The sequence below is a fragment of the Pseudophryne corroboree genome, chromosome 3 (genome assembly GCF_028390025.1).
Source record: "Pseudophryne corroboree isolate aPseCor3 chromosome 3, aPseCor3.hap2, whole genome shotgun sequence".
Taxonomy (NCBI): Eukaryota; Metazoa; Chordata; class Amphibia; order Anura; family Myobatrachidae; genus Pseudophryne; species Pseudophryne corroboree.
The window spans coordinates 336,744,508-336,888,686 of record NC_086446.1 but is presented as its reverse complement, the minus strand read 5'-3'; the positions used below and the strand labels follow the sequence as shown (position 1 = coordinate 336,888,686).

The 144,179-nt window shown below is 45.7% G+C and overlaps 1 protein-coding gene across 2 annotated transcripts; it reads left to right on the top strand.

Moving 5' to 3' along the window:
• Positions 1-35,505: 35,505 nt before the first annotated feature.
• On the top strand, positions 35,506-132,418 carry LOC135055470 (potassium channel subfamily K member 9-like). 2 transcript variants are annotated; one of them, XM_063959593.1, is made up of 3 exons: positions 35,506-35,828; positions 38,303-38,733; positions 129,401-132,418. In XM_063959593.1, exons 2-3 carry the CDS (start codon positions 38,403-38,405, stop codon positions 130,315-130,317), a joined length of 1,248 nt encoding a protein of 415 aa, XP_063815663.1. In that variant the 5' UTR covers positions 35,506-35,828; positions 38,303-38,402; the 3' UTR covers positions 130,318-132,418. The 2 variants fall into 2 exon arrangements, with proteins under 2 accessions (XP_063815663.1, XP_063815664.1); XM_063959594.1 differs by lacking the exon at positions 35,506-35,828 and adding an exon at positions 37,655-37,680.
• The last annotated feature ends 11,761 nt before the right edge of the window (positions 132,419-144,179 follow it).

Genomic DNA, 144,179 nt, shown 5'->3' with positions numbered 1-144,179 from the left:
TCTATCGGCTCTGGGCCCCATAGTAGCTTCCAGGGGCGGATTGGGATCGAACACCAGCCCGGGAAATTTATGGAAGCAGCACTAACGAGGGCAGAGTCTGTTGAGGGGGAGGGGCCTGTCAAGAGGGCGGGGTCACTCCTCAGAGGTCCTGATTCTGCGATAGACACAGTTGCTTTACGTTATGTTAATGTTTACCTGTGACTGTGGCCCTCATTCTGAGTTGATCGCTCGCTAGCTACTTTTAGCAGCCATGCAAACTCATTGTTGCCACCCACGGGGGAGTGTATTTTCGCTTTGCAAGTGTGTGATCGCATGTGCAGCCGAGCGACACGAACACATTTTGTGCAAAACAAGACCAGCCCTGTAGTTACTTATCCTGTTCGATGATTCTAGCGATGGAGGTCCCGGAATTGACGTCAGATACCTGCCCTGCAAACGCCTGGACACGCCTGCGTTTTCCCAAACACTCCCAGAAAACGGTCAGTTGCCACCTACAAACGCCCTCTTCCTGTCAATCTCCTTGCGATTGGCTGTGTGAATGGATTCGTCACTAAAAGCATTGCACAACAACGATGCTCTTTGTACCCGTACGACGCACATGCACATTGCGGCGCATATGCATGTTGCAGTTTTGCTGTTTTTTTACCTGATCGCAGCGCTGTAAAAATCGGCAGCGAGCGATGAACTCGGAATGACCCCCTTTATGCATATGCTGCTACAATACCCTTCCCTGATGCACACCTGTACGTCTGAATATACAAGGACTGATATGCCCACTTTCAGTATCTACTGACACTGCAGTCATGCCTTTAATTTACTTCTGATTTTATTGATTTTTCATTCTACAAACCCCTTTTTTTAACCTTATATGTTTCAAAGTACAGGGAGGAGGAGCACACACTACATACAGCACAGTACAGGGAGGGAGCACACACTACATACAGCACAGTACAGGGAGGGAGCACACACTACATACAGTACAGGGAGGAGGAACACATACTACATACCGCACAGTACAGGGAGGGAGCACACACTACATACAGTACAGGGAGGAGGAACACATACTACATACCGCACAGTACAGGGACGGAGCACACACAAGTAGTGAAACACAGACACAGGGGACCAGCGCAGCAGAATCTGTCCCAGTGGTTAATCCGCCCCTGATTACACACATAGCCACCATATTACATACATAGCCACCACATACAAATAGCAATGCATTACACTTATAGCACCGCATTACGGGGGTCATTCTGAGTTGATCGCTAGCTGCTGTTGTTTGCTGCGTAGTGATCAGTGAAAAAAATGGCTCTCTGCTGGGTCCCCTTCAGTGCTCAGACACCGCTCTGGCCAGTTCAGTTAGAGTGTGGGAGCTAGGGTGGCAGCGGGTGTAGTGAACACGGCTCCGACCATCGCTTTGCTGCCGCTCCTGGGCCGGGCTCGTTGAAAAGACCTTTGGCCGGGGCCAGGGAGAGGATGCTGCTGGGCTGGTTAACTTTCTCAAGGTTCCCCATTGGTAGAACAGCATCACCACTTTCACGGCTAGCGTCACCTGGAAGTGCCCGCTACCCTAACTTCCAGATTGCATTCCAATGAACCACAAGTACTGGAAGCAGTGTGAGCCAGCCCAGCCTGAGTGTGAATCGGCCTGGCTGAGGGGGATATGGGATCAGCCCATCGGAATCTGTCATGGTGTCCTGGTGGGCCAATGCGCCCCTGGTCTGAGGTGATCATACGCCTCAGACATGCGCAATGTAATAATTACCTCCCACAGTCTAAAAATGAACTGTGAGGTTGATAAAATTCTTACAAAACTTGGCACATGTGTGTTCCAGCGGTAAAGAATTAAGGAGGGTACACGCTAGAGGATATGCTCCATGGGTGATATTGTCAGTGTTTGCCCTTAAACTCCCAGGCAAACAACGAGATAGTGCATATACACTGAATGATATCGCTAACAATATCATTCAGTGACGTCATAATGCCACCACCCCGAACATGCAGTTTCAGATGATATAGTCAAAACTGACCTGCATGTACAGACGACAGAAGACCTCGTTAACGATCTGCGGGAGAGCGCATCGTTGATCGTTGATAAAACAGTTCGTACACACTGGACGATATCGTCCAGAAATGTCGTTATCATCCATATCAGTAATAAAATCGCCAAGTGTATACTCAGCTTTAGATTGTCAGCTTACCTGTGGCATGGACTGATGTGAATCTGCAAACATTCTCACATTGGCCCTCATTCCGAGTTGTTCGCTCGCAAGGCGAATGTAGCAGAGTTACACACGCTAAGCCGCCGCCTACTGGGAGTGAATCTTAGCTTCTTAAAATTGCGACCGACGTACGCGCAATATTGCGATTACAAACGAGTTAGCAGTTTCTGAGTAGCTTCAGACTTACTCTGCCTGTGCGATCAGTTCAGTGCTTTTCGTTCCTGGCTGACGTCATAAACACACCCAGCGTTCGCCCAGGCACTCCCACCGTTTCTCCGGCCACTCCTGCGTTTTTTCCGGAAACGGTAGCGTTTCCAGCCACACGCCCCTAAAACGCCGTGCATCCGCCCAGTAACACCCATTTCCTGTCAATCACAATGCGAACGTCGGAGCGATGAAAATGCCGTGAGTAAACTTACTTTCATCATAGTAAAGTTACTTGGCGCAGTCGCAGTGCGAACATTGCGCATGCGCACTAAGAGAATTCTCACTGCGATGCGATGAAAAACTCCGAGCGAACAACTCGGAATGAGGGCCATTGTAATGTATTGTCCATTATGTTGTCATATGATTAAAGGATTATAATAATAATTCCATTATGATTCTGTCTTGCTGTGAGTAATTTGATTTCTAAAAGCTAAAATTGTCAATGTCCAACCATTAGATCCATCAACAAATTACTGAATTTGTCCAAACGGTAGCACTGATATGGGGGCATTATGTGTACCTGGCTCTACTGGGGGCATTATGTGTACATGTACATATGGCACTACTGGGGGCATTAGATGTCAAAAAAAATTGTATACACCAATTGATGCACCACCTTTTTAGTAGCTCCACCCGCATCAGCGCCCACCTCTGCGCCACCCACAGTATCTGAACCTATTTTCCTACAAAAATAGCACTGGCTATACCTACAACTTTCGATAAACCACACTACTAGTTAAATCACTGGACTGCTGTATGGGTCAGAAACATTCTGCTGGTGTGTACACTACTCTGCCATTACCAACGCATGCACACACATATATCCACCAAGTTTCCAGCCAATTGACTAACAGAGGCATAGCATAAAGCTATGACGCCCGGGGCAAGTATGCACTATGATGCTATCCCATGGTAATGAGAAGCACATGGGGCAAGGAGAGTTGCATTACTTGTGTCACTTGGAAGTACTTGAAAATAACTGGGGAATATTGAATTTGGGGAAAATTGTATTGCTTCTAAATGCAGCTATACAGTCAAAATCATATATGTATATATATATATATATATATATATATATTCTTTTCTTAGTTTTTTTTACAAATGTGGTCATTGAAAAAGAAAAACACATCGCATACAAACAAGTGGCATAACATAAAATGAATGGTACATAGCAAGCACAATGCAATGACAAAGGAGGACATTCAGATCTGATCGCTAGGCAGCGATTTTTGCTGTCCTGCATTCAGGTAGTCACCACCTACAGGGGGAGTGTATTTTCGCTGGGCAAGTGTGCGATCGCACGTGTAGCAGAGCTGCACAAACTGATTTTGTGCAGTCTCTGCACAGCCCAGGACTTACTCTTCCACTGCGATCACATCAGGCTGTTCGGGACCGGATTTGCTGTCAGACACCCTCCCTGAAAATGCTTGATTACCCTTGCACTTTTCCGGACACCCCCTGAACACGGTCAGTTGCCACCGACAAACGGTCTCTTCCTGTCAATCTCCTTGCGAATGGATCCTTGACACAATCTGGTCTCTGACCGGCGATCCCCGCTGCAGCTGTCCATCACACCTGCGCATTGCGGTGCATGCGCAGTTCAGATCTGATCGCCCGCTGTGTGAAAACACACAGCAGCAATCAGATCTGAATGACCCCCATAGTCCAGCAGGGCATCATTACAGTATTCGGATGATATGTTGACACCAAATGGTTGACATGGTCAATAGGGTCGGCAGGTTTAAATGGTCAACGTGACAGTAGTCAACACAACATATGGTCGACATGAGTTTTGGGGATTTTTTTCAACTTTTTCATATTTTACCATTCACGTGTACTACAATTAGGAACAGTAACCTGTGCTGAGTGCAGCGGTAGTAGGGCGAGGCACCTCGAGACCCATGTGAGGGGACGCAGTACACTAATTGGGGTTCCATGTGCTGGAAGCTAAAATTTGACACAAGGGGAATATTTACTAAGGTGTGAGTTTCTTAGAAGTGGTGATATTGCCCATAACAATCAGATTCCACTTAATATTTATCTATCAACTTTTTTCATGTGTCGACTATTTCCATGTAGACCTTTTCATTGTGTTGCCCTTTTTCACATGTCGACCTTGTGCATGTCGACCAATCTAGAATGGGTAGACAGCAAAGTGTTTTTTAGAAACAATTTGCTGTCTAATTTATCAGGTGGCTCACAAAATGTAACACTGTAAGGTTCCAACTATCCAGGAACTGTCCAATTAATTACATTTTTCAGTGACAACAAAGGGGGTCATTCCGACCCAATCGCACGCTGCAGTTTTTCGCTGCGGTGCGATCGAGTCAGAACTGTGCATGCGTCATCGCCGCAGTGCGCCGGCGCATGCCAGACGGCCGTCATTGCCTGGCGATCGCCTCTGCCTGATTGACAGGCAGAAGCGATCGCTGGGCGGGAGGGGGCAGCATGGCAGTGTTTGGCCACCGTTTTCAGGGCGCGGTCCGGCCAACGCAAGCGTGGGCGGGCCGCAGCGGCTGTTTGACATCACACGCAGCCGCTGCAACCCTGGCAGCGACAAGTGGCTCCCGGCCAGCCGCAGGAGCTGTGCTGGCTGGGAGTTACTCTACAAGTACAAAATCTCCACTGGGCGATGCTTTTGTACTTGTGCGTGGGGGATGCGGCACTGACATGCAGGGTGGACTAGCCCTGTGCTGGGCGTCCCCATGCATGTCTGTGTCAGTGATCGTAGCTATGCTCTATTTAGCACAGCTATGATCAGGTCGGAATGACCCCCAATGTCCCTGCTTTTCTGTATTATAATGCACTCTGCCGCTTTGCTTTCTATTTATTTTGGCTGCAAAAATGCTATTGTGTTAGGCAACTTGGTAAACAGTCATGCATCAGTGGAGCATAAATATGAATAAGGATGCTTAAAGGTATCAATGATATCAATGACAATTACCCTACCTACACATAGGACACAGCAGCAGACCTACATTTTTGAGGCCCTAAAGCTTGAACTGTTATGGGCAACATACAACAAGGTCTAAAGGGTCTTGCTGCCCTTGCAAGGACAGCACACACCGCTCAGCGCCAGTAAAATTACCTTATTAGATGCCTCCTTGTCCCAGCCTCCTTGCCAGGGCTCTCTCAGGCTCCGCCACTCCGAGGAATGTCATAAAGAGAAGTTCTGCAGGCTGTTGGGAATTGTATATAAAATAGATACACGTTACTTTCAAGCATAAATCACAGAGCTAGAGTACAACTCCCAGCAGCTCCCGCGGTACTAAGTGACACACATCCAAGCTGTAATAGCAGCTATGCTGTACTGGAACCCTGGTTGTCATAGTGTTATTGGTGACAAGCTATTACCATCAGTACATAAAAACTAGAGATGAGCGCCGGAAATTTTTCGGGTTTTGTGTTTTGGTTTTGGGTTCGGTTCCGCGGCCGTGTTTTGGGTTCGACCGCGTTTTGGCAAAACCTCACCGAATTTTTTTTGTCGGATTCGGGTGTGTTTTGGATTCGGGTGTTTTTTTCAAAAAACACTAAAAAACAGCTTAAATCATAGAATTTGGGGGTCATTTTGATCCCAAAGTATTATTAACCTCAAAAACCATAATTTACACTCATTTTCAGTCTATTCTGAATACCTCACACCTCACAATATTATTTTTAGTCCTAAAATTTGCACCTAGGTCGCTGGATGACTAAGCTAAGCGACCCTAGTGGCCGACACAAACACCGGGCCCATCTAGGAGTGTCACTGCAGTGTCACGCAGGATGTCCCTTCCAAAAAACCCTCCCCAAACAGCACATGACGCAAAGAAAAAAAGAGGCGCAATGAGGTAGCTGTGTGAGTAAGATAAGCGACCCTAGTGGCCGACACAAACACCGGGCCCATCTAGGAGTGTCACTGCAGTGTCACGCAGGATGTCCCTTCCAAAAAACCCTCCCCAAACAGCACATGACGCAAAGAAAAAAAGAGGCGCAATGAGGTAGCTGTGTGAGTAAGATAAGCGACCCTAGTGGCCGACACAAACACCGGGCCCATCTAGGAGTGTCACTGCAGTGTCACGCAGGATGTCCCTTCCAAAAAACCCTCCCCAAACAGCACATGACGCAAAGAAAAAAAGAGGCGCAATGAGGTAGCTGTGTGAGTAAGATAAGCGACCCTAGTGGCCGACACAAACACCGGGCCCATCTAGGAGTGTCACTGCAGTGTCACGCAGGATGTCCCTTCCAAAAAACCCTCCCCAAACAGCACATGACGCAAAGAAAAAAAGAGGCGCAATGAGGTAGCTGTGTGAGTAAGATAAGCGACCCTAGTGGCCGACACAAACACCGGGCCCATCTAGGAGTGTCACTGCAGTGTCACGCAGGATGTCCCTTCCAAAAAACCCTCCCCAAACAGCACATGACGCAAAGAAAAAAAGAGGCGCAATGAGGTAGCTGTGTGAGTAAGATAAGCGACCCTAGTGGCCGACACAAACACCGGGCCCATCTAGGAGTGGCACTGCAGTGTCACGCAGGATGTCCCTTCCAAAAAACCCTCCCCAAACAGCACATGACGCAAAGAAAAAAAGAGGCGCAATGAGGTAGCTGTGTGAGTAAGATAAGCGACCCTAGTGGCCGACACAAACACCGGGCCCATCTAGGAGTGTCACTGCAGTGTCACGCAGGATGTCCCTTCCAAAAAACCCTCCCCAAACAGCACATGACGCAAAGAAAAAAAGAGGCGCAATGAGGTAGCTGTGTGAGTAAGATAAGCGACCCTAGTGGCCGACACAAACACCGGGCCCATCTAGGAGTGTCACTGCAGTATCACGCAGGATGTCCCTTCCAAAAAACCCTCCCCAAACAGCACATGACGCAAAGAAAAAAAGAGGCGCAATGAGGTAGCTGTGTGAGTAAGATAAGCGACCCTAGTGGCCGACACAAACATCGGGCCCATCTAGGAGTGGCACTGCAGTGTCACGCAGGATGTCCCTTCCAAAAAACCCTCCCCAAACAGCACATGACGCAAAGAAAAATTAAAGAAAAAAGAGGTGCAAGATGGAATTGTCCTTGGGCCCTCCCACCCACCCTTATGTTGTATAAACAGGACATGCACACTTTCACCAACCCATCATTTCAGTGACAGGGTCTGCCACACGACTGTGACTGAAATGACGGGTTGGTTCGGACCCCCACCAAAAAAGAAGCAATTAATCTCTCCTTGCACAAACTGGCTCTACAGAGGCAAGATGTCCACCTCATCATCATCCTCCGATATATCACTGTGTACATCCCCCTCCTCACAGATTATCAATTCGTCCCCACTGGAATCCACCATCTCAGCTCCCTGTGTACTTTGTGGAGGCAATTGCTGCTGGTCAATGTCTCCACGGAGGAATTGATTATAATTAATTTTAATGAACATCATCTTCTCCACATTTTCTGGATGTAACCTCGTACGCCGATTGCTGACAAGGTGAGCGGCGGCACTAAACACTCTTTCGGAGTACACACTTGTGGGAGGGCAACTTAGGTAGAATAAAGCCAGTTTGTGCAAGGGCCTCCAAATTGACTCTTTTTCCTGCCAGTATAAGTACGGACTGTGTGACGTGCCTACTTGGATGCGGTCACTCATATAATCCTCCACCATTCTTTCAATGGTGAGAGAATCATATGCAGTGACAGTAGACGACATGTCCGTAATCGTTGTCAGGTCCTTCAGTCCGGACCAGATGTCAGCATCAGCAGTCGCTCCAGACTGCCCTGCATCACCGCCAGCGGGTGGGCTCGGAATTCTGAGCCTTTTCCTCGCACCCCCAGTTGCGGGAGAATGTGAAGGAGGAGATGTTGACAGGTCGCGTTCCGCTTGACTTGACAATTTTCTCACCAGCAGGTCTTTCAACCCCAGCAGACTTGTGTCTGCCGGAAAGAGAGATCCAAGGTAGGCTTTAAATCTTGGATCGAGCACGGTGGCCAAAATGTAGTGCTCTGATTTCAACAGATTGACCACCCGTGAATCCTTGTTAAGCGAATTAAGGGCTCCATCCACAAGTCCCACATGCCTAGCGGAATCGCTCCGTGTTAGCTCCTCCTTCAATGTCTCCAGCTTCTTCTGCAAAAGCCTGATGAGGGGAATGACCTGACTCAGGCTGGCAGTGTCTGAACTGACTTCACGTGTGGCAAGTTCAAAGGGCATCAGAACCTTGCACGACGTTGAAATCATTCTCCACTGCGCTTGAGACAGGTGCATTCCACCTCCTATATCGTGCTCAATTGTATAGGCTTGAATGGCCTTTTGCTGCTCCTCCAACCTCTGAAGCATATAGAGGGTTGAATTCCACCTCGTTACCACTTCTTGCTTCAGATGATGGCAGGGCAGGTTCAGTAGTTTTTGGTGGTGCTCCAGTCTTCTGTACGTGGTGCCTGTACGCCGAAAGTGTCCCGCAATTCTTCTGGCCACCGACAGCATCTCTTGCATGCCCCTGTCGTTTTTAAAAAAATTCTGCACCACCAAATTCAAGGTATGTGCAAAACATGGGACGTGCTGGAATTTGCCCATATTTAATGCACACACAATATTGCTGGCGTTGTCCGATGCCACAAATCCACAGGAGAGTCCAATTGGGGTAAGCCATTCCGCGATGATCTTCCTCAGTTGCCGTAAGAGGTTTTCAGCTGTGTGCGTATTCTGGAAAGCGGTGATACAAAGCGTAGCCTGCCTAGGAAAGAGTTGGCGTTTGCGAGATGCTGCTACTGGTGCCGCCGCTGCTGTTCTTGCGGCGGGAGTCCATACATCTACCCAGTGGGCTGTCACAGTCATATAGTCCTGACCCTGCCCTGCTCCACTTGTCCACATGTCCGTGGTTAAGTGGACATTGGGTACAACTGCATTTTTTAGGACACTGGTGAGTCTTTTTCTGACGTCCGTGTACATTCTCGGTATCGCCTGCCTAGAGAAGTGGAACCTAGATGGTATTTGGTAACGGGGGCACACTGCCTCAATAAATTGTCTAGTTCCCTGTGAACTAACGGCGGATACCGGACGCACGTCTAACACCAACATAGTTGTCAAGGCCTCAGTTATCCGCTTTGCAGCAGGATGACTGCTGTGATATTTCATCTTCCTCGCAAAGGACTGTTGGACAGTCAATTGCTTACTGGAAGTAGTACAAGTGGGCTTACGACTTCCCCTCTGGGATGACCATCGACTCCCAGCAGCAACAACAGCAGCGCCAGCAGCAGTAGGCGTTACACGCAAGGATGCATCGGAGGAATCCCAGGCAGGAGAGGACTCGTCAGAATTGCCAGTGACATGGCCTGCAGGACTATTGGCATTCCTGGGGAAGGAGGAAATTGACACTGAGGGAGTTGGTGGGGTGGTTTGCGTGAGCTTGGTTACAAGAGGAAGGGATTTACTGGTCAGTGGACTGCTTCCGCTGTCGCCCAAAGTTTTTGAACTTGTCACTGACTTATGATGAATGCGCTGCAGGTGACGTATAAGGGAGGATGTTCCGAGGTGGTTAACGTCCTTACCCCTACTTATTACAGCTTGACAAAGGCAACACACGGCTTGACACCTGTTGTCCGCTTTTCTGTTGAAATACCTCCACACTGAAGAGCTGATTTTTTTGGTATTTTCACAGGCATGTCAACGGCCATATTCCTCCCACGGACAACAGGTGTCTCCCCGGGTGCCTGACTTAAACAAACCACCTCACCATCAGAATCCTCCTGGTCAATTTCCTCCCCAGCGCCAGCAACACCCATATCCTCCTCATCCTGGTGTACTTCAACACTGACATCTTCAATCTGACTATCAGGAACTGGACTGCGGGTGCTCCTTCCAGCACTTGCAGGGGGCGTGCAAATGGTGGAAGGCGCATGCTCTTCACGTCCAGTGTTGGGAAGGTCAGGCATCGCAACCGACACAATTGGACTCTCCTTGTGGATTTGGGATTTCGAAGAACGCACAGTTCTTTGCGGTGCTTTTGCCAGCTTGAGTCTTTTCAGTTTTCTAGCGAGAGGCTGAGTGCTTCCATCCTCATGTGAAGCTGAACCACTAGCCATGAACATAGGCTGGGCCTCAGCCGTTCCTTGCCACTCCGTGTGGTAAATGGCATATTGGCAAGTTTACGCTTCTCCTCCGACAATTTTATTTTAGGTTTTGGAGTCCTTTTTTTACTGATATTTGGTGTTTTGGATTTGACATGCTCTGTACTATGACATTGGGCATCGGCCTTGGCAGACGACGTTGCTGGCATTTCATCGTCTCGGCCATGACTATATATGTATGTATATATAATATCACTAGTACTGCAGCCGGACAGGTAGATAATATATTTATTAGGTAATGATGACTGATGACGGACCTGCTGGACACTGTCAGCTCAGCAGCACCGCAGACTGCTACAGTAAGCTACTATACTATAGTAGTATGTACAAAGAAGAAAGAAAAAAAAAAACCACGGGTAGGTGGTATACAATTATGGATGGACTGCCGAGTGCCGACACAGAGGTAGCTACAGCCGTGGACTAACGTACTGTGTCTGCTGCTAATATAGACTGGATGATTGATAATGAGATGAAATCAATATATATATGTATGTATATATAATATCACTAGTACTGCAGCCGGACAGGTAGATAATATATTTATTAGGTAATGATGACTGATGACGGACCTGCTGGACACTGTCAGCTCAGCAGCACCGCAGACTGCTACAGTAAGCTACTATACTCTATAGTAGTATGTACAAAGAAGAAAGAAAAAAAAAAACCACGGGTAGGTGGTATACAATTATGGATGGACTGCCGAGTGCCGACACAGAGGTAGCTACAGCCGTGGACTAACGTACTGTGTCTGCTGCTAATATAGACTGGATGATTGATAATGAGATGAAATCAATATATATATGTATGTATATATAATATCACTAGTACTGCAGCCGGACAGGTAGATAATATCTTTATTAGGTAATGATGACTGATGACGGACCTGCTGGACACTGTCAGCTCAGCAGCACCGCAGACTGCTACAGTAAGCTACTATACTATAGTAGTATGTACAAAGAAGAAAGAGAAAAAAAAACCACGGGTAGGTGGTATACAATTATGGATGGACTGCCGAGTGCCGACACAGAGGTAGCTACAGCCGTGGACTAACGTACTGTGTCTGCTGCTAATATAGACTGGATGATTGATAATTAGATGAAATCAATATATATATGTATGTATATATAATATCACTAGTACTGCAGCCGGACAGGTAGATAATATATTTATTAGGTAATGATGACTGATGACGGACCTGCTGGACACTGTCAGCTCAGCAGCACCGCAGACTGCTACAGTAAGCTACTATACTATAGTAGTATGTACAAAGAAGAAAGAAAAAAAAAAACCACGGGTAGGTGGTATACAATTATAGATGGACTGCTGAGTGCCGACACAGAGGTAGCTACAGCCGTGGACTAACGTACTGTGTCTGCTGCTAATATAGACTGGATGATTGATAATGAGATGAAATCAATATATATATGTATGTATATATAATATCACTAGTACTGCAGCCGGACAGGTAGATAATATATTTATTAGGTAATGATGACTGATGACGGACCTGCTGGACACTGTCAGCTCAGCAGCACCGCAGACTGCTACAGTAAGCTACTATACTATAGTAGTATGTACAAAGAAGAAAGAAAAAAAAAAAACCACGGGTAGGTGGTATACAATTATGGATGGACTGCTGAGTGCCGACACAGAGGTAGCTACAGCCGTGGACTAACGTACTGTGTCTGCTGCTAATATAGACTGGATGATTGATAATGAGATGAAATCAATATATATATGTATGTATATATAATATCACTAGTACTGCAGCCGGACAGGTAGATAATATATTTATTAGGTAATGATGACTGATGACGGACCTGCTGGACACTGTCAGCTCAGCAGCACCGCAGACTGCTACAGTAAGCTACTATACTCTATAGTAGTATGTACAAAGAAGAAAGAAAAAAAAAAAACCACGGGTAGGTGGTATACAATTATGGATGGACTGCCGACACAGAGGTAGCTACAGCCGTGGACTAACGTACTGTGTCTGCTGCTAATATAGAGTCTAGACTGGATGATAAATTATTGATAATGAGATGAAATCAATATAATATCACTAGTACTGCAGCCGGACAGGTACTATATATATTTATTATGTAATGACTGATGACGGACCTGCTGGACACTGTCAGGTCAGCACAGCACCGCAGACTGCTACAGTAAGCTACTATAGTAGTATGTATAAAGAAGAATGAAAAAAAAAAAAACACGGGTAGGTGGTATACAATATTATATATATATATATATATTATATACAATTATATATATATATATATATATATATATATATTAAACTGGTGGTGATTGATTATTAAACTGGTGGTCACTTCAGGACAGGTCACGTTGCAACTTGCAACTAGTACTCCGAGGCCTAAGCAGACAATCACAAAATATATTATTATACTGGTGGTCAGTGTGGTCACAACAATGGCAGTGTGGCACTGACTCTGGCAGCAAAAGTGTGCACTGTACGTTATATGTACTCCTGAGTCCTGCTCTCAGACTCTAACTGCTCCCCACTGTCAGTGTCTCCCCCACAAGTCAGATAATACACTTACAGTCACACTATCTAATCTATAAATATCACTTCAGCAAGTAGTATAGTAGTATACAGTAGTACTCCTCCTAATAATGCTCCCCGAACTGACTCTCAATGCACGTGTGAAAATGGCGGCGACGCGCGGCTCCTTATATAGAATCCGAGTCTCGCGATAGAATCCGAGCCTCGCGAGAATCCGACAGCGTGATGATGACGTTCGGGCGCGCTCGGGTTAGCCGAGCAAGGCGGGAAGATCCGAGCCTGCTCGGACCCGTGTAAAAAACCTGAAGTTCGGGCGGGTTCGGATTCAGAGGAACCGAACCCGCTCATCTCTAATAAAAACAAGAGGTGAAAATCTGATTTTTGATGTTCAGATGCACTAAAATAACCTGATTTTAATAACACACATTTAAAAAAACTCCATCGATTTTGCTGAAAAATTCACTCATTAAAAAAAATATTGCTTCAGGGTAGGGGCATTTTAAAAGAGGAGGGGGCCCGTGTACAGGCTCCGGGTGAGTCCCTCCTCTCCACGGCGCAGTAGGCTCCGGCATTTGATGGAGTCTACTGCGCATGCGCTGGGCCTCACCATCTTCTGGAGACTAATCACTACTGCTTATGGTTGATGGCCATTTGTGGGGTGATTTTTGCCATGGGTGCAGTGTGTGCGGCGTCGGCCCCCCTGGACACTGCACACATTTCATCATTATAGAAACGCCAATGCTTCAGGGCCCCTCTGGGATTGATAGCCCTGAAGTTTAAGCTTCATTAGTTTCACAGTAGATCTGCCCCTGGATAGGACATGCTCATAACTTAGCGGCTCGTATTCTTAATTATCAAAACTTCCTGCTGGTATGTTTAGTAAAAGAAAACAGCAGCATCCCCTGCTTTTACTGTACTTGTTGTGAATGCTACCAGGGAACGTAATTCACATACATTGACATTTTTTATCAGTATGAAAAACTACTCATATTACTGCTACTGTGCAGCCACCAGAAGGCGCTCATGTTACTTCTGTCATTGCTATTTTCCAGAATTAGCATTAACATGGACTAGCCTTGCCCAAATTCACCGATAGCATTTTACAGAGTAGTTAGCTCATAATGTTGCAGTTGTTTATCCATTAAACTCCAGCAGCTATAGGTTAATAACAGTTCAGTACTTATACTATGATTAGGAGAATGATTAGTGTTGTCACATGGGTATTTGCTTATAAATTATTGAAATGTATGCATTATGGGACTCACACAGAGTTGCACGCAAGTTCGTTTTACAAAGGGTTTGGTGGTTTTTAGCCCTGTGCAGGCCCCATAGCTGAGAATATGTAATGGTAAGCAACTATGGACGATTCAGAATAGTCCGTATCTCAGCGTATCGTCACTTGTAGCTGATTAGCTGTAACTAATTGGCAACTGGGCGTTCGCACATAGGCTTTGTGTTCTGATGGCATGAAGGCATAATTGTGGACTATTCAGAGTTGAGCATACGCTGATTTCAGTTGGATCTCTTTCACCAAGGATAGGGCTGGTGCAAATAGTGATAATGATCATTTTCACAATCATAAGTGAATGGGCAAAGGGGCATCTCTCTATCAGGCACTAAATCTTTAAATGTGCAATTTACGTGACACATAACACAACATAATGCATCATAACTAGAGATGAGCGGGTTCGGTTCCTCGGAATCCGAACCCCCCCGAACTTCAGCCTTTTTACACGGGTCCGAGGCAGACTCGGATCTTCCCGCCTTGCTCGGTTAACCCGAGCGCGCCCGAACGTCATCATCCCGCTGTCGGATTCTCGCGAGGCTCGGATTCTATCGCGAGACTCGGATTCTATATAAGGAGCCGCGCGTCGCCGCCATTTTCACACGTGCATTGAGATTGATAGGGAGAGGACGTGGCTGGCGTCCTCTCCGTGTAGAATAGATTAGAGAGACACTTGATTTACTACTTGGGGAGCATTAGGAGTACTCAGTACAGTGCAGAGTTTTGCTGATAGTGACCAGTGACCACCAGTTTTATTTATAATCCGTTCTCTGCCTGAAAAAAAACGATACACAGTCACATACCATATCTGTGCTCAGCCTCAGTGTGCTGCATGATAATATCATCTATGTATGTATATCTGACTGTGCTGAATGCTCACTGCTCACACAGCTGAATTGTGGGGGAGACTGGGGTGCAGTTATAGCAGGAGTACAGTGCACACTTTTGCTGCCAGTGTGACTGACCAGTGACCACCAGTATATTGTCTGCCTGAAAAAGTTAAACAAACACTCCTGTGGTGTTTTTTTTTTTATTCTATAAACGCATTCTGCTGACAGTGTCCAGCAGGTCCGTCATTCATTATATTATATAAATATTTACCTGCAGTAGTGTTATATTTTTTTTGTTCATCTCTATCATCTTTATCATCTCTATATTAGCAGACGCAGTACGGTAGTCCACGGCTGTGGCTACCTCTGTGTCGTCAGTGCTCGTCCATAATTGTATACCTACCTGTGGTGGGGTTTTTTTTTCTATCTTCTTCATACTAGTAGTTTAGGAGTCTGCTGACAGTGTCCAGCAGGTCCGTCATTATATTATATATACCTGCAGTAGTGATATATATATATTTTTTATATCATTATCATCTCTATACTAGCAGACGCAGTACGGTAGTCCACGGCTGTGGCTACCTCTGTGTCGTCAGTGCTCGTCCATAATTGTATACCTACCTGTGGTGGGGTTTTTTTTTCTATCTTCTTCATACTAGTAGTTTAGGAGTCTGCTGACAGTGTCCAGCAGGTCCGTCATTATATTATATATACCTGCAGTAGTGATATATATATATTTTTTATATCATTATCATCTCTATACTAGCAGACGCAGTACGGTAGTCCACGGCTGTAGCTACCTCTGTGTCGTCAGTCACTCATCATCCATAAGTATACTAGTATCCATCCATCTCCATTGTTTACCTGAGGTGCCTTTTAGTTGTGCCTTTTAAAATATGAAGAAACAAAAATGTTGAGGTTCCAAAAATAGGGAAAGATGAAGATCCACTTCCACCTCGTGCTGAAGCTGCTGCCACTAGTCATGGCCGAGACGATGAAATTCCATCAACGTCGTCTGCCAAGGCCGATGCCCAATGTCATAGTACAGAGCATGTAAAATCCAAAACACAAAATATCAGTAAAAAAAGGACTCAAAAATCTAAAATAAAATCGTTGGAGGAGAAGCGTAAACTTGCCAATATGCCATTTACCACACGGAGTGGCAAGGAACGGCTGAGGCCCTGGCCTATGTTCATGGCTAGTGGTTCAGCTTCACATGAGGATGGAAGCACTCAGCCTCTCGCTAGAAAAATGAAAAGACTTAGGGGTATATGCAATTCACGGTGAATCTCGGCAAATTATCGCCGTTTTTTAATTCAACACAATTCGACAGGTGAATTCCGGCAGGTGGCTGCCGGAATTCACCATATTCAATGAAAAACGGATTCGACATTCCCGCGGGCGAAAAACGGCCGATTTGCCGGATTTTGCCGCGATTTAAAAAAACGGGAAAAAACGGGAAAAAATGGCGTGGGGTCCCCCCTCCAAAGCATAACCAGCCTCGGGCTCTTCGAGCTGGTCCTGGTTCTAAAAATGCGGGGGAAAAATTGACAGGGGATCCCCCGTATTTTTAAAACCAGCACCGGGCTCTGCGCCTGGTGCTGGTGCAAAAAATACGGGGGACAAAACGAGTAGGGGTCCCCCGTATTTTTCACACCAGCATCGGGCTCCACTAGCTGGACAGATAATGCCACAGCCGGGGGTCACTTTTATACAGTGCCCTGCGGCCGTGGCATTAAATATCCAACTAGTCACCCCTGGCCGGGGTACCCTGGGGAAGTGGGGACCCCTTCAATCAAGGGGTCGTCCCCCCCAGCCACCCAAGGGCCAGGGGTGAAGCCCGAGGCTGTCCCCCCCATCCAATGGGCTGCGGATGGGAGGCTGATAGCCTGGAGTAAAATGTCTGAATATTGTTTTTTCCAGTAGTACTACAAGTCCCAGCAAGCCTCCCCCGCAAGCTGGTACTTGGAGAACCACAAGTACCAGCATGCAGGATAAAAACGGGCCCGCTGGTACCTGTAGTACTACTGGAAAAAAAATACCCAAATAAAAACAGGACACACACACCGTGACAGTAAAACTTTAATTCATACGTCGACACACACATACTTACCTATGTTCACACGCCGACATCGGTCCTCTTCTCCATGTAGAATCCACGGATACCTGAAAAGAAAAGATCAATATACTCACCTCAGCCAGGGTCCAGAGATAAATCCAGGTACTTGGCAAAATAAAAAAACGCAAAGACCCGATCCTGCGGACTGAAAGGGGTCCCATATTGACATATGAGACCCCTTTCCCCGAATGAGCCGGGACCCCACATGACTCCTGTCACTAAGGTCCCTTCAGCCAATCAGGAAGCGCTACTACGTGGCGCTCACCTGATTGGCTGTGCGCTGTCTGAACTCAGACAGCGCATCGCACAGCTCCCTCCATTATATTCAATGGTGGGAACTTTGCGGCTAGCGGTGGGGTCACCCGCCGGTCAGCGGCTGACCGCGGGTAACCCCCGCAGACGGCAAAGTTCCCACCATTGTAAGTAATGGAGAAAGCTGTGCGATGCGCTGTCACAGCACAGACAGCGCACAGCCAATCAGGTGAGCGCCACGTAGTAGCGCTTCCTGATTGGCTGAAGGGACCTTTCTGTGACAGCTGTCACGGAGAGGACTCTCAGCATTCGGGGTAAGGGGTCCCATGTGTAAGCATGGGACCCCTTTCAGTCCGTTTGGTCGGGTGTCCGGTTTGTTGTTTTTTTTTACAAGTACGTGGATTTATCTCTGGACCCTGGTTGAGGTGAGTATATTGATCTTTTCTTTTCAGGTATCCGTGGATTCTACATGGAGAAGAGGACCGATGTCGGCGTGTGAACATAGGTAAGTATGTGTGTGTCGACGTATGAAATAAAGTTTTACTTTCACGGTGTGTGTGTCCTGTTTTTATTTGGGTATTTTTTTCCCAGTAGTACTACAGGTACCAGCGGGCCCGTTTTTCTCCCGCATGCTGGTTGATAAAGCTAAATATTTATCTTATATAAAACCCTTTGTGAGGTCTAAGAACACTGAACGCTATTTACGTATGAAGTACCGTAAGGGTACGCTCGTTGCGTAACAATCGCTTAGCCGTGGTCGAGACGCTCAAGCGTCACGTTCGCTCACGGCCAAGAGATCACAGGCAGGCACGCTATTGGCTGCTGACTAACGTAATGGTTCACTATAGCGTAACGGACGCTGTATCGGGTGCGGGCTGCTCGAGCGATACAGACGCTCACGAGAATACGCTGTTGGTATCGGGCACACTTATAGGTGAGCGACTACCGTAATGCTACGCTATCAGCGTAGCGGACGCTCGAGACCACGAGGAGATCACGAGCGGCGCAGACGCTCACAATGTTAAACCTTTATATCTAAACCATAAACAATGTAATATGCTGTAAAACCTTTGTGTAGAGACAGGGTGTAGATGCAACCTAGTGTAACCTTATTAACTTAAAAGCTGTTTGAGCGTCACCGACGCTCTGAGAATACTTAGCACTATAAGAAATACACAGATACCGTGCTTAGGGTCCAACGCCTAATATATATATATTATGAATGATATACTTGCAAAAGAATTTACACAATACAAGTCATACACTACAATATAACATAGACTACCTAACCAGATAACTACCCAGGAAATACAATACAACACAATTATGTTTTAAGGGAAAATAAGAGAGAAAGAAGAGAAGAGAGAGAGAGAGAGAAATGGCCCACAATAACAGTAAGAACAATATGGTTGCGGAGAAACACTTACGCACAAGGGGAAACGCTCGCATGCTTCTCTGGACATCCAGCTCCCGATTTTCAGCAATGATAACCGTTGAAGAGTGAGCTGGATGTGATCGGCTTGTCTATTTATGCCCCACACACAATACAATTCAATGGTCCCTACAATCTCATTGTTCATTGGACACAGGAATTCGGCTTCGCATTATAACAAAAGGTCATAGGTTGATTCATACAGGTGGGCTGTGACGATTTCCAACAGCTCAGGTGGGAGGGAAACTGGGTTTCCCGCCGCATGGCTAAGTAAGAGCAAATAACAGTAAATGGACATAAACTTCTTATGTCCATAACTATTCGCACGAGCGATTAATCCGCTCCAAACCAACACCGGAATATTGCTAATTAAATACTCTTCCGATGGGTACTAAACACCACTGTATGACTCCTGTTAGACCCTTCGTACAATACAAAGAGGGATCCCTCTGTCCAGGAACATGCTATATTAACTAAACTTTCAGAATCTATCAAAGGGACCATGATCTACAAAATACATTATATAGTTAAAATATGTAACGATTGAGTCGCACGCTACGATCACATAAACTCTACCGTAAATACGCATACCGTGCGCCTGCGGGTGCCCGCGACTGTGAGTATGCGCACGCACGGGAGAGCGTACGCATGCGCAGTGCGGACGTGTATGAGGTGCAAATATGGCAGTGTGTATAGAGATATTTTTCTGACTTTGACAGTCCACCCTTTGGCAGTCAACAATAACTGCCACTTCCTAAAACATTTCAAAAGGAGAAAAATATATGTCAGGGGTTAATACATTTACATGGTTGGGTAGGGGAGGAGAGGAGAAGGTAGGAAAAAGGGTATGACCTAGTGAGATAGCAGAAGCATGTGTGTATGAATCCGTGCTTGGGGGTCATGTATCATCGTGCCGTACGTGTTTTAAATCAAGCTTCGAGGTATTGCGAAGTATACATTTGAATTCCTTCTTATCCCGTGGTACGGGTCTGTGGATGGGCTGTCAAACTTTACCGAGCTCTTTTCGGCTGTGGTTGTAACAAAAATGGGGGAGCACATTTTAGTTGATGATACATGAATGGGGGAGATATGTGATTGCTGATATCTGTGCCTGTATTCCCTATCGACTATGTGTGTCATTACCTGAGGGTTGTAGAAATGAAGAAAAGACATAATTACGGTAAATGCCGTGGTATTCTATGTCAGGTGAATGTACATTCGTCGATTGAGGTCTTGTTTGGTGTCTGTTGGTTGCAGTCTTCTTTGTGCTTTTGCCCATAAGGTGCGAGCAAAAGCTGTAAATGTCCATAGATTTACAAAAGTGTTGGGCTAGCGTAATTTTAAAATTTCTAGGGAAACTGGGGATCTATGGCAAAGTTCATCAAAAATCTGTGCATCAGGTTGTCAAAACTTCTTCTTTAATCCATCTGTTGTATATATATCGGCTCATCAAATTCCTCGTCCAAGTGGGTCCTTTTTACCTTGGAGAAAACGGAAAAACAGGTGAAAGAAACGGACAGTAGAAATCGCATTTTCATCACATCATTGTTTCTACATTTGGGTCATAAATCAGATCCATGGGAATTACAGTTTCCTCACTCCTTAAACTCATTACCCTAGTACGACGATTGCACTTCATTAAAGCCTGACCGCATCTAAATATCAAACCAATCGTTATGATAACACCTAAGATACATAGGAGAAACTTCCCAACATCCATTATGACTCCTTGAGCCCAGTCTCCTAAACCAGAGAACCAATTTCGCGGGTTCAACCATGACACCCAACCAGTCAGCTCATTACCTACAGCAGCAAGAGTGAGATTGTGTCTCCTGCGAAATTCCCACTTCAGTTGGAGAATATCGTCCATCTTTTGGTCTATGACCTCGACCGGGTCCTCGGTGCTATTCGTAATATATGTGCAACATTTCACGCCGTATTGTGTTGCCAGTGTGACACAATATCCGCCTGTCACTGCTGTGAGGTAATTAAGAACCATTCTATGCTGTACCAGTTCTGTTTTATAAGCTTGAAGTTCTCTTCCAGTATACCTAAACGTGTCATCATACATTTCAGTAATATTATCTAACAAATTTGCAAGCGCAGATATGTATTTATAATTCAGCACTCCTCTGGTGGTGCGAGTGATGTCTAACGCGATTAGAAACTGAATCCCGGTGGATTCATGGATCATGTCAGAGGCCGGATGCTCTGTTCTTTCTATCAGGTGCAATTTAACTACGTGCTCGTAATGGGTGTGAGTATAAGGAGTTTGGGCAACACGGTGTATGTCTTTCATTTTATCATGTGATACAGTCATTACTTCAGGCAGTACTTTTCCAATATAACACAATCCTTCAGAGTTTGGGGCAAGCCACTTATACGCCTTTCTCCCGCATATGAAATATGCATCATCGGGGAGAACATATGGGACGGAGTAGGACATAACCATATTACACACCTTCCATGTGAAATCTCCTAACCCTAATTCTTCCATCTGCTTAGTACACGTATCAGGTTGTACGATATGTGCACAGTATCCTGGTGATACCTCTCCAACTCTCGTAATCCTATCTCCTAAGGTATACCTATATTGGAAAGATTTTCCTCTACTGGCTATGTGGCGTACAAGCTCTGTATCTGTCGGCATTCTATCTGCTCTATATGAAAAGGTCATGGTTTGGTTACTCCATGACACTTCCCAATTTCCCGGCTTTCGGGGATTGGAGATGTTAAAACATAATAGGGACCTATCCACATGGTATTGGTGGAGCTTCAAACTAGGAGGGCTTGAGATATTAAACCTCCTGTCCACCGGTCTCCCACCCTTTAGCTCAAGTACCTCCCCTATCGTTAAAGGAAATGGTACTAGTCCTGATTTGCTATGACCTTGAGGTACTTGAGAGCATACCCAACAATCTGTTTGATTTAGCACACTACCCACTAAGGAGTGATAGTCACTCAAGGGATGCCGGTCCATGTGGATATTAAAACTGGATTGGCATTTCTTGATGCACCCATCCTCAACTACATTGTCACAGAGCCTACAGATACAGTTTTCTTTTCAGCTAACAAATGTTTACAAATAACATGGCTGCTAGATCGTTTCCGGTACTCGCCTTTTGCTTGGTGGTTGTGTTGCTATTGGAAATTTACACCTCCGTCTCAGTCATCGGAACCTTTCTGGATCCTTTCTCGACCTCTCTGGTACTCTCGCCGGAACAGACTGCTCTGGTCAACATCATGGTCAACAGGAAAATCCAGATCACAGTCTCTTGGGGCAAGTCCATCTTACAGGAGGAGAAAAGAAGAAATTTGTAATGGGGGTACAGGAAAACAGTTAGAGGGGAAGAGAAACTTGTTACGATAATTAAGTTCTCTAGTCTTGTTGTTCTTCTTGTTCTGCTGTCATCTCAAAAAGGTGCTGTCTCTCAGTCTTCCAAACGAACATTCCGGTGATGCAATATTCCCTCCAAACCAGCGATCTTTCTGTAAGGAGCAAAAAATCTTGCATTACCATTTGCCTAACTGAGGTGTGACATACCATCTTTAAAACATGAAAGCATGAGTGAGAAGAGAGAGAAAACAACAACAGCAAAAAAAACAAAAGAGAGAGAGAACAATTCATATATGTATATATATAACATAACACATCAATAAACAACAACAGGAAAAAGAAACATTTCACAGATACATTTACAACGTTTCACCCGGTCATTCCTGTGTCTTCAGGGAATGACCTCCCAATTTTATTAACTATTACCTCAGGCTTACCATCCGTCCTAGTGATCACCTTTCTTGACTACATATCATGAGTGTGGACCAAAATTCTTCCTATATGATCCCTGATTATAATTTGGTGTGTCATAATTTTGCTCATTCCTCTGTCTAGGGGGTCTGACTTTATGTGTGCTATTACAGTTGCTGGCATAATGCCCTTCTCTTTTACAAAGAAAACAAACCCGGGGCTTCTTCCAAGTGTCAGTGACCTGAGGTTTTGGTTGATTTGATGCTTCCTCAAACGCTCGGATGCTCATCACCATCAACCGCTTTCCCTGTGCTTCCCTGCTTCCTTGGATATCATGGTTATGTTGTTGTCTAGGGGATTGATATGACTTTTGTATTTCTCTTGATCTACAATCTCTCGCAAATTGTCCTTTTTTATGACAATTGTAACAGACTTCCACATTTAAATTTCTCGCAGGGGTTTGGGGCTTATGCTGGAGTGGTCTTGTGGTTAGGGCCTGTATACTTGCGGCCATTAATTTATCACTTTGTGACTCTCTGTATCTGGTGATATTTCGATCAATATCAATAGCGGCCTCTCTTAATGCGGCCACCGAGATATTTCTCCAGTTTGGGTTGGTGGTCTGTACCCTTGTACTCAATACCTCCTTTAAACCATTCATTAATACCTTAACCGCTATTTCTCTATGCTGTGCGCATGTTTTGATGTCTGTGATCCCAGTGTTCCTAGCCATTACTTGCAGTGCTCGATTGAAATAATTGGAGATACTTTCCCTTTCGTTTTGTCTTATGGAGAAGATTTCATTCCACTTGACAACGGCAGGGAAATATACTTCCAACTGTTGGTTTATCTGCTTAATACATTCCTGATTGTGTTCCTCCGTTTGAGGTACTTCTGTGTCTAATTGACAATCAGTAATAAATGTCGCAGAGTCAACACCGGAGGGCAAACATGCCCTCAGCACTGTCCGCCAATCTTTGTTGGTGGGTTCTGTTGAGTTTCCTAGTTCTTTAATGAACCTTTGACATGCGACTAGATTTTTCCGTGGATCAGGAAATTCGGACATAATTGATCTCAATTCGGTCCGGGACCAGGGACAGCGCATTGCACTGTCCTGGACGGGAATGGTTCCCTGATCGTCAGTCTTCCCATTGGGGACTGTGATCACCCTGACAGGACTAAACTCAATTACATCACCTTGTTTTGGTCTTACAATATGGGGTACATTTGTTTGTGCGTGATATAAAACATTGTACGTACCTGTGGACACGACCTCACCTGACCCTCCGTTAGGGGGTTTGATTATTGCCTTTACCGATTTGGTCGCGTCCACCTGGATGTCTTGTGTGATGGCTGCTGGAAGAGGTGCCGACATCGTGTTGAGTTCACTTTCTTGCTCGTATTCCTGAGGGAAGTTTGACATGGGGTGCAACTTGCACGGGTTAATAGTTGTACATTTAACAGCATTACAATTATCATTGTTATGTTTATTACACTTATTCTTATCATCTATACTACAGTTGCTAAGTGCGTTTTTATTGTTCAACATTGTGCCTTTCTCCGCAACCATAATCCTCTCCGTTGCCACATCTCTCCTCCCAAGATGAGAGTCAGATATGTCAGTTAGCTCTTTTTGCATTTCACTTTCCTGTTGCCATAACTTTAAACAATCATAATGTTTGATCCATCTCTTTGCTGGTTCAATAAGACCTATCCTTCTCCTTAGATTTAGTAACACTTCTGGGCTAAAGCTACCTATTCTTGGGAATTTCTCCCCGTCATGTACAGTCATTCTTTCCCATTCATCACATAAAACCTCTGTGTGTGAACCGTATTTTTCACACATTACATACCTGGCCGACCCGATTGGTCGGTTTACTAAATCAACCCGAACCGAGGTTGATCGCCCCCTACCTGAACAACTGGCCCCCATAACTTGCAGGTGTTGCTTTTCTTCAGCGAACCCTTACAAAAACCAAGATGTCCGGGGCAGGCTGGCGGTGAAGTTTACCGAGTACTCCACTCACTTCTCGCCCACGTTGGCCAGTAACACAATCACTGTATCCAGAGCTGTTGTACCCAACCTAGGGCCCCTGTGAACCTTTATTTACTGGGGCGCGTTCCCCAGCAAGTATCGGTTGTTGGATAGTTCCTGAGTGACCAGCGAACTTCCCTTTTTGAAAAAATAAAAAATTACACAAATCACGTTAGAATGTACAAATAGCGTTTATGACCTTCGTACACAAATAGTACCGGTCAGGTTTACTAATGCACACAATTACGTGCGGTACAATCGTTCAGCACATAAGCAACTAATCTTATGTACGGAGCGACCAGCGGAATCGAAAATTGCGGCTGCGAATTCCTTCAGCAAGAGCTTGTATGGCCTATATGGGTGTTGCACTAACCCTTTTTTTTGGTGTTGTGCCTGTGGACTCTATAGCGGACTTCCTTGTCTGCTGTACCTAGACCTCCTGGTCTGTTATGACCTCCTGGTCTGCTACAGTATGACCTCCTGGTCTGCTATACTCTAATGCTCAAATTTTTTTTTTGTTTAACCAAGGATGCCTCCCTAGCCACCGTGCATGTCACTTACACGTATGTACCTCACGAGAACTCGATGATTTCTTTTGGTTCAATCCTCAAAATTGTAAAACACACTCACTCACCACATATACACTTTTGTTTCTATTTCTATTTCTGCGCAGAAATTTCTCTTTAGACCAGATGTGTTACAAATTAGGAGAAGGATCTGTTAATTAAAATTTCGAATTTAAAATAGATTTGCGCTATTTATCGCCTGTTGCGTTACTTATCGCCTGTTGCGTTACTTAAAAATCAACACTATCGTGTGACTTGAGTTACGTGGGCGTACCCAGACGCTCCGTTGCGTAATTTACGCTGCGTGCGTCGGCCTTTGCGTACGCGAGTCTCCCTTTGTTAGAGACACGTGTACACCAGTCTTTGTCTACCGTAACACAACTAACACGTTTTATCAATGTAGATGATCCTTGATCATCTACCGCACACCACGCCAATCTCTCCTTTTACCTTTAGGTAGAGCTGTGTGTATTTCTTTACCTTAACTGTATTACCTTTACTCTTTAACTATGAAATAGCGGCAAATCTCTCTTAGTACGTTTATCAATTATACAATGGCAAACAGGAGAGTGATATATGAAAATACACGAATGAAAAGAAATGCAGATATGCGTGCGTGTGTACGCAAGACAGAAATAAACAGTTTTAAAAAGACACTATCGTTTTGTTCTTACCTCCGGTCCCGGATTCCTTCAGCACCCTTTACTAAGCGAAGCAGACGCTTATCCAAACAGCACTACGAGGAATATGACCTCCCGCCCTTTGCTGCTGGATAATGTCTGCTGAAATTACCTAGTGCAGATATGTGAAGGACGGGCGAGCCGCCAATTGATAAAGCTAAATATTTATCTTATATAAAACCCTTTGTGAGGTCTAAGAACACTGAACGCTATTTACGTATGAAGTACCGTAAGGGTACGCTCGTTGCGTAACAATCGCTTAGCCGTGGACGAGACGCTCAAGCGTCACGTTCGCTCACGGCCAAGAGATCACAGGCAGGCACGCTATTGGCTGCTGAGTAACGTAATGGTTCACTATAGCGTAACGGACGCTGTATCGGGTGCGGGCTGCTCGAGCGATACAGACGCTCACGAGAATACGCTGTTGGTATCGGGCACACTTATAGGTGAGCGACTACCGTAATGCTACGCTATCAGCGTAGCGGACGCTCGAGACCACGAGGAGATCACGAGCGGCGCAGACGCTCACAATGTTAAACCTTTATATCTAAACCATAAACAATGTAATATGCTGTAAAACCTTTGTGTAGAGACAGGGTGTAGATGCAACCTAGTGTAACCTTATTAACTTAAAAGCTGTTTGAGCGTCACCGACGCTCTGAGAATACTTAGCACTATAAGAAATACACAGATACCGTGCTTAGGGTCCAACGCCTAATATATATATATTATGAATGATATACTTGCAAAAGAATTTACACAATACAAGTCATACACTACAATATAACATAGACTACCTAACCAGATAACTACCCAGGAAATACAATACAATACAATTATGTTTTAAGAGAAAATAAGAGAGAAAGAAGAGAAGAGAGAGAGAGAGAGAAATGGCCCACAATAACAGTAAGAACAATATGGTTGCGGAGAAACACTTACGCACAAGGGGAAACGATCGCATGCGCCTCTGGACATCCAGCTCCCGATTTTCAGCAATGATAACCGTTGAAGAGTGAGCTGGATGTGATCGGCTTGTCTATTTATGCCCCACACACAATACAATTCAATGGTCCCTACAATCTCATTGTTCATTGGACACAGGAATTCGGCTTCGCATTATAACAAAAGGTCATAGGTTGATTCATACAGGTGGGCTGTGACGATTTCCAACAGCTCAGGTGGGAGGGAAACTGGGTTTCCCGCCGCATGGCTAAGTAAGAGCAAATAACAGTAAATGGACATAAACTTCTTATGTCCATAACTATTCGCACGAGCGATTAATCCGCTCCAAACCAACACCGGAATATTGCTAATTAAATACTCTTCCGATGGGTACTAAACACCACTGTATGACTCCTGTTAGACCCTTCGTACAATACAAAGAGGGATCCCTCTGTCCAGGAACATGCTATATTAACTAAACTTTCAGAATCTATCAAAGGGACCATGATCTACAAAATACATTATATAGTTAAAATATGTAACGATTGAGTCGCACGCTACGATCACATAAACTCTACCGTAAATACGCATACCGTGCGCCTGCGGGTGCCCGCGACTGTGAGTATGCGCACGCACGGGAGAGCGTACGCATGCGCAGTGCAGACGTGTATGAGGTGCAAATATGGCAGTGTGTATAGAGATATTTTTCTGACTTTGACATGGTACTTGTGGTTCTCCAAGTACCAGCTTGCGGGGGAGGCTTGCTGGGACTTGTAGTACTACTGGAAAAAACAATATTCAGACATTTTACTCCAGGCTATCAGCCTCCCATCCGCAGCCCATTGGATGGGGGGGACAGCCTCGGGCTTCACCCCTGGCCCTTGGGTGGCTGGGGGGGGGACCCCTTGATTGAAGGGGTCCCCACTTCCCCAGGGTACCCCGGCCAGGGGTGACTAGTTGGATATTTAATGCCACGGCCGCAGGGCACTGTATAAAAGTGACCCCCGGCTGTGGCATTATCTGTCCAGCTAGTGGAGCCCGATGCTGGTGTGAAAAATACGGGGGACCCCTACTCGTTTTGTCCCCCGTATTTTTTGCACCAGCACCAGGCGCAGAGCCCGGTGCTGGTTTTAAAAATACGGGGAATCCCCTGTCAATTTCCCCCCCGCATTTTTAGAACCAGGACCAGCTCGAAGAGCCCGAGGCTGGTTATGCTTTGGAGGGGGGACCCCACGCCATTTTTTTCAGGGATTTTACCATCCATCTATAAAAAAAAATAAAAAAATATTATTTTAAAAAATATATAAATATTACTTGTGCCTCCAAAAAAGACAAACCAAGTACCTAATCCCTTCTAATATAAATAGATCTGATATTACCATGAAAAAAAAAAAGAAAAAAAACATGTTTTAATTTTTTTTTATTGGTTTCACCCTCCAAAGTGTGGCGGATTGGGCCAGGTGTTTGTGTCGGCCACTTGGGTCGCTTAGCTTAGCCATCCAGCGACCTCGGTGCAAATTTTAGGACTAAAAATAATATTGTGAGGTGTGAGGTGTTCAGAATAGACTGAAAATGAGTGGAAAATATGGTTATTGAGGTTAATAATACTTTGGGATCAAAATGACCCCCAAATTCTATGATTTAAGCTGTTTTTTAGGGTTTTTTGAAAAAAACACCCGAATCCAAAACACACCCGAATCCGACAAAAAAAATTTGGTGAGGTTTTGCCAAAACGCGTTCGAACCCAAAACACGGCCGCGGAACAGAACCCAAAACCAAAACACAAAACCCGAAAAATTTCCGGTGCACATCTCTAATCATAACATATAATCAACTGGGCATGAAGTCAGTTCTGAATGTTCTCTCCTATGGTCCCTAACAGTCAAAGAAAGAGACTTATTCCAAATTCTCTGATTGTCACTAACTATTGACATTACAGCTAAAGCCATCTCCTTGGTGACTCATGCATCTACAAACCACTGTAACATCCATTAGTACATTCCTCTATGTTTCTGTGTGAGCTTGCAGATTGGCACACTGGATGCAGGGCTGTCTCTACCTATTGGCGAAATGGGCAGTTGCCCAAGGGCCCCAGGATTCCAAGTGCCCATGGGCGATAACAAACCACCCCCCCTCCACCCGTGCTGCAGATACCACCAATCCCCCCACCCCTCCCCTTCCTTCCCAGCAGTCATCTCAGGGACTAATTCAGCATGGATTGCCATTGTAAACTTGCTCGCAGCAGCTTTGCAAATGCAATCTATAGCAATGCAAATGCTATCGCAGTACGGGATGAACATCGCGACTGATGGTCGCGATGTTCATTTGCGATGGCAGGCTGAGTAATCCTGAGCACTCCCGGAAAACATTTGCGGTAACGCCGGCCGCTCCCGTCCCTTCACCTGTCAATCAGGCAGAGGGGTTTAAAATACTGCAAGGGGATCGCAGGACCCGTTCTGCACATGTGCAGCACAGGTCCTGCACCTGCGTAGTTTCACGATTATCGAGATTGGTGAATAGGGCACCCAATGCATTGCCCAGGGGCCTGCACTGCTGTTCAGACAACCCTGACTGGATGCCTATGATGGGTTGGGATTCGATCAGGAACCCGGCATTCGGGATCCCAAAAGTCAGATTTCCAACATTAGCATCCCAACCAGTTAGGGTGGGCACTAGGGGAGGGGGGTTGGGGTTATGCTGTGGGAGGGTTTCACTTGTTTGTGTTGGTTCTATTTATTAGTTTTTCTCACTAATTACCTTGAGACTAGTTACTGGACACATCTCAGCTACAATGATGATCGGCAAACATATGTCTCTTCTTTATGGCCCTCATTCCGAGTTGTTCGCTCGCAAGGCGAATGTAGCAGAGTTACACACGCTAAGCCGCCGCCTACTGGGAGTGAATCTTAGCTTCTTAAAATTGCGACCGACGTACGCGCAATATTGCGATTACAAACGAGTTAGCAGTTTCTGAGTAGCTTCAGACTTACTCTGCCTGTGCGATCAGTTCAGTGCTTTTCGTTCCTGGCTGACGTCATAAACACACCCAGCGTTCGCCCAGGCACTCCCACCGTTTCTCCGGCCACTCCTGCGTTTTTTCCGGAAACGGTAGCGTTTCCAGCCACACGCCCCTAAAACGCCGTGCATCCGCCCAGTAACACCCATTTCCTGTCAATCACAATGCGAACGTCGGAGCGATGAAAATGCCGTGAGTAAACTTACTTTCATCATAGTAAAGTTACTTGGCGCAGTCGCAGTGCGAACATTGCGCATGCGCACTAAGAGAATTCTCACTGCGATGCGATGAAAAACTCCGAGCGAACAACTCGGAATGAGGGCCTATATTCATTATATTAGTTCTCCTATTGTCACAAAATGTATCTTACAAGGCCTTCTCTTATAGCAAACCCTTTTTCTATGGAAGGTTATGGGAGAAATGTAATAAGATGCGAGTTTCAAGCAAGATCTATCTCACTGGAGCCTGTGGTGAGTTTCTGGCAAGTTTACAACACACTGCTGATTACATCTGCAGTGCTGATAGCCATATGTAATCAGTCGGACCATGGGGTGCCTCCTGTCGGTCCTCTCCACCAATGATGGTTCAGCAGCTCCCAGCAGTGTGCTGAGTTCAGCAGCCGTGGGGTTTGCACATGTGCACTCAAGCAGCCGCTTGTGCACATTCACAGGTCCCATTGTGTGCCATATCTATTGCGCAGGTGCCGGGACACAGCTGTCTGGGGACCAGCTCTCTCCTCTCCCTCTCCGGCATGGCCAGCGTCAGTCCCCCTGCCCGAAAAAGGTAGGAGCCGCTGCTGTATATACACATTTAAATGGATGTCATATATTGCACTTTTCAAAAACACTAAGCACTGTTTTATGTCTTGAAGCCTACTCCATTGTTAGATGCTAGAGGTCCTAACTGACCTCTAGTGTCTGTGCGGCGCTATGGATCCGGGCAGCAGTGGTCGAGAAGCAGGAGCGGGGCTGGTGAGTATTGTTTTTTTTTTTTTTGTGTGTGTTTGTAAGCGGCGCTACTATGGGGCATAACTACAGGGTCATCTCTACTGGGGGCACATCTACAGGGGGCACATCTACTGGGGGCAAATCTACATGGGGCACAACTACAGGGGGCAAATCTACAGGGGGCATAACTACAGTGGCACATCTACTGGGGGCATAACTACAGGGGGCACATCTACTGGGGGCAAATCTACAGGAAGCATAACTACAGGGGGCACAACTACTTGGGGCACAGCTACTGGGTGCAAATCTACATGGGGCCATAACTACAGGGGCACATTTACTAGGGGCAAATCTACAGGGGCATCTCTACTGGGGGCACATCTACAGGGGGCACTTCCACTGGGGGAAAATCTACAGGGGGCATAACCACAGGGGGCACAACTATTGGGGCAAATCTACTGGAGGCACAACTATAGGGGCCACACCCCTTCCCTATGAAGCCACGCCCCTATTTTTATACACACACCACTGTTTTGCTTGTCGGGGGGGGGGGGGGGGGGGGGACCAAAGGAAACTTTTGCCCTGGGCGCCACAAGGTCTGGAACTGGCCTTGAATGTATGCATTAATATGGTTTACTAAATAACAGTGAAAAGGATATGTCATTATGTCACTGTCATTGGTTACTGTTCTGATTATACGTTGCTGTCACCAGTCTGTTTCTGACAACCCAACTGTATGCTAGAGGATCTATACTATCATACTGACTCAACGTCTGGAAGCCTGTCCTATCCCTTGGCTTGTCCCCAACTACATAACTTGTCTCAAACTCATTGCTACCATCTCCATCAATTTTAGCAGCTACATTATCAAGCACCACATTCAGGTTGGATCGCAAATCACAAACCAACTGCAATAATTACAGTGATGATGCCAACGTATGTGCAGGGCCCATCCTGCGCATACGCCCGCATTTACTGCAGGCTCCCCGCAGTATTTGCAAACACCTCTGCCTGTTTGACAAGTTTGTCTACAAATAGCCATCTCATGTCTGTTTCATTTATTCTGTCTCTTTTTATTCTATCTGCCTTAAAAGGAACCCATTCCTACACATAATTTCATGCAGGAACCCTTGCCAAGTACTTAAATCTTCTAAGATAAAATTAAAAGCAAACTCATTACATATATTTCAAAACAATGAACACGATTACATCAGGACCATACAATGAAATGACTCATTACAATACAATACAATACAATACAATACAGTAAAGTACAATCTTGAGAAAGAAATCTACTTGGCCAGGTCCTCCTACCTCATGAGAAGTTCTGTGAATGTGAAATAGATGACATCACTGCAGAGATAAGAGCCCTGATCAACCTCCCTATAACATTGTCTTCGAAACCAGTGAATACAACTCTACTTCTTAACACTGTGGGGTACTAATGTTCAATTTTGTATTAGATTTTAAGGCTGATTTAAATTGACTGAAATAGAATCAAATTGACATTCTTTTTTCACTGTCCAAATCCCTCATTTACTAACATTTGATTTTGGAATCGATTTCAAGCAGGATTTGATGTGTGTCGATTTTGACTAGGGGTTTCTTGTTCGGTCATGGATATCCATTTCAAAATTAAACATAAATTTACCTATTAAATTAAAATAGAACAAATACTTCCCTATGTACAGACGTAGCCAGGTACATTCATTTGGCGATATGGCTGCATTATTCCATACTTATTGTGCAAAAAGGTATCCGCGAGTGAGCGTGTGCACGCGTACGCACGTGCCCACCCATAAAGAATGCATGATGCAGCCGCTGGATGCAAATAGTCGCACCCTGGCGTGCTCTGGTGCGGACACGCAATACGTACGCATGTGCAGCCGCATCGTGGGTTAAATTCTATTTGTATACCAATTGGACAATATATTGTGTACAAGAAGCTGCTTTGTTTCCTGTAATTCTGTTTTGCTTACATCTCCGATGGTGGAGTCCTGCATCATCGCACACTGTGCCCCCTAAGCCGCACCCTGTCCACCGTTTGGGAAGGGGAATCCAAAGACGCAAGAGCAATGTTCACTGTGTCCATCTATGAATAACGGCCATAATTCCTACAGCTACAGTGATCCACGTTTGGGTCCCTTTTTATTAGAGATGTGCGCACATCCTCAAGTATTTCTCGATTCCCTTTAAAATTGATAAAAATGTCTAAAATCATGTAATTTGGACCTGTCACATAGAGCATTTATAGTATTAGCAATATCTGACCTGATACATTGGCAGACGCTATGGTGATTGCAGCTGAGATTGTGCACGCTGAGGATGTACAAAATGGTTTAAAAACCCATCAGCCCTGAAAAGTACAGAGACACCCAGTGGAGCCATCGCAAAGGCACTGCAACTGCGGGCACACTCAGCATACACGCACATCCTTAAATAAGCTTCAGCTCGGGCAAATCAACGGCCACGCAGCATGGCAGCCTGCACGGAGACGCCGGAGGCACGCTTCTTGAATATGGATAGACAGGCGCACCCAGCAAGATGCCCCAAATTCAGCCTGAGACAAGCCTGCATTTTACCAACATTCCACCGTCAATGCCTACAAACGGTGCATGACTGTGAACCACTCTGTGTAAAAGGCATTAGGTATTAGACTTTAGCGCATGCACAATGTGAAGCATATACATGCGCAATTTACCAATAATCACTCAGTTGCAAAAACATTGGCATAAGGTCCGACATCTCTACTTTTATAGGCATCATAATTTAGGTTAGGGAATAGAATGTTTCTAGTAGATAAAATCACCTGTCTGCTATTAGTCTATTATTCTGGGGATTTGTATGTCGATTTTCAAATTGAATGTTAGGGGGCCTTTATTCATTTATGTAAAAGTACTGATGTTTTCCAATATTTGATTTTGAATGGGCTGTAGTTATATATTCAATTTTGCCATTAGGGGTCATTCCGAGTTGATCACTCGCTAGCTATATTTTGCAGCGCTGCGATCAGATAGTCGCCGCCTATGGGGGAGTGTATTTTCGCTTTGCAAGTGTGCGAATGCTAGTGCAGCCGAGCGGTGCAAAAACAGTTTGTGCAGTTTCTGAGTAGGTCTGAACTTACTCAGCCGCTGCGATCACTTCATCCTGTCCGGTCCCGGAATTGACATCAGACACCCGCCCTCCAAACGCTTGGACACGCCTGCATTTTTCCAACCACTCCCTGAAAATTGCCAGTTGACACCCATTAACGCCTTCTTCTTGTCAATCTCCTTGCGATTGGCTGTGCGAATGGATTCTTCATTAAATCCATCGCCCAACACCGATCCGCTTTGTACCTGTACGACGCGTCTGCGCATTGCGGTGCATACACATGCGCAGTTTTGCTGAGTTTTGACCTGATCACAGCGCTGCACAAAATAGCTAGCGTGCGATCAACTCGGAATGACCCCCTTAGTACATTTCCAAATTGCAAAATCAATTGAAAATCAAATACAAATACACAAAAATAAATATAGATCAAAATCGAACGTTAGTAAATATACCCCTGTGACTTTCTTCTAAATCCAATGTGCTTATTATTAAATCAATAGTGTTCTTTCACGCGAAGTGATCCATTAAATCCTACCTCAGGTTAATGGGACTGTTAGCTTAAATGAGCACTGCAGATTGACGGACATAATTGACCTATTAGTGTACTTGACACATGTTCCTTTTTTAAACATATTTAAACCCAGCATGCGGTAAGACATAACCTTTATTAGCTACAGATCAGCCCTGGCCCCTGAATTCTGCACATGACACAAAATCAAGTTATAAATATTAATTAGGGGTTTAAAATGATTCCATTACTTTGGACAGCATAGACAATTGCAAGGATAATATAACTCAGCATTCCAGCTTGTCTATGGTGCTGGATTAGGTGCTTTAGACTACATTTCAAGCATAATTGAATTGTTGTCTGTCTTTCTATCTATCTATCTATCTATCTATCTATCTATCTATCTACCTACCTACCTACCTACCTATCTATCTATCTATCTATCTATCTATCTATCTATCTATCTATCTTGTTGCTGATAACAAACAAATCTTGTGCAAAAAGGTGTATAAAATATAACATTAATGTGCATGCAAATTCCTGAATCTTCACACAACTTGAACTATTCCCATAAATTGGAAATGCGATTCTGAGTATAGAGGACACCGATAAAGACACAGAAATAACAGTAGCAGCAGCATCACTAGGTTTCCCCATTGTCCCGTTCTTTGTTTTATGTAGACCAAATTGCATTAAATAATTTCTCTACAAAGGCAACTTTCTCATAAGCCATACACTTCCTTCTGCCTCATTACATGCCATGTCATTGGACTGTCATGATTTTATATTTATAGGCTAATGATGTTATTGAAGACTTGAACTATATACCCATCCCAGTGACCTCGCCCCTGCACTACCACGATGGTGGTGGTGGTGGTGGAGCTGATAAGGAGATATATATCTCTATGTTGCTAAGTGGGAGTAAAAAATCTTAAATTCTGCAATCTCTGTTGCTATGGAACATCTCCAAGGCGATCCTGTCCCCAGGCAAGGGTTAAAGAGCCGGGCACGCGCAGAGCCGCTGCATCTGCTGAGACAGCAGCCTGTCGCGGGCCAGTTCAAAAGGCACCAAGGAGTGATGGAGCGGAGGCAGCGCTGATGTCCGTACGGTCCACGGCTCCCACTATTGGGCGGGTCGTGAGTGGGTGTAGGCGTGGTGGAGTCAGGTGCACGGGGGGTGTACGTGGCGTTGGTTTAATCCAGCCCAGGCTACGGGAGCCTCATCTCTCCATCACTTGTAGGGGTCCTGAGGATGAGCGTGAATGTAGAGGATACAGGTTACCTAGCCAGCAGACACACAGGCCCCGAAGTAGCACCTGCAAAAGGTAGCATACCTGCGTTATGTCTGCCTATCATTTGTTCTAGTATCTATCTATCTATCTATCTATCTATCTATCTATCTATCTATCTATCTATCTATCTATCTATCTATCTATCTCTCTATCTATCTATCTATCTATCATCTGTTCTATCTGTCTGTCTGTCTATCTGACTGGATAGATAGATAGATAGATAGATAGATAGATAGATAGATAGATAGATAGATAGATAGATAGATAATAGGATAGATAGCTCCTATCTATCTATCTATCTATCTATCTATCTATCTATCTATCTATCTATCTATCTATCTATCTATTTATCTAGATAGATAGAACCTATTTATCTATCTATCTATCTATTTATCTAGATAGATAGAACCTATTTATCTATCTATCTATCTATCTATCTATCTATCTATCTATCTATCTATCTATCTATCTATCTATCTTTAAATCTATCAATCTAAGCTTGTAAATATAGTTAATATGTGTGTTAGGAATCTTCAGCACTATAGAATTTATAATATACTTACAGTTCTGGCAGATTATATTCATAATAGCTATAATCAAATATTCGTCAAATATATTTGCTGTAACTGTGATTCTTTGTTTTTATTCTTATAATGACCAATAGTGTACACAAAGTCTTTGTCACATTATTCTAAAGTTTCAAATGTTAAGTTGGGTGCACACACAGCGATTTTTATTAACGATATGGACAACAACATTTCTGGACGATATCGTCCAGTGTGTATGCACTATTTTGTCAACGATGTGTGCTACATTGGTTCATTGACATCTGTCGTCTGTACATGGAGGTCAATTTTGACTATATCGTCTGCACCTGCATGTTCGGGGTGGTGGCATTATGACGTCATTGAACAATATCGTTAGTGATATCGTTCAGTGTGACTGTGTATGCACTATCTCGTTTGCCTGAGAGTTCAAGGTCAAACACTGACGATCTAGCTCATGGAGCATATCCTCTAGTCCACAGGTTCTCAAACTCGGTCCTCAGGACCCCACACAGTGCATGTTTTGCAGGTAATCCAGCAGGTGCACAGGTGTATTAATTACTCACTGACACATTTTAAAAAGTCCACAGGTGGAGTTAATTATTTCACTTGCGATTCTGTGAGGAGACCTGCAAAACATGCACTGTATGGGGTCCTGAGGACCGAGTTTGAGAACCTATGCTCTAGTCCAGAGGTTTTCAAACTTGGTCCTCGTGGGCCCACACAGTGCATGTTTTGCAGGTAACCCAGCAGGTGCACAGGTGTATTAATTACTCACTGACACATTTTAAAAGGTCCACAGGTGGAGCTAATTATTTCACTTGTGATTCTGTGAGGAGACCTGCAAAACATGCACTGTGTGGGCCCACGAGGACCAAGTTTGAGAACCTCTGCTCTAGTCCATAGGTCTGCAAACTCGGCCTCATTACCCAACACAGTGCATGTTTTGCAGGTAACCCAGCATTTGCACAGGTGTAGTAATTACTCACAGACACATTTTAAAAGGTCCGCAGGTGGAGTTGGTTATTTCACTTGTGATTCTGTGAGGAGACCTGCAAAACATGCACTGTGTGGGGTAATGAGGACCGAGTTTGCAGACCTATGCTCTAGTCCACAGGTTCTCAAACTCGGTCCTCAGGACCCCACACAGTGCATGTTTTGCAGGTCTCCTCACAGAATCGCAAGTGAAATAATTAGCTCCACCTGTGGACCATTTAAAATGTGTCTGTGAGTAATTAATACACCTGTGCACTTGCTGGGTTACCTGCAAAACATGCACTGTGTGGGCTCCTGAGGACCGAGTTTGAGAACCCCTGCTCTAGTCTGTACCCTGCTTTATTGTAGGTTCTGGGACAAAACACAGATTACTAAACTAGCAGTTTCTTCTTTTCCTTACAGAAATATATTTAATAGATTTATACCATGTACATTTTGATTAACTCCTATAATGTCAGTTCATTTCTTTAAAAAAAAAAAAAAAGTTCTGCCGTTTAGGGTGATTTGATGGATGTTTAGAGGATTTGTAAGGCTGGGTACACACTTGCTGATGTGCACCTGATATATCGTCCAAACAGGCGGATCGGACAATATATCGTATACATTGGCAAGTGTGTATAACCCTATATCGTTAATGATGCACACTCCCGCTTGTCGTTAATGAGCTAAAATATCTTTCGTTTTCAACTTGAAATCTAAAGATACTGTACAAGACAGATGCACCTGAATGTGGGTGCAGGCCGTCACAGACACAAACAATATCGCTCAGTGTGTATGAACGATATTGTTTGCGGGGTGATCTTGCACAATGTCACTGACATCGGAAAGTGTGTATCCAGCCTAAGAATTACGCCCAGATATACACTTGTCTCACGTGAAGTATGACTCTGAAGACTAGCCTGACAACTATTTCCTTCCATGTCAAAATGAGACATTTCACCCCCTAGCGTTTTTCTGTCATTTCAGATGCCACTGGTGACCTGTGGAGTTGTCAGCTGTTAGACCCCTGTGCTGCAGCCACAGGCAACAGGAGAATGTGATCATTTGCAGGTTATTCTTTGAACGAATGTCCAGTTTGATGTTTAAGTCCAGTTTGATACTATTCCTGCACAAAATGAAGAAGCAAAATATACGGACTCTCTCCCTGATTCTCTGCATGTTTTCCTATCTGTTGGTTGGAGCTGCTGTTTTTGATGCCCTTGAATCAGAGTCTGAAAGCTCAAGGAAAAGGATTCTAGAGGAAAAGAGGACTGACCTAAAAAAGAAATATCATTTCTCTGACGAGGACTACAGAGAGATTGAGCGAGTGGTCTTGCAATCTGAGCCTCACCGTTCAGGCAAGCAGTGGAAATTTGCTGGCTCGTTCTATTTTGCTATTACAGTAATTACTACTATAGGTAAGAGTTTGTTCTGTCATGCAGTCACTTTAATTCCAGACCTTGACTTCAACATATATCATTCCCGACCATGCAGCTCAACGTTATAAATGTTGCATGTTGAAAAAGAAAATTTCAGGCTTTTCAAACTGATTGCATGCTGAATTACATAATACAGATTTTCCTTTCCAGTCTGAATCAGCTTTTAACAGAAAAACCTTTCAGTTGAAATCCCATGAAATTGTTTTCAATTGCAGTGATTTCATGGGTGATTCATGTGTTATAACATGGGTCAACATTCAATAGTCAGTAGTTTTTTCCCCCTATTTTGTTTTAGCTGTGTCACCCAATATTACGTATAATCTATTTACTTCACAATATTCATTGATGTGTGAAATAAATTGTAGCAGCATCCTAGTTAGCCAACAAACTACTGAGATTAACTTAATTGTGCCAGGTCAGCAATAGTTATTTGTAGTTGTTATTTCTTCTTAATTACTAAGGCACTATATATTAAGGGAATTATACATCAGGGGAACATTTTGCAGTGTATTTGCTAATTAAGTACACAATATTTTCCCTGCACCCCTTTACCTTGTTCAGTAGTGGTGCATTGATTAAAAAATATGGGTGAAGACAATGTTAGTATTAACCATGATAAAAGTGAGGTGACCATGGAAACAGACAGTTTCTTAACGTCCAATAAGATAGCTTTCCCTGATACTCTAACTCCTGAATAATTACTCTTCATTGCATTGTATGTTTCGATAACCCTTGTTCAGGAGCTGAATTTACTGCAAGGGTTATTGTAAAAATACTACTTACTAGATCTCACTGTGTTACTATTGGTCATATATGAGATTGTACATTTTAACCTTGTCCAGGTGGGTAGATTGGTCTATATGGGCACATATTAATAACCTCACACATTTAAGGGATGAGAGAAAATAGGCAGAGGAAAGTCGACTTCAGAATTGAGTGAAACATTGGGCTTGGTCAAGAGGAGGTGCAGAAAATAGACAAGTAAACTAAGGTCTATGGTATTGTTGTCTTTACAGCGCTAGTGTTTGTACAGAGGAAAGACAAAGTTAAGGTAGACTGAATGACTTAAACAATGTAAGAGATATGAGGGAAGAAGTAAGATGTACTGCTGGACCCAATGACCCACTGAGCCAAACTAATGTTCCAGATCATGTGTACGAACAACACCAGCTCCCAATCTACCATCAACACACTAGAGCTGATTCTGTGTCGGCACTGCCACATCCCTATATGCATCTATGCAAATTTATGCTAATGCCACTAAAAGCCCTTCTCTGTACATCCATGCGCCTGCATGTGCAAGGACTAAGACTACAGCTTTTAGCGTCTATAGATGCAGAAATACCGCTTGGTGCGTCTGTAGACACAACCATTGGCCGCACCATCAAAACTTGCACCTGCCCCTGCTGGGTGCAGAATCTCTATCAGAGTATGTATCCAATGTGAGCAATTAAACATCTGAGTTCGCAACTAGTTCAGCTAAACACACCTGCGTCATTCCCATAACTCGCTAATAAAAGGACCATCTTCATGCATCTGAATAGTCACCTCTCAGTCATCACCCATGAATGCCCAGCAATGTTTTCAAGGTGCCTATTTATCAGTTATTATTTGCTGTAAATCCAGAAAATCTGAAGTTGGTGTTAGCCGTTGTAGCCTATAGGCTACACATTGCAAAATGTACTGGGAGAGGGCCCCAGCAAGGGCCATCTCTGCATGGGTGATCAGTAGGATGTGTGTGCAGTAGGACGCAGGCTACCTGCCGGTGTATTTTAATACCTTCGGAAGAATCTTAATTTCTTATTGCTGTGAATAGCGGTGATAAGAAATTCTAATTAGATCTGATGAATAAATATGCTCCTAAAACACTTTGGCTAGCGAGTGTCTCAATCAGAACTGTGCCTCTCTGTGTACACACCATGGGACGCAGTTGAAAACATTGACCAATTGTGCAAATATAAATTTTGCATGTGACTTAGAGTGAAGTGGCTAGATGCGAGAGCCAGCAGATAGATGTGGCGGTAATAGTGTAGTGAGGAGGGTAAAGGAGAGACCACACAGCCATGCAATGCTTCCCATATTATCCAGAATTCAGTTCCAAGAACTCACCCCAGATATAAAGCCCTCTACAATTGCTCTCTTTCATACATTTCTCCATCCTCTCTACCGTTCCTCTATTGTTGGGTATACACCAGACAGATATATCATTTGTTTGAGTGACCCCCCTATCCCCGCACCTGCATGAGGCAGCAGTGCAGGTCCTACGTAAATGTATCACAGCAGGGTGATTACAAGAGCACTCACCAGTCTTTGAAATCATAGTACGTAAATATTTATTACCAAATCAGCAATAATCACAATATTCCATATCTGGGGCCGGATGTAATGACACCTGAGTTCAGCGGCCATGTAGGATGCCGGCTGAACTCAGACTTATTTTTAAAGGAGCAATCATTTACAAGGCATGGTTTTGCTTTGTAAGTGATTGCCCCTTGAAAAAAAAAACGTTGAGTTCAGCAGCCATCCCTCATGGCTGTCGTACTCGGGCGTCATGAAATCCGGCCCCTGGTCGTAGTATAAGGCTGTCAATGCTTCGGTCTGAACACAGACCTCTTTCTAGACATGCAGTCCATGTACCTGGCCACATTACTAATAGTCATACTTACCTAATTTTCTTCTCTCCTCTCCGGGAGATACTCGGAGAGGAGAAGCAGGTGGGCGGCGACGGAGGCGGGGCCGGGTCAATGACGTCATCAGGCCCGCCCACTGCACAAGCAAATACCACATTTTGGCGGTATTTGCATATGGGCTGAGCTTCAATTACGCAATTAGCATATAATCGCGTCATTAAGCCCCGCCCCCTCTGCCGGGTCCCCGATTCAGCACTGTGTAGTTGCCCATTCTGCCCACTTTCCTAGTAAGTGGGCAGAATGCGAGAGGGGTGCCCACTCTTCCGGAGCTGCGGGGGACTACCCGAGAAACCGGGTGTCTCCCGCAGAATCCGGGAGAGTAGGCAAGTCTGCTAACAGTACTGAAAGTAATGAGACCATCAGTATATATGTATATACACACACAAATGTCCTTGTGGTGGTATTCTTGTTTCCTGATGGTATAAACCTGAAAAACGTAGCTGTTCAATATGAGCTGATTGTTTGTTGTTTACAGACCGAGTGGCGCTACAAGGTCATTTGCTATTACTGATTAAGTGCGCAACACGCGTTGAGGGATTGTGTCGGCTACCTGGAAAATATTATATATATATAAATATATATATATATATATATATATATACAGATGGAGCTGCGGTCATCTGAGGCAGCTCCATCGCAAACGAGCACTCCCTGCGTGACTAGGCGGTCCATCCGCCTAGTCACTCTGGGAGTGCACAGAGACGCTCCCCATTCAAGGGAATGGGGCGCGTCTCCGCCGCAGGCGCACTCCCAGGCAGACGGGGACGCTCTCGCCGCTAGGCGTGCCCGAGCAGGTGCGTCTAGTCACAGATAGAGCTACGACTAGCGTGGCTCCATCTGTATATATAGATAGATAGATCTAAAAGATATAGATACACATACACACATATCTATAGTGTATATCTAATTGCCTATACATATCTATAGCTATTTATGTAGATAGACAGATGGGCAGACAGAAATTAGATAGATACAGGCTTGGACTGTCCCACAGGGGTACAGGGGAAACCACCAGTGGGCCCCACTGCCTAGGGGCCCACCTCCTGCTCTAAGGATCAGGTTCTAGACTGTGCACTTGAATTATACATTATACATATGTTACCTTATATTGGACTATGGTGCATTTTCTACAGTGCATTGCTGTTATTAATCTGGTACATTATCATGCATGCAGCAGATGAATTTACTGTATATATTTATGATGTTATGAAGGGGCCCAGATGTTGCACTCTCTAATGGTTAGTCAAACTAATGAGGTGGCAGTACACACCCCCTCTGCAGACTGACTACACCCCTAAACATGGGCCCCTACCACTGCATTCCCCAGGTGGGCGCTACATGCCCCAGTCCGACACTGGATAGATAGATAGATAGATAGATAGATAGATAGATAGGTAGTCACAGGCATATAGATAGATTAGATAGAGACAGAGAGAGATACAGTATAGAGAGATAGAGGATAGTGAAAGCACTGAATGCAAGCCTGTGGAATGTGGATGATCTCTCTGGAAAGCAGGGTTGGATTATCTCATACTTGCCCACTCTCCCGGAAAGGCCGGGAGGCTCCCGAAATTAGGGTGGCACTCCCGGCCCCCCGGGGAAGGGGGCAAGTCTCCCGCATCCCGCTTGCCCCCCCCGCCGCACCACGCTCTCCTCCCGCTGCTCCCCACGCCCCCACCACTTTCAGCCCGTTAAACAGTAAAAAGGGGCGGGGCGATGATGCGATTGCGCTAATTCGCGTCATCATAGCCCCGCCCCCTGCCCCGCAATACCGATATTGTGGGCATTACAGAGCAGGGGCGTGGCTATGATGATGCAAACTCATCACCACGCCCCCGTACCGCCTCCTCCACGCCCCCTCTTGTGTGACCTGGCTGCTCCCTCCCGGAGGGAGCAGCCACAAAGTAGGTAAGTATGGATTATCTTGATGTAGCGTCCCGTCCCGTTCTGAAGTGCTGCTGGAAGAAGCTGTGTAGTGCTTCCTCTGGGTCCTAACGTCCGCAGTGTTCTCAGTTTCTTTGGTGCTGCAGGCAGGATACGAGCAGAATCGTCCCTACAAAGGCTGCGCTGCACGTCGAGAGCATCTGAGGACGGGGGGCCTCTTAGACACAGGGGCCCAGGGGTACATACCCCCTGTAAACCCCCCGTAATACGGCTCTGCTTTCACAGACCTATCGCGGTGTCCCTGCATCACAGCTGATGTCGTTATATCTTGCAGATATATCGGGATGTCTGGCTGTGTACACTGACACTGACTGCACTAACATCACAATTGGCAGAGCTAATTGAAATGCCCGTTCAGTTGTGATGTCAGGACTGACATATCGAGCAGCTGATTGGTAAGTGTGTATAGTTTACCTAATCGTTTGCTCAGTCAGTAAGACAGCCAGATGTCCGCTTTGTTGCTGTGATGTGTACGCAGCTTTACTCCAGTCAGCCTTAAAATTATTAAGCACTGTCTGAAAGCCTATCTTTTTATTAGAGCCTACAACACTCCCTCCTATACTGCTCCCACTGGTGTCCCAACTACTGCTCTGTGCGGTACTCCCTTTATTTATTCATTTAATAATAGTTATTTACATAGTACACACATATTATGCAGCGCTTCCCAGAGAGTGTTTTAGTCATTCACATTAGTCTCTGCCCCAGTGGAGCTTACAGTTTATATTCCCTACCACATGGACACACATACACACTAGGGTTAATTTTTTTGTCTGAAGGCAATTAACCTACAGTGATAGGTTACTATTACATCATTCACTTCTCCGTATCACACCTGAACCAAACTCTAGAAACAGGCCTTGATGAAGTGGCACCAGCTACCCATCACAATCCACATAGTCCTAGATGACAACCATGGCACTCAAAATTAACAAGACAACTACAAAAACTTTCACACAAAGATGAACGTCAGTGGTGTAAATCTCGTACTCCAAGCGACTTTGTCCCGTGTAAGACTATTTACGACTCCTATCGTAATGCCCTGGACACTGGTTAACAAACATATGCCCCATATGTCATGCCCCTTCCAGTACCGGGCTCATCCCGGCTCTTGGTGGCCCTGGTGACAAGCACATGGTAAGGGTAGCAAAACTCGCTGTAAACAGTCAGCAGGCAGTAGTGAGTCAAACCGGAAGGTACAACAGCTCTCAGTGACCCTGTACATACCAAATGGGTGAGCAGACAGTGACTGGGGGAGATGTATGAAGCAGTGAAAAGAGTGGAGAAGTATAATGCACTTGATAAATGTTACTTCTAGCTTGTCACGGCTTCATACATCTCCCCCAGAAGGAGACAAGAGTGGTACAGATAGTGCATGTACCGAACGCTAGGGAAGAGGTACGGAGTACTACTGTATCTGTTATATCCACTGTCCAGTGATACAGTGCACTGTGGCGCCTTACAAATCTTCAGCAGTAATAATAATAATAATAATATTATTATTAATAATAATAATAATAATAATAACAATAATAATAGCATATTATGCACTTTGTAACAATAATTATTAATGTTTTGCTTCATTTAAAATATCACATTTGTTGTAGAATTCCTGAAGTATGAATAAAACAACTTTTTGACATGTGTTGAGTTGAGAGATACTCAACTAGATAATTCACTCCTTCACAGCAAGTTACAGAAGATGCTTCTTTATCACAGCAGACACAAGAGATTTAAGAGGCCTACACAATGGCCAAGGTGTCCGATATTGCCGACCCGGCGGCAGAGGGAGGGGATGACAGGGGGAGTGAAGTTTCTTCACTCCCTGATATCACCTGGCCCCATAGACCTGCATACTAATATGGACGAGATTGTCCATATTGGCTTGCATGTATAAACGAGCCGGCACCAACGATAAACGAGTGCGGGGCTGCGCGTCGATCGTCGTTGGTGCCTACACACTGAGCAATATGAACAATATCACGTTCATTAATGAACGAGATCGTTCATATCGCTCAGTGTAATCGGCAAGTGTTTAGAGCTTGATAGACTTGCTTGCACTGTTTTGATTGTTTGACCCTGTCAATTAAAACACTGTTCTACGTATTGGAAGAAGCTTCTGATGTTTGAGGAGGGTGGGAGTTGCCGATTTTTTTTTTTAGTAGAGCTGTTGCAGAATGTAGATTAACACTGAATAACATTTTGCCTTTATGGTTCATTTATGAAAATAACAATTTGGGAATGGAGTGGTCATTTAACCCCAGTACAAGTTTGCAGACATTGGGCCTAATTCAGATTGGATCACAGATCGCAAAAAATACGACAGATGCGGGCGCATGCACAGCGCCCTTCCTGCGCATGTGCCAGCATTTTCTGCGGATGGTCCGCAGAAAATGCGATTGCCTCTGCCTATCAATCAGGCAGAGGCAGGGGCGCAACGATCCAATTCCAGGGTGGAGACAGAGTGTTGCGGGGGAGGAGGCCCGCAAACGGGGGCAGTGCAATGTGAACGGGGTTGTGGTGGGGGTGGGATCGCAGCGCCTGTGTGACATCACATGCAGCAGCCGCAATCGGAAACATGTCGGCGAGCCTCTCCTGCGGGCACAGCTAAGCTGCGCCGGCAGGAGGCATCCTTAATTTCTGCTAAGAAGCAGAAATTGCGATGCGATTGCAATTTCTGCTTGTTGAAGGGGGTGGGGGGACAGCGGTCAGCATGCTGGGCGGCCTTGCCCTTAGATGGGCGGCCCCCAGCATGCGAACAAAAGGATTGCAAATTCTGCTAATTAGCTGAATTTGCAATCCTTACTGAATTAGTCCCATTATTCAATGTGAAAACATTTATTTTCCATTTACAGTGGAACTAAAGACCAAAATCTAAGATAGCAGCCCCACTGTGTATTCATGAGCCTGCTGGCCTGGCTATCACATAAGCATATCCACACAGACTGGCCTGGCGAAATGTTAACCCTTTCCACTTTGACCAAGTATCACCAACGCATGACAGTAGTTATTTATGTAAATTGCTGCTGATATAGCTTCTATAAGCACAAAGAGGCCTCTTGATAAATAGGCCCGTGACATATATACACACAAAATGTGTTAGATCTGTAGGCCTTTAAATAGTTAACTTTTTTATTCTTTCTAGTGACTTACTCAATTTATCAAATGCGGTTCACCAGTGGCATTTTAACAAATGGGAGGCCCATGTGCAGCCATGCCCAGTGCCAGAGTCTGTGCTGTCTCCTGTGGCGGCATCATCTTTTCAATGACATCGCCAGTAGGGTGGTGCTGCCTATAGGGGGAAGGCCTGCTGCATGGCACAGTGGTAATCTGTCATGAGTACAGTGTACTCATTAGAGATAATCCACTGCCATTCACAAGGCCATTGGTAGCAAGGGGGCATTGTAGGGAACACTTACCTACCCTCCCGGAAGGTGTGGGAGACTCCTGATTTTTCAGCTGGAGATAATACTGGATATCGCGAGTCTGCATGGAGTGAGCGGGGCTAAATAATTGATTAATTCAGCCCCACCCCTTCATCACAAATCCACGATTCGCAGCATTTTGCCATAACAGGGGTGAGGCCTAATGAAGTGGGATGGGGCCAAATGGCTATAGCTGCATTTCCTCTCTGGGCTTCTTCCAGAGAGGAGCAACAAAAAGGAGGCAAATATGGTGTAGGGTGGAGCAGAGACAGGGAAAACTGCAAAATGTCTTTGTGCTCTTTTCCTGCCTTATCCATGTGTTACCCTGAAAGGCTGTATGGTTACCTCCTGCAAAAGTCCAGGGGATTAATGTGTCCCCCATTCAGTCTTTATCAAATAGAATTTAATTCAGGCAATGTGAACTACAATACATGCTTATAATCTTTTTTTTCGTATTTAGATAACACCATAGTCACACTGACACTATGGGGCTAATTTTGGTTGGATCGCAAAAAGCGATCTAACTGAAATTTTTACGATTGCTCTGCGGGCGCATGCGCACTGCCCGTCCTGCGCATGCGCCTGTATTTACTGCGGGCACCCCTCAGAAAATGTGAACGCCTCTGCCTGTCAATCAGAAAGAGGCATTCGCGGGGCGGGGGGCAGCAACGCTCTGTTTCCAAGACGGAGCATTGCGGGGCGCGGCAAAAGAGCGGGGGCGGCGTAAACGGGGGGCATGGCATGGGCGATCACTAAAGTGGCAGTGGGACTCCTGCGGACGCAGCCAGGCTGCGCCGAGAGGAGGCTACCCTATTTTTAGCGTTCACGCTGAAAGTGCGGTGCGCCCGCAATTTCGCTATGAAAGATCAGAAGAATTGTAGCTAAATTAACCACACAGTATTATAACAAAATAATCTTAGATTTTATGCATGCAGATACCTTTTAAATCTTCCGTTGAGTTCAGCAGCCATCCCTCATGGCTGTCGTACTCGGGCGTCATGAAATCCGGCCCCTGGTCGTAGTATAAGGCTGTCAATGCTTCGGTCTGAACACAGACCTCTTTCTAGACATGCAGTCCATGTACTTGGCCACATTACTAATAGTCATACTTACCTACTTTTCTTCTATCCTCTCCGGGAGATACTCGGAGAGGAGAAGCAGGTGGGCGGCGACGGAGGCGGGGCCAGGTCAATGACGTCATCAGGCCCCGCCCATTGCACAAGCAAATACCGCATTTTGGCGGTATTTGCATATGGGCGGAGCTTCAATTACGCAATTAGCATATAATTGCGTCATAAAGCCCCACCCCCTCTGCCGGGTCCCCGATTCAGCACTGTGTAGTTCCCCATTCTGCCCACTTTCCTAGTAAGTGGGCAGAATGCGGGAGGGGTGCCCACTCTTCCGGAGCTGCGGGGGACTACCCGAGAAACCGGGTGTCTCCCGCAGAATCCGGGAGAGTAGGCAAGTCTGCTAATAGTATTGAAAGTAATGAGACCATCAGTATATATGTATATACACACACAAATGTCCTTGTGGTGGTATTCTTGTTTCCAGATGGTATAAACCTGAAAAACGTAGCTGTTCAATATGAGCTGATTGTTTGTTGTTTACAGACCGAGTGGCGCTACAAGGTAATTTGCTATTACTGATTAAGTGCGCAACACGCGTTGAGGGATTGTGTCGGCTACCTGGAAAATATTATATATATATAAATATATATATATATATATATATATATACAGATGGAGCTGCGGTCATCTGAGGCAGCTCCATCGCAAACGAGCACTCCCTGCGTGACTAGGCGGTCCATCCGCCTAGTCACTCTGGGAGTGCACAGAGACGCTCTCCATTCAAGGGAATGGGGCGCGTCTCCGCCGCAGGCGCACTCCCAGGCAGGTGCGTCTAGTCACAGATAGAGCTACGACTAGCGTGGCTCCATCTGTATATATAGATAGATAGATCTAAAAGATATAGATACACATACACACATATCTATAGTGTATATCTAATTGCCTATACATATCTATAGCTATTTATGTAGATAGACAGATGGGCAGACAGAAATTAGATAGATACAGGCTTGGACTGGCCCACAGGGGTACAGGGGAAACCACCAGTGGGCCCCACTGCCTAGGGGCCCACCTCCTGCTCTAAGGATCAGGTTCTAGAATGTGCACTTGAATTATACATTATACATATGTTACCTTATATTGGACTATGGTGCATTTTCTACAGTGCATTGCTGTTATTAATCTGGTACATTATCATGCATGCAGCAGATGAATTTACTGTATATATTTATGATGTTATGAAGGGGCCCAGATGTTGCACTCTCTAATGGTTAGTCAAACTAATGAGGTGGCAGGACACACCCCCTCTGCAGACTGACTACACCCCTAAACATGGGCCCCTACCACTGCATTCCCCAGGTGGGCCCTACATGCCCCAGTCCGACACTGGATAGATAGATAGATAGATAGATAGATAGATAGATAGATAGATAGATAGATAGATAGATAGATAGATAGTCACAGGCATATAGATAGATTAGATAGAGACAGAGAGAGATACAGTATAGAGAGATAGAGGATAGTGAAAGCACTGAATGCAAGCCTGTGGAATGTGGATGATCTCTCGGGAAAGCAGGGTTGGATTATCTCATACTTGCCCACTCTCCCGGAAAGGCCGGGAGGCTCCCGAAATTAGGGTGGCACTCCCGGCCCCCCGGGGAAGGGGGCAAGTCTCCCGCATCCCGCTTGCACCCCCCCGCCGCACCACGCTCTCCTCCCGCTGCTCCTCACGCCCCCCACCACTTTCAGCCCGTTAAACAGAAAAAGGGGCGGGGCGATGATGCGATTGCGCTAATTTGCGTCATCATAGCCCCGCCCCCTGCCCTGCAATACCGATATTGTGGGCATTACAGAGCAGGGGCGTGGCTATGATGATGCAAACTCATCACCACGCCCCCGTACCGCCTCCTCCACGCCCCCTCTTGTGTGACCTGGCTGCTCCCTCCCGCCACAAAGTAGGTAAGTATGGATTATCTTGATGTAGCGTCCCGTCCCGTTCTGAAGTGCTGCTGGAAGAAACTGTGTAGTGCTTCCTCTGGGTCCTAACGTCCGCAGTGTTCTCAGTTTCTTTGGTGCTGCAGGCAGGATACGAGCAGAATCGTCCCTACAAAGGCTGCGCTGCACGTCGAGAGCATCTGAGGACGGGGGGCCTCTTAGACACAGGGGCCCAGGGGTACATACCCCCTGTAAACCCCCCGTAATACGGCTCTGCTTTCACAGACCTATCGCGGTGCCCCTGCATCACAGCTGATGTCGTTATATCTTGCAGATATATCGGGATGTCTGGCTGTGTACACTGACACTGACTGCAGGGACCATGGAGGTCATTCCGAGTTGTTCGCTCGCAAGGCGATTTTAGCAGAGTTGCTCACGCTAAGCCGCCGCCTACTGGGAGTGAATCTTAGCATCTTAAAATTGCGAACGACGTATTCGCAATTTTGCGATTACAAACTTCTTAGCAGTTTCAGAGTAGCTTCAGACTTACTCGGCATCTGCGATCAGTTCAGTGCTTGTCGTTCCTGGTTTGACGTCACAAACACACCCAGCGTTCGCCCAGACACTTCCCCGTTTCTGCAGCCACTCCTGCGTTTTTTCCGGAAACGGTAGCGTTTTTTCCCACACACCCATAAAACGGCCTGTTTCCGCCCAGAAACACCCACTTCCTGTCAATCACATTACGATCGCCTGAGCGAAGAAAAAGCCGTGAGTAAAAATCCTAACTTCATAGCAAATTTACTTGGCGCAGTCGCAGTGCGGACATTGCGCATGCGCACTAAGCGGAAAATCGCTGCAATGCGATGAAATTTACCGAGCGAACAACTCGGAATGAGGGCCCATGTGCACTAACATCACAATTGGCAGAGCTAATTGAAATGCCCGTTCAGTTGTGATGTCAGGACTGACATATCGAGCAGCTGATTGGTAAGTGTGTATAGTTTACCTAATCGTTTGCTCAGTCAGTAAGACAGCCAGATGTCCGCTTTGTTGCTGTGATGTGTACTCAGCTTTACTCCAGTCAGCCTTAAAATTATTAAGCACTGTCTGAAAGCCTATCTTTTTTATTAGAGCCTACAACACTCCCTCCTATACTGCTCCCACTGGTGTCCCAACTGCTGCTCTGTGCGGTACTCCCTTTATTTATTCATTTAATAATAGTTATTTACATAGTACACACATATTATGCAGCGCTTCCCAGAGAGTGTTTTAGTCATTCACATTGGTCTCTGCCCCAGTGGAGCTTACAGTTTATATTCCCTACCACATGGACACACATACACACTAGGGTTAATTTTTTTGTCTGAGGGCGATTAACCTACAGTGATAGGTTACTATTACATCATTCACTTCTCCTGAGACGGCTGTATCACACCTGAACCAAACTCTAGAAATAGGCCTTGATGAAGTGGCACCAGCTACCCCTCACACTCCACATAGTCCTAGATGACAACCATGGCACTCAAAATTAACAAGACACCTACAAAAACTTTCACACAAAGATGAACGTCAGTGGTGTAAATCTCGTACTCCAAGCGACTTTGTCCCGTGTAAGACTATTTACGACTCCTATCGTAATGCCCTGGACACTGGTTAACAAACATATGCCCCATATGTCATGCCCCTTCCAGTACCGGGCTCATCCCGGCTCTTGGTGGCCCTGGTGACAAGCACATGGTAAGGGTAGCAAAACTCGCTGTAAACAGTCAGCAGGCAGTGGTGAGTCAAACCGGAAGGTACAACAGCTCTCAGTGACCCTGTACATACCAAATGGGTGGGCAGACAGTGACTGGGGGAGATGAATGAAGCAGTGAAAAGAATGGAGAAGTGTAATGCACTTGATAAATGTTACTTCTAGCTTGTCACGGCTTCATACATCTCCCCCAGAAGGAGACAAGAGTGGTACAGATAGTGCATGCACCGAACGCTAGGGAAGAGGTACGGAGTACTACTGCAGTGGCAAACGCAGGATTTGCATGGGGGGGTTTCCAGAACTGGGCGGAGCCAATCACGGGGGTGGGGACTGAGGTGACCCAGTATATGCTGGGTCCGTAAAACTAGTGTGTGTGTGTGTGTGTGTGTGTGTATATATATATACATATATATATATATATATATATATACATATATCTACACACACATATATATATATATATATATATACATACACACACACATACATATACACGGGTGGTCTTCAGTATGCCAGCGGTCGGGCTCCCGGCGACCAGCATACCGGCGCCGGGAGCCTGACCGCCGGCATACCGACACTTATTCTCCCTCGTGGGGGTCCACGACCCCCCTGGAGGGAGAATAGAATAGTGTGGCGCGCGTAGCGTGGCGAGCGCAGCGAGCCCGCAAGGGGCTCATTTGCGCTCGCCACACTGTTGGTAAGCCGGCCTCCCGGCGCCGGTATGCTGGTCGCCGGGAGGCCGGCTGCCGGGAGATCGTAGTGAACCCATATACACATATACATAGCATATTAAACATGCATACATATATATATATATATACACACACATACAGTACACATATATATACACATGTATATATATATATCATATGTGTGTGTGTGTGTGTGTGTGTGTGTGTGTGTGTGTGTGTGTGTGTTTATATGTATGTATGTATGTATGTATGTATATGATTGTACTGTTGTGGTGTGGTCCTGAGGACGGGGTGCTGTCCCCGAAAGTACTCGACCTGAACCTTTAATACACATTTGCTACTTTGCCATTATTGATGACTCCAGAGTGCCTTCTTCCTTGGATTTGCATTTATGTATATACATGTGTATATATGTAGGCACATGGATATATATGTACTATAATTAAAATAAAGTAAACTTTTATTGCACTTGCAAGTGCCACCAGGAAGACAGCAGGCTGCAGAGGACGCTAGACAGTCATTAATAATACTCATGCAGCTAAAAAAAATGGCCAAGGTGTCCGATATTGCCGACCCGGCGGCAGAGGGAGGGGATGACAGGGGGAGTGAAGTTTCTTCACTCCCTGATATCACCTGGCCCCATAGACCTGCATACTAATATGGACGAGATTGTCCATATTGGCTTGCATGTATAAACGAGCCGGCACCAACGATAAACGAGTGCGGGGCTGCGCGTCGATCGTCGTTGGTGCCTACACACTGAGCAATATGAACAATATCACGTTCATTAATGAACGAGATCGTTCATATCGCTCAGTGTAATCGGCAAGTGTTTAGAGCTTGATAGACTTGCTTGCACTGTTTTGATTGTTTGACCCTGTCAATTAAAACACTGTTCTACGTATTGGAAGAAGCTTCTGATGTTTGAGGAGGGTGGGAGTTGCCGTTTTTTTTTTTTTAGTAGAGATGTTGCAGAATGTAGATTAACACTGAATAACATTTTGCCTTTATGGTTCATTTATGAAAATAACAATTTGGGAATGGAGTGGTCATTTAACCCCAGTACAAGTTTGCAGACATTGGGCCTAATTCAGATTGGATCACAGATCGCAAAAAATACGACAGATGCGGGCGCATGCACAGCGCCCTTCCTGCGCATGTGCCAGCATTTTCTGCGGATGGTCCGCAGAAAATGCGATTGCCTCTGCCTATCAATCAGGCAGAGGCAGGGGCGCAACGATCCAATTCCAGGGCGGAGACAGAGTGTTGCGGGGGCGGAGGCCCGCAAACGGGGGTAGTGCAATGTGAACGGGGTTGTGGTGGGGGTGGGATCGCAGCGCCTGTGTGACATCACATGCAGCAGCCGCAATCGGAAACATGTCGGCGAGCCTCTCCTGCGGGCACAGCTGAGCTGCGCCGGCAGGAGGCATCCTTAATTTCTGCTAAGAAGCAGAAATTGCGATGCGATTGCAATTTCTGCTTGTTGAAGGGGGTGGGGGGACAGCGGTCAGCATGCTGGGCGGCCTTGCCCTTAGATGGGCGGCCCCCAGCATGCGAACAAAAGGATTGCAAATTCTGCTAATTAGCTGAATTTGCAATCCTTACTGAATTAGTCCCATTATTCAATGTGAAAACATTTATTTTCCATTTACAGTGGAACTAAAGACCAAAATCTAAGATAGCAGCCCCACTGTGTATTCATGAGCCTGCTGGCCTGGCTATCACATAAGCATATCCACACAGACTGGCCTGGCGAAATGTTAACCCTTTCCACTTTGACCAAGTAACACCAACGCATGACAGTAGTTATTTATGTAAATTGCTGCTGATATAGCTTCTATAAGCACAAAGAGGCCTCTTGATAAATAGGCCCGTGACATATATACACACAAAATGTGTTAGATCTGTAGGCCTTTAAATAGTTAACTTTTTTATTCTTTCTAGTGACTTACTCAACTTATCAAATGCGGTTCACCAGTGGCATTTTAACAAATGGGAGGCCCATGTGCAGCCATGCCCAGTGCCAGAGTCTGTGCTGTCTCCTGTGGCGGCATCATCTTTTCTCTGACGTCCTAGTGGATGCTGGGAACTCCGTAAGGACCATGGGGAATAGCGGGCTCTGAAGGAGGCTGGGCACTCTAGAAAGATTTCAGACTACCTGGTGTGCACTGGCTCCTCCCACTATGACCCTCCTCCAAGCCTCAGTTAGAATTCGTGCCCGGCCGAGGTTGGATGCACACTAGGGGCTCTCCTGAGCTCTTAGAAAGAATAGACTTAGGTTTTTTATTTTCAGTGAGACCTGCTGGCAACAGGCTCACTGCAGCGAGGGACTAAGGGGAGAAGAAGCGAACTCGCCTGCTTGCAGCCGGATTGGGCTTCTTAGGCTACTGGACACCATTAGCTCCAGGGGGATCGACCGCAGGCCCAGTCCTTGGTGTTCGGTCCCGGAGCCGCGCCGCCGTCCCCCTTACAGAGCCAGAAGCAAGAAGATGGTCCGGAAAATCGGCGGCATGAAGACTCTGTCTTCACCAAGGTAGCGCACAGCACTGCAGCTGTGCGCCATTGCTCCTCTCACACTTCACACTCCGGTCACTGAGGGTGCAGGGCGCTGGGGGGGGGGCGCCCTGAGGCAGCAATAATAACACCTTGGCTGGCTAAAATACCTCAATATATAGCCCCAGAGGCTATATATGAGGTAAATACCCCTGCCAGAATTCCATAAAAAGCGGGAGAATAGGCCGCGAAAAAGGGGCGGAGCCTATCTCCTCAGCACACTGGCGCCATTTTTCCCTCACAGCTCGGCTGGAAGGAAGCTCCCTGGCTCTTCCCTGCAATATACAGTAACAGTAAGAGGGAAAAGAGAGGGGGGGCATTAAATTTGGCAGTATATATACATATATATTATATGAAAAGCAGCTATTAGGGACATAACTCAGTTAGTCCCTGTATATATATAGCCCTCTGGTGTGTGCTGGCATACTCTTACTCTGTCCCCCCAAAAGGGCTTTTTGTGGGTCCTGTCCTCTGTTGAGCATTCCCTGTGTGTGTGGGGTGTGTCGGTACGGCTGTGTCGACATGTTTGATGAGGATAATGAGGTGGAGGCGGAGCAGATGCATTTTGAAGGGACGTCACCCCCTGCGGGGCAGACACCCGAGTGGATGAACTTATGGAAAGAAATGAGTGCACGTATAGATTCTTTACATAAGAAATTTGACGACATGCCAAGTGTGGGACAGCCGGGATCTCAGCTCGTGCCTGTCCAGGTGCCTCAGGGGTCGTCAGGGGCTCTAAAACGCCCGCTACCTCAGTTTGCAGACCCGGATGTCGACACGGATACTGATAACAGTGTCGACGACGATGAGCCAAACCTAATGCCTGTCAGGGCCATTCACTGCATGATTGAGGCAATGAAAGAGGTGTTAAACATTTCTGATTTACATCCAGGTACCACAAAAAAGGGTATTATGTTTGGGGAGAAAAAACTACCCGTAGTTTTTCCCCCATCAGATGAACTAAATGAAGTGTGTGAAGAAGCGTGGCTTTTCCCTGATAAAAAATTTGTAATTCCTAAGAAGGTACTAATGGCGTTCCCTTTCCCGCCAGAGGATAGGTCACGTTGGGAAACACCACCTAGGGTGGATAAAGCGCTCACACGTTTGTCAAAAAAGGTGGCACTACCCTCTCAGGATACGGCCGCCCTTAAGGAGCCTGCTGATAGAAAGCAGGAGGCAATCCTGAAGTCTGTATACACACACTCAGGCATTATACTTAGACCAGCTATTGCGTCAGCTTGGATGTGCAGTGCTGCCGCTGCATGGTCAGAAAAACTGTCAGAAAATATTGACACCCTACACAGAGACACTATTCTGCTAACGATTGACCATATAAAAGATTCAGTCTTATATATGAGAGATGCACAGAGGGAAATTTGCCGGCTGGCATCTAAAGTAAGTGCATTGTCTATCTCTGCTAGGAGATGCTTATGGACTCGTCAGTGGACGGGAGATGCAGATTCCAAGAGGCACATGGAAGTTTTGCCTTATAAAGGGGAGGAATTATTTGGGGATGGTCTCTCCGACCTAGTTTCCACAGCAACGTCTGGGAAGTCAGCATTTTTACCCCATGTTCCCTCACAGCCTAAGAAGGCGCCATTTTATCAGGTTCAGTCCTTTCGGACCCAGAAAAGCAAGCGTGGAAAAGGAGGGTCTTTTCTGTCTAGAGGCAGAGGTAGGGGAAAAAGGCTGCAACAGACAGCAGGTTCCCAGGAACAAAAGTCCTCCCCCGCTTCCTCTTCCAAGTCCGCCGCATGACGGTGGGGCTCCACAGGTGGAGCCAGGTACGGTGGGGGCCCGCCTCAGAAATTTCAGCGATCAGTGGGCTCGCTCACAGGTGGATCCCTGGATCCTTCAAGTGGTATCTCAGGGATACATGCTGGAATTCGAGGCGGCTCCACCCCACCGGTTCCTAAAATCTGCCTTGCCGATTGCTCCCTCAGACAGGGAGGCGGTGCTAGCGGCAATTCACAAGCTGTATTCCCAGCAGGTGATAATCAAGGTACCCCTACTTCAACAAGGCCGGGGTTACTATTCCACACTATTTGTGGTACCGAAGCCGGACGGTTCGGTGAGACCCATTTTAAATTTGAAATCCTTGAACATGTACATAAAAAAATAAATAAATAAAAATTCAAGTTCAAGATGGAATCGCTCAGGGCGGTTATTGCAAGCCTGGACGAGGGGGATTACATGGTTTCCCTGGACATCAAGGATGCTTACCTGCATGTCCCCATTTACCATCCTCACCAGGAGTACCTCAGATTTGTGGTACAGGATTGCCATTACCAATTCCAGACGTTGCCGTTTGGACTCTCCACGGCACCAAGGGTATTTACCAAGGTTATGGCGGAAATGATGATACTCCTTCGAAGAAAGGGAGTTTTAATTATCCCGTACTTGGACGATCTCCTAATAAAGGCACGGTCCAAAGAACAGTTGTTGGTGGGAGTAGCACTATCTCAGGAAGTGCTGAACCAGCACGGCTGGATTCTGAATATCCCAAAGTCACAGCTGGTCCCGACGACACGTCTACTGTTCCTGGGGATGATTCCGGACACAGTCCAGAAAAAAGTGTTTCTCCCGGAGGAGAAAGCCAGGGAGTTGTCTTCTCTAGTCAGAGACCTCCTGAAACCAAAACAGGTATCGGTGCATCACTGCACGCGGGTCTTGGGAAAGATGGTAGCTTCTTACGAAGCAATTCCATTCGGCAGGTTCCATGCCAGAATCTTTCAGTGGGACCTGTTAGACAAGTGGTCCGGATCGCATCTTCAGATGCATCACTTGATAACCCTGTCTGCAAGAACCAGTGTGTCTCTTCTGTGGTGGCTGCAGAGTGCTCATCTTCTGGAGGGTCGCAGATTCGGCATTCAGGACTGGGTCCTGGTGACCACGGATGCCAGCCTTCGAGGCTGGGGGGCAGTCACAAAGGGAAGAAACTTCCAAGGACTATGGACAAGTCAGGAGACTTCCCTTCACATAAATATTCTGGAACTAAGGGCCATCTACAATGCCCTAAGTCAAGCAAAATCCCTGCTCCTACACCAGCCGGTGCTGATCCAGTCAGACAACATCACGGCAGTCGCCCATGTGAATCGACAGGGCGGCACAAGAAGCAGGATGGCAATGACAGAAGCCACAAGAAATCTCCGATGGGCGGAAAATCATGTACTAGCACTGTCAGCAGTGTTCATTCCGGGAGTGGACAACTGGGAAGCAGACTTCCTCAGCAGACACGACCTCCAACCGGGAGAGTGGGGACTTCATCCAGAAGTCTTCCAAATGATTGTACATCAGTGGGGTCGTCCACAGGTGGACATGATGGCGTCCCGCCTAAACAAAAAACTAGAGAGGTATTGCGCCAGGTCAAGAGACCCTCAAGCGATAGCTGTGGACGCTCTGGTGACACCGTGGGTGTACCAGTCAGTTTATGTGTTCCCTCCGCTGCCTCTCATACCAAAGGTATTGAGAATAATAAGAAAGCGAGGAGTAAACACAATTCTCGTGGTTCCGGATTGGCCAAGAAGAACATGGTACCCGGAACTTCAAGAGATGATCTCAGAGGACCCGTGGCCTCTGCCGCTAAGACAAGACCTGCTACAGCAGGGGCCCTGTCTGTTCCAAGACTTACCGCGGCTGCGTTTGACGGCATGGCGGTTGAACGCCGGATCCTGAAAGAAAAGGGCATTCCGGAGGAAGTCATTCCTACGCTTATTAAAGCCAGGAAAGAGGTTACAGCAAATCATTATCACCGCATATGGCGGAAATATGTTGCATGGTGTGAGGCCGAAAAGGCCCCAACTGAGGAATTTCAACTAGGTCGATTTCTGCATTTCCTGCAAGCAGGAGTGAATATGGGCCTAAAACTGGGTTCCATTAAGGTACAGATCTCGGCTCTATCGATTTTCTTTCAGAAAGAACTAGCTTCAGTACCTGAAGTTCAGACATTTGTAAAGGGAGTGCTGCATATTCAGCCCCCATATGTGCCTCCTGTGGCACCTTGGGATCTCAACGTGGTGTTGAGTTTCTTAAAATCACATTGGTTTGAACCACTAAAAACCGTGGATCTGAAATATCTCACGTGGAAGGTGGTCATGTTATTGGCCTTGGCTTCTGCCAGGCGAGTATCAGAATTGGCGGCTTTGTCTTATAAAAGCCCTTATCTGATTTTCCATATGGATAGGGCAGAATTGAGGACTCGTCCCCAGTTTCTCCCTAAGGTGGTGTCAGCGTTTCATTTGAACCAGCCTATTGTGGTGCCTGCGGCCACTAGGGACTTGGAGGACTCCAAGTTGTTAGACGTGGTCAGGGCCCTGAAAATATATGTTTCCAGGACGGCTGGAGTCAGAAAATCTGACTCGCTGTTTATCCTATATGCACCCAACAAGCTGGGTGCTCCTGCTTCTGAGCAGACTATTGCTCGTTGGATTTGTAGTACAATTCAACTTGCACATTCTGTGACAGGCCTGCCACAGCCAAAATCTGTCAATGCCCATTCCACAAGGAAGGTGGGCTCATCCTGGGCGGCTGCCCGAGGGGTCTCGGCATTACAACTCTGCCGAGCTGCTACTTGGTCAGGGGCAAACATGTTTGCTAAATTCTACAAATTTGATACCCTGGCTGAGGAGGACCTGGAGTTCTCTCATTCGGTGTTGCAGAGTCATCCGCACTCTCCCGCCCGTTTGGGAGCTTTGGTATAATCCCCATGGTCCTTACGGAGTTCCCAGCATCCACTAGGACGTCAGAGAAAATAAGAATTTACTCACCGGTAATTCTATTTCTCCTAGTCCGTAGTGGATGCTGGGCGCCCATCCCAAGTGCGGTTTATCTGCAATACTTGTACATAGTTATTGTTAACTAAATCGGGTTATTGTTGAGCCATCTGTTGAGAGGCTCAGTTGTTTCATACTGTTAACTGGTTTTCATATCACGAGTTGTACGGTGTGATTGGTGTGGCTGGTATGAGTCTTACCCGGGATTCAAAATCCTTCCTTATTGTGTACGCTCGTCCGGGCACAGTATCCTAACTGAGGCTTGGAGGAGGGTCATAGTGGGAGGAGCCAGTGCACACCAGGTAGTCTGAAATCTTTCTAGAGTGCCCAGCCTCCTTCGGAGACCGCTATTCCCCATGGTCCTTACGGAGTTCCCAGCATCCACTACGGACTACGAGAAATAGAATTACCGGTGAGTAAATTCTTATTTTCAATGACATCGCCAGTAGGGTGGTGCTGCCTATTTGGGGAAGGCCTGCTGCATGGCACAGTGGTAATCTGTCATGAGTACAGTGTACTCATTAGAGATAATCCACTGCCATTCACAAGGCCATTGGTAGCAAGGGGGCATTGTAGGGAACACTTACCTACCCTCCCGGAAGGTGTGGGAGACTCCTGATTTTTCAGCTGGAGATAATACTGGATATCGCGAGTCTGCATGGAGTGAGCGGGGCTAAATAATTGATTAATTCAGCCCCACCCCTTCATCACAAATCCACGATTCGCAGCATTTTGCCATGACAGGGGTGAGGCCTAATGAAGTGGGATGGGGCCAAATGGCTATAGCTGCATTTCCTCTCTGGGCTTCTTCCAGAGAGGAGCAACAAAAAGGAGGCAAATATGGTGTAGGGTGGAGCAGAGACAGGGAAAACTGCAAAATGTCTTTGTGCTCTTTTCCTGCCTTATCCATGTGTTACCCTGAAAGGCTGTATGGTTACTAGAGATGAGCGGGTTCGGTTCCTCGGAATCCGAACCCGCCCGAACTTCAGCTTTTTTTACACGGATCCGAGCGACTCGGATCTTCCCGCCTTGCTCGGTTAACCCGAGCGCGCCCGAACGTCATCATGACGCTGTCGGATTCTCGCGAGGCTCGGATTCTATCGCGAGACTCGGATTCTATATAAGGAGCCGCGCGTCGCCACCATTTTCACACGTGCATTGAGATTGATAGGGAGAGGACGTGGCTGGCGTCCTCTCCATTTAGATTATAAGAGAGAGAGATTTACTGGAGTTTAGGACTAGGAGGAGTACTGTAGAAGTGTAGAGAGTGCAGAGAGTTTACTAGTGAATGACCACCAGACAGTGCAGTTTATTTAATATATCCGTTCTCTGCCTGAAAAAAGCGATACACACAGTGACTCAGTCACATACCATATCTGTGTGCACTGCTCAGGCTCAGCCCAGTGTGCTGCATCATCTATATATATTATATATCTGTCTGACTGCTCAGCTCACACAGCTTATAATTGTGGGGGAGACTGGGGAGCACTGCAGTGCCAGTTATAGGTTATAGCAGGAGCCAGGAGTACATAATATTATATAGTGAGTGACCACCAGACAGTGCAGTTTATTTAATATATCCGTTCTCTGCCTGAAAAAAGCGATACACACAGTGACTCAGTCACATACCATATCTGTGTGCACTGCTCAGGCTCAGCCCAGTATGCTGCATCATCTATATATATTATATATCTGTCTGACTGCTCAGCTCACACAGCTTATAATTGTGGGGGAGACTGGGGAGCACTGCAGTGCCAGTTATAGGTTATAGCAGGAGCCAGGAGTACATAATATTATATAGTGAGTGACCACCAGACAGTGCAGTTTATTTAATATATCCGTTCTCTGCCTGAAAAAAGCGATACACACAGTGACTCAGTCACATACCATATCTGTGTGCACTGCTCAGGCTCAGCCCAGTGTGCTGCATCATCTATATATATTATATATCTGTCTGACTGCTCAGCTCACACAGCTTATAATTGTGGGGGAGACTGGGGAGCACTGCAGTGCCAGTTATAGGTTATAGCAGGAGCCAGGAGTACATAATATTATATTAAAATTAAACAGTGCACACTTTTGCTGCAGGAGTGCCACTGCCAGTGTGACTGACCAGTGACCTGACCACACTGACCACCAGTATAGTTAGTAGTATACTTATATTGTGATTGCCTGAAAAAGTTAAACACTCGTCGTGTGACTTCACTTGTGTGTTGTTGTTTTTTTTATTCTATAAAAATAAAACTCATTCTGCTGACAGACAGTGTCCAGCAGGTCCGTCATTATATAATATATAATATATACCTGTCCGGCTGCAGTAGTGATATATATATATTTTTTATATCATTTATCATCCAGTCGCAGCAGACACAGTACGGTAGTTCACGGCTGTGGCTACCTCTGTGTCTGCACTCGGCAGGCAGTCCGTCCATAATTGTATACCACCTAACCGTGGTTTTTCTTTCTTTCTTCTTTATACATACATAGTTACATAGACATCTCTTTATCAACCAGTCTATATTAGCAGCAGACACAGTACAGTACGGTAGTTCACGGCTGTGGCTACCTCTGTGTCTGCACTCGGCAGGCAGTCCGTCCATAATTGTATACCACCTAACCGTGGTTTTTTTTTCTTTCTTCTTTATACATACATAGTTACATAGACATCTCTTTATCAACCAGTCTATATTAGCAGCAGACACAGTACAGTACGGTAGTTCACGGCTGTGGCTACCTCTGTGTCTGCACTCGGCAGGCAGTCCGTCCATAATTGTATACCACCTAACCGTGGTTTTTTTTTCTTTCTTCTTTATACATACATAGTTACATAGACATCTCTTTATCAACCAGTCTATATTAGCAGCAGACACAGTACAGTACGGTAGTTCACGGCTGTGGCTACCTCTGTGTCTGCACTCGGCAGGCAGTCCGTCCATAATTGTATACCACCTAACCGTGGTTTTTTTTTCTTTCTTCTTTATACATACATAGTTACATAGACATCTCTTTATCAACCAGTCTATATTAGCAGCAGACACAGTACAGTACGGTAGTTCACGGCTGTGGCTACCTCTGTGTCTGCACTCGGCAGGCAGTCCGTCCATAATTGTATACCACCTAACCGTGGTTTTTTTTTCTTTCTTCTTTATACATACATACTACTACGACATCTCTTTATCAACCAGTCTATATTATTAGGAGCAGACACAGTACAGTACGGTAGTTCACGGCTGTGGCTACCTCTGTGTCTGCACTCGGCAGGCAGTCCGTCCATAATTGTATACCACCTAACCGTGGTTTTTTTTTCTTTCTTCTTTATACATACATAGTTACATAGACATCTCTTTATCAACCAGTCTATATTAGCAGCAGACACAGTACAGTACGGTAGTTCACGGCTGTGGCTACCTCTGTGTCTGCACTCGGCAGGCAGTCCGTCCATAATTGTATACCACCTAACCGTGGTTTTTTTTTCTTTATACATACATAGTTACATAGACATCTCTTTATCAACCAGTCTATATTATTAGCAGCAGACACAGTACAGTACGGTAGTTCACGGCTGTGGCTACCTCTGTGTCTGCACTCGGCAGGCAGTCCGTCCATAATTGTATACCACCTAACCGTGGTTTTTTTTTCTTTCTTCTTTATACATACATAGTTACATAGACATCTCTTTATCAACCAGTCTATATTAGCAGCAGACACAGTACAGTACGGTAGTTCACGGCTGTGGCTACCTCTGTGTCTGCACTCGGCAGGCAGTCCATAATTGTATACTAGTATCCATCTCCATTGTTTACCTGAGGTGCCTTTTAGTTGTGCCTATTAAAATATGGAGAACAAAAATGTTGAGGTTCCAAAATTAGGGAAAGATCAAGATCCACTTCCACCTCGTGCTGAAGCTGCTGCCACTAGTCATGGCCGAGACGATGAAATGCCAGCAACGTCGTCTGCCAAGGCCGATGCCCAATGTCATAGTACAGAGCATGTCAAATCCAAAACACCAAATATCAGAAAAAAAAGGACTCCAAAACCTAAAATAAAATTGTCGGAGGAGAAGCGTAAACTTGCCAATATGCCATTTACGACACGGAGTGGCAAGGAACGGCTGAGGCCCTGGCCTATGTTCATGGCTAGTGGTTCAGCTTCACATGAGGATGGAAGCACTCAGCCTCTCGCTAGAAAAATGAAAAGACTCAAGCTGGCAAAAGCAGCACAGCAAAGAACTGTGCATTCTTCGAAATCCCAAATCCACAAAGAGAGTCCAATTGTGTCGGTTGCGATGCCTGACCTTCCCAACACTGGACGTGAAGAGCATGCGCCTTCCACCATTTGCACGCCCCCTGCAAGTGCTGGAAGGAGCACCCGCAGTCCAGTTCCTGATAGTCAGATTGAAGATGTCAGTGTTGAAGTACACCAGGATGAGGAGGATATGGGTGTTGCTGGCGCTGGGGAGGAAATTGACCAGGAGGATTCTGATGGTGAGGTGGTTTGTTTAAGTCAGGCACCCGGGGAGACACCTGTTGTCCGTGGGAGGAATATGGCCGTTGACATGCCAGGTGAAAATACCAAAAAAATCAGCTCTTCGGTGTGGAGGTATTTCACCAGAAATGCGGACAACAGGTGTCAAGCCGTGTGTTCCCTTTGTCAAGCTGTAATAAGTAGGGGTAAGGACGTTAACCACCTCGGAACATCCTCCCTTATACGTCACCTGCAGCGCATTCATAATAAGTCAGTGACAAGTTCAAAAACTTTGGGTGACAGCGGAAGCAGTCCACTGACCAGTAAATCCCTTCCTCTTGTAACCAAGCTCACGCAAACCACCCCACCAACTCCCTCAGTGTCAATTTCCTCCTTCCCCAGGAATGCCAATAGTCCTGCAGGCCATGTCACTGGCAATTCTGACGAGTCCTCTCCTGCCTGGGATTCCTCCGATGCATCCTTGCGTGTAACGCCTACTGCTGCTGGCGCTGCTGTTGTTGCTGCTGGGAGTCGATGGTCATCCCAGAGGGGAAGTCGTAAGCCCACTTGTACTACTTCCAGTAAGCAATTGACTGTTCAACAGTCCTTTGCGAGGAAGATGAAATATCACAGCAGTCATCCTGCTGCAAAGCGGATAACTGAGGCCTTGACAACTATGTTGGTGTTAGACGTGCGTCCGGTATCCGCCGTTAGTTCACAGGGAACTAGACAATTTATTGAGGCAGTGTGCCCCCGTTACCAAATACCATCTAGGTTCCACTTCTCTAGGCAGGCGATACCGAGAATGTACACGGACGTCAGAAAAAGACTCACCAGTGTCCTAAAAAATGCAGTTGTACCCAATGTCCACTTAACCACGGACATGTGGACAAGTGGAGCAGGGCAGGGTCAGGACTATATGACTGTGACAGCCCACTGGGTAGATGTATGGACTCCCGCCGCAAGAACAGCAGCGGCGGCACCAGTAGCAGCATCTCGCAAACGCCAACTCTTTCCTAGGCAGGCTACGCTTTGTATCACCGCTTTCCAGAATACGCACACAGCTGAAAACCTCTTACGGCAACTGAGGAAGATCATCGCGGAATGGCTTACCCCAATTGGACTCTCCTGTGGATTTGTGGCATCGGCCAACGCCAGCAATATTGTGTGTGCATTAAATATGGGCAAATTCCAGCACGTCCCATGTTTTGCACATACCTTGAATTTGGTGGTGCAGAATTTTTTAAAAAACGACAGGGGCATGCAAGAGATGCTGTCGGTGGCCAGAAGAATTGCGGGACACTTTCGGCGTACAGGCACCACGTACAGAAGACTGGAGCACCACCAAAAACTACTGAACCTGCCCTGCCATCATCTGAAGCAAGAAGTGGTAACAAGGTGGAATTCAACCCTCTATATGCTTCAGAGGTTGGAGGAGCAGCAAAAGGCCATTCAAGCCTATACAATTGAGCACGATATAGTAGGTGGAATGCACCTGTCTCAAGCGCAGTGGAGAATGATTTCAACGTTGTGCAAGGTTCTGATGCCCTTTGAACTTGCCACACGTGAAGTCAGTTCAGACACTGCCAGCCTGAGTCAGGTCATTCCCCTCATCAGGCTTTTGCAGAAGAAGCTGGAGACATTGAAGGAGGAGCTAACACGGAGCGATTCCGCTAGGCATGTGGGACTTGTGGATGGAGCCCTTAATTCGCTTAACAAGGATTCACGGGTGGTCAATCTGTTGAAATCAGAGCACTACATTTTGGCCACCGTGCTCGATCCTAGATTTAAAGCCTACCTTGGATCTCTCTTTCCGGCAGACACAAGTCTGCTGGGGTTGAAAGACCTGCTGGTGACAAAATTGTCAAGTCAAGCGGAACGCGACCTGTCAACATCTCCTCCTTCACATTCTCCCGCAACTGGGGGTGCGAGGAAAAGGCTCAGAATTCAGAGCCCACCCGCTGGCGGTGATGCAGGGCAGTCTGCAGCGACTGCTGATGCTGACATCTGGTCCGGACTGAAGGACCTGACAACGATTACGGACATGTCGTCTACTGTCACTGCATATGATTCTCTCAACATTGATAGAATGGTGGAGGATTATATGAGTGACCGCATCCAAGTAGGCACGTCACACAGTCCGTACTTATACTGGCAGGAAAAAGAGGCAATTTGGAGGCCCTTGCACAAACTGGCTTTATTCTACCTAAGTTGCCCTCCCACAAGTGTGTACTCCGAAAGAGTGTTTAGTGCCGCCGCTCACCTTGTCAGTAATCGGCGTACGAGGTTACATCCAGAAAATGTGGAGAAGATGATGTTCATTAAAATGAATTATAATCAATTCCTCCGCGGAGACATTGACCAGCAGCAATTGCCTCCACAAAGTACACAGGGAGCTGAGATGGTGGATTCCAGTGGGGACGAATTGATAATCTGTGAGGAGGGGGATGTACACGGTGATATATCGGAGGGTGATGATGAGGTGGACATCTTGCCTCTGTAGAGCCAGTTTGTGCAAGGAGAGATTAATTGCTTCTTTTTTGGGGGGGGTCCAAACCAACCCGTCATATCAGTCACAGTCGTGTGGCAGACCCTGTCACTGAAATGATGGGTTGGTTAAAGTGTGCATGTCCTGTTTTGTTTATACAACATAAGGGTGGGTGGGAGGGCCCAAGGACAATTCCATCTTGCACCTCTTTTTTCTTTTCTTTTTCTTTGCATCATGTGCTGATTGGGGAGGGTTTTTTGGAAGGGACATCCTGCGTGACACTGCAGTGCCACTCCTAAATGGGCCCGGTGTTTGTGTCGGCCACTAGGGTCGCTAATCTTACTCACACAGTCAGCTATCTCATTGCGCCTCTTTTTTTCTTTGCGTCATGTGCTGTTTGGGGAGGGTTTTTTGGAAGGGACATCCTGCGTGACACTGCAGTGCCACTCCTAGATGGGCCCGGTGTTTGTGTCGGCCACTAGGGTCGCTAATCTTACTCACACAGCTACCTCATTGCGCCTCTTTTTTTCTTTGCGTCATGTGCTGTTTGGGGAGGGTTTTTTGGAAGGGACATCCTGCGTGACACTGCAGTGCCACTCCTAGATGGGCCCGGTGTTTGTGTCGGCCACTAGGGTCGCTAATCTTACACAGCTACCTCATTGCGCCTCTTTTTTTCTTTGCGTCATGTGCTGTTTGGGGAGGGTTTTTTGGAAGGGCCATCCTGCGTGACACTGCAGTGCCACTCCTAGATGGGCCCGGTGTTTGTGTCGGCCACTAGGGTCGCTAATCTTACTCACACAGCTACCTCATTGCGCCTCTTTTTTTCTTTGCGTCATGTGCTGTTTGGGGAGGGTTTTTTGGAAGGGACATCCTGCGTGACACTGCAGTGCCACTCCTAGATGGGCCCGGTGTTTGTGTCGGCCACTAGGGTCGCTTATCTTACTCACACAGCGACCTCGGTGCAAATTTTAGGACTAAAAATAATATTGTGAGGTGTGAGGTATTCAGAATAGACTGAAAATGAGTGTAAATTATGGTTTTTGAGGTTAATAATACTTTGGGATCAAAATGACCCCCAAATTCTATGATTTAAGCTGTTTTTTAGTGTTTTTTGAAAAAAACACCCGAATCCAAAACACACCCGAATCCGACAAAAAAAATTCGGTGAGGTTTTGCCAAAACGCGTTCGAACCCAAAACACGGCCGCGGAACCGAACCCAAAACCAAAACACAAAACCCGAAAAATTTCAGGCGTTACCTCCTGCAAAAGTCCAGGGGATTAATGTGTCCCCCATTCAGTCTTTATCAAATAGAATTTCATTCAGGCAATGTGAACTACAATACATGCTTATAATCTTTTTTTTCGTATTTAGATAACACCATAGTCACACTGACACTATGGGGCTAATTTTGGTTGGATCGCAAAAAGCGATCTAACTGAAATTTTTACGATTGCTCTGCGGGCGCATGCGTAGTGCCCGTCCTGCGCATGCGCCTGTATTTACTGCGGGCACCCCTCAGAAAATGTGAACGCCTCTGCCTGTCAATCAGAAAGAGGCATTCGCGGGGTGGGGGGCAGCAACGCTCTGTTTCCAAGACGGAGCGCTGCGGGGCGCGGCAAAAAAGCGGGGGCGGCGTAAGCAGGGGGCATGGCGTGCGCGATCACTAAAGTGGCAGTGGGACTCCTGCGGACGCAGCCAGGCTGCGCCGGCAGGAGGCTACCCTATTTTTAGCGTTCACGCTGAAAGTGCGCACCGCCCGCAATTTCTCTGTGAAAGATCATAAAATTGTAGCTAAATTAACCACACAGTATTATAACAAAATAATCTTAGATTTTATGCATGCAGATACCTTTTAAATCTTCTGTCAGATAAAAGGAACATATATATTGCATATACATTCTATGGATTTATATTTAATCTGAAATAATCAAATCCAAGTTATTTTCTCCAGTGAAAACACTCCTAATTTGGGTAATATTTTTACTGTAAAATAGACCTTCAGTCTGGCTTATTCAGTTTTTTCTTGCTCCCAAAATATTCTTTTATGGTCCCATCTGCTTAATTTCTCTCTGTATTTGACATAACCTCAGAATGGCTCAGTGTTGCAGACCAATCATTCTCCTCTCTTCTATATAAATTGCTATGTGGAGATGTCAGAGGGTAACAGCAGACCTATTTTTGGACATACAAAATATTGTGCGATTGTTGAATGAATCACTCCTCCGAAATGTGCACCCTGACACTCGTAAAACAGTTGTTTTGATTTTTTTTCCTGTTGACAATTTGTTCATAAACAATTACATTCTGCAACTGTAAAGAAAAAAGACAGCCAGGGCAGAAAAGGAACACTAGAAATAGGTGACAATAAACTGTACAGATGAGGTTTTATCAGCCCATAATGTCTGGGAAGAGAGGGCCACTGACCACGATAATATTGCAGGATTGTGAAACTACCGCTGGACCCGGCGCCCCTTGAAGCTCACGGGTATACCGCTGGGTAGAACCATGGTCTTTGCTGTGAGTTGCGCTCTGGTTTGTCCAAAGAGGAAGCAGGGCAATCCGCCTGGCCTGATGTCATTTTTCTCAGTGGCTGCTGAATAAAGTTTTTTGTTGTCAGAAGAAAAATTTAGATGTTTAACACTGGGTCGAGGTGTGTAGTCTTTTGCTGCTTCATGATGTTGACGCTAACTGTGCGATCAGCTGGGGACCGAGAGTCCCCCACAGTGACATGGAGTCAGGGTTGGTTCTAGACTAAGTGGAGTTCAGGGTGAAATTTCCCTTTGACGCCTATGCCTTTTTTCACCCAGATTGTGTACTTTAGCACTTAATTCAACACCACAAAGCAAGGAAGACAAGGTCAATGCATGGGAAGGCTGCATAGAGCATGGGGAGGCAGTACATAGTGGGGGAAGGCAGCATGGACCTGTGGGCAGCATGGAGCAGAGGAGAGGCATCGGCTGGACGTTCAGATATAGTATCACATAGGTTACTAAAGGCTGATGACATCTTCAAATGACATAAGCTTTGCATTCTGGAACTCGGTAAATCTGACTGCATAACAACCCTCATAGAATCCTATGGGGGCAGCCCTGTAGTCGGAAATGGAGGGACCGCGGCAGACTTCAGAGAGTTATCTGCTGCAGTCCCTCCGTGGTGAATCTTGGGGATTCTAAATATTAGCGAGTACCCACATAAAATGACTTTTTTTCAGGGGGTATCCAGTAAATACAAATTGATAAACAGGCCGCTAAATATTAACAAATGTATTTACCATGCTTTTGTGCATATTTATGTGATCCCAAGTTAGCAAACAGTATACATAACTTTAAGTTACCACCCTGGTTTCTATGCAAGAGTACAGTGGTGATAGGAGATTGATGTGGTACATTGCTGATGGAGTGTGAGGATGTTCCACAATTAATATGAAGGGGGAGCTATACTCGCCAATCAGCAATCCATTTTCTTTGATCTGCAGAATAATGGTGTGCAGCTATTTTCGCTATGCCTTATACTTTTAGTGGCTAGACAAACCTGGGTGTAAACACATTTGCATGTGACTGTATCAGTCCAAAACATACCATGCCTAGTGTACGCGATCATACGCAAAATCACATACAATAAATGCACTATACCTATGTGCTACTCAACTCTATAGGGTGACATTAATACACTTTTCACTAAGCCTAGTCCTTGAGGTATTGAACTAGGATCATAGGCAAATGCAGGAGGGGAGGGGGGGGGGTCGGTTGCCCGGAAAACCCCCTCCTCTTCACCAGTTGCTCAGATTATGACAATAGCAGTAGTATATAAAACAATTACTATAGCTGCCGTTATATCATGCAGTTAAAGGGAAGAGCAGAGCTGCTGTACATGCCTAGTGATAGCAGCATCTTCTACCAAGTTTGCTGTGTGTACACTAGACCAGAGAGTATCTACCTGTAAGAATAGACAGGAGCCTTACCACAAGGTGGGAGAATGTGTGCTTAGAAAGTGCAGTACTGGCTTGTGTATTTATTTACTATTAAATGTTTGATACAGTCTATACTACTGATCATCTATATTGTGTTAAATATTAATATTGTATTCCATACAGTATCCAGTATATAAAAAGACCAATGTTTACATTAATATCCAGGGTCGTTACTAGGTTCTTCTACCACTCTCCCAGACCCGCACACTTGCTCCAATGTTCTGCAGAGTGGGAGATTGTGGATTGCATTTGGAAGCGCCCCCGTAGAAATCCTGCATTTGCCACGGCAGATACATCCATTTTACGTTAAACCATCTGTCACACAGTGATACTGTACCTGGGTAGGCTTTGACAGGAACTTTTCCTTTTGTGTTTGTATGATGAACCTTTAAATGTGCAGTCCCAGCATTAACAGGAGCAGTTGTCATCTACAGATGGTACAGTCATGACTTATGTTTTTTTAAGTTGACCCATGTAAACAGTTTTGGCTGTGTACACAGAACTGAAAGGCTTTCTGGGTTTTTTTAATTTAAAAACACTGGGCTTCCTTGCCTTGTGCACACTCATTAAAGCCACCTACATTTCTCTAAAGAGCATTTTATTTGTGTTTGGCATCCTTACATAATGTAATCAGAGTGGATGTACAGTACAAGTGTTCCTATGACATCATTCGTCCTGTCTCCACTCTCTCCTCTTACTAAGCTTTGTCTTTCTCACACTACTTCATTTCTGTACTCCAATAACATTATACCTAAGCTTTGATGACAAAACACTTTCTAAAAACAAAGACAAGTCACTGACTGTACTTCCCACCTGCATAGAAATATAACTGAAGGTTCAGCAGTTATTCAGGTAGGTACAGCAACACTTTAATAAAATAGACACTATCCATCCAACAATTGTAGAGTCTGCTGTGAGTACAATTACAGCCCATTTTATAATGGTCATTATTTTGGCAATTAGGAACTGTAATTCACCTCAGTGTAAGGTAAAGCTCCTAGGGTTTATGGGGTTGGCAGTCTCCTGACCGCTGGTCACATAAGTACATCCCGGTGTATGTACAACCATTATTAGTATGTTCTCTTGCCTTAAGACCTACCTAGACCTTTACTGTATTTCTAACTCCATATATATTCAACTACTCATATCTGAACTACATAGACCCTACGGATCACTTGTTTTCTAATGCAGTGATCTATTTGTCTCTCTTTATTTCTAAGGGGCCCTACACACTGGCAGATAAAATGCACAATATGAACGTTCTCGTTCATATCGTGCAGTGTGTAGGCACCAATGATTAACGATGCGCGGCCCAGCGCTCGTTAATCGTTGGTGCCCTGTCGCTTATGCATGCAGGCCAATATGGACGAGATTGTCCATATTAGCATGCAGTGCTATGGAGCCGGGTGATGGGGGGGAGTGAAGAAACTTCACTCCCCCCGCCGCTGGGTCGGCCGTATCCGCCGTCGGGCAGCTCGGCGGTGGATCTGCCAGTGTGTAGGGCCCATAAGTGTATATTTTATTACAGTTTATGAAAAGGCTCCCTGGGTACCATGGGGAAGCTTTCCAAACCAAGCGGACACAGCTTGTGGACCGACACCATACCCACTTTATTTACTCAAGATCACTGGGTTTGAAATGCCCAGGACAAATAACTTTCTGTTCTGTAGTTGCTGGATTCACCTATTTGCTTAGCTTTTGGAAAGTGTGAGGTGTGCTACCAACATATTACCCTCCACCTAGTATAACTAGTAAAAAGATGCTACTATATGTGTTGTTGCCATGGAGTACTGGGCTGTATGATAGTGGATTTGTGCTGAGTAGTTACGTGAGGGCTAAAATTCAGGTTCTGGTCATGGAAAAAGGACAAAGGTATTCAAAGATTACAGTTTGAATCTGAGAAGTGAAATTACAGTGGTGTTACCATGGACTGGAGTTAGCTGTATATATAAAGAGAGTGTGGATGTAACGGATAGGGTTAGGGAATACAATAGGGAATGTGTATATTGCAAGAGAATGAGGATGTTAATATTGTGAGGTAGTGGATGATGATGTTACTAGAAGGTGGAAAAGAGTTTGTAAGGCGTTTGAGGTTGGCACATGATGTAAAGGTTTTGATAAACGGTTGTAATATTAATTGGTAGGGGAAAAAATTATAAATATTATATAAACTTTGATACCTTATCTATCCAACTGTATGCTTGTGAAGAAGCTTAGCTATTATATTAGCAACAAGTTGGATGTATATACTTTGTTTCATAATAAAGTTTGCTTGGCACCAAAATCTTCCCTTATATCACTTCCCTTCTACTAACTTTAAGTCTTTATTCATATCCCCAATGCAATACAATATGCAATGTACCACTTACATGCAGGCCTGACCTCCCTTACTCAGTCATTCAAGTTGATGGCAGGTGATATAACTCTTAAAGCCCCACTACTATCTACTGCATGATTCTGAGTTGAACAGATCTCCAATAATGGATGCAAATGGCAAGTGTTTGAATACATCACATTGACAGATGTGCTTTTACGCATATTTGCATATCATTGAGTCTGATGCAACTTGGCCGAATCTGTCTTTCCTTAAAATAAGGTGGTTTGAGACGTGAACTGGGCGGTAACAGTGCACTCCTATGTAACCATCCAGACTTGTGGGAGTGTCATGGGTGTTGTCAGTGAGAACATTTAACATATGATTATTAGTGAAAATAGCATGTGATTGAGTAAAGGCACAGAACAAGGTTATAAGATAACTCATAAGCAGATAGTAAAGTTTAATAAGAGATATACTTTATCACTCTCTGCTTTATCACTTTTAAGTGTAAATACATTTGAGCCCCAGTAAGAAAAAGACACCATCAGTCATCATGGTCACAAGTGATGCTCTCGTCTCATGTTGTAACTACTTTATATTAACTGTTTTTGGGGGAGGTGAAGAAGGCAGTGGCTTTTCTAGGTAATATACAAGCTACTGAATACATACATTAGTTTGCTACTTTATTAAGCATCAACATCAGTTATACAGATAAATAAGAACATTTGCTCGTTGGTACCCTGTCGCTTATGCATGCAGGCCAATATGGACGAGATTGTCCATATTAGCATGCAGTGCTATGGAGCCGGGTGATGGGGGCGAGTGAAGAAACTTCACTCCCCCCGCCGCTGGGTCGGCCGTATCCGCCGTCGGGCAGCTCGGCGGCGGATCTGCCAGTGTGTAGGGCCCATAAGTGTATATTTTATTACAGTTTATGAAAAGGCTCCCTGGTTACCATGGGGAAGCTTTCCAAACCAAGCGGACACAGCTTGTGGACCGACACCATACCCACTTTATTTACTCAAGATCACTGGGTTTGAAATGCCCAGAACAAATAACTTTCTGTTCTGTAGTTGCTGGATTCACCTATTTGCTTAGCTTTTGGAAAGTGTGAGGTGTGCTACCAACATATTACCCTCCACCTAGTATAACTACTAGGACATATTACACTCCACCTAGTATAACTACTCAGCACTTTAAATTCAATATCAGCTTGTCTGCTCATGTCACTACGTGCTCAGACAATGACCTTTTTTTTCTACTGTTTTGATACAAAATACTCTGTTCATTATCATCTTTTAAGGTCCTTAGCCTGAGTAATATAGAAAACATACACAGGTTTATACAGATAATCAATATGGGGCAAGAGTCCCATACAATTGCATTAACACCTAGTGATGGGCATGTATGAAAAGCTCTGTGCGATTCTGACTCATGCGTACAGAGTAATTGGAAACATGTTTCTGACACCTAACATGGGGCTGGTGCAAGCGCAGCTACTAATGGTGACAGTTGCAGTGGCCGGAGTAAATTCAAAGGGCGGCACACGCACAAACCCTTGCATTGGTTAAACGAATACACTTTGCGGGTGACTTTGAATCAGCCCCACAATGTCATACATATTACTGGTAAGATGATTTTCCAAGCCTGTGCCTTGGGGGCTGTTCCATGTATCTGTTTTTACCAGGGCTCCACTTGTTCTGATATACAATATGGCAAAACAGGGGGTTAACTCTTCCCCAGCACTGGTATGCCTAATTCTGCACAAGGAATGGATTTTAGGCTAAGTACTTTTTACTGCCCCAGCAGAAGTTATTGTGCAGGTATGGTCACATCCAGGAATGGAGACCTTTAATGAAACCCCTGAGAAAGACTTGGGGAAAGCATAATGCACATTATAAGATCCATGGGCACACCTCTGGAAAAGCAAGAATATCTCTCATCTCTCACACAAGCACACTCCTACTAAAGTATGATCAGGGAGTGCATGCACACTAGACTATAGTTTTACAAAATGGTTTCCACAAAACCATGGGGTCCCACCAGGAGGTGTCAGGGTTTCCTCAACACTGAAATGGGTAATGGTTGAAGAAATTGATTTGCCCATACTAAATTTGTAGGTATAAATTAAAATTTGTGTGGTGACTTTCAACACTAGCCCTGCTACAGAACCATGCACTGATATTACACTAACAAAGATTCTCAGGACTAAAGTACAGGTTGAGTCTCCCTTATCCAAAATGTTTGGGACCAGACGTATTTTGGATAACGGATTTTTCCGTATTTTGGAATAATTGCATACCATAATGAGATATCATTGCTATGGGAACCAAGTCTAAACACAGAATGCATTTATGTTTCATATACACCTTATACACACAGCCAATATTTTTAATAACTTTGTGCATTCACACAATTAATTTTTTGTTTCATATACACCTTATACACACAGCCTGAAGGACATTTAATACAATATTTTAAATAACTTTGTGTATTAAACAAAGTTTGTGTACACTGAGCCATCAGAAAACAAAGGTTTCACTATCTCACTCTCACTCAAATAATTCCGTATTTCGGAATATTCCGTATTTTGTAATATTTGGATATGGGATACTCAACCTGTATTAGAATCTGAGATTGGGCCTGGAGACCTTGCTCAATCTGGTAATAAAGAAAGTGGTAAGTGGGACAGACTTCTCCTGTGACTGGTCAGTATCGGATATAGGTGGTCATTCCGAGTTGTTCGCTAGCTGTTTTCGGTCGCTGTGCAGCGATCAGGCAAAAAATCGGCAATTCTGCGCATGCGTATGCGGCGCAATGCGCACGCGCGACGTACTTTCACAACAGCCGATGCAGTTTTACACAAAGTCTAGCGACGCTTTTCAATCGCACTGCTGGCCGCAGAGTGATTGACAGGAAGTGGGTGTTTCTGTGAGGTAACTGACCGTTTTCAGGGAGTGTGTGGAAAAACGCAGGCGTGTCAGATACAAACGCAGGCATGCCTGGGAAAACGCAGACGTGGCTGGCCGAACGCAGGGCGTGTTCGTGACGTCAAAACAGAAACTAAACAGTCTCAAGTGATCGCAAGCTAGGAGTAGGTCTCAAGCTGCTCAGAAACTGCACAATCTGTTTTTGTAGCATTGCTGCGACCCTTTCGTTCGCACTTCTGCTAAGCTTAGATACACTCCCAGAGGGCGGCGGCTTAGCATTTGCACGGCTGCTCAAAGCAGCTAGCGAGCGAACAACTCGGAATGAGGGCCCTAGATACTTTGGATGGCGATAATGGTTGCGGTAAAGGAAAAAATTATTTATTACTAAAATAATTTTTTTTCAATTATGTTTTTATTTATGTCTTTTTTTTTTTAAAGAATTTGTAATTGCAGGCTCAAATTCAGTCTTCCAGTGCAGTGCACACATGTTATCAGGGCCGGATTAAGCTGGATTAAGCCTTTGGGCACTTAAAACAGGGGGGCCCCGGTGGAAGTGTGTGTGTGTGTGTGTGTGTGTGTGTGTGTGTGTGTGTGTGTGTGTGTGTGTGTGTGTGCGTGTGTGGGGGTGGGGGGGGGGGGTGGAGGGGTGTATATTAGAACGTGTAAACAACCCAACATTACCCATTCCAGGAGGGACAAAATACTCCCTACCTCTACTTCTGTCTTAATATATGATTGTTGTCACCTGTGTTGAACTATGTAATTGATAACAAAGGCGTTTCAATACAGGTGATTGCAGTCATAACTTAAGAAGTTAGTCTAGATAGAGATGATTTTGTCCCTCCTGGAATGGGTCATGTTGGGAGGTGTGGATTGTGTATATTAAGTTTAAACAAATGTTGTATATTGGATTTAAACTAATAAATAATGTCTGGGTACTGTTTATAGCTCCACCTAATTAAAAGATAACTATATTATAAAATTCCTTGTAGTGGAACAAAGACAACTTAAATAACCTTAAAATACACATAGAAAAATATAATCTATAATTTATCTTGTCACATGCAAGAATAGCAGCAGCCTCTGTACTACTTACACACTGGGACAGGAGTCAGAGGGTCTCACTCTAGACCCTCATTAGATAACAGGTTACACAGGACCAAGACACCCAGGCAGGGAGGAGGAGAAGCTGGGATCCCTGTGTCACAGCTATCTCCACACTCCTATCTCTCCTCTGGTAGGAAAGCTCTGTAGGTAATTCATGAAAACTGATAGTCCTGTGTCTCTGCCTGCACTGCATACTGTCCTGCACGCATTCTGGCTGCCTGGTTCTATCTGCTGCTGCATAAGAGGGAAAGCCAGTGATGTCAGTGTCCTTCTCCCGGGGGGCCCCTGACAAAGGGGGCCCGGGGTACAGTATGCCCTGGCAATAGCGCAGGTGAGACTGCGTTTATACCACATATACTCCTTATCCCCAATAGTTTTCATTTTCAATTCCTTCAGTTTGCTGTAAGTGTAAAATTTGCTGTAATGATCAAGTCACAGTAGCAAACACTCTTTTTGCGTGGCTTGCTCACGAGTTAGTAGCTTCAAGCCTTTTTAAGTGTTAATCCCTGAGGGAAAAACTGCAAATATTGGAGGTGATTCAGACCTGATCGCTAGGCTGCTAAAATTGTAGTTTTGCGATCAGATAGTCGCCGCCCAAGGGGAGTGTATATTTGCTGTGCAAGTATGCGATCGTATGTGTACACCGAGCTGCTAAAAAAAAACTCAGACAGAAGACAGCTGCAAATCTGTTTGCAGCTCACTCACCATTAAATGATTTGCTCAGTGTGTGCAGTCTCTGCGCAGCCCAGGACTTACTCCTACAGTGCGATCAGAATGGGTTGACGTCACACACACTCCCTGAAAACGCTTGGGCACGCCTGCGTTTTCCCTGGCACTCCCAGAAAACGGTACTTTACCACCCATAAACGGCCTCTTCTTGATGCGAATGGCTGTGCGATTAGAATTTTCACACCAGCCTGTTGCTGACCGGCGATGCCTGTTGTTGTTTGCTGATGCGCGTGCGCATTGCCATGCAAACACACTTGCAGTTATTAACTGATCTCCTGCTGTGTGAAAACGCACAGCAGCGGTCAGGTCTGAATCGGGCCCATTGTTTATAAAGAAATTTTGTAATCAATGGGGGTCATTCCGAGTTGTTCGCTCTGTATTTTTTTCTCGCAACGGAGCGATTAGTCGCTAATGCGCATGCGCAATGTCCGTACTGCGACTGCGCCAAGTAAATTTGCTATGCAGTTAGGAATTTTACTCACGGCATTACGAGGTATTTTCTTCGTTCTGGTGATCGGAGTGTGATTGACAGGAAGTGGGTGTTTCTGGGCGGAAACTGGCCGTTTTATGGGTGTGTGCGAAAAAACGCTACCGTTTCTGGGAAAAACGCGGGAGTGGCTGGAGAAACGGAGGAGTGTCTGGGCGAACGCTGGGTGTGTTTGTGACGTCAAACCAGGAACGACAAGCACTGAACTGATCGCAGATGCCGAGTAAGTCTGGAGCTACTCAGAAACTGCTAAGAGGTGTGTGGTCGCAATTTAGAGAATCTTTCGTTCGCAATTTTAAGAAGCTAAGATTCACTCCCAGTAGGCGGCGGCTTAGCGTGTGTAAAGCTGCTAAAAGCAGCTTGCGTGCGAACAACTCGGAATGAGGGCCAATGTGTACAATATAAAATATACATCACAATATTAGATAGCACTACCATCTTTGAAAATAAATTCTGCTGATCAGTAACAGACATCCACGCGACTGACGCCTTGGGCAAATGCTAGTTGTAAAAATAAATCTGGACAGCAGAACCTAAAGTCAGAAAAAGATTAATTGGTGAATCGAGAACACATAAATTCTGGATTGTACACAGATTGACAACACCACAAGCTACATTTAGAGCTAATAAATTGTATTTGCCATATGAATATGTAAATATATATATATATATATATATATATATATATTTATTTATTTATTTTCAAATTCAATTTGAAGAGCATTACATTTTAAATTCCTAATTATCTGTTTTTGGCAGTGCCATCTTTGGCTATGCTGTGGAAACACAAATATTTGTAGAAGGAAATCTATTTACTTTTTTCCTAAGAGAAATGGATAGATTTTTAGATAAATGTGCACAAGAAAACCTGGGGGTAAATTTACTAAGATGGGAGTTCTATTTAAGATGGGATGTTGCCCATAGCAACCAATCAGATTCCAGGTATTATCTTCTAGAAGGTGCTAGATAAATGAGAAGTAGAATCTGATTGGTTGCTATGGGCAACATCCCATCTTAAATAGAACTCCCATCTTAGTAAATTTACCCCCTGGGGTGCAGCTATGAACTCATTTAGCAATAGTAAAGACAAAAAACTCTGCACAATGGGGGTAATTCTGAGTTGATCGCAGCAGCAAGTTTCTTAGCAGTTGGGCAAAACCATGTGCACTGCAGGGGGGGCAGATATAACCTGTGCAGAGAGAGTTAGATTTGGGTGGGTTATTTTGTTTCTGTGCAGGGTAAATGCTGGCTGCTTTATTTTTACACTGCAATTTAGATTTCAGTTTGAATACACCACACCAAATCTAACTCTCTCTGCACATGTTATATGTGCCCCCCTCCCTGCAGTACACATGGTTTTGCCCAACTGCTAACAAAATTGCTGCTGCGATCAACTCAGAATTAGGCCTAATATTATGAGCGCTCTCCATATACCAAGTTCAATTTGTATTCAAAACACCAGTGTGTAACACTCCAAAGGTAAGGTAATCGCATTAATTCTGATATCCACTGAAATGAAGCAATGATGCACTATTGAAGTCTTTTGTTTTTGTTGACAACCGGCCACATCCTCGCCTGGAGTCCCGCTGTCATCCGCCAGCCATAAAGCATGGACGCCTCCCTGCACAGGCTCCTTTGCCGGTGTAGGGGAGCGTCCATGATTTATGGCTGGTGGATGGCAGCAGGACTATGGACGAGGATGCGGCCAGTTGCCGAAAAACAAGAGACTCAATAGTGCATCATGGCTCTTATATTTTCTATGGTGATTACTGTGATTGCCTTACCTTTGAGTGTTACACACTGGTGTTTTAAATACTATTTGAACTTGGTACCTGGAGAGTGCTCATACCATTGTACAAAGTTTTTTGTCTTTCTTTTTTTCTAAGAGGTAACTAAGGGCCTGATACAGACCCAATGTGGATATTGGCCAGCTGCACACATTAGGGTTGATAAGCTTATCAAGCTTAGCAAATTCCAGAACCACCTACATAACCTTCATAAATCTTTCCTATCCAATTGCTTCCCCACTGTAGAGACCACGCATATCCTCACATATTTTCTCTTTCTTCGCTTTCCCATCCTCCTGACCCAAGGACAATATTTCTGTGTGACCATATCATACAGCCCACCAACAACCGTTGCAATTTGGTGGACCTTTATGAAATAGATACCTTCTAACCTTGGTTATCAATGCCTATCTTCCTTTAGATTGTAAGCTTGTGAGCAGGGCCTTCCTACCTCTATATCTGTTATTACCCAGTCTTGGTTTTTTTACTGTTGTTTCCAATTGTTTTGTTTTTTATTATCATTGTTTCCAATTGTAAAGTGCAACGGAAATTTGCTTCGCTATATAAGAAACGTAATAAATAAATAATAATTAGCAACGGCGGACGCAGTGAAGATTTATTCACAATGAGTGACAGGTAGTAACCGTTTGGGGGAGGTAACGAGGGTGTACTGGACTATGCATCTTAGTTGAGATGGACACTCTCAGACACCATAGGGTTACTTCGAAGTCTGGTGGTGTGACCGATGTTCCCAATGTTGCGTCTTTTGTACATAAGTGGCAGATCTGACAGTGGTGGTAGGTGTCTCTACACAACACAGCGTCTGAGTCATTAGCATATTTTCACAAGTCTGCTGCATCAGAAATCTCAGTTGCAAATGCAGCTGCGTACACCTCTAAATCAGACTCTAATGATAGCCATACATCAGAACGATTTCTTTCCAACCAGCCAACTTTTTGGCTGGTTGGAAAGATAATCTGGCAGTGTGTGGGAGCAAACGATTATCAGCCGTTTGCTCCCACACACTAAAAAACGGCCAGAAACGGTCTGACCAACTAATTGGGAAAATCAAACCTGTTTGATTTTTCCAACTAATCGTTCAAGTGTAGGGGAAACTTTCCCCCCAACTGAACGATAAGTAGGCGGTCACTGGCCAGCAGTGTCCGCCTACTTCTTCCCCATCACTGCCGGCTGGGATGACCCTGTCATCCCAGGATCCCCGGCAGAGGCGGTACTGTGGAGCGGGAGACAGTACAGGGGCAGCTGCGGCAGTCCATCACTGCTGCCGGGCTGCCCCTGTAATGCCGGCAGCGGAGGTGGCTGGAGGAGAACCAGGGGCAGCGGCGGCAGTACTCCACTGCAGCCCCGCTGCTCCTGTGACACCGGGATCCCCTGCAGTGGTGGCGCAGCGGGGGAGGGGGGGACACCAGTGGAAGCAGTACTTCACTGCTGCCCCTGTCAACCCGGCAGCGGTGGTGCGGGAGCTGTCCGGAGGGGTCTTATTGGCTTTCAGTGTGGTGTGAGAGCTTAGAACCAGCTCCGCTCACAAAGCTACGGCTGCTGCTGTAGACTGGAGCTGCTCCCGGATTGCAGCGGCACTTCACCATTGTCAGGCTGCCCCTGTCATCAGCAGCGGAGCGGGGAGAGGAGTGGACCTGTAGCCGCATGTCTCACTGCCACATCTCTCCCCTCACGTGCACCAGTGATCACCATGTCCCCTAGGCCGGCACCCTCCCTCCTACCCTGTGATCACCCTGCATTCACCCCAGGGATTGGGTAAAAACTGGAATGGTCCTGACCCCGGAACGCATGGACCATACAGGAAGCTTGTAATCTCTCCCTTCCCATCTCCCTGGTGACAGCTCTCCCCGGGCAGGACACCCCCTGGACAGGGACGAGCACTGTAAGCTTCAGAATGCTGCAGGAAGCTGGTCCGTTCCGGGGTCCAAACCGTTCCAGTTTTTACCTAATGCCTGCAATTATGACCACAGTGAATTTCCACTGGCCCACCCACGATCGTGGCACAGACCACCCTCCACAGTTGAGTCACCATCACCCGCGACCACCTTCACCTGCTGCCATAGTACCACCTGCAACCACCAGGATCGTGGCATCCCCGCACTTCAACACCCATGAACGCAGCACCCCCATACATCACCACCTGCAATCCCGCATATTACCCCCGCAATCACCACAATTGCGGCATCTACGCATCCCACCACCCACAATTGCCATATCCCTGTACTTCCCCACCCGCGTTCGTGACTCCTCAACAATTGCGGCACCCTCACCCGCGGGCTGCGACCACTTTCACTTGCCACAATGGATCCGTGTCGGCAGCAGCGTTCGTGCAGGAGCCGGAGGAGGACCTGGGGCAGCTGCAGCAATCCATCACTACTGCTGGGCTGCCCCGTCAGCTGGCAATGAGTCTCCCATTATGTCCAACACTACACCTAGCCGGGGTCCTCCTCCCTCCCACCCCTGCAATCACCCAGCACCCCTACCTCCTCAATCACCAGCACCTTTGTGTCAAATTCCCGCATACTACCCCATGATCACTACCTGGCACACCTACCCCCAGCAGTCACCACCACTGCCAGTCCATTGGTGCCGGGCACCCGTCAGCCCAGGATCCCCTGTAGTGATAGCGACAGCAGGGGATGGAGCATGCAAAATGAACCTGTAGCAGTAGGTCCACCTGATCATTGATGTTTTTATAAAAAAATTTATTGAATAACTAAATAGACCTCCAACCTCCATTGCATAATGCGTGTAAGGGGCTCTACTTGGCGTAATATGCGTAAGGGGCTCTACTTGGCGTAATGCGTGTAAGGGGATCTACTTGGCGTAATGCGTGTAAGGGGCTCTACTTGGCGTAAATCTTGTAAGGGACTCTACTTGGCGTAATGCATGTAAGGGGCTCTACTTGGCGTAATGCGTGTAAGGGGCTCTACTTGGCGTAATGCGTGTAAGGGGCTCTACTTGGCGTTATGCGTGTAAGGGGCTCTATTTGGCATAATGCATGTAAGGGGCTCTACTTGGCGTAATGCGTGTAAGGGGCTCTACTTGGCGTAATGCGTGTAAGGGGCTCTACTTGGCATAATGCGTGTAAGGAGCTCTACTTGACGTAATACGTGTAAGGGGCTTTACCTGGCGTAATGTGTGGTTCCCAAACTTTTTTGAATCATGGTGCCCTAGAGTACCATCATTTTTCACAGCACCCGTAGGCCAAAAGTTTCCTAGCGAGATATTTAGAAAGAAATATTAAGTAAATTGTGTTTATATGTCATCCTTAGGTTCAATTGTGTGGTGAGGGACAGGATTTACTTCTGTTTCTCCACATATTATTATATGATTGACAGCCACCTGCACTGGTTTTGCCTATTACATTGATCGTAAATAATTTAAATTGGTCCTGGACCACCAATCCAAGGCCCCCCTGCAAGTGTCCCGAGGGAGCCACAGCACACAGTTTGAGAACCACTGGTGTAAACGGCGTAAAGAGTATAAGGGCTGTACCTGCTGTAATGTGATGTCAACAACTATGTGTCACTTTATGTATCTGCTTATGGTAGTTGTAACTTATGTTAAAAAAAAAAGTGTCTATTTTTTGCCCTTACATAGTAACATAGTAACATAGTATCTGAGGTTGAAAAAAGACAATTGTCCATCGAGTTCAACCTATTTGTGGTCTCCTATGCATGATGATTTGACTAAAATTTCTGACTGATTCTGTTGTCAGCCGTTGCATTTTATCCCTATTTATAGTAACTATAATGCATGACTATGCACCATACCCATGGATATCCTTATCCATTAGGAATTTAGCTAACCCATTCTTAAAGGTGTTGACAGATTCCGCCATTACAACTCCCTCAGGCAGGGAATTCCAAACACGTATTGTCCTTACCGTGAAAAAGCCTTTACGCCGTATTGTGCGGAATCTCCTCTCCTCTAACCTGAGCGAGTGTCCACGAGTCCTCTGTGTTGATCTAACCAAAAACAGGTCCTGCGCAAGCTCTTTGTATTGTCCCCTTATATATTTGTAGATGTTGATCATATCCCCTCTTAGTCTCCGCTTTTCCAATGTAAACATGCCTAGTCTTTCAAGCCTTTCCTTGTATTCCATCGTCTCCATGCCCTTAATTAGTTTGGTCGCCCTCCTCTGAACCTTTTCTAGCTCCAGGATATCCTTTTTGTTGTACGGTGCCCAGAATTGTACACAGTATTCAAGGTGTGGCCTCACGAGTGATTTATATAACGGGACTATAATACTCTCGTCCCTAGCATCAATACCCCGTTTTATGCATGCTAATATCTTATTAGCCTTCTTTGCTGCAGTCCTACTTTGGGTACTACTGCTTAGTTTGCTATCTATGAGGACACCTAAGTCCTTTTGCCAGTACAGAATCACCTAATTTTACCCCATTTAGTAGGTAGGTGTAATTTTTGTTCTTGTTACCACAGTGCATTACCTTACACTTGTCTGTGTTGAAGCGCATTCTCCATTTGGCTGCCCATGCTTCTAATTTAACTAAGTCGTTCTGTAGAGACTCGGCATCCTCCTCTGTATTTATAGCCTTACACAATTTGGTATAATCTGCAAAAATTTACACCATGCTCTCTAGACCTTCTGTCAGGTCGTTAATGAAAATATTGAACAATAGCGGTCCTAATACTGAGCCTTGCGGCACACCACTTAGCACTTCAGTCCAAGTTGAAAAAGATCCATTAACCACAACGCGCTGCTCCCTATTATCTAACCAGTTTTTGACCCAAGTGCATATTGTGCTTCCTAGCCCTGATTCTTGTAGCTTGTAGATAAGTCTCATGTGTGGTACAGTATCGAACGCTTTGGCAAAGTCTAAAAAGATTACATCCACGTCTTTACCCTGATCTAGGTTTGCGCTTACTGTTTCATAAAAGCCAAGTAAGTTGGTTTGACAGGATCTGTCCTTCATAAACCCATGTTGATTCCTTTTAATGACCTTATTGACTTCAAGGAACTTCTGAATACTATCTCTTAGAATACCTTCCAATACTTTCCCCACTATAGATGTAAGACTAACTGGTCTATAATTACCTGGTTCAGCTTTACTTCCCTTTTTGAATATAGGCACTACTTCCGTTATACGCCAGTCTTTGGGAACCATACCTGATATAACTGAATCCTTAAAGATCAAAAATAGCGGTTTTGCCAGTTCAGAGTGTAGCTCCATTAGAACCCTTGGGTGAATACCATCGGGCCCTGGTGATTTATTAATCTTTAAATGTTTTAATCAGTCACAGACTACTTCCTCGCTTAAATAAGTACCTATCAGTGGGATATTCTCATTATTGAGATTGTGTGTCAGTCCCTGAATTGGGTCCTCTCTAGAAAATACTGTTGAAAAAAACTCATTTAGTGTGTCCGCTATGTCATTATCATTTTTGCTTAAGACTCCCAACTCGTCTTTTAAAGGGCCTATACTCTCCTTCTTTAATCTCTTGCTATTAATGTATTTAAATAATTTTTTGGGATTCGCTTTGCTTTCCTTTGCTACTAGTTTTTCAGTTTCTACTTTAGGTGCTCTTATTTCCTTTTTGCAAATTTTGTTACATTCCTTATAGTGCTGAAATGACTGCTTCCCCGTCAGATTTGTATTTTTTAAATGCTTGCCTTTTCTTGCCCATAAGTTCCTTAATCTTTTTGTTAAGCCACATCGGTTTATGATTTTTATTCCTTTTTTTGCTGCTCATAGGAATAAATTTGAGTGTATTTTTAGCTAGCAGGAATTTTAGTACCTCCCATTTCTCCTTAGTATTTTTTCCTAAAAACAAACCTTCCCATTCAATATCCCTGAAAAATACCCTCATCTTTTCAAAATTTGCTTTGCTAAAGTTTAGAGTCCTAGTTGAGCCAGTATAGGGCTGTTTATGGAGACTGATATTGAATGTGAGCATATTGTGGTCGCTGTTTCCTATGGGTTCCCCTACTATAATACCTGATACCAAATCCCCATTGTTTGTTAATGCCAGGTCTAAGATTGCATTCTACCTAGTTGGTTCCTCAATTAGTTGGACTAAGTAGTTATCATTAAGTGTGTTTAAAAACATATTGCCCCTAGCAGTATCACATGAATCGTTTTTCCAGTTTATCTCTGGATAGTTAAAATTTCCCATCACTACTATGTCTCCTACTCCTGCTGCTCTTTCAATTTGCTTTAGTAACAATTCCTCATCAGATGCGTTGATACCAGGCGGCCTATAGCATACACCCAATACTAACTTTTTTATTCCTTTTTCCCCGCATGCAATTTCTACCCATAATGTCTCGACAGTGTCTACAGTCCCCTCCTGAATATCTTCCCGTATATCAGGTTTTAAAAACGGCTTTACGTAAAGACACACCCCTCCTCCCTTTTTATTTAGTCTGTCTCTCCTAAACAGTGTATAGCCCTCTAGATTGACTGTCCAATCATGAGTTTTGTCCCACCAAGTTTCAGTAATGCCTATAATATCATACTGTTTGCTTGCTGCAAGTATTTCTAGTTCACCCTTTTTACCAGTAATGCTTCTGGCGTTTACTTACATACAACTAAGATAAGTATTTTCCCTTGCGTTAGGGACATCTTTCACCTTATGTAGCAATGATGGCCTGTAATCGTCATTGGTTAGTGCTTTGGTAAAATCTCTTTTAGTACCCATGTTAGTAACTTCACCGCCTGCTCTTACCCTACCCCCAACTTCTCCCCCATTTCGTTTACTACCGCCATCTCCACTATTCTCACTGCATGACCCGTAGTTTCTAGCTAAACCCTCCCCCCAGGCTCCTAGTTTAAAATCTCCCCCAACCTTCTAACCATCCTTCCCCCCAGCACCGCTGCCCCCTCCTCAGTCAGGTGCAATCCGTCACGACAAAAGAGATGGTGCCTGACTGAGAAGTCCGCCCAGTGTTCCAGGAACACAAACCCCTCTTTCCTGCACCAATCCCTAAGCCACACATTTACCTCCCTAATCTCCCTCTGCCTCCCTGGACTAGCGCGTGGCATGGGTAATAATTCTGAGAATATTACCTTAGATGTCCTTGCCTTCAGTTTCTTTCCTAAGTCCCTATTGTCTTTCTTAAGGACATCCCACCTTCCGCTAACTTTGTCATTGGTGCCAACGTGCACCAAGACCGCCGGATCTTTCCCAGCCCCTCCCAACAATCTATCTACCCGGTCCGCAATGTGCCGTACCCGAGCACCCGGGAGACAACAGACTGTACGGCGATCACGGTCCCGGTAGCAGATTGCCCTATCTGCCTTCCTGATGATAGAATCCTCTACTACCACCATCTGACTAGGTACCTCACTATCTTTTATCCCAACCGCGCCAGAGGGACCGCTCCTCTGGATGCTAGAGGGAGCAGTCTCCTCCGGCACCGTCATTTCTTCACTATCATCCTCCGATTCCTCGTCCAGTCGGGCAAATTTGTTCGGGTTTGATAGTTCGGAGATGTCGAGCCTCCCCCTCTTTTTCTTCCTTCTAACTGTGACCCAGCTGGCTACCTGATCATCATCCTCTACTACCAGTGACCCCTCCCGCAACTCCTCCACCGTTCTGTCTAAACTACGCTCGAGATTGTAAATCTCCCTCAGTCGCGTAACGGTTTGCTCTAGATCAGTTACCTGGGCTTCCAGGGCAACCGTTCGCACACACCTCGTGCAGATGTAATCACACTGGGCCGGTAGCTCCAGGTGTGCATACATCTTGCACGACATGCACTGAGTGAGGTCCCCAATCACAGCCCCTCCCATATTGTTTGTAAGGTCTAACTCCCTGTTTCTCTCAAAGAAAAAGCAGCAAAAATAAAAAGTAGAAGACAAACAATCTCACTTATACAATAATTAAGCTGGCTTATACTTATCTATCTTTGTGCGGTTCTTGGTCCTTCACTTTTATGCAGTTATGCAGCCGTAGTACTCTCTCCTGTGGCACCTATACTCCACTTAGCAGTTGCAGTTGTTCCAGCTCACTGCACCTCCTTTTGACTCGGCTTCCAGCTCCTGCTAAAAAAAAAAAAAAAATGCCCCTCACACACGCACAATCACAGCCCCTCTCAGAACCAGCCATAGGCATAGGCAAACTAGGCAATTGCCTAGGGCATTTGATATGCCTAGGGGCATCAGCAGCTTCTGCTGATTAAAATGATATGCGGCATGCCTATATTCTATGTGTAGCATTTCATATGCATATACAGCCACAGTCTCACACAGTATATAGGCATGCTGCATATCAGTTTAATCAGCAGAAGCTGCTTGTGCATCCTAGCCACATAGCAATGCAAATAAGATGCATTATCATAAAAAAAAGTGCCCGACGTTAGCATTGATGCAAGATTTGTGAGGACAAGCAGAGGCAGAGGTCACAGTGTTAGTGGAAGTGTGAGTGCTGTGTACATGTGAGTGGGTTGGTTGTGCAGTTGTGTTCAGAATATGTGTAAGGAGCATTATGTGTGTCATGTAAAAATGCATTAATAATGTGCAACATATGTGTAAAGGGCCACTATGTGTGTCATTATGTGTAGAAGGGCATTAATAATGTGTGGCATATGTGTAACAGGGTACTACTGTATGTGTGTCATTATGTGTATAGGGGCACTAATAATGTGCAGCAAATGTGTAGGGGGCACTATGTGTGTCATTATGTGTATAAGGGCATGAATAATGTGCGGCATATGTGTAAGGGACAATGGGGCAGATGTATTAACCTGGAGAAGGCATAAGGAAGTGATAAACCAGTGATATGTGCAAGGTGATAAAGGCACCAGCCAATCAGATCCTAACTGTTAATTTACATCTTGGAGCTGATTGGCTGGTGCCTTTATCACCTTGCCCATATCACTGGTTTATCACTCCCTTATGCCTTCTCCAGGTTAATACATATGCCCCATTATGTGTAAAAGGGCATTAATAAAGGTTGTCATAATGTGTAAGGTGCATTATATTTCTAAGGACATTAATGTGTCTCATATGTGTAAGGGACATTACTGTGTGGAATTGTGTATAAATGCATTACTAATGTGTGGCATTATGTGTATAAGGTGCTCTACTATGTGGTGTTGCATATAGAAAGGGCACTACTGTGTCGTCTAATGTGAATAAAAAGCAATAGGGTGTGGTGTAATGTGAATAAGGAGCAATTCAGTGTGATGTAATGTGAATAAGGGGCTCTCCTGTGAGGAGTAACGTTTATAAGGTAAAGTGATACTGCTGTGGGATGTAATGTGAATTATGGACACTATCGCAAGACAAAATGTAAATAAAGTTGCAGTACTGTTTGGCGTAATTGGAATTGGGGTTACTATTGTGTGGCCATGCCCCTTCCCAGCAAGAAGATGCCCCTTTTTGGGCTGTGCGTCAAATGTGCGAACTGTTCCTATTTAAAATATAGGGGGTACAAGGACTGCTATGGGTGAGAGGTGATGGTGCTGGGAAAGAGGTGCAAGGTCAGAGGCAGAACCAGCGGTGGTGCTAGGGGGCACCAGCCAAAATCTTGCCTAGGGCATCATATTGGTTAGGGCCGGCTCTGGCCCCTCTGCTACTCCAAGTAAGAGACCCTCTCACTCACTCACAAGGTCAGCCCCTTGCAGCCTCACCAGAAGTTTAATGGTACTGCAAATGAGTGTTCCTGATTGTGTATTATAAAACTCACCTTTTTCTGTATTCTAACTCACCTTTTGCTGTTTACAACTCACTTCAACAAAGGTAAATTAAATCAGCTGTAATGCAGTAGTTCAGCAGTTTAGTATTGTTCCCTAGATAACTGAAAACCTGTCATTAGCATAGAAAAGCATATTGAAATATATAAAAAAAAAAAAAAAGTATTCCAAACATGCACAGTAGGCAGACACTGTCCGCCTACTTCAGTTACATCACGAGTTGGAGAGGTTGGCTGGTTAGATGAAAAAGTTGGTTAGGAGTGTGGGGCAGTGTTTTAGTTGGACAGACAAGTTGGACGGTTGGTCAGTTGGATGGTTTGAGGAAAGTTGGCCTGATGTATAGCTAGCATTAGCCATGGGTCTTCTGCTGCTGTGGAACTACACATCCCAGCATGCACTGCCACTGTTTTTCTATTAAGGCATGCTAAAACTGAGGCAGGGCATACTGGGATGTGTAGTTCCACAGCAGCTGGCGGGCCACATGTTGAAGACCCATGCCTAAGCTATTCTGTAATGTTATATTAATTAGCAGCTGAGCTGCAGCTTTCTGTCTTCTTCATGGCTGTCCCACTCATCAATGGGTCATTTACAAATGTGAAAAAAATTGGCATCTCAATACAGTTCAATTCAAATGTGTCTATTAATCCATCAGGTGCATAAATAAGTGTTTATCAAATTTGTTGTTTTTGGAACCTTCCTCAGATAGTCACTCTGTGATTTAGCTGAAAATGCACTTGATGGATAGTATAAAAAGGACACATGAAAGTGCAACCTATGGCCACTTTTACCATTATATTGGACAATCCTGCTGCACTGGCGGTGATGACTTCTGTATTTTCAATCGCAGACATAGGACTCCCATTGATCTGCTAGATGATGGAATACAGTAGGTATGTTTTTGTGGTGGAAGAGGAAGAATTAGGCATAACCTTGTTTTCTTTTATAAGCACTATTTTAGTTTCTTTATTTTTGTATTTCAGCAAGATACAAGCACCCTCATAAATGTTGACTTGGAGCAAAGTTCTTCCTAAATAATGAATGAAGCTCTGCTCACATCTTTCAGTAATATTTAACAACGGCATTCATTATGTATTAAATAGAAATGTTCTGTGAGAGATTTATAGGAAATGTTTTCCCATTTGCATTTTAAGTAATAGGAGGTTAAAAGCAGAGCTAATTTTCTCTAAACACAAACCCCTTATCTCTTCTGCCTGGCGCTCAGACTGAGCACTTATAATAAAACCAAGAGATGACACTCACAATGTGATTCTGTGTCCAGGAGAATGATAATTAGCACTCGGCATTCTCTTTCTTGTAGAGATGCAGTTCTCTTTAGAATGTCTCTACAGATAAACCACAAGCAGAAGGAGAGCGCTGCAATATCCAAAGCACACTTCAGTGTTCCACATGCATATGTAAGGCACAAATACAACAACTGTGTGTAAGGCACAAATACAACAACTCTGCAATTGATTTAATCCTAGCGATTATTACTATTCTTGATAATATGACCCATAGGTAGTGTGTAGGCTGGCCATAGCACGTACAGGAAGTGACCCAGTAGTGAAGGTTGCTGTATTCTTCTGACCTACATATAAAAGCTATCATACTCATCCATTACCTGGCTGTTTTGTGATGAGCCCATCATCCGAAGTCAACACTCTTACTGCTACCCAGCTTTCCTCATCCAAAGAAGGCAGCAATGGGGGACCTAGCCAGGGTATCCAACGCAGAGGAGCTGCAGCAAGTGATTTCCAGGTGTCAGTGAAGGAGTCTGGTGATGACAGTGAATGTATTCCTATAATTGGGGGACACCACGTTGGTGCACAAATGACTCTTATAGTTGGTGTCCAGTTTATTTTTCCAGTGATTTCCTTACTCCACAGTAGGAAACACCAGGAAAATGTGTGCAGCAACATTTTCCTGTTGATTTCTGCAGCGCTGCTGCTCCTGACTCCAGAGAGTAAGCATTGAAAAACTGGGTGCAGGGTGTGGGATGTGGGCCCGCCTGGACCCCGGGGGGAAAGGGGTGCGTATGCATCGCACACACTGCACCCATTATAAATACGCCAGTGGATGGTAAGCAATACACCAAGCAAATATGTAAAAGCACGTCCTCCGATTGGAGGATTGGAAGTCTGTCTTTCCTGATACAGGTATGGTGAAATAGACAATGTACTGTAGATAAGCTGAAGGCTGGCATAAGCCTGAGGCCATATAAGCGATCAACTTTTTGTGATTGGTTGTTAAATGACTAAGCAGTTGCTAGGCAGATCAGTTTTCCCGGTTGGTTTTTTCCTATTGGATTAGAGGGTTGTGCATCAGGATGAAGAGGAGGGTCTTAGGTTAGTATATAGGGGGTGGCCATTTTGCTAGACTCCCTCTTGCCTTTCAGTTTATGCCCAGGAAGGATAAGTACTGTTGCTTAATTTGACTGCCTGTAACTTGGTTTTTGAATTTCATTTGCCTTCTCTAGGGCATTATATCGTACTGTACCCCCTCTCTGTGCGGTCATTCCTGCTTTGCCGACGTCTCCCTCCCCTGACATGCCTCGTCCTAGACGATCAGCCCCCCCCCCCAGGCGCCTCGTGGAAGCGGGGAGCGCCTTCCGCTCCCGCTCCCCGAGCATTGCGCCTCAGAGAGGCTTTTCCCCAGTTGCTGACAGGCGGCGGGGACGGGCAGTTACAGCCCGCTCCCCTGCCGCACGGAGACGGGCGGCCAGCGGCCGCTCGTCACGTGGTGCCGATGCGCGCGGCTCGGCCGGGCCGCGCGTCCTGGCGCTCGCAGCGGGACGGGCCTCTCCCCTCCCTCCTGCCTCGGGCGTCTGCAGTACTCCCCCTCCGGCGGCCGGCGGCCGCTCTGCACGTGGCGCGGGTGCGCGCGGTCCGGCTGGGCCGCGCTCCCCGGCGCCTCCCGCGGGCGAACCATCTTCCCTCCCTCCTTCCATAAGTGCCTCCGGCCCTCCTCCTCCATCCCCGCGGTCGGCTCTCAGCGGCGTCCTGGGGGCACAAGCTGTGCCGGACGGCCGCGGCAGAGCTGCGGGGGGCGAGGGGGGGGTCAATATGCAGCTGGGGGATATGAGCCCAGGGCAGCGGGTAGCGGCTCCCGCTGTCCCCGGGACAATACAGGGCCCCATACTACCCCCCTCCAACGAGGGGTTTAGCACACCGCACCTCAATTTAAATAATATTGGGCCGTTTGGGCCTAGTGTCGCTGGGGCAGGGGACGTGGCAGCGGCTGCCGCCACACCCGCCCCGGCGACAGTCACATGGCAGGGTTTCCCCCCGGCCTCGGTGGCCTGCTCGGGCTCCTCCTGGGTGTCAGACGCCCCGCCGCCATTAACGGCGCCCCCGCTCGTCGGTTTTCAAACCCCTCTCCACGCCCTGCCCGGTCCTTTTCAGTTTGGGTCCACACAGACATCCGTCTCGGCGGCTTATATGACGCCCGGCGGGGCGCTTTCGGTAGCAGCGCAGCAAGGCTTCGCGGGGAGCCAGTCCTTCCCCGGGGGTTTTGCGTGGCCTCCGGCTCCAGCATTCCCCTTAGCCGCCAGCATGCCTTCCATGGGCTTCATGACGGTGTCCGGCACACAGTTTTCCCCGCACGGGGTCAGCGCGGGCGCCGGCGTGCAGTCCACGTGGTCGGTCGGTGGCCCCCGAGTCGCGGTGCCCTTGCCGGCCTTTGCGGGCCTGCAGTCAGGGCAGGCACCGGGCGGTGGGTATCAGGTGGCACAGAGTTGGCCCCCTCTCGCGGCGCCCCCCCAGTTCCTTCCGGCGTCATACGGATGGGCGGGGGCGGGCGGCTGCCCGCCGCATACGGCTTGGCGGCCGTCTTACCCCGCAAGTTTTGGTGCAGTGAGCGGGTCAGCCTTTACGCAGTCGATCGGGTACACCTCGGCGGGGGCCCCCTCCCTGCAGCTGCCGGGCGGCCATCCGCCGCGGAGCGGAGGGACGGGCTCTCCGCCTCCGCACTTGCGGACAAGTGTTAATGATGTTCTGGTTCCCCCGGTGCCGGTTGTCCCCTCTTTTTCTCCCTTGCAGGTCCCGTCTAATTCAGGGGCTATGCCCGTCACGAGGCGAGGGTCACGGGCGAGCGCGACTGCGAACGTGGAGGTACGGCCATCAGCGGAGGCGGGTGCAGCGGACGACGCGGTTCCGGGTCCTTCAAACTCCGGTGAGCTAAATATTCCTTTACACGTTTCAACTTGTAGTTCCTCATCTTCTAGCAGCGTATCATCCGGCTCTCCGCGGCGCCCGCGTAAATTAGCTAGGCTCATCGCGCGGCGAATGGCCAAGGAGGCGCATAAGGTGGCCGCTCCTGCGCAGGTGGTCCCCTCCGACCCTCCCCGTTACGGCGAGATGGTACATTGCGCCAACACGGCAATTACAAGGGAGGTTCGTAAGCGCATGCGGGAAAAAATCCGTAAGGGGAAGTATGTAGACATATTCACCCTTACGGAGGAAATGCGGCAGGGTTTTGACGCGGCCAAGAAACCGGGAGGTATTGGGGAAAATGCGTTTCGCAATTTTCACCAGTGGCTGCGTGGTTTTTTGGTGTTCATGGCTTGCTACACGGAATCGCGTCCCGCGGAGTATGCCAACTTGGTGAAATATTTGTTTTTAGTACACGATATGTACTTAAAATCCAAGGGTTCCGCGTGGCGGGATTACGACGAGAAGTTTCGTCGCAATCAGGATGGCAACCCCATCCTGCCCGCGGGTTTTAAGGATGTTGAGGTGTGGTTGGAGGTCACGCAGCAGGTCAAACCCACCCCGGACGTCACGGCCAAGAAGCCCGGGGCGGCCGGGGCGGTGGCTTCTAGATTGACGGGAAAAGGCAAGTGCTTTGCCTACAACGACGGCAAATGCGTCAAGGGAACGAGTTGTCGTTTTCGCCACTCATGTAGGTTGTGCGGAGCCAGTCACCCGGCCAAGGAATGCACCGCGGCGACAGGCGGTAAGCCTGCCGCTTCCACCGAGGCCGGTGGAATTGGCAAGTAAGGCCTTCTCCCCGATTATAGTTCCCGAGTTGCAGCGCTGGCTTACCTTGTACCCCGATGAGTCTGCGGCATCGTTCCTCTTGGAGGGCTTTCAGCACGGTTTTCGTTTGCCAATCCCGGATTCGGTGTATGTGGTAGCACGCCAGAATTTGAGATCGGCTCGGGAATTCCCGCAGGAAGTCCGGCGGAAGGTTGACGGGGAGATTGGGCTGGGGCGCATGGCTGGGCCCTACGCCCTTTCCCCGTTGCCCTCCTTGTGCATTTCCCCAGTAGGGGTAGTGCCCAAGAAGGCCATAGGTAAGTTTCGTTTGATACAGCACTTGTCGCACCCGCCGGGGTTGTCGGTCAACGACGCTATCCCGGAAGCCCAGTGCAGAGTTCGATATCAGTCGTTTGACGACGCGCTGCGATTAGTGCGGGATTGTGGTCCGGGGAGTCTGTTGGCAAAATTGGACGTGGAGTCGGCCTTTCGGCTACTCCCGCTACACCCAGATTCCCTGCGGTTTCTGGGTTTCAAAATAGGGGGCGAATTCTACGTCGATCGGTGTCTCCCCATGGGTTGCTCTGTCTCCTGCGCCTACTTTGAGTGCTTTAGCACATTTTTGCACTGGTGCGTCCAGACCGCCTCCGGGCAGCTGGGGGTGGGTCACTACCTGGATGACTTTCTTTTTGTAGGGCCCGGAGACAGTTCGGTCTGTGGGGACATTCTCTCGGTGGCCAGGTCGTTATTCTGCGCTTTAGGGGTACCGGTTGCGCAGGATAAGTGCGAGGGTCCTTGCACTTGTCTTAGCTCTTTAGGTATAGAAATTGACACGGTAGGGGGGTGCTGTCGCTTGCCCGAGGATAAGGTGCGGAAACTATTGGGTTTGATTACAGACTGTTTAGCAAAACGCAGGGTTCGACTTAAGCAGGTGCAGTCCTTGCTTGGTTCTCTCAATTTTGCGTGTCGGATTATCCCCATGGGCAGGATTTTCTGTCGCAAACTTGAGCGGGCCACCGCGGGGACGGTTCGGCAGAATCACTCCGTGTACCTTTCCCGCGAGATCAAGGATGATTTGCGGATTTGGGTCTCGTTCCTGGTGTCCTTCAACAGGGAGGTTTTGTGGCCCGCTCCTTGTTGTTCCAGTAAGCAGCTGCAATTGTTCACGGATGCTTCCGGCAGTCTAGGGTTTGGCGCGTTCTTCGCTGGCGCATGGTGCGCTGCGGCCTGGCCGGCATCTTGGGTAGCGCGTGGGTTTACCAGGAACCTTCTGTTGCTGGAATTGTTCCCGATCATAGTGGCGCTTGAGTTATGGGCCGGACGGTTTGCAAATAGGGAGATTTTGTTTCTTTGCGACAACTTGGGGGTAGTGCATGCGATTAATAATCAGCGTTCCTCCTCTCCGCAGGCGCTGCGACTGCTAAGGCATTTAGTGTTGGTTTGTTTGCAGCGCAATATTAATTTTAGGGCTCGCCACGTTCCTGGAGTTGACAATGGAATTGCGGATGCATTGTCCCGGTTCCAGTTTGACAAATTCAGGACGTTGGTTCCGGGTGCGGAGGCAGAGGGGTTACAGTGCCCACCTTCTGTCTGGCAGATGGTCGAAGCGGTTTAACGGCGTTAGCCAGGTGTGCACTGGCTCCCTCCACGCTACGAGCGTATGATGCTGCATGGCGGGATTGGTCAGCCTTTCAGAGTAGGTACGGGGTAGCAGGTGAGTCCTCGGCCGACGCCCTGTTGACCTTTGTTTGGGAGCATTACCAGAACGGCAGGTCAAAAGCGGCCATGGCTACTGCCCTTGCGGGCATCGCCTTTCACTCGCAGCTCCACGGGACGGCGGACCCCACGGGGTCGTTTGTCCTTTCCAGAGCGCTGAAAGGCTGGGCTAGGTTGCACCCGGCGCCTGCGGATTCGCGTAGGCCTATAACGTTGCAGCTGCTAGCAGAATTGCTGCGCGTGCTACCTCGGATTGCGTCCTCGGAATTTGAGGTGGCATTGTTTAGTAGCGCGTATGCCCTGGCCTTTTTTGGGGCTTTTCGGGTGAGCGAGTTAGTGGCGAGCAGCAAGGCGTCCCGGGAATCGGGTCTGCTCTACGAGAATGTGCGCCTGCAGGAGGGCCTGTTGCTCTGTAGGATTGTGCGGTCCAAGACAGATCAAACAGGTCGGGGTCGCTGGTTGTCCTTGGAGGCTCAGGGAGGTTCGGGCGTTTGCCCGCTGCGGCTGACGCAAGAGTATGTGCGGTTAAGACCTCCGGGGGGTAACCAGTTGTTGGTGCACGCGCAGTCGGACCCTCTGACAAAGTTTCAGTTCTCATCGGTGTTCAAGAAATGTTTGACGGCGTTGGGCTTGCAGGAGGCGGACTTCGGTACTCATTCCTTTCGGATTGGGGCGGCTACCCATGCGGCGGCCGCTGGTTCATCACCGGCGGCTATTCGGGAGTTGGGTCGCTGGAGGTCGGCCTCCTATAAGTCCTATGTCCGTATAGATAAGTTATAAGTGCGCCTGTTGCGCTAACCCAAAAACATGTTTACTCGTCGGTTTTTGAACGCTTACCGTTCAGGAATCGAGGGTGTGAAGCGAATTTTTAAAATTTTTCCTCCGAGGGGGCCTAATTTCAATTGGCTGTTCTATCAAGGTCCACGGGAGGTTTTTTGAGTTTTCTCCTTCACTTGGGTTTAATTGGTTACGTTGTGTTTAAGTTACAGATTATGTGCATAATCTGACATTAGGATATTTTCTTTTACAGCTGTCATCAATTTTGGAGACCAAATATGGATGGTTGGTCATTCCTATGTTTTTTGGGCGGAGAAACATCCCATGGCATCTAGGGCGACTGAGATTTTTGGGTCCAGGCAATTTAGATGGTTAGGTGTTAGGGGCATGTTATGGGGTGATTTGTTGCGCGTCCTTTTTTCTCGGGAGCGCCGCTGGGGTCGCCCCAGTTGTATTATCATTCATCTGGGTGGTAATGATCTGGGCCGAGTTAAAGGCATAGACTTGATTTTGTCTATAAAGGCGGATGTGGTGGCGATACGTTGTCACTGGCCTGGGGTATGCATTGTCTGGTCGGAAATGGTGCCCCGTTTCCATTGGCGTGGTGCGGTGCGTTTCTCGGCGCTGGAGAAAGCACGCAAAAAGGTGAACTCGACGGTGTCTCTTTTTGTCAAGGCCATAGGCGGAGTGGCAATTAAGCATCCTCTGCTGGTGCTGCGGAACAGGCAGTTCTATAGAGACGATGGGGTTCACCTTTCTCCGGAAGGAGTGCAGTTTTTTCTGGAGGATATTTTCGGTCTTTTCCGTATGAGCTAGTTAGTTACTGGTTGGTTAATGTTCTGTTTGCGGATGGCGGTGGCGGTTTGGTAAACCTTGGTGGCGGGAAATCGCTGCCAACCAGCTGTCACACAGGCATAAGTGGTCATTGTGGGGCTCCCTCTTTAAATGGACGGCAGGTGTGTCCTTTTCTTGCGGTTGGACATTTAGACGTTCCCCTGCGGGAACCGAACGTTTGCCAGAGAAAGAGGGGTAAGGCCAGCACAATGCGGGTTATGCGGGAAGGAGGCGGGGTATGTGTACTCCCCTCCTTGGTTTGGTGGTTTTTCATCTAGGTGACGGGTGCTGGTGTTTGGCAGCGGTTTTCTGTTTGCCATCCTCCAAACTAAAGTTAATTATATATTCTATTCAATTCTAATTCGGCCTCAATTATTAGTTTAAAGAGTTGGTCAGCGATTAATAAACATCGTCTGACCTTTAACTCCAGCTACGGTGTCCGTGTCTTTATTTCAGTGTGTGGTGTGGTTTTATTTAGTGATAAGCTAGCTTAAGTAAAAGGTTTATGTAATCACAATAAAGTTATGAGCGGCTTAGATAAGCTGAAGGCTGCATAAGCCTGAGGCCATATAAGCGATCAACTTTTTGTGATTGGTTGTTAAATGACTAAGCAGTTGCTAGGCAGATCAGTTTTCCCGGTTGGTTTTTTCCTATTGGATTAGAGGGTTGTGCATCAGGATGAAGAGGAGGGTCTTAGGTTAGTATATAGGGGGTGGCCATTTTGCTAGACTCCCTCTTGCCTTTCAGTTTATGCCCGCCCGCCCTCCCAGAATGCGTCTACGTTTTTTGTTCTTGCTGTGGGCTATTGAAAGCCAGATTGGCGGGAAATCGCTGCCAACCAGCTGTCACACAGGCATAAGTGGTCATTGTGGGGCTCCCTCTTTAAATGGACGGCAGGTGTGTCCTTTTCTTGCGGTTGGACATTTAGACGTTCCCCTGCGGGAACCGAACGTTTGCCAGAGAAAGAGGGGTAAGGCCAGCACAATGCGGGTTATGCGGGAAGGAGGCGGGGTATGTGTACTCCCCTCCTTGGTTTGGTGGTTTTTCATCTAGGTGACGGGTGCTGGTGTTTGGCAGCGGTTTTCTGTTTGCCATCCTCCAAACTAAAGTTAATTATATATTCAATTCAATTCTAATTCGGCCTCAATTATTAGTTTAAAGAGTTGGTCAGCGATTAATAAACATCGTCTGACCTTTAACTCCAGCTACGGTGTCCGTGTCTTTATTTCAGTGTGTGGTGTGGTTTTATTTAGTGATAAGCTAGCTTAAGTAAAAGGTTTATGTAATCACAATAAAGTTATGAGCGGCTTATAAAAAAACACTTAGTGTTTTTTTACAAGAATCACAACTTGGCTAGATTGTATTTTTTTTGCCATATTATCTCTATATTTTCATGATGTTATCCACTGCATTCTGTATGAATGAGCAGATAATGACACTAGAACCTTAGCCAAAGTAAAAATACTGTAACTATGCTCCCTGGACAGCAACTAGTAAGTGTATGATTATAATAAGGACTTTACTGTACAAACAAAGGGTCACCGTATTAGGCTGTGTGATATTATGGGTCTCTTTCCTCTTTTTTGTGTTTCTCTGGGTGTGTGTGACCTTGTGTGTGTCTCTGTGTCTCTGTGCGTGCTTTTGAATGTGTGACCCTGTACACCTCTGACCGACCCTGTGCATGTGTGTATTCTGTTGCACAATTAAATTGAAGGTGCTGGTGTAGAAATTAAACTAGGCGGGAAGTCCTCCAAGGAAGAAGGAAGTTGTCACATTCTAGTATGTTCAGCAATGCCTCAATGCTCCATTAAGGTTCAGGGCATGTATTTTATGAAACTGGCCAGATGCAGTGGATCTGAAGTGTTGAGTACCATTGCTTAGTACTAGTGGCAGCTCCAGAGGTGGGGCTGCAGCACAGTCCAAAATTCAGATAGGGGAATCACAGCAACTGCCAGTGAGTCCTGACTGGCGATGCTTGGCAGTGATTGGGGGTGCTTGCCTATCTAAATTTTGGGCTTTGCTGCAGCCCCACTTCTGAAGCCACCACTGCGTAGGAATGTGGATGGAGTGGCAGGTCCCAGCACTGAAATCAGTGCAGCAGCAGAGAATTTTGTGATGGCCACTCCCCCTAAACGCTGGACATCATGCTGAAGGGGCGGAGCCGCTGGCACCGGGAAGTAGAGCATGGTACAGAGCTAAATGCAAGTGATGTGAGTCAGCGCCCGCTGGTGCTGTCCCCTGGGTCCTGTAACCTGGCCTGGGTGATGGCACCACTCACACATTCCTAGTTACAGCTGTGGTTAGGATCTGCAGTGTGCACATATACATCTATACTGTGGTTGCTCACAACTGTTACTGATAAAACGTTCTTCTGCTACTGGGATTCGAATTGTGATACTGAGTGTTATACTTTTACCTAATCTGACAGTAATAGGGAGAAGTTGAACTGAAATTGCTGGGAAGATATTGAGGGGAAAAATGAATGTGAGGGAGGGTGCTGGTGGACAAATAATTGACCTGATTGAAGCATGGGTTCCATTTTAGGGCTGAAGTAATCAGGAGTATGCTTGAATGGATCTTGCAGAGGTGTTTCCATGGTGCAATAGTGCAAATGTGTTGTCCGCTTGTGGTTGGTGCTGTGGGAGTAAGCAGTTAACCCTTTCATGCATGAATTATGATAACCTAATGCAATATTTTTTAAAAAATATGTTTTTTTATTAGTCTTCAGGGCTTATAAAAACACAAACTTTTTTTTTTTTATATTTTTATTGAAACACTATAGAAAATAAACATATAATAATAAAGCAGATGTTGTGCAGAAAAATAACATAAAATATCCATCCAGATAATAGGGGTCACAACTTAACCAAATACTTAAAATGTAGATTTGATCAGTATAAATAACAACCAAAATCACGTTCAGAAAAAAGAGGTTGCAAAGCAGATTACATAGTTATGCAAGGACACCAAAACAGTTAAGTAAAAGTTAAAAATAAAAGCTAAAAAAGGTCCCAGGAGGTATTATGTAGACAGTGGTAAACTTGGCGTCTTATCTCAATAGACAGTGTGTATATATAACTTCCAGCATACTAAAAAATCGTTCCACCTTGGACTCCTTTTCCAAGGTCCCCTCTACCTAGTCCCTGCGGAACAAATAGAAACGTTTGGACTGAAGCTAAGACAATGATGGGGGAGATAGGGAAATCCTGTAATATTGTTTTGCAGGCAACTGCGCTAAGACAAGGAGCAATCGCCTGCACCCTTTACTTATTCGAGTAGTAGACAATACCAGGTCAAAAACCGCACATTCTGCAGTGGAAGGGACATAAGTCAGGTGGTCTTCAACGTAGCACTAGACCTGTAGCAGAACCGCCTGACCAATGGAAATAGCCAAAAGCAGTGAAATAAATCTGCATTGTTTGTTCTACACCTAGTTTCAGTTTTTTTTTAAACTATAAAAGTAAACAAGTTAAACATGTGTCCACTTTTTTGGACAACATGCATCTGCAACATAAATGTCCTATTATTATGTAACTGTATTTTAACTGTGAAAGTTTTTGGAGTTTTTTTTTTTCTGTGAGGTCAAATGAAAAATTAATGTCTGGTATTGTTCCAATTTTTTTTTTCTTTTTTAATCATGTTGCCTATTTTTTCCCCAGAAACAAAAATCCTATAAGTTGAAACATTACTTTTTTGTTTTGCCTATTTATGGATGTAGTCATCCAGACACAAACATGTCCTTAGAACACAAATATTTTCATTTATTTCTGAGTTTGCGTTATACATAAAAAGTTTGACTTTTCATAGTATTGTGAACTGGATTTGACTTTTAAATGCTTGATGTGAAAGTATGAGAAGCACTTAGGGTACCAGCTGTCAAAACTGGCATATATGATTTTTATATGAGGAAAATATTTATGTTAGGCCTGTATGCCAGGATAAGCCTGGCACACAGTATGGATGTTTGTATTGCATGACTGAAATGGACATATGATTTTACATCAACTGTGAAAAAAGTATTTGCATAAAACATCTACCATATTGTGCCCTAAATGTTACTTACTTTGATTTATTTGTTTTACCTGCTCTACTATCTTTAAGTAAACAAAGTTTACAGAACTCCCTGAAGTGCTCGGTGCTGGTAAACTTTTCTTGCCCATTTTATTCTGACCTTATTATTTTGACCTTATTATTTTTGTAGGAACTAAATACTGCCACTATATAGCATACCCCTGATTTTTGGAAGAGGTCCTAAGAAGAGGACACAATGCACTAGTGAGGTCATAATAATAGTTTCTATAGGAGGTAATGACTTAAAAACAGCTGTCCACTGTAGCGGCCTCTATGCATGAAAGGGTTAAAGAGATCTGAGCTTGGTCTTGCTGTGGTGTTTCTTTTATAAAGCGATTCTGATTTCTTGGTTCCGGTGGTGGAATGTTTATGGGGCAGTGGTTTTGCAGCAAAAATTGTATTAGTTGTCCATGTAGCGCAGGCCTTGTAGTGGTCTTAGCTCTTCATAGTCCTCATGTACAAGCTCTTTTACTTGTATAATTTATGCAGTGCAGAACTGTTTTTGGAGAGTCAGGAATTCTACCCATGTCTCTGCAAGTCAAGAGGTTCCTGCAAACAGAGACATTCTCTAATCCTTAATGCAGAGAATGATTTAAGGGTATTATAAGGAAGAAGATTAATTTTCAGATATTGTGTAAAACTTTGACGGTTAGAGGATAATCTTGATGGTAGGTATTGAGAGGGCACAAGGTGCTCATACACAAGGCGATATGGCAATATGACTATACTGCTGAGCAGCATATTCTCTGTCAGATTTGGCCAAATCTGAAAAGTACAGCCATTTAGTCCTCAGGCTGAATGGCTGAATCTGACAAGCTGCACGGAGACCCCAGAACCAGACCCTGTGGCTTACCCATCCAGAGGTTGATGGTGCGCCTGCATGGTGTTCAGGAGTTTTGCATCGGACAAGGCACTGTGTGAGACTTGTCTCCTGCCATGCTGGTGCCTCCACTCAGTCTCCTCTCCTGGTACGCACTGGTGGGGTTGGCATTCCCACAAGACTGACATTGTGGGCATCACCATGTTGGAAATGGTCAACTGGCTGCTAGCTGGCCATTGGGGAGACAGTTAATTTTCTTCCTGCAACCCTGGCCAATCAGCTACAATCAGCCCCTATAAGTAGGGTTTAGCAGTGGACAGCAAGCGCCACTGCAACCAGCCTGTATTCTCAGCCACAGCCAGCCTGTGCCCAGTCTGTATTCTCAGCCCAGCCAGCATTTGTCCAGTCTGTACTCTCAGTCACGGCCAGCCTGTGTCCAGTCTGTATTCCCAGCCACAACCAGCCAATGTCCAGTCTGTATTCCAAGCTACAGCCAGCGAGTGCCTAATTCCTGTCTTCACTGTAGCCTGTAGTAATCACTCACCAGTGTTACGACTGCAACCAGCCAGTGTCCAGTTTATGTCTTCTCTGCAACCTGCAGTAATCAGCCGGTGGTACCACTGCAGACAGCCAGTGTCCAGTTTGTGCTTTCACTGCAGCTAGCAGTAACCAGCCTAATGTGTTACCTCAGCAACTAGCCAGTGTCCAGTTCGTATCTTCACTGCTGCCAGCAGCTATCAGACTGGTATTTTCAGTGGTAATATGCCTGAGCTATGACTACAGTCAGCTAGAGTCCAGTTTGTGTCCTCCCTGCATCCAGCAGAAGCCAGCTAGAAAATCCACTGTGCCAGTCTACTTTCAGTAACTTCCATCTTAACCAACCGTTGTACAGTCTTCTCTCCTGTTACTGAGCTCACCTTGTCTTCACAGAACTCCCAACTGCCGCGATTTTCACGGGACAGTCCCGTTTTTTGGGACCGTCCCAATGTCCCACCCGCGGGTCGCAGTGTCCCGCAGTGGGAAAGGGGGGAGGGCAGTTGGGAGGCTCTTGTCAGGCCCACGTGGGGTGCGACTGGTTCCTGTACCTGCCGATGCTGGAGCCATGCAGGGTGCCCATCAAGGACTGGTAGGCTTTAATATTAAATTACAGTGTCCCAATCGCCAGTGTGTTCCTCTCCCACCCTGCGTCCTCTCACACCCAGTGCCCAAATCCCCAGTATGTCCCTCTTCCACCCTGTGTCCTCTCCCACCCAGTGCCCCAATCCCCAGTATGTCCCTCTCCCACGCTGCGTCCTCTCCCACCCAGTGCCCCATTCCCCAGTATGTCCCTCTCCCATTCTGCATCCTCTCCCACCCAGTGCCCCAATCCCCAGTATGTCCCTCTCCCACCCTGCGTTCTCTCCCACCCAGTGCCCCAATCCCCAGTATGTCCCTCTCCCACCCTGCATCCTCTCCCACACAGTGCCCCATTCCCCAGTATGTCCCTCTCCCACCCTGCGTCCACTCCCACCCAGTGCCCCAATCCCCAGTATGTCCCTCTCCCACCCTGCGTCCTCTCCCACCCTGTGCCCCAATCCCCAGTATGTGCCTCTCCCACCCTGCATCCTCTCCCACCCAGCAACAGCAAGTGAGCCGAGATCCGTGCACAGACCGATTGAAAACAACCAAGCGGCAGCGTGAACCGAGAAGAGGTAACACACTCCCTGCGGGATGTCTTAGGTAAGCCTCTGTAGTGAAGAGGCGTTGTAAGGAAAGGCTGACAAAGCCAGACCTTACCAATTCCTCTCCCCAGACTACGGCTGACTCCCGCCTGGGCTCCGTGTCCTAGTGGATGCTCACTCTGTGACTGATCCCCTGGACGGCGGTCCCGGATTGGAGTTTAGCCAGTCCGGAGCCCAGAGGCACCTGAGGCGGAAGTTTTCACTCCCATTTATTTTATGTTTTCAACTCTCTTTCTTTCTGTTTTTTTCTTTCTCTTTTTTTCTCTGTCTTTTTTCCATCTTTTTCCATCCGCATCTTTCATTTGGGCGAACAATAGCTTGAACACTTGGTATATATATATATATATTTATATATATATATATTATGGTAGAGATACATTTCCCTCTTTTTGATAATTAAAGCATTTTACATTAATCTGGATTATTTATCATTTGTCATATAACAGATCATTATCATAAGAGCACCGCAATCTTAAACATCAGGCTGAGTGTAGTGCATTCTATACTATATTTATGTCCCTCTCCCACCCTGTATCCTCTCCCACCCAGTATCTCCCCCTTCCTCTGTCCCTCTTCCCATTATGTCCTCCTCCCACCCTGCATTCACCCTCTCACCCAATGCCCCCGTCCTCCTCAGTCCTTTCTCCACCATGTGTTCTCCCTCTCATCCAGTGCCTCTTAAGGACATGCCCCTTGTGATTGGCCACGCCCCTTTTCCAGAGAAGGTGTGAGCCCAAGGACGTAGCTACCATAGGTGCAGGCAGTGCAGCTGCTATGGGGCCCAGAGCTGAGAGGGGTCCACCTTCCCTGTCAAAGTTACATGTGCTATATACATTTTTCGCCACTGGGTGGTACGTAAGGTCCTTTCAAACTTTTTCCATGGGGCCTGCAATATATCTAGGTATGCCCCTGGGCATGCTCATTGTAGTGTGGTATAAAATGAACTGGAGGGCATTTTAATGTTATATAATATGAACCGGGGGAACTGTAATGAGGCACAATATGAATGGAGAGCTCTACATATCACAATGTGAATTGGGGGTACTGTGTGGCATAATCTGCATTGGCAGTTCTGAAATGTGACATAGGGTGAACTTAAGCACTACTGCGATTCATAAAAGAAACTAGGGCACTACTATGGGGTATAACATTAAATAAGGCTCTACTATGGTTCAGAAATTGAACTAGTGCACTATTATAGGGCATAAAATTAACAACTGCTGCAGAGAATTGTCTCTCTAGAAGCATTGGGATGGGGGCCCCTACAAAATGTTGCTATGGGGCCCACAGTTTTGGCTACACCCCTGCGTGCACCACAGTGCACCCTCGAGTGGACACTATAGCCCTTTCAATTTTCAATTTTCCATACCCCCACTTCAAAATTCCCACTTTTGACCACTGGCTGCACCCATGATCATGATAGATACACCATCAGTTACTAATTGTGGCCAGCTTAGTGCCATAAAGACTGTGACCTGTGGTCATTTGGGTCTAACATAGAGTAATTGACCATGAGAATGATAACATACAGTACGTAACCATTTTTAGTTCTTGGCAGACTCACAACCACCTGACACTGCCTACTACATTTACCATGCGAAAACATTTTGGTTAATGGAGTGTGTTCCTCTGACCTCCCATCCACACAATCTCTCTCTCCATAATCATACAGGACAGGCCAAATACATCAGTGGGTAAGGTTCCTTATGGAGATATACAGAGAAGAGATATAAACATGCAGCACTTTGACGGTCAGAAGCAGAATTCTTAATTAAATCTTTCTGAAATCAGTCAGTCAATGTAATGACAAGCAAAAGGTTTCAGCATTGATAAAACTGCAAAAACGTCCAGCTCACAGTAATAATATGTGTCTTGTCAAGATCAGGAAATGCTGACTGCACCAGATTACACACAAAATTTCGTAGGAGCTGATAAAAATATAATTATTTCCTTCTTGTGCATTGGCCACGTACAATATAAGAGAATCCACCCTTTTTGCACTTTTACATGTGTGTCTTTTGTCTTTGTACACAACTTGGAGGTCTTATCACACAGCTATATGCAGATGCATAGCGTGAAACCATGGCACCCGGAGTAAGCTCGTGCCATGGCAATCCCCCCACCCCACCATCCCACCATATCCACACAAAAACAGGGTTTCCGACAGGGAAAAAAGCATTAACCCCCATGGTAATGAAAAACACATAATAACCTCCACAGGAACAAAAACACACACATTGTCCCCCAAAGGGAAGAAAAACACACACATTGGCCTACACAAAAAATGAGACGCCTAGATTCAATGATTGCTCCCATAAGAAAAAAAGAATTACACACTTATTCATTGCCCCCATAGCCAGAAAAAATAGGATTTTAATTACCTACCGGTAAATCCTTTTCTCGTAGTCCGTAGGGCATACTGGGAATCCATTTAGTACCATGGGGTATAGACGGGTCCACTAGGAGCCTTGGGCACTTTAAGAATTTGATAGTGTGCGCTGGCTTCTCCCTCTATGCCCCTCCTACCAGACTCAGTCTAGGAAACTGTGCCCGAGGAGACGGACATACTTTGAGAGAAGGATAGATAAGGAAAGTGGTGAGACTACGAACCAGCACACACAGAACAAGAGGAAAGCCATGCTTACCAAACTTGAAATCAGGAATAGCAACAGCTGAACCAACCAGAATACGTTACTTAGTAACAGTGCAGGAAAAACGAAGCCCAGAATCACCTATGGACTACGAGAAAATATTTACCAGTAGGTAATTAAAATCCTATTTTCTCTTACGTCCTTGGGGATACTTGGAATCCATTTAGTACCATGGGGAAGTACCAAAGCACCCAAACCGGGTGGGAGAGTGCTGAGGGTCCTTTAGAACTGATTGACCAAACTGTAGGTCCTCAGAGGACAAAGTATCGAACTTGTAAAACTTTGCAAACGTGTTCGAACCTGACCAGGTAGCTGCTCGGCAAAACTGTAAAGCTGAGACACCCCGGGCAGCTGCCCAAGAAGAGCCCACCGACCTAGTAGAGTGGGCCTGTACAAATTTTGGAACCGGCAAACCTGCCATGGAATAAGCATGCTGGATAGTGAGCCTGATCCAGCGTGCAATAGACTGCTTTGAAGCAGGATACCAATTTTATTGGGATCATAGAGAACGAACAGCGAGTCGGATTTCCTGTGACGAGCTGTTCTCTTTACATACACCTTCAAAGCCCTCACAGCATTCAAAAACTTTGAAGTAGCAGAGGTGTCCGTAACAGCCGGAACCACAATAGGTTGATTGATGAGAAACGCGGACACCACCTTAGGAAGAAACTGCTGACGAGTTTTGAGTTCAGCTCTGTCGTCATGGAAAATTAAGTAGGGATCATAGTCGGGATGACATTGTCAGGAATCCCTCTCCTGGCTAGAATCAGCTGTTCAATTTCCATGCCGTTAAATGTAGCCTCAGTAAGTCTTGATAGACGAACGGGCCCTGTTGCAGAAGATCCTCACAAAGAGGTAGAGGCCATGGATCTTCTATCAGCATCTCGAGAAGATCTGCGTTCCAGGCCCTTCGTGGCCAGTCCGGAGCAATGAGGATTGCTTGAACCTTTTCCCTTTTTATTCTCTTTAGAATTCTTGTGATCAGAGGAAGTGGAGGAAACACGTACACCAGCTGGTAGACCCACGGAGTTGTTAGAGCGTCTACCGCCACTGCTTGTGGGTCTCTCGACCTGGAACAATACCGCTTGAGCTTCTTGTTGAGTCAAGAGGCCATCATGTCGATCTGTGGATATCCCACCGACGTGTCAACCACCGGAACACCCCTGGGTGCAGGTCGTGTCTGCTGGGGAAGTCTGCTTCCCAGTTGTCTACTCCCGGAATGAAGACCGCCGATAACGCCACGGCATGTTTTTCCACCCAGAGAATTCTTGACACCTCTGACATTGCTGCTCTGCTTTTCGTTCCGCCCTGTCGGTTTATGTACTTTACCGCTGTTACATTATCCGACTGGACTTGAATGGGCTGATTCCGAAGTAGAGATGAGGCCTGCAGAAGTTCTTTGTATATTGCCCTGAGTTCCAAGATGTTTATTGAAGGACGACTTCCTGACTTGACCATCTTCCTTGAAACTGCACCCCCTGGGTGACTGCTCCGCAACCTCTGAGGCTTGCATCTGTGGTTAGCAGAATCCAATTCTGAATCCCGAACCTTCAACCCTCGACGTGGAGAGACCAAATGTCAGGGCCTGGAACTGGTAGTGACAGTCCTGCAGTGCAAACCGTAGATAAGCCTGATGAGGCGGCCAGATCGGAATGTGAAGGTATGCCTCCTTGATATCCAGAGACACTAGGAATTTCCCCTCCTCCAGACCTGAGATCACTGCTCTCAGAGACCCCATCTTGAATTTGAACACTCGTAAGTACGGGTTCAATGACTTGAGGTTCAAAATCAGTCTAACCGAACCGTCCAGTTTCGGTACTACAAACAAGTTGGAATAGTACCCCTTGCTTTGCAGATGAGGTGGAACTGGGACAATGACCTGGGTCTGTACCAGTTTTTGAATGGCATCCTGTAAAGTTATACTTGCCTCTTTGTGAAACTGGTAAGCCTGATTTGAAGAATCTGTGAGGTGGGAGCTCCTGAAACTCCAATCTGTAGCCCTGGGAAATAAGATCTATGACCCAGGGATCCTGGCACAAACCTGTCCAGATGTGACTGAAAATTTTTAGTCGGGCTCCCACCCGCCAGTCTTCCAGGCATCGCGGTCCACCGTCATGCTGAAGGCTTTGAGGAAGCAGAGCTTGAGCTCTGTTCCTGAGAACCGGCAGTTGCTGGTTTGCATGGTTTACCACTAGCGCCTCTGGTGGCTGTAGAAGAACCTCTGGTTTTGCCCTTAAACTTGGCAGTCTGAAAGAACTGTAGATTAGGTCCTGAGTAGGCCTTCATGGCTGGGGGAGCTGCAGAAGGAAGATATGTGGACTTACCCGCAGTAGCTTTACCGGCAGTCTAGTTCATCTCCAAATAAGGCCTCTCCTGTGAAGGGTAGGCCTTCCACGCCTTTCCTGGAGTCCGCATCCACAGTCCAGTGGCGTAGCCATAAGCCTCTGTGTGCTGACACTGCCATAGCAGTGGTGTGTGCATTAAGAAAGCCTATTTCTTTTATGGTTTCCACCATAAAGTTTGCAGAGTCCTGTATATGTTGCAGGAGTAAAATAAACTTCCCCTGAGGCAAAGTATCTAACCCCTCAAGCAGGTTACCCGACCATTTGGTGATGGCCTTAGTAATCCACTCACCCCAGCAGCTGTATACAAGGATTTGAGTGTAGTCTCAATTCTACGATCAGTCGTGTCTTTTATGGAGGCTGCACCCGTGACAGGCAATACAATTTTCCGTGACAGCCTGGATATTGATGCATCCACTATCGGTGGATTTTCCCATTTTTTCCTATCCTCAGGAGGAAAAGGAAAAGATGATAGCAACCTTTTAGGGATTTTACATTTCCTATCAGGATTAACCCACGGTTATTCAAACAGGGTATTTAGTTCCTTTTACACAGGAAAAGTGGCTGAGGATTTATTTTTTATATTAAATTAAGATTCCTCTGTCACCTTATCAGGGATATGCAGAACTTCTCTGATAGCCTCTATGAGAGCCTCTATTCCCTGTGACAGAGTAGCCTCCCCCACCACTCAGTCCACCTCCCCCTCCTCCATGTCTGACCCCTCATCATCAGAGTCAGACTTCAGGATATGGGCCAAAGTACGTTTTTGTGGACAAATGGCAAGGGACTGAGATGCTGGTTTGGGTACTGTATTGCATTTCTTTCTCATTGCGGGACAATTTAGTAGAAATATTGGAAATCGTTCCCTTAATGGAATCCAGCCAAGCTGGCTCTGCCCCGCTAGCCTGGGAAGGTACACTGCACTGAGTACACAGTAGTGAACCCCCTGGAGAAGAGGAACACTGCCTTACATGAAACACACTCTTTGTCTGACATACTGTGACAGTGACAGCACACACACACACACACACACACACACACACACACACACACACACACACACACACACACGAACAGGTTAAATGCACAATTAACCCACAAAGAGCCCTTCTAGGGAGACACAGAGATAGTATGGAGCCAGCACACGGCGCCCTTACCGCTAATGCCAAGCTTAGCCGGGTCGCAGACTAAGTACCTAGATTAAGGACTTAGTACACTAGTAACAGCTCCCCTGATGCTATGACCCCCTGGTACCGCTGAGGTAATCTGGAGTCTCTCCGGAGTAGCTGCGCGTGCCTGTCAGTCAGCGTCTGTGTCCACTGCAGAGAGAACATGGCACTGGTGAGTGGCTGGGTCCGCTCATAGTGAAGCCCCGCCCCTTCAATGGAACACGGTCTTCCCGCTCTTTTTTTATACTGGCCGAGGTAATTTTGTGCCTAAAATGAAGTCAGTCCCCTTTTAAGTCTGTAATGCCAGTCTGGGTACTGTGTACACATATTGGGGTAAATTTACTAAGGTGGGAGCTCTATTTAAGATGGGATGTTGTCCAGAGCAACCAATCAGATTTTACTTCTCATTTATCTAGCACCTTCTAGAAGATAATACCTGGAATCTGATTGGTTGCTGTGGGCGGCAACATCCCATCTTAAATAGAACTCCCATCTTAGTAAATTTACCCCATAGTGTACTAAGACTCAGTTCGCCCCCTCAGAAGCTGTGCGTCTGCACTGTGTACTGAGTCTGGAGACCCAGACGTCCCATGTAGAAGCTGTGCGTCTCCATACCCTCATGCCGCCATAATGGCTGGCAACCCACTAACCGGGATGCTGGCTTAGTACTCGCCACTCTTCTTTCTTCTGGCTCTGTTAGGGCTGGCGACGTGCTGCGGGAATGTATCCTCGCCGTGATGGGGCTTGCGAATAGTTCCCTCAGGAGCTAGTGTCCCGTCAGTGGGGAACGGGACCATTAACCCTTCAAGAGGTTGGGCCGTTCCCCCCCCCCCATAAGTCCCACAAAACAGGCAGGCTGGTGCCATCCAGTGTTGCTTGAAAATAACAAACAGGTAAAATAAATGCAGAAAACTCTTCAGGAGCTTCAAGCGACATGACCGGCTCCTCCGGGCACATTTTGTAAACTGAGTCTGGTAGGAGGGGCATAGAGGGAGGAGCTAGCGCACACTATCAAATTAAAGTGCCCAAGGCTCCTAGTGAAACCGTCTATACCCCATGGTACTAAATGGATTCCCAGTATCCCCAAAGACGTAAGAGAAAAATAAAACAAACACTGATTCCCCCAGCCCCCTACAGAAGACTGACCTCACCTGCTGGGCTGTCACAGATAGCTACAGAGTTAATTGCAGGAGACCAGCCTTCAGTCGCTTCAGAAAATCCAGACCAGTGAGTGCCTTCCTCCAGAGAGTCCAGGCCTGTGTGTTGAAACTTTGTCATATGGCCTCCCTCCCTGGTCCCTCAGCACCTGATCACTGTCCTCAGCCCCTCAACACCATTCTCAGCCCCTCAACACCGTCCTCAGCCCCTTAACTCTGCCCTCAGCCACAGACCCCATCACCTTCCTCCACCATAGCCCCCATCACCATCCTCAGCCACATCACATTCCTCAGCTGCAGTGAAATACATATGAAGGAAGTTAGTAAGCTGGGTGAACTAGAGACCTCAGCTGTATTTGAATACTCAGTACTGTGCTGTAGTCTGCCTCTAATATGGCCACTCCCCCATCTCCTCCCCCAGCTGGTGTGTGTGTGAAGGCAGAGCCAGGACCTAACCAATATGATGCCCTAGGCAAGATTTTGTCTGGTGCCCCTTAGCACCATCGCTAGTTCCGCCTCTGACCCTTCACCCCTTTCCCAGCACCATCACCACTCACCCATAGCAGTCCTCATTTTGGTGTTCCTACCCCCTATATTTTAAATAGAAACAGTGCGTCACACTAGACCACACAGTAGTGCCCTTTCTATACGTTACGCCACACAGTAGAGCACCTTATACACATAATGCCACACATTAGTAATACATTTATACAAATAATACCACACAGTAATGCCCCTTACACATTTTTAATGTCCTTATAAACATAATGCGCCTTACACATTATGCCAACCTTTATTAATGCCCTTATACACATAATGCCCTTTAGACATATGCCGCACATTAGTAATGCCATTATACACATAATGTCCCTTACACATATGTGGCACATTGTTAATGCCTTTATACACATGACACACATAATGCCCCTTACACATATGCCAAACACTACTGCACAACCAACCCACCTGCACACAGCACTCACATGGCTGATAACACTGTGACCTCTGCCTCTGCTTGGATACAGATGTGATACATCTTGCCTCAATACACCATGCAGCAGGAGATGCCTGGCGTGAGTCAGCTGGCAGGTCTGCTAACGTCGGGCACCTTTTTTTGATAAAAATTTATCTAATTTGCATTACTATGTTGCTAGGATGCACAAGCAGCTTCTGCTGATTAAAATTATATGCGGCATGCCTATATTCTGTGCGTGACCGTGGCTGTATCTGCATACGAAATGCTACGTTACAGTGATTTCATGGAATACACTGTAACGTAGCATTTTGTATGCAGATACAGCTGCAGTCACACCCAGAATATAGGCATGCCGCATATCATTTTAATCAGCAGAAGCTGCTTGTGCCCCTAGGCATACCAAATGCCCTAGGCATTTGCCTAGTTTGTCTATGCCTAGGGCCAGCACTGTGTGAAGGGAGAAGCTTGCTCGCCACAGCCAAGTCTCGGACTTCTGGGGCTGCACTCCTCCTCCTCCCAACTATCATATTGCAACGCCTGCCTCTCTTATGGAGCTGGATCCACCTCCTATGCAGCCACCCGGGTGACTGGAGCTAAGCAGGTACAAGCAGTCAGTCAGAACCCTGCTGTGTGTGCTGCTCTGTCTCACTGCTGCTGCCATCCTAGACCACATCTGGGAAGAGCCTGTGCTGGCTGGGCCAGGCTACAAAGGACCTGCGCCGTGGGTAACGGTCCCGGCAACGCTACCCGGGGGCCATCTGAAGCCCCTGGCTATATGTGATTGCTAGTAAGTGAATGAGCCTCCTATTTGAAAATAAATTCAGTGGTTTCAGCCAATGGTATATCTTATAATAAGATTTTAAACCTACCGGTAAATCTTTTTCTCCTAGTCCGTAGATGATGCTGGGGACTCCGTAAGGACCATGGGGAATAGACGGGCTCCGCAGGAGACATAGGCACTAAAAAGAACTTTAGATATGGGTGTGCACTGGCTCCTCCCTCTATGCCCCTCCTCCAGACCTCAGTTAGAGAAACTGTGCCCAGAGGAGACGGACAGTACGAGGAAAGGATTTTTGTTAATCTAAGGACAAGATTCATACCAGCCCACACCATCCACACCGTATAACATGGAATATACGAACCAGTTAACAGCATGAAACCAAACAGCATCAGCCCGAGACTGATCAAAACTGTAACATAACCCTTAAGTAAGCAAAAACTATATACAAGTCTTGCAGATGTAGTCCGCACTGGGACGGGCGCCCAGCATCCTCTACGGACTAGGAGAAAAAGATTTACCGGTAGGTTTAAAATCTTATTTTCTCTGACGTCCTAGAGGATGCTGGGGACTCCGTAAGGACCATGGGGATTATACCAAAGCTCCAAAACGGGCGGGAGAGTGCGGATGACTCTGCAGCACCGATTGAGCAAACATGAGGTCCTCATCAGCTAGGGTATCAAACTTGTAGAACTTCGCAAAGGTGTTTGAACCCGACCAAGTAGCAGCTCGGCACAGCTGTAAAGCCGAGACACCTCGGGCAGCCGCCCAAGAAGAGCCCACCTTCCTAGTGGAATGGGCCTTCACAGAATTTGGTAACGGCAATCCAGCCGTAGAATGAGCCTGCTGAATCGTGTTACAGATCCAGCGAGCAATAGTCTGCTTCGAAGCAGGAGCGCCAAGCTTGTCGGCTGCATATAGGACAAACAATGCCTCTGTTTTCCTAACACGGGCCGTTCTGGCCACATAAATTTTCAATGCCCTGACAACATCAAGGGACTCGGAATCCTCCAAGTCCCATGTAGCCACAGGTACCACAATAGGTTGGTTCATATGAAAAGAAGAAACCACCTTGGGCAAAAATTGAGGACGAGTCCGCAACTCTGCTCTATCCACATGGAAAATCAGATAGGGGCTTTTGTGAGATAAAGCCGCCAACTCCGACACTCGCCTTGCCGATGCCAAGGCCAACAACATGACCACTTTCCAAGTGAGATATTTTAATTCCACCGTTTTAAGGGGGTAATTCCAAGTTGATTGCAGCAAGAAATTTTTTAGCAGTTGGGCAAAACCATGTGCACTGCAGGGGGTGCAGATATAACATTTGCAGAGAGAGTTAGATTTGGGTGGGTTATTTTGTTTCTGTGCAGGGTAAATACTGGCTGCTTTATTTTTACACTGCAATTTAGACTGCAGATTGAACTCACCACACCCAAATCTAACTCTCTCTGCACATGTTATATCTGCCCCCCCTGCAGTGCACATGGTTTTGCCCAACTGCTAAAAAATTTCATGCTGCGATTAACTTGGAATTACCCCCTAAGTGGTTCAAACCAGTGAGACTTAAGGAACCGCAACACCACGTTAAGGTCCCAGGGTGCCACTGGAGGTACAAAAGGAGACTGGATATGCAGCACCCCCTTCACAAAAGTCTGGACTTCTGGGAGAGAAGCCAATTCCTTCTGAAAGAAAATGGATAGGGCCGAGATCTGAACCTTAATGGAGCCTAATTTTAGGCCCAAATTCACTCCCGTTTGTAGGAAGTGAAGGAAACGGCCCAAATGGAATTCTTCTGGAGGAGCATTCCCGGACTCACACCAAGATACGTACTTTCTCCATATACGGTGATAATATTTCGCTGTCACGTCTTTCCTAGCCTTTATCAGAGTAGGAATGACCTCATCCGGAATGCCCTTTTCCGCTAGGATCCGGCGTTCAACCGCCATGCCGTCAAACGCAGCCGCGGTAAGTCTTGGAACAGACAGGGCCCCTGTTGTAACAGGTCCTCTCTGAGAGGAAGAGGCCACGGATCTTCTGTGAGCATTTCCTGCAGATCCGGATACCAGGCCCTTCGCGGCCAATCTGGAACAATGAGAATTGTCTGTACTCCTCTTCGTCTTATGATTCTCAATATCTTTGAGATGAGTGGAAGAGGAGGAAACACATAGACCGCCTGAAACACCCATGGTGTCACCAGGGCGTCCACCGCCAATGCCTGAGGGTCCCTCGACCTGGCGCAATACTTCGGTAGTTTCTTGTTGAGGCGTGACGCCATCATGTCTATCTGAGGCAGTCCCCACCGACTTGCAATCTCTGCGAAGACTTCCTGATGAAGTCCCCACTCTCCTGGATGTAGATCGTGTCTGCTGAGGAAGTCTGTTTCTCAGTTGTCCACTCCCGGAATGAAGACTGCTGTCAGGGCGCTTAGATGATTTTCCGCCCAGCGAAGAATCCTGGTGGCTTCCGCCATTGCCACTCTGCTATTTGTTCCGCCTTGGCTGTGTATATGCGCCACTGCGGTGATGTTGTCTGACTGGATCAGAACCGCTAGATCGCGAAGCAAATTTTCCGCTTGTCGAAGGGCGTTGTATATGGCCCTCAACTCTAGTACGTTGATGTGAAGACAAGCCTCCTGGCTTGACCAGAGACCCTGGAAGTTTCATCCCTGTGTGACTGCCCCCCAACCTCGGAGGCTCGCATCCGTGGTTACCAGAACCCAGTCCTGAATGCCGAACCTGCGACCCTCCAGAAGGTGAGCACTCTGCAGCCACCACAAGAGAGATACCCTGGCCCTGGGGGACAGGGTGATCATCTGATGAATCTGTAGATGTGACCCGGACCACTTGTCCAGAAGGTCCCATTGAAAAGTTCTCGCATGGAACCTGCCGAATGGAATGGCCTCGTAAGTCGCCACCATCTTTCCCAGAACTCGAGTGCAGTGATGCACCGACACCCTTGTTGGCTTCAATAGGTCCCTGACCAAAGACATGAGTTCTTGGGCCTTTTCCATGGGAAGATAAACTCTTTTCTGGTCTGTATCCAGAATCATGCCTAAGAAGGGCAAACGAGTCGTTGGAATCAACTGTGACTTCGGGATATTGAGAATCCAGCCGTGCTGTTGCAACACCCTCAGGGAGAGTGATACGCTGTTCTGCAACTGTTCTCTCGATCTCGCTTTTATTAGGAGATCGTCCAAGTATGGGTTAATTGTGACACCTTGCTTGCGCAGGAGCACCATCATTTCCGCCATTACCTTGGTGAAAATCCTCGGGGCCGTGGAAAGCCCAAACGGCAACGTCTGAAATTGGTAATGACAATCCTGTACAGCAAACCGCAGGAACGCCTGATGAGGCGGATATATGGGGACATGAAGGTATGCATCCTTTATGTCCAAGGACACCATATAATCCCCCCCTTCCAGGCTGGCGATGACCGCTCTGAGCGACTCCATCTTGAACTTGAAACTTTTTAAGTATAGGTTTAAGGATTTTAAATGCAAAATGGGCGTGACCGAACCGTCCGGTATCGGGACTACAAACAGGGTTGAGTAATACCCAATCACCTGCTGCAGCAGGGGGACTTTGACCACCACTTGTTGAAGACACAATTTTTGAATAGCTTTTAACACTATCTCCCTCTCTGGGGGAGAAGCCGACAGGGCCGATTTGAAAAACCGGCGAGGAGGCACCTCTTCGAATTCCAGCTTGTAACCCTGGGAAACAATTTCTATTGCCCAGGGATCCACCTGTGATTGAACCCAGACGTGGCTGAAAAGTCGAAGACGTGCCCCCACTGGGGCGGCCTCCCTCAGCGCAGCCCCAGCATCATGTGGTGGATTTTGTAGAGGCCGGGGAGGACTTCTGCTCCTGGGAACTAGCTGTGGCTGGCAGCTTTTTCCCCTTGCCCTTACCTCTGGCAAGAAAGGTAGACCCCCGCACTCTCTTGGGTTTATGCGACCGAAAGGACTGCATCTGATAATGTGGCGTTTTCTTAGGCTGTGAGGAAACATAAGGCAAAAAAGTTGATTTACCTGCCGTAGCCGTGGAAACTAGGTCAGTGAGACCTTCCCCAAACAATTCCTCACCCTTGTAAGGTAAAACCTCCATATGCCTCTTCGAGTTGGCATCGCCCGTCCATTGTCGGGTCCATAGGGCTCGCCTAGCCGAAATCGCCATAGCGTTGGCTCTGGAACCCAGTAGGCCAACGTCTCTCTGAGCATCTCTCATATATAGGACAGCATCTTTAATATGACCCAGGGTCAATAAAATGGTCTCCTTATCAAGCTAATCTATATCAGCAGATAAGGTATCTGTCCACGCTGCTACAGCGCTACAAACCCAAGCCAACGCTATCGCCGGTCTGAGTAAGGTACCAGTATGTGTGTAAATAGACTTCAAGGTAGTCTCCTGTCTGCGATCAGCAGGATCCTTGAGGGTTGCCGTATCTTGAGATGGCAGCGCTACCTTTTTGGATAAGCTTGTCAACGCTTTGTCCACCCTTGGGGAGGATTCCCACCGTATCCTGTCCTTAGCCGGGAAAGGATACGCCATAAGAATCCTTTTGGGAATCTGCAGTTTTTTATCTGGAGATTCCCAAGTTTTTTCAAATAATTCGTTCAGCTCATGAGATGGAGGAAAGGTTACCTCAGGTTTCTTTTCTTTAAACATGTGGACCCTCGTGTCAGGGACAGAGGGTTCATCCGTGATATGCAACACCTCTTTTATAGCAATAATCATATAATGAATACTTTTAGCCAATTTTGGCTGCAACTTTGCATCATCGTAGTCAACACTGGAATCAGAATCCGTGTCGGTATCAGTGTCTACTATTTGGGATAGTGGGCGCTTTTGAGACCCAGAAGGTCCCTGTGACATAGTGAAAGGCAGGGCTAAACTCCCTGTACATTCCCTGGACTCAGCTTTGTCCAACCTTTTGTGCAATAAATTCACATTTGCATTTAAAACATTCCACATATCCAACCAGTCAGGTGTCGGCATTGCCGACGGAGACACCACACTCATTTGCTTCACCTCCTCCCTAGAAGAGCCTTCCGCTTCAGACATGCCGACACGTGCGTACCGACACCCACACACTCAGGGAATTCTCTATCTGGAGACAGTTCCCCCACAAGGCCCTTTGGAGAGACAGAGAGAGTATGCCAGCACACACCCAGCGCCAGTGACCCAGGGAAAAATTTACCCAGATAGTGCTTATATTTCTTAAATATATAACACTGCGCCAAATTATGCCCCCCTTCCCCTTCTTTCAAACCCTCTGTCACCGTGTTCAACAGGGGAGAGTCCGCGGAGCCAGCTTCTCAGCGGTGTGCTGTGGAGAAAATGGCGCTGGTGAGTGCTGAGGATCAAGCTCCGCCCCCTCAGCGGCGGGCTTCGGTCCCGCTCGATTTATTTTAAAACTGGCGGGGGATGTTAGACTATACAGTGCAGAGCCCATATATGTCCCTATATTGCCAGAACAGAGGTTTAAATTGCTGCCCAGGGCGCCCCCCCTGCGCCCTGCACCCTTACAGTGCCTGCCGTGTGTGTGATGTGTGGGAGCAATGGCGCGCAGCGTTACCTCTATGAAGATCTGAAGTCTTCTGCCGCCTCTGAAGTCTTCTTTCTTCTTATACTCACCTGGCTTCTATCTTCCGGCTCTGTGAGGAGGACGGCGGCGCGGCTCCGGGACGAACAGCTAGGAGAGACCTGCATTCCGACTCCCTCTGGAGCTAATGGTGTCCAGTAGCCTAAGAAGCAGTGCCTAGCAGTTAAGTAGGTCTGCTTCTCTCTCCTCAGTCCCTTGATGCAGGGAGCCTGTTGCCAGCAGGCTCCCTGAAAATAAAAAACCTAACAAAAATCATTTCTTTCAGGAAACTCAGGAGAGCTCCCTGTAATGCACCCAGTCCCCTCTGGGCACAGTATCAAACTGAGGTCTGGAGGAGGGGCATAGAGGGAGGAGCCAGTGCACACCCATATCTAAAGTTCTTTTTAGTGCCCATGTCTCCTGCAGAGCCCGTCTATTCCCCATGGTCCTTACGGAGTCCCCAGCATCATCTACGGACTAGGAGAAAAAGATTTACCGGTAGGTTTAAAATCTTATTATAAGACATACCATTGGCTGAAACCACTATCGTAAGAGAAATTGTATTTAACTATGCAGATGTGTCCAGATACATCTTTACTGCAGTCGCTCCAAACAGCCCATCTTGTCATGTCAGGTCCCGTGAGATTCTGCTAGCGTGGGCATCATTTTTGCATCTTCTTTCCTGAAAATTCGTCTTACACACAATATTGCTAGGACACACCAGGAGACTGTGCTGATTAAATTGATCTGTGACACTTGTTATCTGTGTGCGACCGGGTCACTGAATCTGCATACAAAGAGCTACGATGCAGTGGATGCAGCTTTTTTCTATGTCAAGTTCATTTGTGCTTTATATGTAGACTTAATTTCTATAAGTTACTATTTTCCGCCTCGTCAGTTCAAGTCTCATAACGGTAACAGGTGAATCAGAGCATTGGTCTATGCAGCAAAATCAGTCTGCGACAAGTGTAAATTTTTTGTTCATAAATAGACTGTAGTAATAGAAACAGATACATGTGCTGTCATCTATAAATAGCCACCTGCCCAACATGAGTTAGCAATCCCTCTCCAGTGTAGCAATAGTGACTAATCCATGGCCCTCATTCCGAGTTGTTCGCTCGCTAGCTGCTATTAGCAGCTTTGCACACGCTAAGCCGCCGCCTACTGGTAGTGTATTTTAGCATAGCAGAATTGCGAACGAAAGATTCGCAGGATTGCGAATAGAAATTTCTTAGCAGTTTCTGAGTAGCTCGAGACTTACTCCTCCACTGCGATCAGTTCAGTCAGTTTCGTTCCTGGTTTGACGTCACAAACACACCCAGCGTTCGCCCAGACACTCCCCCGTTTCTTCAGACACTCTCGCGTTTTTCCCAGAAACGCCAGCGTTTTTTTGCACACACCCATAAAACGGCCAGTTTCCGCCCAGAAACACCCACTTCCTGTCAATCACACTATGATCACCAGAACGATGAAATTTCTTTGTTAAGCCGTGAGTAAAATACCAAACTTTTTTGCAAATTTACTTGGCGCAGGTGCACTGTGAACGTTGCGCATGCGCAGTTTGCGACTAATCGCTCCGTTGCGAAAAAAAACTAACGAGCGAACAACTCGGAATGAGGGCCCATGTTTCATCATATGTGATGAGTGCTCTGGATGTGAAGGTGTGCAGGCAGTTGGAAAATTGAGTCATTTCGGAAATGAAACATTGTGCTTCTGCAGCGCACACCACAACAAACCACTTGCATAGCTCATATTGATCTGTTTCCTTCTTATATTTGGCACCGTACCTGTGTCAGCCAGATGCTTCATTTTGTGATCCAAGATTTTTCCTTAACTCTAGGCATTGTAGGCAGAGTTGTTTGGCTTTACATTTAAAGAATATCCTTGTAAACAGATGCACCAGTATGTGTACTAACTACCTGGCCTGACAACAGCTACAGTATATTAAGACAGCCGGCCTATGGGGGTCATTCCGAGTTGATCGCTAGCTGCATTCGTTCGCTGTGCAGCGATGAGGCAGAAAAAGGCACTTCTGCACATGCGTATGCGGCGCAATGCGCACGCGCCAAGTACTATTACAATGAACTATTTAGTTTCACACAAGGTCTAGTGAAGCTTTTCAGTCGCACTGCTGGGCGCAGAGTGATTGACATGAAGTGGGCGTTTCTGGGTGGCAACTGACCGTTTTCAGGGAGTGTTCAAAAAAACGCAGGCGTGCCAGGAAAAACGCAGGCGTGGCTGGGCGAATGCAGGGCGTGTTTGTGACGTAAAAACAGGAACTGAACAGTCTGAAGTCATCGCAAGCGCTGAGTAGGTATTGAGCTACCATGTTAATAGTATTTCTCTAACGTCCTAGTGGATGCTGGGAACTCCGTAAGGACCATGGGGAATAGCGGGCTCCGAAGGAGGCCGGGCACTCTAGAAAGATCTTAGACTACCTGGTGTGCACTGGCTCCTCCCACTATGACCCTCCTCCAAGCCTCAGTTAGATTTCGTGCCCGGCCGAGGTTGGATGCACACTAGGGGCTCTCCTGAGCTCTTAGAAAGTTATAGTCTTAGAATTTGTTCTTTTCAGTGAGACCTGCTGGCAACAGGCTCACTGCAGCGAGGGACTAAGGGGAGAAGAAGCGAACTCGCCTGCTTGCAGCCGGATTGGGCTTCTTAGGCTACTGGACACCATTAGCTCCAGAGGGATCGACCGCAGGCCCAGCCTTGATGTTCGGTCCCGGAGCCGCGCCGCCGTCCCCCTTACAGAGCCAGAAGCAAGAAGATGGTCCGGAAAATCGGCGGCATGAAGGCTCAGTCTTCACCAAGGTAGCGCACAGCACTGCAGCTGTGCGCCATTGCTCCTCATACACACTTCACACTCCGGTCACTGAGGGTGCAGAGCGCTGGGGGGGGGCGCTCTGAGGCAGCAATAAAAACACCTTGGCTGGCAAAAATACTTCAATATATAGCCCCAGGGGCTATATATGAGGTAAATACCCCTGCCAGAAGTCCATAAAAAACGGGAGAATAGGCCGCGAAAAAGGGGCGGAGCCTATCTCCTCAGCACACTGGCGCCATTTTCCCTCACAGCTCCGTTGGAGGGAAGCTCCCTGGCTCTCCCCTGCAGTCTACAAGGGTTAAAAAAAGAGAGAGGGGGCACTAAATTTAGGCGCAGTATACATTATATATATAGATATAAAGCTATAGGGGACATAACTCAGTTAGTCCCTGCAGTATATAGCGCTCTGGTGTGTGCTGGCATACTCTCACTCTGTCCCCCCAAAGGGCTTTTGTGGGTCCTGTCCTCGTTTAGAGCATTCCCTGTGTGTCTGCGGTGTGTCGGTACGGCTGTGTCGACATGTTGAATGAGGAGGCTTATATGGTGACGGAACAGAGGCCGATATATGTGATGTCGCCCCCTGTGGGGCCGACACCAGAGTGGATAGAGAGGTAAAAGGTATTAACCGACAGTGTCAACTCCTTACATAAAAAGGATGACGTAACAGCTGTGGGACAACCGGCTTCGCAGCCCGCGCCTGCCCAGGCGTCTCAAAGGCCATCAGGGGCTCAAAAACGCCCGCTCTCTCAGATGGCAGACACAGATGTCGACACGGAGTCTGACTCCAGTGTCGACAAGGTGGAGACATATACACAATCCAATCCGTGACTTGATCCCGGCAATAAAAAATGTGTTATACATTTCTGACTTTAACCTCTATAAATGGGTTTTAGGTTTGGGGAGAAAAAACAGGCAGTGTTTTGTTCCCCCATCAGATGAATAAATGAAGTGTGTGAAAACCGTGGGTTCCCCCGTTAAGAAACTGGTAATTTATAAAAAGTTACTGATGGCGTACCCTTTCCCGCCAGGAGGATAAGTTACGCTGGGAGATATCCCCTAGGGTGGATAAGGCGCTCACACGTTTGTCAAAAAAGGTGGCACTGCCGTCTTAGGATACGGCCACTTTAATAGGTACCTGTTGATAAAAAACAGGAGGCTATCCTGAAGTCTGTATTTACACACTCAGGTACTAGACTGAGACCTGCAGATAGTGCTGCTGCAGCGTGGTTGGTGACCCTGTCAAACAGGGATAATAGTTGGCAAACATAAAAACATATTAAAGACGTTGTCTTATATATGGGGGATGCACAGAGGGATATTTTGCCGGCTGGCATCCAAAATAAATGTAATGTCCATTCTGTCAGGAGGGTATTAGAGACCTGTCACTGGACAGGTGATGCTGACTTAAAAAGCGCATAGAGAGCCTTATAAGGGTGAGGAATTATTTGGGGATGGTCTCTGGGACCTCGTATCCACAGCAACTGCTGGGAAGAAATAATTTTACCTCAGGTTTCCTCACAGAAAAAGGTACAGTCCTTTCGGCTTCAGAAAAGCAAGCGGGTCAAATGGCGCTTCCTTTCTGTACAGAGACAAGGGTAGAGGGAAAAAGCTGCACCAGTCAGCCTGTTCCCAGAATCAAGATTCTTCCCCCGCCTCCTGTGAGTACACACCATGACGCGGGTGCTCCACAGGTGTAGCCAGGTACGGTGGGGGGCCGCCTCAAAAATTTCAGCAATTAGTGGGCTCGCTCACAGGTGGATCCCTGTTTCTTCCAAGTAGTATTTCAGGGGTACAAGCTGGAATTAGAGATGTCTCCCCCCAGCCGTTTCCTAAAATATGCCTTGCTGACAACTCCCTCAGGCAGGGAGGCTGTGCTAGAGGCAATTAATAAGCGGTATTCCCAGCAGGTAATACTCAAGGTGCCCCTACTTCAACAAGGACGGGGTTACTATTCCACACGGGTTGGGGTACCGAAACCGCATGGTTCGGTGTGACCCATTTTATATTAAAATCCTTGAACATAAAAAAAAAAATTCAAGTTCAAGATGGAATCGCTCAGGGCGGTTATTGCAAGCCTGGACGAGGGGGATTACATGGTATCCCGGGACATCAAGGATGCTTACCTGCATGTCCCCATTTACCATCCTCGCCAGGAGTACCTCAGATTTGTGGTACAGGATTACCATTACCAAGTCCAGACACTGCCGTTTGGACTGTACATGGCACCGAGGGTGTTTTATCAAGGTAATGGCCGAAATGATGATACTCCTTCAAAAAAAAGGGAGTTGTAATTATCCCGTATTTGGACAATCTCGTTATAAGGGCGAGGTCCAAGGAGCAGTTGGTAGTCGGGGTAGCACTATTTTGGAAAGTGCTACAACAGCATAGGTGGATTCTAAACAGTCCAAAGTCACAGCTGGTTCCTATGACACGTCTACTGTTCCTGGGGATGGTTCTGGACATAAACCAGAAATAGTGTTTCTCCCGGAGGAGAAAGCCAAGGAGTTGTCATCTCTAGTCAGAGACCTCCTGAAACCAAAATAGGTAGCGGTGCATCATTGCACGCGAGTCCTGGGAAAAATGGTAGCTTCTTACGAAGCAATCCCATTAGGCAGGTTCCATACAAGAACTTTTCAGAGGGACCTGTTGGACAAGTGGTCCGGATCGCATCTTCCGATGCATAGGCTGATAACCCTGTCTTCAAGGACCAGGGTATCTCTACTGTGGTGGCTGCAGAGTGCCCATCTTCAAGAGGGCCGCAGGTTCGGCATACAGGACTAGGTCCTAGTGACCATGGATTCCAGCCTTTGAGGCTGGGGGGCAGTCACATAGGGAAGAAACTTCCAGGGACTTTGGTCAAGTCAGGTTATTTCCCTACACATAAATATTCTGGATCTGAGGGCCATTTAAAATGCCCTGAGGCCAGCAAGGCCTCTGCTTCAAAACCAGCCGGTACTGATCCAATCAGACAACATCACGGCAGTCGCCCATGTAATCAACAGGGCGGCACAAAAAGCAGGATGGCGATGGCAGAAGCCACAAGGATTCTCCGATAGGCGGAAAATCATGTGTTAGCACTGTCAGCAGTGTTCATTCCCGGAGTGGACAACTGGGAAGCAGATCTTCTCAACAGACACGACCTCCACCCGGGAGAATGGGGACTTCCTCCAGAAGTCTTCCAATAGGATTGTACACCATTGGGAAAGGCCACAGGTGGACATGATGGCGTCCGCCTTAACAAAAAGCTATAAAAGATATTGCTCCAGGTCAAGGGACCCTCAGGCGATAGCTATGGACGCTCTGGTAACACCGTGGGTGTACCAGTCGGTTTAGGTGTTCTCCCCTCTGCCTCTCATACCAAAGGTACTGAGAATAATAAGAAGGCGAGGAGTAAGAACGATACTCGTGGATGGCCAAGAAGAGCTTGGTACCCAGAACTTCAAGAATTTATATCAGAGGACCCATGGCCTCTGCCACTCAGTCAGGACCTGCGGCAGCAGGGGCCCTGTCTGTTCCAAGACTTACCGCGGCTGCGTTTGACGGCATGGCGGTTGAACGCCGGATCCTGAAGGAAAAGGGCATTCCGGAGGAAGTAATTCCTACGCTTACTAAAGCCAGGAAAGAGGTTACAGCAACTCATTATCACCGCATATGGCGAAAATATGTTGCATGGTATGAGGCCGAAAGGGCCCCAACAGAGGAATTTCAACTAGGTCGATTTCTGCATTTCCTGCAAGCAGGAGTGACTATGGGCCTTAAATTGGGTTCCATTAAGGTACAGATCTCGGCTCTGTCGATTTTCTTTCAAAAAAGAACTCGCTTCAGTACCTGAAGTTCAGACATTTATAAAAGGAGTGCTGCATAGTCAGCCCCCGTTTGTGCCTCCTGTGGCACCTTGGGATCTCAACGTGGTGTTGAGTTTTCTTAAAATCACATTGGTTTGAACCACTAAAAACCGTGGATCTGAAATATCTCACATGGAAGGTGGTTATGTTATTGGCCTTGGCTTCTGCCAGGCGAGTATCAGAATTGGCGGCTTTGTCTTGTAAAAGCCCTTATTTGATTTTCCATATGGATAGGGCAGAATTGAGGACTCGTCCCCAGTTTCTCCCTAAGGTGGTGTCAGCGTTTCACCTGAACCAGCCTATTTGGTGCCTGCGGCTACTAAGGATTTGGAGGACTCCAAGTTGCTAGACGTTGTCAGGGCCCTGAAAATATATGTTTCCAGGACGGCTGGAGTCAGAAAATCTGACTCGCTGTTTATCCTATATGCACCCAACAAGCTGGGTGCTCCTGCTCCTAAGCAGACTATTGCTCGTTGGATTTGTAGTACAATTCAGCTTGCACATACTGTGGCAGGCCTGCCACAGCCAAAATCTGTCAATGCCCATTCCACAAGGAAGGTGGGCTCATCTTGGGCGGCTGCCCGAGGGGTCTCGGCTTTACAACTTTGCCGAGCAGCTACTTGGTCAGGGGCAAACACGTTTGCAAAATTCTACAAATTGGATACCCTGGCTGAGGAGGACCTGGAGTTCTCTCATTCGGTGCTGCAGAGTCATCCGCACTCTCCCGCCCGTTTGGGAGCTTTGGTATAATCCCCATGGTCCTTACGGAGTTCCCAGCATCCACTAGGACGTTAGAGAAAATAAGAATTTACTCACCGGTAATTCTATTTCTCGTAGTCCGTAGTGGATGCTGGGCGCCCATCCCAAGTGCGGTTTATCTGCATTACTTGTACATAGTTGTTGTTAACTAAATCGGGTTACTGTTGAGCCATCTGTTGAGAGGCTCTATTGTTTCATACTGTTAACTGTGTTTCATATCACGAGTTGTACGGTGTGATTGGTGTGGCTGGTATGAGTCTTACCCGGGATTCAAAATCCTTCCTTATTGTGTACGCTCGTCCGGGCACAGTACCTAACTGAGGCTTGGAGGAGGGTCATAGTGGGAGGAGCCAGTGCACACCAGGTAGTCTAAGATCTTTCTAGAGTGCCCGGCCTCCTTCGGAGCCCGCTATTCCCCATGGTCCTTACGGAGTTCCCAGCATCCACTACGGACTACGAGAAATAGAATTACCGGTGAGTAAATTCTTATTTATTATTATTAGTATTATTATTATAATTTTACAATGAGTTGACTTTTTTTTGGGCATAACAATTGGCCTGGAATGATATATGCTGTACGGTCATATATATGCATGCATATGTGTATACATATTTGGGATTTTTGATTCAAGTGGAGAACAGCTATCATGGTTTTTTCTACTAACTCAGCTGCAGTACGAGCCCCCAATGTCTAAACTAGTTTGTAGATTGTTTTAAATTATTATAAAAGTACGGTGATACTTACACATAACACGTTTATGAAAACTGGTGTAGCAACCAAAAAATGTACTCCTTTCACTCAGTATAAAATCTTCAGCTTTTCACCCATACTATTGCAGTTGTCTGTGCTGGCATAATAATGTTATGTTTTTAAAACACTGTTTACATGACTTAATTGTAAATTAAATGGGAAGTTCAATTTGTATGGGGTGAAGAGGGCATATAGAAGGAGCTGAGTTTAGAAGATAACTGGAAGCATCTGACTGTCATGTTCCTCAAAGTGATATGAGAAAAGTTAAATAAATCATCTGTCTCTATAGCAGCAGGAATTACATATAGTTGGCAGGTTTCCCTAATATCTGGGACTTTATAAGATTTTAAGGATTTGTCGCTGGATATTATTGTCCTTGGAAATGTACATTTCTCAGCGTTGGCCATTTACATACAGTAAAGTTGATCTTATTCTGTAGATGGGATGCAATAGCCAGTTCTTTTATTTACTGGCATTTTTAGACGGATATTTATTAAAGGTTTAAAAACGATGGTTATTAAATGCAAAATATTGATTACAATTCTGTTCATTGGGTATGTGTTACCTGTGCAGAAGCAATATGTCCCAGGAAATGATAAATGACAGTATGTCCCATGTTACAATAATACTAATCTATTTTCTCCTTATCTCAGTCATATTCATTGGCAGAGTATCAAGGAGGCTGCAGGAAAAAATCAGATGATGAGAAATTGCTGTCACACCTGCTTACTAATCTCACATAAATAGCATTAATGCGAGCTCGTTTTTAGGTCTAAAAATATATTTGTTCCCAGCAGCTGGCTATGGTCTGAGATTTGGAAATCCAAGTGACTTGTCAGGTTTGTGTGGAATAGTATGGGAAATTGTGTAAAGCGCTAAGAGCCTAATTCAGATCTGATCGCAGCAGCAAATTTGTTAGCTAATTGGCAAAACCATGTGCACTGCATGTGGGGCAGATATAACGTGCAGAGAGAGTTGGATTTGGGTGGGGTGTGTTCAAAGTGAAATCTAAATTGCAGTGCAAGAATAAAGCAGCCAGTATTTACCCTGCACAGAAACAATATAACCCACCTAAATCTAACTCTCTCTATGCACATATTATATCTGCGCCCCCCTTGCAGTGCACATGGGGGGTCATTCTGAGTTGATCGATCGCTGCCGATTTTCGCAGCGCAGTGATCAGGTAAAAAACTGCGCATGTGTATGTGCCGCAATGCGCACGCGCAACGTACAGGTACAAAGAGCATCGTTGCTGTGCAATGGGTTTTAGCGAAGAATCCATTTGCACAGCTGATCGCAAGGAGATTGACAGGAAGAGAGCGTTTATGGGTGTCAACTGACCGTTTTCTGGGAGTGGTTGGGAAAACGCAGGCATGTCCAGGAGTTTGCAGGGCGGGAGTCTGACGTCAATTCCGGGACCCCCGTTGCTGGATTCATCGCATAGGATAAGTAACTACAGGGCTGATGTTTTTTTGCACAAAATGTTTTTGTACCGCTCGTCTGCAAATCGTTCGCACACTTGCAAAGCGAAAATACACTCCCCCGTGGGCGCCGACAATGCGTTGCACGGCTGCTAAAAGTAGCTAGCGAGCGATCAACTCGGAATAAGGGCCCTGGTTTTGCCCAACTGCTAACAATTTTGCTGCTGCGATCAGATTTGAATGACCCCCTAAGTTCTCACATTAAACCTGGCTTCCTTGCCAGCATAGGAAGCTATAGAATATTTCTATCTATGTAGTTTATGTTAGGCATCTCAGATATGGATATTGTATTTTTGTATTATCGTTACCTGAAAAAGTCTGCAATTGTGCTTTTTTTTTCTTGTCTTCACAAAATTATTTAACTGCATTAAAGGGGTGTTCCTGTATGCTGCAGGTGAACTTACATGGCACATTTCTTAAGTGTAAGCAGGCACATCAGGCAAGTTTAATAGGTGAAGTTAATATTTCCATTTACAAATCTACTCACAGTAATGTCACTCTGCCGATAGGATAATATTAGAACGTTTCTGTCCTTATTCCAACATTAATGATGCTATGCCGTAATATACTTATACTTATACTTATACTGTTCAACAATTCTGTGTTCTTCCACAGGTTATGGTCATGCCGCCCCAGGAACCGATGCTGGGAAAGTGTTCTGTATGTTCTATGCTGTCCTTGGGATTCCTCTGACCCTGGTCATGTTCCAAAGTCTGGGAGAGCGCATGAACACATTCGTCAGGTTCTTATTAAAGAAGGTGAAAAGATGTTTCCACATGAGGAAGACTGATGTGTCTATGGAAAATATGGTTTTAGTCGGTTTCCTGTCTTGCATTGGTACACTTGGCATCGGTGCAGGGGCTTTCTCATACTTTGAAGGGTGGACATTCTTTCACTCCTACTATTATTGTTTTATTACACTTACAACCATAGGTTTTGGAGACTTTGTGGCCCTCCAAAAAAATGAGGCATTGCAGAAGAAACCACCCTATGTGGCTTTTAGCTTTATGTACATTCTTGTGGGACTGACAGTAATTGGAGCATTCCTTAACTTGGTAGTCCTCCGCTTCTTGACCATGAACTCTGAAGATGAAAGACGTGATGCAGAAGAACGAGCGTCTCTGCGGAGAGCACAGAATAACATCAGTCTACGGTCCAAAATGGATGCCAGAAGTAGGAGTTCTATTTATCTACCAATAGGAGATCGGACAAGCCAGATCAATCTCATACCTGTCATGCAAGATGATCCTGACAGTGGGCGACGTAGGTCCTCAAATGCAACCTCAAGAGCAGGGTCTTTTTGCACTTGTATGTGTTACAGATCACCTTTTTGTGACAGCCCTGCCATATCACACCATGAGGCACTGACCTGCCATACAAACCCAGTTTATTACAACTCAATATCTTACAAAATAGATGAAATTTCATTAAGCACTCGCAATAACACTGGCTTTTCTTCACCTGACAGTATTTTCTCACCGGACTACCAGAGGTACACAAATTACTTCAGAATGAGGAGAAAATCTATTTAAGGCATGCCTTTATTCAGTATCCAACACATTCATTTAATATCTGCATATGAAGTCATATTGCCTTGATGTAAATCCAGATATTCCATTGTTACCTAAAGAAAAACCGAGCTACAACATGTTCTGAGTAGCTGTAATGTAAACAACTATCATGCGTTGTGTTTGTCCTTTGTGTTTTACATTGTGAGGAAATAGATCACATGTATATGTATATATACTCATAGTTTTCTTTTTACTGTATATTGTGTCCTATGTACATAGGTATTTGCAGCATATACCAACAGAATACATTAATAAAATATGTGGTTTAAATAAAAAAAAAACTCTAGTTCATATGGACCTAGCTATTATAGAACATCAATATAAATCTTAAACTGGAAGGTAGTCATATACGCTATCTATCTATCTATCTATCTATCTATCTATCTATCTATCGAAATGGGTGAAGATTGAAGCAGGCACCTAGTAGTGTAGCATATTAGATAATACCGGGATATCTAAAAATATATATATATATATATATATATATATATATAAAAACAATAAATACAGAGTGCGCTATAACAATAAAACTGGTTGTTCCTCTTAGGGAGCTCCTGCTTGGGGCATATAGAGAAACCCTCTCACCAGAAAGAATACACTCATATTTCTCTCTCTATCTATATATACACTCATATTTCTTTCTCTCTATCTATATATACAGCATATATAGACACGCATACATACCAGAATAATACTGATAACAAGCATATCTGTAGATTAAAGGTGTCTTGTCTATTTCCATGACTCCTAGTAGAGGATCACCGAATGGGATTCATGTAGCAGGATCTCGTCGTGGTAAAGGGTAGTTTTACCTAAACCAAAAATAAACTCTTTATTGCTCACCTGTCCAGTGTTCTTCCATTACTCCTGATTAAGTCAAGCCACTTTTTGGGCAAAAGAGACGAAACACGTTGAGGGGCTGTGATGCTGTGTACTCTCTCCTGCTCTCAACGTTTTCCTGATGATTATTGGGATTTTAAGATAAGCAACAATTGTTTTTTATGTATAAGCACTTTTTATATATATATATTTTCTGTGTGGTGTACTGATTAAATATTTTGAAAATGACTACACTATGGGAACCTTCTCTTTTGTTCCTATATGTGAAGCATATGCCAATAAATAGCTGCATCTTGTGAGAGAAGAGTTGATAATAAGCCCTACTGTTGCCTGCTTTGTGGGAACTATAAAGTGTTTCCTGATGTCGTATGGTCACATATACAGTAGTTATGCTATCCTATCAACTAGTTCTGGCACGCACAATTATTTTCCTTTACAAGTGAATGTCTAGTGCTTTAGTCATTAAACTAGAAGGCTTTATTTTCTCACATTTAAAATGTATATTATATATACAAGTCTGAGCAATAGCAAGCATGATTTCAGACACCTGCTTGCTGTTAAAATGGTTTAGACACAAGAGACAGGGCACCTTACGGTGAACTAGTCGCCCAGGTGATAGGATTGGTGCTACTGTTAGGAGTCCTGGATCAATGGTCTCTGGAGAACTTAAGGTAGCCACACACTAAAACGACCTTGTGGCCACACACTAAAGGTGACCACACCTAAACTTAAGGTGGCCACACACTAAAACGACCTGCAAAAGATGCGATTCCTTGAATGATTTCCCTTGAACTCCCCGACAGTCCTGGACTCTCAATATAGTGCAATACACAAAAGATAGATCTTAAAGATCTTGCAAAAGATCTAGGAGTTGCCACAACCAGGAGCACGCTGTCTTTGATGATAGCTTCAGATCTTGCCTGCAGTAGGTAAGATCTGAAGTTATGACAAACGACCAACGGGACCGAGCATCGGATCGTTATCGTAGGTGAAAGGTACACAATTTGCACTTTTACTAACGATATATCAATCTGCTGTGTCGAAATCGTGCTCATCGTGTACAATATCGTTCTAGTGTGTGGACACCTTTACACTCTGTATGCTAAGAACTGCTGTGAACTATGTTGTAACCTGTGACTTACTGATAACTGCTTATGTTTAGTTGTGAATTGCATACCTATGGAAAAGCTGTGGAAAATAAACCTGCAGTGTGGAACTTTTACACGGTGTATGCGATCCTTGTCACATTATATATAGGCTTACTAAGAATGCCAAATTGATTTCTCACAAATATTTAAAATGCCCGCTCTAATATATATTGTAAATGCCTGCATCTCTTATTACCATATCCCATGAATGTGCGCTATACATCGCAAAACACTGCATCCCATAAGAGAAAACAATACACCCACACATTATCTGAGTTCCAAAGCTCATTGATGTATATATTTGTTATTAAAAGGATATGGATTCAATATATATTACAAAGTACAGTATACCTATAGTTACATGATTACAACTCACACAGTAAGCAGTTAATACATATAGTTACATACAGTTACATGCCAGCATACAATACCATTATCCTTGTTATATAAATTCGTCTTTCCATATCACTCTCTCTCTCTGTAAAGTAATGCTGGGACCCCATCTTCCTCTGAGACCAAAACAGGAACTGAACTGGCAGCAAGTCCATCATCCTCTGAAACCAAAAAACCACTGAGCTTCTGTGTGATCAATGTGTTATCTAGTTTCTGCGGGAGGGGTTCACGATGAGTCACCAGTCACCAGTCCCTTTGTATATGCTGAACAGGTTCAGCCTTGGGGATGTACAAAGGGGCTGGCCTGAGTTTCCTGTTCATTACCTGTTTGGAATATCTATTGTTCTAATATGTGTGTAGTTTGTATGTTCTCTTTATGTAATATTTTTGACTTCGACAGTCCACCCTTTGGCAGTAAACAATAACTGCCGTCACTTATTAACATAAGAAAAAAATATTTCATACAATAATCGGTGACCCAGACACAAGCATGTATTCATTTTGCAAATCAGACACTTGACTATATTTGGGGAAGACAGGGAGGAGGACGAGACATCCTCTATATGCACTCGGCGGTCACGGGACAACTGGTTGGGTGTGGGACAACATTCAACCTATAGAGTATGCTGGGACAGTGCTTTGGCCTATAATGTCTGATTTGCGATGAACATTTCACACATACATGTACCTACGTCTTTGTACACTGATGTTTGGATTCAATTGAGGTTCTGCTGGGTAGATGAAAAAGACACAAACAAATCGTGACAGTGACATATAAAATTTTCATGATCTACATATTCCTATAATTTTCTGAACATTGTTTCCATTTCTGGAACTATTAATTTATTTATTTCCATTTTTAGGTCTATTTAATCATTGAACAAGGGTTATAAGTAGTGTCCTTCCTAAATAACATAAACCTTCGGAGTTCGGGGAGAGCCACTCATAAACCTTTCTTCCACATATATTAATGAGCTCTTTATTTGCAATGTGTGAATAGTCATTGTCTGATTGTTCCTGATTACCTCTGAACTCCATAACTACTAGAACTTTGATTTTTCTCTGACTTTAACAAACTGATCGGCTAATCCTGGGATCCTATAAGGAGATCACTCCTTCCTACAGAACCAGTTCCAGTCCCACACTCGACTCCTCATAAAAAAACCCTCGCAAAAATAGAATATCCTGAAAGAAAATGTTTGTCAGCGGGAAAGAGAGAAAAGAGAAATAGAACACAACAACTCTTGTTCATAACAAATCAATTACAATGACTGGTCTTTCTGCAATCCTTTAGTACGCTCAGGTAGTGTTCAACAGTGCCGCCTCTCAGTCTTCACTTGGAACACACAGTTCACTTCGAACACACAGTTCACAAACTCGATGAATGTGAGCAATAAACTACTTTGTCACGAGTTCTCCCGGATCAGCGACCTTCTTGCAGTGGGACGAGTGGACCCAAATCTCTCTTTCGGCGACCTTTAGTGCTGTCAACAAATCTTGGTATGGGCCTTCCCACCTGTCTATTAGGCAACCTGAGCGTAAGGACAATCACACAGTCTCTTGGTTCATAATCAAGACAGTTAGCATTTGGCACACCAGCAATAAACAGTTTCAAGTTCTTTTGTCAAGTTCTCAAATGCTGGCTCATCTCAATAAGGTACTGTACTGTCACCTCATTGGTGTATTTCTGATCATTGTGCGGATCAATCATGACATGAGGTTGTCTTCCAAAAACAACCCAAAAAGACACAAATACCAAAACAAAAACAAATTTCGAAGAGGGTGATTCGTCGAGTGAAGATCTGGGAGTGGTTCCGCAGCTACATAATACTAGTGGCAGTATCTATGATCACAATAGTACAATTTCAAGCTTTGCTCCTACTTCTAGGGGTACCATTATCTACACACAAATTTCTGCGCAATTTTTCTTTGCGGTAAACACAGCAGCATCCGTGGCGGCAGGAAATGCCTCTACCCAGTTTGAGAAAACATCAGTGCACACCAATACATAACAATAATTCCTAAAGGGTGTTAACTGTACGAAGTCGATTTGTATTTCCTGAAAAGATCCGTCTGCAGGAGGGATATGGGATGGCTCTGTTGGTATTGCTTTACCAATATTCTTCCTCAAGCAAGCAAGACAGGTCATTGCTCTCTTACCTGCATGAGAATAGAATCCTGGCGCACACCAGTAGGCTCTCATCAGCCTGCACCTACGCTCTTTGCCTAGGTGAGTCAGACCGTGTGCCACCTCAGCTAGACTTGGAAGGTATGCTCTGGGGGCTACTGGCTTACCGTGTCCACCTGCCCACAGTCCTGAGGACTCCTGGCCATACCCCTTTGTCCTCCAGACTGCCTCTTCCTGCAGGGAACACAAATTTTTGTATCTTAATTTAACTATCGTGTGTTTGCAATGTAGAGTACCATGAGCATAACTAAAAAAAAAAAAGAAAAAAAAAGAAACATCTCTAGAGGAGAGAAAGAAGAAGAAAATGAAAAAGAAAATGTCAGGTTTGCCATTCACCAACAGGCATATCAGTTTCTATACAAAATTTCCCTTCACCAGTATTCCCATTCTCCACCCTTTGTGCATGACAAGGCACACTGCAGTAATACTGGTGTCATCGTGCTGTTGAGATATACTGGGTTTGGGCAGAACTCTGAAGGACCTAGGCATGTGGAGTTTGAACTGTACTTGGGTCCATGTATTGTACCACCCTGTGTGAACGCAAAAGATGAAGAGGAAACTGTAGAGAAACAGAATAGAGGTTGGTGACAGATGAGTTTGTAGAGGTGGAGAAGATTTTATAAAAATTTGACAACTGGATTGGGCACTACGGGGAAGTAATTCTCTACTTGGTCTACTCCCCTTAAAAAAAATATTTCTGTGTGTCTTATCTCTACTGGGACTATCCCAGCCATCAATCCAGTGACCTGTCCATCCTAAGTTCATAGGGAACCCGGTATCTGTGAGATAATTTCCTCTACCTGTGATGGACATGCATCTAGAACAGTGACATGTAACATTAGTAAGTTGCATTTATTCTGTTCTTCCCATTAACTGAATCTGTGTTTTCTATATGGCTCATGATTCCTTACTATATGTCCCTTGGTCCCGTCTATGGGGTAAATTTACTAAGATGGGAGTTCTATTTAAGATGGAATGTTGCCCATAGCAACCAATCAGATTCTGTTTCTCATTTATCTAGCACCTTCTAGAAGATAATACCTGGAATCTGATTGGTTGCTATGGGCAACATCCCATCTAAAATAGAACTCCCATCTTAGTAAATTTACCCCTATGTGTTTAATAATGTGGCTTGTGTTTTCTGTCTAGGGGATCTATATTGACTATGTGTCCTACTACTCCTACAATCTCTGGCAAAATGCCCTTCCTTCCTACAAGTGTAACATATTATTGACCATTAGGGATCTGGGGTTTGGACTGATGGGTCTTTCCTGTATGTGCCAGTATACTTACCATCCTCAACCTCTCCACCTGTTGTTCTCTGCGCCTAGCACTATTCTTGTGATGTTCAATAGCACACTATCTAAGATTAGCTACTGTGACCTTTCCAATTTTGCAAAGAAGTCTGCACCCTGACACTCAATGCCTTATTGAGCCCGTCCATTTGCACAGAGACAGCCACCTCCCATTTGCCGAATTAGTGTTTACCAGTGGTCTTATCCAGATGGAGAGTTTTCTATTACTGCAAAAGACAAAAACTAAAAAAAGTTTAACAAGCTTCTAGGTCATGCGAAGTATTTCATTCAATCCTTCTCATCCCGTATTAAGGGTCTGTACATGGTCCAACAAACATTTCCAAGCTCATCTTTACTAGGGGCATTACTAGGAATGTATACTTCTTATATGGTAACTGAAAGAAATACCCTGGGGTTACCTTGTCTCTGTCCGCTTTCCTACTGGCAAATACTAATGTGCGGACAGGTTTTATTCTCCATTTCTGACGTTACTTTCTTGATTTTTTTTAATTTTTATTTATTTTTTTATTTTATTTTTTACTATATATGTACACGAATGATACCATACTTACCTGTTCCACAGGCTACTGCTCTTCTTTTACCGGTTGGATACTCCTCTGGGTGCATGAGAAATGGCTGAAAACGATCAGGTCACCTTCTCCTCCTAAATAAAACTTCAACATTCATTAGTACATATATAGGTTTATTTTTATTATTTTCTATAGTTTGTACGCTGGCCGTAACTGCTTCCACATCTACATATGGCGGTGTACTTGCATTCTCTTTTTTTCCCCTCCTACTTATTTATTGTTGCTACAAGTTCAAACAGTTCTTATATTTCCATTCTTGTCTTATATGACTTTGGTTAAACATACCACCTGCAATACCTTAGGATCAAACTCACCAACCCCTTTTGCTGTCACAGGTTTAAACAATTTGTATGTCTGACCCTTTGTTTTCGGGATTTTATCAGATATATTCTTATCCTTAAGTTCTGCAATACCTCTGGTTCAAAGCTGCCCACTTTGGGGAATGGTACCCTATCTTTGTCAGTCATACATACCCATTCAAACAAAAAGTCTTCCGTGTGTGATCCATATTTACCACACATAATAAACCTCGCTGACCCCTTGGGCCGCGGCTCTTCAACCTGAACCCTGGTTACAAAACGTCCACCGCTTGTGCAATTGGATCCCATCACAGACTTTTTCCTTTTTACGCAATCTCCAATGCACACCGCAGATAGACGGTGAAAGTTTTCAGAGCGCTTTCACCCACTCACGCCCACGTTGGCCAGTACTACCATACACTGTCGATAGCAAAGGCAATGAACCCAACCTAGGGCCCTATCTGACCTATATTTACTGGAAGTTTTTAGGAATAACTTACCCTTTCCAGTAAAGTATCGGTCGTTGGAGATTTTCCTGAGAGAGACCAGCGAAAACTCCCTATGCACTTTATTATACACAAATATATATATATGTATATGCTCTATATAGCGCTAATGATACCGCGATTTTACGCAAAAGCTCGTAAAAAAAGGATATCACGTTGCGCTATGTATCGCACCCACAAACGCGCGGTCCAATCGCAGAGCGTATAGGTACTTGTTACTTATCTACCGTACAACCACGGGTCGTTGTACAAACTGGGACCTTCAGTCCGGAGCGTAATACCAAAAAAACCTTTTTACTTCAATACTTCGCAATACAATGCACTATCACGCTCCTCTACAAATCACCTCACGATTTGCGTATTAAACCTTATACTAACGTGAGTCAGCCTTCTCACGCCACCAAGCCTCCACTCACTTGATGTACCAAACGACGGGATCCCGAATTCCGGGGTTCGAATTTCACTCACTCCTACGTTCGCTCACTCAAGTACACTTTGTTTTTCTGTACAGAAAATTTGGATTCATTCAGGTTGGCAGCTTTACCCCAGAGTCAATACAGTTTTTAAACTAAATTTAGAGTAACCTGCTTTTGAAATCTGATAGTTATGTGCTATTGTATTAAATGTCTACTATCCCACCTTTGAACTAAACGACACTATTGTATAATTTGTACTCAGCGCCCGCATTCTTACGCACTTTGCGCAAACACGCGACCGTGCGTGTCCCTTACGCTGCGTGCGCAGTCCTTTACTTTGTCCGAGACACGTGTACAAAACCCTGCGTCCGCAATAAAACAAATCACACAGCTTCTATAAATGTCAACAATACTAATTACTATTGCCCACTAGACACAACTTGTTCTGTATAAACTTTTATGCATCTAGCAATAATCAATAATTTAAATGATATGATTCAGATTGGATAGCTATCTTGCAGAACATACACTGATATAAATATACACATAATTATAATAATATTATATATATGTACCATTCACTGGTCTCCTATGAGACTCATTTACCCATTCAGTGCTTCTAATTTGCATATCAACAGAGGTTCATATGCCTGTTCAAGAGGGTAGTGGGACAGGTTAATTAACATTTCAATGGCTTTCCTAAACTAGCAAGCAGATTTTAACTAAATCCTAGAGGTAAAAGAAAAAAAAGAATATTTTTTTTATATCTGTGTGTAATTCTTACATCAAGTATTCATCTCTTAACTCTCACTAGGCCCAGCTGAAACTATTTTTAATTGACTATAGCATGGGTTAAATAAATGCATTGGTAACTCATAAATGGTGTTTGATGTGACCAAGGAGAGCTGATTATTCTGAACAGTGAAAATCAGCCATTTAGAAAATGACCTTCCCAAAATGGCCGCTGCTCCTCCCCCTTCCACATCCATGAGGGTTACACAATATGGTGGACAGGCCATGTGGCTAGTCCAAAATGGAGGACAGACCATGCGGCTTCCTTTGTCACAAAGAAATCACACATCATACAAGCACCAGAAGTTATTTTAGGCCTGAGTTAAAAATAAAAACTATATCAAGCCTATGCAGCAACTTTTAAATATACTTTTAAACCTACTTAAACAGATAAACAATCCAATCTGAATCAAACACAATATGACTTATTTGAACCTTGTTTTGCAACAATAAAAATACATTTTAGCATCTTAAATATTATGAGAAAAGCATTGTCCCTTGAATTTCATATCAGCGTCTTACTAATAACACAACAATACACACGGATATGATGATTTTCTCAGCTTTAGGATGCGTCCATCACAATCTGATCGACCACAGCGTCGCGTTTATAATGTACAGTGCATCATTAAGAACGTGATATCCCGGACGAGCCCCCATCTAAGAATGCCAAATTGATTTCTCACAAATATTTAAAATGCCCGCTCTAATATATATTGTAAATGCCTGCATCTCTTATTACCATATCCCATGAATGTGCGCTATACATCGCAAAACACTGCATCCCATAAGAGAAAACAATACACCCACACATTATCTGAGTTCCAAAGCTCATTGATGTATATATTTGTTATTAAAAGGATATGGATTCAATATATATTACAAAGTACAGTATACCTATAGTTACATGATTACAACTCACACAGTAAGCAGTTAATATATAAAGTCACATACAGTTACATGCCAGCATACAATTCCATTATCCTTAAGTTATATAAATTCGTCTTTCCATATCACTCTCTCTCTCTGTAAAGTAATGCTGGGACTCCATCTTCCTCTGAGACCAAAACAGGAACTGAACTGGCAGCAAGTCCCTCATCCTCTGAGACCAAAAAACCACTGAGCTTCTGTGTGATCAATGTGTTATCTAGTTTCTGGGGGAGGGGTTCACGATGAGTCACCAGTCCCTTTGTATATGCTGAACAGGTTCAGCCTTGGGGATGTACATAGGGGCTGGCCTGAGTTTCCTGTTCATTACCTGTTTGGAATATCTATTGTTCTAATATAAGTGATTTTAGCTTTTATACATTTAATCATAATTCCGTGTTGCAATGTCCTACAACTTAATAACAAGTATCAAATGAATCCACACATTAATATGGTTGTTTCAATAGTAAACATGACTGGTCTATCTTGTTTCGTTCAAATAATACACATACATGACACCACTCCATCATATACAATTCTAAACCATCATGATGTCTGGCTCTTGATATTATTATAATTATGTACTGTATTAGATAAGTGTCGAATCCATCTCTGTGGCATGTCCGTGTAAATGCGTGTGTTACCATATATTGCTGTGCTCGCTGCGCGTATTTGCAAGTATAGCGACTTAGATGTGTGTAGTTTGTATGTTCTCTTTATGTAATATTTTTGACTTCGATATTACCATACCATGCTTTTAAACTGGGACACTCATGAATTCCACAGGTTCTGTCTGACTTCAATCCTGCATTTCACTTGGTGTTAGGGTGGCCAATCCCGGGATCGGCGGGATCCCAGGATTTTAGCCTAGAATTGTCCATGATTGAATCCCAGGATTGGAGCTTCCAACCCCAGGATTCGGGCCAATGCTTTTTTTTTAATGCCGGGCAGCGTCTAAGCTGCTTCAGCATACGGTTCAGACACTACATGGTTCCTCCTGCCCCCGGCTGTGCGCACTGCACAGCGTGACGTGGTGTTAGAGGTCACGCTGTGCAGCACAGCGCAAACCGTGTCACTGGCCGGAATGCCTGCACCTGCTGTGCAGGTCCTTGCCAGCCTCCTCCAGTGTTTTGGCCCTGTGCCTGGTCATGGCGAAACACAGTCTCACGGGAAACTGAAGGAGCTAGAATTGGAATGGTACACCCGAAGGGGTCATAAGAATGCAAGGAATTATAACCCTTTATTTTGTGGCGCACTCGGTCAGAACAGCAGACTATTTATTTGTAAGTGCGTTCTATTACAAAGTTTCAGCTGGTGAATAGGGAGGTCGGATGGGTTAAGTGAATTTATAAAATGATATTGGATTCTTTCCTGGGGATCGACAACTGAATCTACTGATTTAAATGTTGTAGATGGTGCTTTAAATTTCTCTACAATATGCTCATTAATGTTATTTACAGTTTCACTAGTGGGTACCAAAATTGCTCGCTCTCTAAACCAGGAGAGAGGTTTTTGGGGGAGGTTATGGATGTCTGGATATTAACTGTACTACCTGTTCTATGCTATCCACTAAAACACACAGCTGAGGATTGTTGATGGATATTTTCGCCTCACTTTCAGGCAGATCACTATTGCCCAGTTTCAGAAGATAGTCAGAAAAAAATGGTTAAGTTGTTGTAGCCATTTCCGACCATATGTAGGAGCATTTGAGACATGCGTTGACCACATCCGCACAGGTGCCGCTCAGGATGACTGGAAGGGTTTGTTTAAAGTCTCCTGCGAATAGCATGGTGTCTTGTACAGAGCTTCCGCAGATGCCTTGTGCGCAGCAGGGATGTGCGTGAGCTAAGCGTCTCAGAAGGCACTTGTCTAGTACCAGAGACAGATTTACACACAATATATGAGCCAAAGGGTTCATCTGGGCATTATACACAGGTGCAGAGGTATAAACTCCTGGAAATTTGGTGAGTTTGATCAGAGATGTGAGGAAAAGATAGGTACTGGGTCCCCTGCCATAGACTTTTTACTCCAGAGTTTTGACTGTAAAAATGATTAGAATAATACAAAGAAGATATTTAAACTATATTCTTTGTATTTTTCATATACTTTATTAGTCAAAACTGTGGCGCAAACGTTAGTATGTCAGGGAAGGCTCTGCCTCACCCCACCGCACGTCACTGCCATATTTATTATTTAATATTTGCAGTATATTCCCCCCAAAACAGCCATGTTTGGGGAGTACCCACAAATATTAACCACTTAACTGACAAATTTTTGTTTCCAAAACGGGTGGTCTTCTGTTTGCCGGCGGTCGGGCTCCCGGCGCTCAGTATACCGGCGCCGGGAGCCCGACAGCTGGCATACCGACAATTATTTTCCCTCGTGGGGGTCCACGACCCCCATAGAGGGAGAATAAAATAGTGTGGCGCGCGTAGCGCGCCACCGTGCCCGTAGCGTGGCGAGCGCAGCGAGCCCGCAAGGGGCTCATTTGCGCTCGCCAAGCTGTCGGTAAGCCGGCGGTCGGGCTCCCGGCGCCGGGATGCTGGTCGCCGGGAGCCCGACCGCCGGCCAGCCGTAGTGAACCCTCCAAAACATACCCAGAAATTTACATTTTTCATGAGTGAATTAAGTGAAGAACATGTATTTTTTATATTAGAAAAATATCTTCCCCAGTGACTGCTAATGTCTGCAGCCTCCAGGTGGGGGGTCCTGCTGTTCTGACTGATCAGCAGTGATCGGCAGCATGGCAGACACTGGGGGAGGGTGCAGGGAGGCAGAGGGCCTGGAAGGTCCATCTGAGAGCGGCAGCTGTGGGAAGTTTCTCTTCCCTGCAGCTGCACACGCTGTGTTATTTGACTGGTCCGGATACTGTGCAATCAGATCATATAAGGCACTTGCTGGTGTGGTCACATGAGACCATGCCGGGCAAGTGGTTAAGGATCCCCCAGATGTAACATGATTAAGTATCTCCAATATCTGCTGCAGCACCTCCATCTCTGAGTGCAAATGCAGCCCCCATGGGTTTCTATGGGGAATGCTATGCAGTCAGATTTACCAGGCTCTGGAAAGCATTGCTAACGTCATCTCCGGATTCCTCTCCGTTGGCCCCTGGTGAGGCATGCACCGGCTGATGGCCATGCATGTGCATTGGCTGCTGAGGGACCCGAACCATGAAGCAGTGTATCACACTGCTTCCATTGCTTTTCCAGGTGGGCTGCTATGAAACTTTGTCCCCTGACAAGAGACATATGTATAGCAATGTTGCTATGTTGCCGCAGGTGACAGAAATTTTACACATATGACAGAAGCAGGCAAATAGGTTGATTTGTCTTTTAAATGATTGCTACTTTAAAATTATGGAAAGACTCTCCGAAATATTGCCCCTGCCGACATCCCCTTTGGAAAAGCTCTCCTTTACACGTTAACAACTGCATAAAGGTCAGCCCTTTGTTTGAGCATTCATCTTTATGCTCACATGACGAAAAACAGAGAAGGCGATATAGACACCTATGCGCATGTGGCCTTATTCAACTTTATGGTCCTAAACAATCCTCCTCACATAATTGTTTCACGCTGGCATTACAGCTGTCAGTCACCAAGTATAGGACTAGGAGTACATTCATCTGTAAGGTGCAATTCTGTGCCATGTGCAGAGGGGTTATAATTAAAATGTGCATACTGAGTTATAGTTGGCACGTCATGACTCAAATCATAGTTTCATATATGGAGTCCTGGTATTTGTGCATCACCTGCAAAACTGTAATTTCTCTGTATGGAAAATATTTTTGCATTTACATTCTTATCATGGTTTGTCCGTGTGTCTGTATGTCATTTTAAACTAAATCTGCTCCTAACACTAAATAAGACGTCTTTTCAGTCATACATGTATTGATTTGTTTAACTACAAGATACATAAGATACATTTTTTTAACAATGCAGTTCCAATAAAACCATGTAATATTGTAATGGCTATGAAGCTTGTGAGTGAGTCATTCCTATAAAGACAAGATTCATCCAGTTTCATTTGTAGTGTGTGTGTGTGTGTGTGTGTGTGTGTGTGTGTGTGTGTGTGTGTGTGTGTGTGTGTGTGTGTGTGTGTGTGTGTGTGTGTGTGTGTGTGTGTGCAAAGTACTTTATTATTCATTTGATGATTAAAGTAGAGAGGAGATGAGGAGATTAAAAACCATCACAAACAGAAAATATAATTTTATAAGAAGCTTTAGGGGTCTTTTTATTAAAGACTGACGAACACTGCTGAGCTCACTAAATTAATAAATAAATAGGACATTTCTGTGAACAAACTTTTCAACTAAACTAATTGTAAAAGTATGTTCTTAACTAATTTCTACAGTAGATGTTTATTTGTTTTTAGTAATCTGTAGGAAAAATGTGAGAATACATAGAAAATTTGCTGCATCAGGGGTTCTGG

What these genes read in the sequence shown, in the direction of transcription:
- LOC135055470 (XM_063959593.1), top strand. Translation starts at nt 38,403, where the DNA reads ATGTCCAGTTTGATGTTTAAGTCCAGTTTGATACTATTCCTGCACAAA. An exon ending in TACAGTAATTACTACTATAG is followed by an intron (nt 38,734 to 129,400) that starts GTAAGAGTTTGT and finishes GTTCTTCCACAG; the next exon opens with GTTATGGTCATGCCGCCCCA.